Consider the following 130,693-nt stretch of genomic DNA (forward strand, 5'->3'; position numbering starts at 1 on the left):
GATTTCTAGTCCATAAGTTATTGTAATAGTATACTTCCTGCTTCGCTACTGTTCAGACGTCTTTGCTTACTCCTCCGCTCTTTGCCCACCTGCTTTTATATCTTATACCCTAATTTTAACTTGAGCCTATCAGTAAAGTGCTCAAATGACACAGCTTGAAGATCAGCATCGATTCTACAAACTTTCTGGAATATAGCTTTACTAACAAGAGGGGAAATATCGTCTAAACAATCCTCCTGCTACCAGCTGCTCACATTCCTGAGACGGGAAAACATGGCTGTGAAAATGCTTTGGATCGGATTAATTCAGATTCTCACTGCTGTACAAACTGCCACAAACTTCTACAAAAGATTGCAGTTCTTGAAACAAAGTTACTTGCGATCCGACCAGAACTGCAGCTTCATTGTGGCAACAGCTGCCAGAGTTCTTACCGGGTCTAGAAAATTTGATCACATTTCCCCAATTTTATCCTCCTTACACTGGGTGCCTGTTAAGTTTTGTATTGAATTTAAAATATTGCTTCTTACCTACAAAGCTTTAAATAATCTAGCTCCTGTTTATCTAACTCAACCAAAGTCGAGTAAAGGAGGTCAAGCCTTCTCATTTATAGCTCCTAAACTCTGGAATAGCCTTCCTGATAACGTCCGAGGCTCAGACACACTCTCCCAATTCTAACCTAGATTAAAGACCTATCTTTTTAGTAAAGCATACACTCAGTGCACCACTTAGCGGGTTTCCACACAGGTTTCTGCTTCTTGTTTATATACACTTTAAACAACAGCTATGCTAATTATTCTCTTTATTCTCCATTTCCACCTGGGGATACTCTTCCCGAGGCCTTCAGAATATGCAGAGTCACTGATTTGATCCAAGACCAACGACGAGATGATCCCAAGGTTTCCATATCCTGGACCAGGTCGTATCCTGATCAGCTACTGTGGTGGTCATGGAGGAGTGTAGAACATGAGACTGATTCCTGTGATGCTCCAGGGACAAGACAAGTCTTCGCTGAGGCCAGCTTCCAGTCTCCGCCTCTGCACAAGACAATTCTCTCAAGGTTTTTTTCTTCTTCTTTCATCAATTAGTGTTTTTTTCCCTCTCCGCTATCGCCACTGGCTAGCATGGTTTGGGATCTGTAGAGCTGTGCATCATTGGATTTACTCTTCAGTGTTTGGACTCTCAGTAGTTATTTTTAAACCACACTGAAATGAGCTAAACTGAACTGAACTTAAACACTGAAAACTGAACTACACTGTTCCAATTTACTATGACCTTTTATGTAAAGCTGCTTTGAAACAATCTACATTATAAAAGCGCTATACAAATAAAGGTGAATTAAATAGAACGCATGCTTCGCATGTATGAGGTCCTGGGTTCAATCCCCAGCATCTCCAAGTCCCTTTTGAGGTTCTATTCACTAACAAAAAGAAGAGTAAAAGAAAAGAAAACACTGCTTGTGCGTTTGGACATTAGCTGTGTAAGGTCCTAGGTTCAGACCCCAGCGTCTCCAAAGGACTTGAATCATTTCAAAAAGGGTGAAAGTAAGGAGAACACTGCTTGCAGCTTTGGAGGTGTTGTTGTATGAGGTTCTTGGTTCCATCGGCAGGATCTACAGATCTCTTGAAGAATTTCCTAAAAGTTTTAAGTTGTTGAAAGTGCAAAGTATTGACTTTAAAAATACCTTCAAGGTTCTGTCTAAACAATAAAAAAGTAGAATGGCAAAATAAAACATTTTTTTAACGTGTAGGGGATGTAGCTCAGTGGTAGGACGCATGCTTAAATGTATGAGGTCCTGGGTTCAATCCACAGCATCTCCAAGAGCCTATTGAAGTTCTATCCACTGACAATAAACAGGGAAAAGAAATAAAACACTGCTTACAGCTTTGGAGGTTTAGTTGTATGAGGTTTTTTTTTTGTTTCAATCAGCAGGATCTACAGATCTCTTGAAGAATTTTCTGAAAATTTTAAGTTGCTATTCTAAGTTGCTTGCATGTATGAGGTACAGGGTTCAATCACCAGCATGTCCAGGTGTGTTTTGAGGGTCTAACAACAAGAAGAGTAAAAGAAAAGAAAACACTGCTTGTACATTGGGACAATAGCTGTATAATGTCCTAGGTTCAGTCCCCAGCATCTCCCTATGTCTTGAATCATTCACTAATAAATGTATGCCTTTTCAGCACAATCAGAATTGGCATTATTATCATTTTGAAATTCTGTCCCCAAAAGTAAGAATGCGGAATAGAAAGAAAAACACCTGTTTTTATAATGGGGGTGTAGCTCAGTGATAGAGCGTGTGCTTTGCATTTTTGAGGTCCTGGATTCAATCCCCAGCATCTCTAAGAGTATTTTGAGGTTCTAAAACTAATAATAAAAAGAATGAAAGTAAAGAAAACACTGCTTGTGCATTCGGACATTAGCTGTGGAAGGTCCTAGATTCAGTGCCCAGCATCTCCAAAGGACTTGAATCATTCCGAAAAGGGTGAAAGTAAGGAGAACACTGCTTGCACCTTTGGAGGTGTAGTTTCATGAGGTTCTTGGTTCAATTGGCAGGATTTTCAGATCTCTTGATCTGATCTCTTGAAACTTTTTTTAGACATGTAGCTCAGTGGTAGAGCGCATGCTTTGCATGTATGAGGTCTTGGGTTCAAATCCCAGCATCTCCAAGAGCCTTTTGAGGTTCTATCCACTGAAAAGGAAAAGGGAAAAGAAATAAAACACAGCTTGTGCATTGTGAAATGTAGCTGTGTATGGTCCTTGGTTCAGTTGCAGCATCAACAAATATGTTGAATCATTCACTAAAATATGTATGCCTTTTCTGCACAATCAGAATTGGCATCATTATCATTTTGAGGTGCCGTCCACAACAGTAAGATGGTGGAATAGAAAGAAAAATAACTCTTCATCCATTGGGCATGTAGCTCAGTGGTAGAGTGCATGCTCTGCATAAATAAGGTCTTTGGTTCAATCGTCAGCATCTCCAAGTCTATTTTGAGGTCTATTCACTAACAATTAGAAGAGTAAAAGAAAAGAAAACACTGCTTGTGCGTTTGGACATTAGCTGTGTAAGGTCCTAGGTTCAGTCCCCAGCGTCTCCAAAGGACTTGAATCATTTCAAAAAGGGTGAAAGTAAGGAGAACACTGCTTGCAGCTTTAGAGGTGTTGTTGTATGAGGTTCTTAGTTCCATCGGCAGGATCTACAGATCTCTTGAAGAATTTCCTGAAAGTTTGCTTGAAAGTTGCTTGTGCACAATCAGTATTGACTTTAAAAATCCCTTCAAGGTTCTGTCTTAACAATAAAAAAGTAGTATGGCAAAATAAAACTTTTTTTGACATGTAGGGGATGTAGCTCAGTGGTAGAGTGCTTTGCATGTATGGAGATATACACACATGATACACTCCAGACAGAAACACTCTATAGACATGATACACTCCAGACATGATACACTCTATACATTATGATAGACTCTATACATATACACACCCTATACAAATACTCACTCTATACATATACACACATGATACACCCTATACATATACGCACTCTATACATATAAACATATGATACACTCTATACATAACCACACACACACGAAACACTCTATACATATAAACACACGTTACACTATGCATAGGCACACATGATACACTCTCTATATATACATACACACCAGACATATACACACATGAAACACCCTATACACTCCATACATATGCACACGATGCACACCTGTCAGGGTCTGGGATAGAACCCTGGTGAGAGGTGAGTCACATACCCACTGAGCTACTGGAAGTTGATGGGATACGCTCCATAGCTATGCACACTATAGCTATACACATGATACAATCTATGCATATACACACACGATACACTCCAGACATATACACCCTCTATACATATGCACACATGATACACTCCATGCATATACACACACATGATACACCCAATACAGACATATACACACTCTATACATATACACACACGATACACTCTGGGATAGAACCCAGGTCTCTGGCGTGAGAGGTGAGTCATATACCCACTGAGCTACTGGAAGTTGATGAGATACATTCCATAGGCTTATGATACACTCCAGACAGATAAATTCTATACATATGATGCACTCCAAACATATACACAAGATACACTCTATACATATACACTATACATACACGATACACATACATGATACACGCTATGCATATACACACGAGACACTCCTGTCAGGGTCTGGGATAGAACATGGGTCTCTGGCATGAGAGGTGAATCACATACCCACTACAGTTCGAGTTTTTAAAAAAATGTTCTTTAAGCAGAGCCAAGAGGTCAGAGAGTTTGGGTGAAGCAGGGCGACTAACATTGTAAATACAGATTAATTATAATAAGATGTCGCTAACATTTAACACCAGGTGGAAAATAACCCTTTAAAGATTATTCTTATTATCCTTATTAAATACCAGAGATGTATAAAGTACTAGAGACCCAGACTTAAGTAAAAGTACAAGTACTTTATCAGGGACTTGAGACTTTTTAAGCGACTTGAGTAGAAGTTGAAGTGCTCTTTAAGCATTATACTTAAGTGGAAGTACTAAAGTATTCAACGTTTTTTTTGTACTTAAGTATTGCAAGTAGTTTATTTCAAAATTTACTACTCAAGTACTGAAAGTAAAAGTACAAGTATTGTGTAATGTAGTTATTATAGAAAGCGGTCAAAAGACATCATATTGTTTTGTTTTTTTTAAATATCTTTTTTGGGGGCACGTGATTAAGCAGAACGAGAAGAAACATGGCTTACAATACTGTTTTTCTCTCGCGCTTGAATCACAGATCTGACAGATTATAACAGCTTTAACACACACCTTTCAAAGTTGTTTGTCACAAAAACACTCCGTAATCCACTCAAAACGCTATTGAAACCCATTTTCGGAGCGCAAATTATCGGTTGTAAACGCTGTAAACGGAAGTTCTAAACATTCTATCGGAAGACGCTGGTCGCTATGGCGCCCTCCATGCAGCAGCCAAGAAAAAGGTCTTTAATTGTAACGAGTAGGGGTGTGAATTTACACAGGTCTCACGGTTTGGTTTGGTTACGATTATCATGCCATCGATTCAGTTCAATTCGATATCTAAGCATTGGCGTTGCTTTCCATACATAATTAGATTTTTTCTTCACAACACAAGAAGTTTTTTTATTAAAATCTATAAATAAATTAATATTTATATATTATTCCTTTAACTGCATGCTCGACCAAATGGTTGACCATATTTTGACTGACCATATCTTATTGAGAGGATTACCTAACTTAACTAAACTTGAAAGCACTCGTCAAACATTGCTTCTACGTTCAAAAACAAGGAAATCAGTCTTGACATCATGTGAATTGTTTTTGGTAAAAATTCGCAAGGTAAGCATTTATTTTTTTCGCCATATTACCCTCTAAGAGCCCTAACTTTACAAAGTTATGTTACTTGGTGCCATGAAAAATATTTAGTGTGTTTGTATTAATTTTTCAAAAACATGCTCGACCAAATAGTTGATTTGTCACTTTATGGTAAAGGTAGAAAAGCAAAACTATTGATTTCATATCATATATCATATATATAATACTGTACAATTTTGCCCTTTAATACAGCAGTAAGATATATGAACTGTACCCTTAATTTGACCCACTCAAAGAAAACACTCTTTCTGAATGTATCAAACAAAACTCATGCACAGAAGACAGCATGAGCATTTATACTGCAAAAGGGCAAACTACCAAGCAGCCATAGTGACGTTAAAGGTAAAATGTGTGCCCCTTCCCCTGTAGGCAATGGATGGCACCTTGAGGATAATTGAGCTAATGTTTCCCAGGAGGGAACAGAGGAAAGAGCTTAATGGCTTTGATGATAGTGAAAAGAATGGTAGTGATAAGTAAAGATGAGCAGCATCAAATTTTAGGCTGTAGTTGAATCTGCTGTAACATTGTAAATTTTTGACATTATTGACGTATTAGGACAACAGTGCAGCCTTTTGTGTCATTTCAGCCAGCAAAGACTAAATATTTTTTGCATGTGATTATTTAATGCCTGAAAGTTAGATGTATAAAAAATATTGTTTTTAAAGTAGAAAAATATCTATTTTTCTATGTTGTTTGATTCCATGTGTGAAGTTGAAGTGTGGTTTTCTACAAACTTGCTTCATTTTATGGTCTTCCTTTAAATATGAGTAGACTAATGCAATGGTTCCCAAAGTGGGTGTCGGGAACCCCTGGGGGTCATGGGACAACGATGGTTCACTTGGTGTTTGGTCGCTTGGTTTTTTTCCAAAAATAAAATACAGTTTATTACACTATTAGAAATACCATATGTTATCCATAAACAACAGAAGATAAAAAAATAGCAATTAATATTTAAATAAAAAAGCATGCAAATAAAAAGCCATCAGCCTTTCGTTTTTTTCCATTAGATTGCAACCTCTGGGATGTTTAGATTATATTCAAGACACAACAATAGCATCAGATGCAGCAAATTGATTTTATGGCACCAGGTTAAACTTTCTGACACCTTTATGGCACTCACATTAAAAATCAATACAGGCCACGAATCAACTCTTACATACACACATACACACACACACACACACATATATATATATATATATATATATATAAATATATATATATATAAATATATATGTGTGTGTGTGTGTGTGTGTGTGTGTGTGTGTGTGTGTGTGTGTGTGTGTGTGTATGTATATGTATATAAGAGTTGTTTCATATATATATGAAACATATATATATAATAATTGAGCAAATGTTTCCTAGGAGGGAACAGAGGAAAGAGCTTAATGGGTTTGATGATAGTGAAAAGAATGGTAGTGAAAAGAATGGTAGTGATAAGTAAAGATTAGCAGCATCAAAATTTAGGCTGTAGTTGAATCTGCTATATATATACACATACTGTAATTTTCGTTTTTATATTTGGGGTTAAAATAGCAAATAGCAAAGATTTATCTTTCAAATTTAAGAGTTGTTTCATTGATGACGATTTATTTAAGTCTGTTAATCCGTCTAAAAACTTTGGGAAATTTTACACGTAATAAATAAGTGAGTTAAAGTTAAATCAGCAATAAGCGGTAGTCCTCCAGTATCCCATCATACCACCTGCTTAGTGCTGTGACCTCTCTAGTGTCTTCTGTAAAGGAGGCGGCTCCTGTTGCGCGCGCATGTTCTTCTGTGAGTTTGCGCGTTAGCTGGGTGCTGCTGCGTGGATGATGGCTGCATCGAAGCCCGTAGAGCCTCAGTCTGGGAGTGGGCTCCCCCGCTGGCAGCTGGCACTCCTGGTGGGGACTCCGATCGTCCTCGGTGTCGGAGCTGTCTACCTGTGGAATCGAAGTCGCGCCAAGGAAAAGCAGGGGAAAAGGAATGGAGAGAGGAAAACCCCAGAAGGAAGCGCTAGCCCTGTCCAGGGCCAGCACGGTGCGACAAATCCAGAGCTGGAGAACCTGGTAATCGGCCTAATTTTGAAGTCTGTTTGTCTCATTTTAATGCACCGCATATATATGCATTTGGAGCTGTCGTTTTGGTCGTAAATATATTCTTGACACCCCAACATTATTGCACTTTTAGTCAAGGACACGGCTAGCCAGAGTACATTAGCCGGTTAGCTTCCAAACGTGATCCTATAGACCACTTCTGAGATCATAATGTTTGCTTTTTGGCAGGATTGTAATACGAGTTTGATTTAATAACACTTATGCGGAAGAAGTTTTGATTCTACTCCCAAAGGTCACGATTTCGTATATGTAACGTTACGGTGCCGTGTGATCATGCATTGGGGCACATCCACATGTTACCGTTTTCTTGAAAATTATTTGTGTTTTATTTGTTAGTTACTGCAAATTTGGACTTAATAGGTTGACACTGTCTTGTTTAAACTCATTTAAACCTAAAAACGCCCCCGAGCATGCACCAATGCAGGGTTAGCGTTGCGTTTGTGTTCTCATTCAGGAACACAGTAAGGATTGAGCTCTGGTGACTGTCAATTCACGTGGTTCCGGTTAAGGGGCAGAAACATAATTGTTAGTAAATTGTTTCACATAATTCTTATTGGGGAAAAAATATTGCATGATTAGCTTGCATGAGTAGTCCTAAATGTCTAGTATTGTCATGGAAATTCAATGGTAATGAAATATAGGAGCTTGTTTGTTGTTAATAACACTTTATTATGTTAATTTTCTTATTCCTAGGATATCCAAGATGTAGATTATCTTTTTTTCTTTAGTAGAATGTAAAAGATTATTTTTATCTGATGCTGTTGTTCTTGTTAGTTCAAATGTAATGACAAACTGTCCTGGGTATGTTTTGACAGTATGGAGTGTGAGTGCAGATGCAAACTCGTGCACAAACTGAATTATTTAATTATTTATTTACAGTGGGCATGTTTGTTGTATTTTTCATGGTGCTTGGCTTGCTCTTACCCAGGTTGCGGCAGTCTATATAGCATAGGCATGAGGTGGTATAAGATTCTGACGGTATGATAACCTTGAATAAAGATATTGTGGTTTCAAGGTATTATGATTACTGCTCTAAAATATAAGATAAAAAAAAGATTTTAAATATTTTGGAGCAGTAAACATGTCAGGCTAAATAATGAAAATGAATCAACGACTAAGTACCATTAGTACTAAGTAGTATTACTTCCATTAGTTTCAAAAACACAGATTTCTTTTCAATTTAAAACGGCATCTTTGGATATCTTTTCTGCTGGAGATACTGTTGTCCTAAAAAACAACAACAAAAAAAGTAAATACAAAAATCTTACACATTCCTTAGGAACGGTTTTACAGAAAATGTTGGTGTTTTAAAACCTCAACTTTTCCAAACCGCCTTTATACCTTGAAAACGGTTATCGTCCCATGCCTAACACAAACCAATTGTATATGAAGTTGTAAATATCTCTCATCAAGCAGCTCATGTGTGAGCTCGTGTTATTTTGTGGAATGACGATTGTGATATATACTGTCATAAACACTCTGGACTTACTACCAGTTTCCTGAACTGATAGCAATATCATTCTGCTGCATATAATCATTATTCTCTTGTGAGATGCTTTTTAAATGAATATGGCAAGAAATAAAGAAAACAGTGGCAGTTGTTTTGAACTTGGTGCTGCACAGACAATTTTATCAGTGCTTGGTTGGATGCCCTGCTGCTAATATTATTTGGAATTTTCTTTTTAGTTTTAGATGGAAGTCTGAATTAGGGCTGCACAATATATTGTTTGAGCATCGATATTACAGTGTGATGATTCGCAATAGTCACATCGTGAGTATACGTAATCTTGAGTCAGGATTATAATTGATCATTTAAGTGTGTTTTGAGGCCTGTGACTGTGAGGGTTATAAAATAAAATTTATTTTACATTTAGTTATTAAATTACTGTACACCTGAATACACTTTGACTCCTCAGAAAACACTGTTTATTTAATTAGCATTTTTATTTTTTATTGAATTTATCTAAGCTTGTAGATTGTTTATTATGTTTCATGCACTCGTATACAGAATATAAATTTTCCAATATTTTCGACTCATCTAGAAATTGTATTTATATCGCAATATATATTGTAGAATAAAAAAAATCGAAATGTTAGATTTTTCCAATATCGCGCAGCTCTAATCTGAATAATGCTTTGTTTTTCATACTACAGTTTTGACAAGTTATTAAGCTGATAAGATCTTTCAATTGTAGGGTACCAGCTATCAAGTTGGAATGACAGGAAGTGCATGCATCATTTTGTACTATTTGTGATCTAATTAGGCAGCTCACCTTTGTGTTTCTAAGCTCTAAGGATTAGACAGACGTGGAGTAGGGGATTTGTTCAAGGCTAGACAGGGAGGAGTTTGATACAGGGATTTGGATTTTTATGCAATTATTGTTTTTGATCCGTATATTAACTAGTTGATTTTTTTTTTTTTTTTTGAGAATGTAAAATGATTCATTTTCCACATACTACTATAGTATATGTTACAGCTTTTAAACATCAACTTGGAAAACACACTTCTATATGAAGCCTATTGTTGCAGTACCTAATCAGTGACGACTTGTTGGTTGATCATTGACTAAGCTTACGGCACAGTGCTTGGCAAACAAATTAAAGTAAAATTATATGTACCTTTATTTCTGCTTCTTATTACTGCTTCACTTATATTTTGTTTAATTGTTTATGGTTCTTAATTGTCTAATGTACGGTGGCCATGAGTGGTTTGAAAGGTGCCTCAAATAAAATGCATTATTAATATTATTATTATCCTCTCTGTTTGCTGTTGACATTGGGTTGGATGACATTGTAGATAGAAATCTCCTGAAATGTGAAATGCACAAAACCTATAACCCTAAAAATAATCAAGTAGGCAGATTTTCTCATAATAGGGTATATGCCGAGCTAGTGTTTTTTCCCATACTGATAAACTTCCGGTGACCTGTTATTGTGAGTTTTTTGCATTTTATACGTTTCCTTTTACAGCATGGATGTTGTAATGTAATTAAAATACAATCAGTTCAACAGACTTTGGCATTCATTTAGTTGCTCAAGCGTAAAATGAGACAAAAAGCTGTTTGCTCGCACGAACCCATCAGAATCAGCAGGCTAACGCAGAAGCTCCATTTAATATACTGGGGTAAAATAAATGCTCTTATTATAAAGACATGGTGGGGAAAATGTAATTTAATGCAGTGCTTCTTGTACAATCTGAGACCCACTTTATATCGGATATCACTCAGCCAGTGGAGATCGCTGATTTTTCAAAGAAAACAGACCTTAAACGTGCCGATTTTGCATTGGCATACACTTCACCAAAAACAATTAACCCAGGTTACTGGCAAATTAAAAGTCCTATTAGCATGCTTCGGCATATACCCTATGAATGTAATCGTGCACTCTGATTTTTATTTAAAAATAATTTGGTCTCTCTCTTCATGCAGAGTCCCCTTGACAGAGCACAGTCTGCCAAGAATAAAGGCAACAAATACTTCAAGGCTGGCAAATATGATCATGCGATCAAGTGCTATACAGAAGCCATTGGCCTATGTCCCAAAGAAAAAAAAGCAGATCTGTCCACCTTCTACCAGAATAGAGCTGCAGCGTATGAGCAACAGGTTTGTCTAAGTCAAAGATCATTTGAATCCTCTGTAAAGTGCGTTTGATTTATGACGCATTGCTGTTTTTGTGTTTTAGATGAAATGGACAGAAGTGATACAGGATTGCTCTCAGGCAGTTGAGCTGAATCCTCGCTATGTAAAAGCACTTTTCAGGCGTGCCAAGGCACTGGAAAAACTGGATAACAAAAAGGAGTGCTTAGAAGGTTCACTTCAAGTTATACAAATTGTTTTTACTATTTGAATTTTGTTGGAGTTAGTTTTTGAGATAAAAATTTCATTTTGAAGTCATGTGTGATGCTTTTTAGTAATATTTAGAGTTGTGAGTACCCCGTGTTTTTAAATGATTTTCTGTCATATATTTTTTCTTAAATGAAATAGGCTACCATTAGTCATAATTGAATTGAATTTTTTATTTACAAGCATGAATTCTGATGTGTGATGAAATAATTGAAATAAATTAACAATACAACACATAAGGAGAAATTATAGTGGCATTCACATTTAACTGCTTTGTTTATAATAAAAGTAAAACTGAAAATAGTAATGTGTATTAAATGCAGTATTCTCTGAGTTACATGTCTCTATCATTTTGCACCAATTAAAATCTGTGCACACTTTTAACATGTTTTGCTTGCTTGACATTAATTGCCTTATGCAAGTTGCTTTGCAATGTTATGTTGCAGAGAATGATGTTGAAAATGTGACGCTTTACAGGAAAAAACTATAATCAAAAGAACTTTTTTAACAGTCCTTTGTGGATGTAACATGATTTGTTTATTCAAAAATATGTTTTTACTTTTGAAGATGTGACGGCTGTATGTATTCTGGAGGTTTTCCAGAACCAGCAAAGTATGCTTCTGGCAGACAAGGTGTTGAAACAGCTGGGAAAAGAAAAGGCCAAAGAAAAATACAAGGTGGGAACGAGACTGAAAGATTTCAGAATTTTCAGTTTTGTGAACCTTTACTTGTTTCACTATACAGAGGGAAATTTGATTATAAAATGATTCTCAATGAACCGCAATGCATCCTTTCTCCAGGATTTTTAAATGAATACAGTATCAATAACCACTATAAAGTTTATCTCGTTTGTTAAAAATAAATCAAATAGATTCTAATAACAGCTAAATAAATGTGGTACAATAGGAATAGAAATTAAATAAAAGAATCATTGTATATCTGTTTTTACAGCAGAATTTAGCTAATAAATGATACAGAATTTGAAAAATGCCATTTAATAATGATCACTGCATAGTCTTTAGTGAAATAATTACAAATTAACTAATTGTTATAAAGCTGATCATTAAGTACTAGCTATTTATTAACAGATTTCTTTTTTTAAAATCTAAATCACAATCTATTTTCCAAACATTTTGTCTTCATTAAAAAAAAAATACAAAAATTCACATGCATAATGTCTTTGCATTTGACCTGCAGAAGGGAAGCATCTGCTTTTGCAGTTTCAGTCAAAATCTTATATAGACTAATTTAAAAAGAATATGTTTAATAGGGACACAATATTTACAATCAAACAATGCATTTATTTTTATGATATGTCAGTATAATTTTTTAGATAACAGATCGTCATTATGTTCTTCTGCTCTTCCCAGAACCGGGAGCCCCTTATGCCATCTCCTCAGTTCATCAAATCCTACTTCAGCTCCTTTACTGATGACATCATTTCACAGCCCCTACAGAAGGGGGAAAAGAAGGATGAGGATAAAGACAAAGAGGGTGAGGCATCAGAGGTCAAAGGAAGGTGAGCAAAGGGCATTGTTTTTGTCCATACACTGATTGCTTTGTTGGTTTTTGTTGCTTTTAAAATGTAAATGTTTTACTAGTTCATTAGTATAATGCTAGCTACCAAGATCTCTGTAGGGTGCACCAGCTGTTGTAAGTTTTTGCTTAAACTGGAACGTAAAGTCCACACTTGAGGCTTGGTAATTAGTTGGTTTAAAATAAAATTTGTTCTTCAGCTGCACCCTATTTTCTTAAGACAGGATGAGGTAAGTCGTCATAATGCCCAACCAAAAGCCTACAAATTGTTAAACGGTGAGCCTGAAATGCATGTGAACTGAACGTGAAGTTCTCAAAATAAAAACTTTAAACTTGAAATTATTTCAATAGCCTACACATCAAAAAGAAAAGTAACAGGAAGAAAAATTAAGTCATGAAGTAAATCTCATTGTATTTTATGGATACAAACAAACTTGGCAGGACATCAAAACCTAAATGAATGCAGAAAGCTGCGAGCAGAGAAGGATAAAGGAAGTGAGAACTGGTTCTTCATTATCAATCACAAACTTAGAAATGTAATCTAATCTTGCTGTCAGCTTGTATACTACCATAATTCATGAGCTTCAGCTTCCATAAATATTTAGTTGGAGAACTGAGTTATGTTAGTTCCAAAAGTTCCGTTTGGAAGGGCTCATCCCTATGCCCTAATCCCTTCGGAGGGTGCCTCAGAAGCGATTAGAGCATAGAGATGAGCTCTTCCGAATTAAGTACAGTGTGTGACACCAAACAACTTCTCTGCTCAGATTTATGGCCTAAACTGTCCATCAGTTGTATTTTACAAAATAAAAAAGTAGCCAGTTTTGAGCACGTCGGTTTACAATGACAATTCAATATGGCGGCCATTATTTTTTTACTTCAGAGGGAGAATATATTTGGAACACAGCGTAAGTTCATTGGTTCAACAGAAACCTAACTGTGTACATTGTATCCCTTCACTATAGGTTATGTTTTAACTTGCACACTGTTGGTGCAGCTGTGTATACATTTATAAAATGTATACAATGTATAAAACAGTACTTGAAAGATTTACTTGGTTAATTATTTAAATTAGAATTAACTTACTGAAGTATTGAGCTACTCTTTCCTCAGCTCAGGCTATCTAAAGGCAAAGCAGTATATGGAGGAGGAGAACTATGATAAGATCATCAGTGAGTGCACAAAGGAGATTGAGTCTGGAGGCAGATACTCAGCTGAAGCTCTTCTGCTAAGAGCCACGTTCTACCTGCTGATCGGCAACGCTACAGCAGCACAACCTGATCTTGACCGTGTCATCAACATGGATGATGCCAGCGTGAAGGTAACAGGATTACATACTCATTCTGCAATTTTATCAGCCACCAAATTACATATTAAAGCTAATGTACTGTGTGTGCTGTTGTGTGGAATTACAAATACATATTACTTGTCGTAATGATGTTGTCAGCCTACTTTTTTGGAATATGTTTTGTGTAGCTTGTTTATGTCCTTTTTGGTGCTAATGAGTCTTTCTGATGGGTTTCAGTTGCGTGCTAATGCGCTCATTAAACGTGGAAGTATGTACATGCAGCAGCAGCAGCCCCAGCTCTCCACGCAGGACTTCAACATGGCTGCAGAGATCGATCTCCGTAATGCAGATGTCTATCACCACAGAGGACAGGTATGACAACTTAACATGTTGGAACTTTAAAGCAAGCATTTGTGAAATGTTTGTGGCCTAATGTGCTCACTGCAAAGTTGTTTTTCATATTTCTTTTGAGTTAAGTTTGATACCATGATGCTACGTTAGGAGCAGCATTTTGGTTAAAATCCACATTTGTGCTTCATGCTGTTTAATAGTGTATTATTTGATCATGCACTGTAAAAAAAAGAAGATATGTATCAATATGTAATGGCAGCATGTTTTATATATAACTCCTCAAAATGAGCCAAAGTGAACCATATTTAATTTAAACTGTCTTAGTGTTACGAACTGATTTAAGTCCAAATATAATGTAGTGTAAGTTAATGGCAAGTTCATTTGATTCAACTTGCCATCAGCTGCTGTTACTAAAAAGTGCAGTGATCTGTATACTTTGCTGAATTTCAGACATCACGGAGGTCATTTTTATTTATATACCTTTTAGTACAATTGGTTTTATTAAAGCCAGTGGTTAATCTGTAATAAATAAATAAATACAGTTTCAGTGTTACTTTTAGTCTTTTTGGTCTGTAATGTAAATGTCACCTGCTCATGCTAAAGGTATGTGACCAACTTCAGACTGGTTAATCTGTTAAGTGAATGTAATTTTGAAAGAATTTTTTTTTTCACGAAATTGTAATACAAGCAATCTACTTTAGTGCAAAATTGTATCAATCATGCCTATCACCAAGAATTATAGGAAGTATTCAATGTTCAGAGTGTTTTAGAGAGGGCAGCGAGCAGTTCATTTGCAAATGATGCATAAAAACAACATATCTGGCATCCACTTAAATATGCGCACATACAGAATCATGCAATAAATGGTGTGTCTTTTGATTTGAAACGTCAGATGGATTTTGTTGACACCTGAAACATGCTACATTTTGCAAAAGGGGACTAATTTAAATGTTCCACAGTGACTGTGTTTTGATTTGCAGCATTGCTTTGTAACAACAACTTTGTTAAATAGAGACAATTAAATTTTAATATTTCAGTTGAAGATTCTGCTGGATCAGGTAGAGGAGGCTGTGGGAGATTTTGACGAGTGTATAAAACTTCGACCAGACTCTGCACTTGCCCAAGCACAGAAGTGCTTTGCACTTGTAAGTAGAGGGTACTATTTACAAATGAAAGCCTTTGTGCTGGCACTGTTGACTTTCAGAGAACGTATTATTTTTCTTTTTTATCTTCTTGCAGTACCGACAGGCCTACACCGGAAACAACCCATCCCAGGTTCAGAAAGCCATGGATGGTTTTGAGGATGTCATTAGGAGGTTTCCAAAGTGTGCTGAGGGTTATGCTCTGTATGCACAGGTACTGCTTATCTTTAGCCCATTTACAGTAATTCAGAATTATTAGCCTCGTTTATTTTTTTTCCCCCAATTTCTGTTTAACGGAGAGAAGATTTTTTTCAACACATTTCTACACATAAGAGTTTTAATAACTCATTTCTAATAACTGATTTATTTTATCTTTGCCATGATGACAGTAAATAATATTTTACTAGATATTTTTCAAGACACTTCTATACAGCTTAAAGTGACATTTAAAGGCTTAACTAGGTTAACTAGGCAGGTTAGGGCAATTAGGCAAGTTATTGTATAATGATGGTTTGTTCTGTAGACTATCGAAAAAAAAATTGCTTAAAGGGGCTTCTAATTTTGACCTTAAAGTGGTTTATAAAACTGCTTTTATTCTAGCCGAAATAAAACAAATAAGAAGAAAAAATATTATCAGACATGCTGTGAACATTTCCTTGCTCTGTTAAACATCATTTGGGAAATATTTAAAAAAGAAAAAAATGCAAAGAGGGGCTAATAATTCTTACTTCAACTGTATATTTTTTGCAGAACTGCATGTTGTACTATAGTTTTTAGAGTTAGGGTGCTGCCATCTTGGAATATTGCAGTGTCTGATGTCACGGGGTTGGTTCCGTTCCCTCAGCTGAACAGATACAATGGCAGTAACAGACTGAACACGTACACTGCAAAGCCTAATTTTACCCAATGCGTTTAGTTGTGGGTTTGGAGCTGGTGCAAATACAAGCATCAGTTGTGTGTCAAATATATAAAAATATATTTATTCTATTTTTCTTTTTATTGCTGATTGTTTGATGCACTTTGGTCCACTCTCTGTATTACGCTGCCGGTCTGGGTTTCAACAAGTTCCAATTGCCTACATTATGGGGAGAGGTACTTTTACTTTTTACTGCTACAGCCCTCACCTCTTTTCGAGTTCAAATCAAACTAAGATCAGTGCGGCTTTTTACATGGCAATTTTGTATGTCCTTCATACATGTTGAGAGATCGAGTTGATCGACTTGAAAGGGGAATATGTCTTGACATAATCAACAAAGCGTGAAGTTATGTGCTTTAATCGTTGCATTCGTCTGAATGTAAATCCCCTCATCAGGCAGCACAGCACCAGCGTGAGAGTGGACCAAAGCACATGAAGCGAAAGCTATGCACTTCTACAATTTCATGCATTGGGTTAAATTGGGCTTTGCAGTCTCCGTGTTCAGTCCATTAGTTTAAATGTATCTTTTCAGCTGAGGGCATGGAACCAACCCTATGATGTCAAACACAGCGATATTCCAAGATGGTGGCGCTTTTGCACTAAAAGCTATAGTAAAACATGCCCTTTTCTTCAAAATAGTTACATTAATCGAGTTTGTTTAATATATTTTCATTAATGTGGAAACCAATTTACAAAATAAAGTAAACTTGACTGACGGCTTCACTTCCACTTTAAGGTTTATTTCATCAGTCTGATCACAACTGAACACTAAATGCAAGTGTAAGCAGGATCGAAAATATTTTATAAAACAGATAAATATGAATTTTGATTCTGACTGGTTACATCTTGCAATGCCCCTTAGCTGTTATAAATTTACTGTAAACCATGGCTTTTTGGGGCTTATTGCTATAAGATTGTCCATTTTCAAGCACTTCCATAGATTACTTGAAGCACATTTTAACTTGTTGTTTGATCAAATATGATCATTACTGGACCAAAACAAGGTTTTCATGCATGACTGTTGTACCATCCACATTTTCACAAGATGCCTCTAAATGCAAGCAGAAACGGGGTTATTGATGGCATATAACCATCTATGAAAAAATGTGCTTTATCATTTTTTACTTAAAATATTTAACTAAAATGTATTGACTTTTTCCTTTCATTTCTGTTTTTGCTTTAGGCATTAACTGACCAGCAACAGTTTGGTAAGGCAGATGAAATGTATGATAAATGTATTGAGCTAGAGCCTGACAACGCCACAACATATGTTCATAAAGGGTTAGTGCCATCATTTTAATGGATCTAAATATAGAAAAAAAATCATTTTAATTTGTCCAAGTAAAAAAAACTAATCGGCTATATTTTTATTTGTAGTCTGTTGCAGCTTCAGTGGAAACAGGATCTGGAAATGGGTCTTGAACTCATTAGCAAAGCCATTGAAATTGACAATAAATGTGACTTTGCATATGAAACAATGGGAACCATTGAAGTCCAAAGGTTTGTGAAGGAATATGCTACCATTATTCCATCAAATAGTACTTTTCCGTGCTGTTCTTGTTGTTTTAATTTGTCGGTAATTGATTATCAGGAATGGAACATATTTTTGGCCACTGAGAATGATCAGCCGAAAATGGCATTTACAGTTGTAGTTGATTTTATTGCAGAGACTAAAGATACCATAGTGATATTTATTATTAATGTAGTTGTGGAAAATCAGAATTATTTATATATATATATAAATAAATAAATAAATTAAATTAATGTAGAGCAATATATAAATTTTTTTTTTTTCAAAAATTATTTTTAATTGAATAATGTTTCTAAAACATGTTGATGGTTGCTCTAAGCAAGGATAAGATGCTTGCTCTTATCCACTTTTAACTGTAATATTTGGTATGTCAATCTTTTGCAACAATTACAGCAGCAATGTTCTTAAAATTCTCTAATGCCTGGCAGTGATCTGGGCCAAAACTGAACATTCTGGATGCACTTGACTGAAAACTGAAACCAAATGCTTTGTAATATTTGCATATTATTTTATTAGGTTATATAAAGTAATTTGTAAGACTTAATAATACATTTATCTTAAATTATCTTTACGTTTTATTGACCGTGAATTAGTAAAGAGGTGTCATTTCACCCGTTCTGCAAATCCTGTTGCAAGCAGCAGGAACGTACTATATAGAAATGTTATTTCAATGTGTTAGTTGAGCAGAGTTTGTTTTTCCAGTGAGCATGTGTGGTTTATGCACAAGTCTGTGAACAAGCAGAATATCCACAGAGAGAGGAATATTGAGCTGTTTTGAACTTTAATTGTGTCTCGCGTGCGAGCTAGTTGACAGTGCACTCAATTCTCTTGTGCTTTGGTCAGTGCAACAAACTGTCCTTGCACAGCCTTTGAAATAAATGGCTTTCATAGCACAGTGCTTTCCACATCCAATGTGAAAGTCTCTAAACACTCTGGCACAGCATGGAAAAACATAACATATATTTTTGGCTGTTTTTATCTTTCGGCAGAAAACTGAAAATGCTATTTTTGTCCAATAATTTTTGGTGCATCCCTTGTTATCAGTGTGGTTAATTTTTCGTATTTTTATATTGGTATAATTTAAGTTGAGCTGAATTTATTTTATATTATTTAATAAAATAAACAATTATTACAAAGCATTTATTTTTTCAAACAAGTGCATTCATAATTTTCAGTTGATTATGATGTAAAGTTCCAAAATTGTGGAATTAGCTTGAGACAGAACTTCTGCATTTGCCTTTGTAAAAATCAAACAATGATTTTCTTTTTCCCTACTCACAGAGGCAATCTGGACAAGGCTATAGACATGTTCAACAAGGCCATTAACTTGGCCAAATCAGAGATGGAGATGGCCCATCTGTATTCCCTCTGTGATGCTGCTTATGCCCAGACAGAGGTGGCCAAGAAGTATGGGCTCAAGCCTCCCACGCTATAACTCTTGCTTCCTTTCACCACTCTCAACTGCCGGGTCAGAATACAAGTCCCATCACCCAAGTTTTTTTTGTTTTTTACTTCATTATAAAGATCATCGTTACCAATGAAAAGGAAGTCGGAACAGGTTCTGCTACCACACACTTACCAGTTTTGAGGACTGGAAGAAAATGATGGGGGAGCAGAAAAAGGAGATGTGAAAAATAAAAAAGCTTGTAAAAAGACTGGTGGCTGCTCTGTTGGACATAATCATCAGACGCATAGTTTACATTCTCCTTCGTTGAGTATGGTTTAGACTATCTCACAACTTACAGACAGCTCTCACTTGTCCATGTTCAGCTCTTTTTGCCAATTGTGATAAATGTGAAACTTTTTGATTTAATAATCTTCATTTCGTGGCATCTATTAACATCTTCCGTCAGTAATTACTTTTCTTTCTTTTTTTCCACATCAACGCACCAGATTTATTTAGTTAATTTTGCATATACCATCAGCAGGACTGCTTTACAGATTTGAGATTTGATTCTATAATGTGCAAATGTTTTGTCTTGTCACTGTCACATCCTAGCAATCATATTTGCATTCTTTGGAAATGCAAGATTAAAGTTTTAGTTGATGTTTCTGTTGTAAATCGGTTAGTTCTTGGTGTGTCGCTGTTGTTTTGACACTGTTTATAAGATGGGGTTATTTTTGGGTAATTTGGCAATGCAGTCATTCATTTCTGCTTATTTTTATCATTGGGTTTTGTTTTTCTTTTTTATATTCAGTGCAACTGTGGGATTTAAAATATACAATGCAAATTATAAAGTAATGTCAGACATTTTCAACCTACTTTAAACAGCGAAAACTGTACAGTTGTTGTGTAAGGTAATGTAGCTGAAGTAATTTAAAAGCCTCTCAGCCCTGTACAAGGATTTTGCTGTGAAATTGTTCTTGTCTCCAAACTGAAGCACTAAAATGTTATGTTTTGAAAAACAATTGTCTGTAAGAAACGTAATGTTGCAATTTTGTGCAAAAACATAAATGCATCTTGAAACGTTATGAATATAAAACGTTACCAAAATGACATTCCTCCCCTTTATATCTTGCAAACTGCACATATCTGATTTTATTTCTTTAGTTCCTCTCTGAAATAAAAATATCATTGAGGCATATTTCTGAAGAATTGACTCCCTTTTTGGAAAAAAAAATGGAATTAAAATTAACACAACATATATATATTAGTTCTCCCTCCATACTCATTTTTTTATTTAATATTTGTCAATTCCTGACCGATATTTTTGTAGTGGCATGTTCTTAAATACATGCACTACATGTGTGTTCGGATGTGAATAAGATGAAATTCTAAGTGGCTGTTAAAAAAAATGCTTCTGTTTTCATTTAATTAATGAACGGTAGCTTTACTGATTTTAATAAAAGACACTAAAATATTTTTCTTTATCAATGCAACCATTGCTTCTTTCCCATATGCATTCATTCATTCTAAATTAAAATTTTAAGTTTGCTGGATGATGACAAAACGTCATTGCTGTCTGAATTACTTCAGATGTTTTACTATATTGTAGCTCATTTTTTTAAATCGTTGTCGAATGAATGTTACACAGTACAGGGCTCTGCCTTTACCGTGACCAGAACTAATTTACAATAGGATGTGATCAATTGCCTATGCATGTAAACATGGATCATTGAATATTGCCTAATATGTAAATGTTTACACATGCTTGCTTATTTTTTTTTCCAGGCTGATAAGTTAGTAGCAGTGGTACAGACCAGTTTTGAGGGAACAAGTCATTCCAGCCTGATGCATGTTAAAAAATCACAAATGATAAATAAATAAAAAGTATTGAATTTCAAATAAACTGTGCATTGCAAGCTAATTGGCACCATCTAAAGGTTAAAAATGGATTTGTTGTGCTTAATCTGTTGAAAGTACCTGTGCAAAAATGACACCTCCTAAAAATAAATAAAACAAAAGGGGAAAATGTGATGTCAGTGAAGTATTTCTGTGTAATAATAATGTATGATCACATCAAATAAAGAAGCAAGTTGTCTACCAATGTTTATAAAGTTAGCTTGGTTTTGTGTTTTATTCCTAATTATTTTATGTAGTCCTTAGGAAGTTTTTCTAATAATTAAATGCATGGCCAGCACACACTCAGGGCCAGCAGATGAAATCAAATTTTTAAGCTTAACGTTTATGAATTAGATTTTTTTTTTTTATTTACTAATTGTATGTACTAAATGAAACCTCTTTTCCTTGTTAAGGCTGCATTTACATTCACAAAACAATTAAAAGCATAGTCAGGAAATATTATTTAAATAATTAAAATGTTAGTATACAAATTGCCATAATAATAATTGATCAAATATGAATTGAACGTGTAACATTTATGCAGTCTTTCATTGTTTATTTGATTGATATGAATTTTTTTCAAGGTGCTCGTTCACACTGTCCTGTTGAGTATACAAAAGAACAAAAATTTAAAGTCAAATCGAGGAGTTTATGAAATAGAATTGTACATTCTTATACATGTAGAATCTATGTATTTTTGCAGCTGTGTTATGTAATTCAAATTTTATGAATAAGTACATTTACATATTCTAGCTGCACCCCCAAAGTGCTTTACAATCATATCAGAGGTTCTTCTAGATGTAGCTTTGCACAGAAATCTGATTCATTTCAGAAATAAGATAAAACTATAGTTATCTGAACTACATTTGAACTGGTTCAATGAGCTGAACTTCCTGAATAGAACCGGTTTGCAGAAATGAACCTTAGTTTGGAACGCAGGGCCTGATATAACAATACATAAAATCATTAAATATAACCTAAAAAACAGATAAAAAACAAATAAATTGACAATATATGATACACTTTTTTACATTAAAATTTGTTCTCACACAATTTGGGCAACAGATTATAGGCAATTACAAAATATGTACATAATACATATATTCTATACTATATACTATACTATGTATGTATTCTCGTACATAAATATATTCACACCGCAAATGCTTCATGGGGATAAAAAAAAAAAAACTGTAATCAAAAATGTATTCCAAGTCAATTCAATAGCCAGTGAAATTATGACATGAAGAGAGAATTGATTGGACGAGGTGTGTGTCATTTATTTATTTATTTTTTTAATTATTTTTTTAAGCAACAGCTACATGACAATGTAGTAAACAAAATAATGCCAGGATGATAAAATGTAAATAATAACAACAGCACAATAATTAACAAAACAAACACAAAAAACAAGAGTACAAATAATTAAATAAAATTCTTACAATTACGAACAAGCAGGGTCTTTACATTAATCAAAAATTTTGAACCTAGAGCACAGTTGGACAGTTTTAATGGCCTTTCTATTAGTACTATGCTGAATAGTACAAAAGTAAATTTTCAGTACCTTATAAAACAGCATATATCTATGATAAAACACAGTACGAGGTGTGTGTCATGTCAACAAGCGCCTCTCTAAAGTCGCGTTCTGTGTAGCGTAGACCAGCGTAAAGCGCGTGCGTGCAGTCTAGCGACAGGACGTTGGTATTTACGACACATTTTGACGTGGACGTCACCACAGCAATGGCGGATGCTGTAGGGGAAGTGCTTGAAGGCAGCTGGTAAGAAAACCTACTGATCATTTTGTTTGCGGTAACATTAGAAAGATTCACTGTTTTCACGCTGATATTATCGTTTGGAAGTTTAAGTAAGGATAATGTTGTTCTGACTCTTTCGCGACTGCCGCTGTAGCGGCAGGGAGACAGCGATGCTGTGCTAAGCAGCTAGTCTGGCTAGTCGAAGCAGCCAGTGTATTGTTTGGAGACTCCAGCTGTTTCTCAGACCTTCTTACTCGTTTGACATATTCGGTTTTGCTTTAAAAAAGTATTTTATTAATTTCCTTATAAGCGATTCAATGTGTCATTGTGTTTTTATAAAGCTCAACAATGTTGGCTTTGTTAAAAATCATTTGCTAGGTGTTCGCGTATAACACTAACTTTTAGCTGTCAGCAGATTTCCTGTAAGTTACATAACATGTGGTATAAAATGTATTTAATGTTCAGTTTTTATTATATGATAGTGTTATAAAATATTCAATTCACATTTATTTCACAATTATAACGCTTTTCATGGCACATATTATGTCAAAGCTGTTTTACTGAATGAAAACATATTTCCACTTTACAATGAAGACTTAAAGGATTATCAGGGCTTATTTTGTCAAAATAATGTCCACATTTACTGTTCTGTGATAATACAGCCATGCAAGGGCCACATTCAAGCAAGATGAACACGATGAAAATGCAAAGTTTCATACCTAGATTTATTGTTGGCATCATGATGTCCTCATAGCAGCTGACACATTTCCACAAGCCTTGGTTCATCTAAAGTGTTTGGAAGAGGCTGAATACAAATGGGTACTCAGAATGGGTATCCCGAGGTAGCCACAGGAAACAAACCGAGTAAAGTATAGCTTAGCAGTTTTTCATAACATTTCAAACAATTATAAACATTTATTTCCTATTAAACATGGATGCAATAAAAAAAAAATGTTATGAAATATATTCTTACTCTAGCATCGTAATGTTGATTTATTCTGTGATGAAGACTGTGACCAAACATTTTCCGGAAGGACATTCCTAAATGCCAGAGCTTAATGTCAAAACATTCTACCTCCTTCAGTAGACTTTGCTGTCCTAAGCACCATTAAAACTCCTGAGTTTTCTGACTTTGAGAAAAAATCTGTGATGGTAGATGAATTAGAGGGTGACAAAAGACAAGGTAGAACGTTATAAAAGAGGGTTAGTTCTACCAGAATAGAAAAGATGTACACTTCACTATGGCTAACTTTGTGTAATCTCTGTGCAGCTATGTGTAGGACATCAGTCTTAGCTATGGTAGTTATCTGAAATGTCATCCTCTAACTCAGGGGTCACCAATCTCGGTCCAGGAGGGCCAGTGTCCCTGCAGGGTTTAGCTCTAACTTGCCTCAACACACCTGCCTGGTTGTTTCAAGTATACCTAGTAAGACCTTGATTGGCTTGTTCAGGTGTGTTTGATTAGGGTTGGAGCTAAAATCTGCAGGACACTGGCCCTCCAGGAACAAGTCTGGTGACCCCTGCTCTAACTGATTAAACTAAATTTTTTTATATATAATAATGGAGTTAAATATAATTAGCTTTACAGACTTTATGACATTTGAAGTTATGATCACACAAAGGACAGTTTTATTATCAGCTAAAATAAAAATAAATAGATAAAAATAAGTAAAATAAGCTAGAGATGCACCGATATGGATTTTTTGGCCGATGTTGATAACCGATAACTCTTCAGACTTGGAGGCCGATAGCTTATATATATATATATATATATATATATATATATATATATATATATATATATATATATATATATATATATATATATATATATATATATATATATATATATATATATATATATATATGTGTATATGTATATGTATGCCGATAATTACAAACATTACAAGCATACAGCAAACTTCATAAAAGATTGAACTGCTCATATGAAGTAAATAGTCTATACTCTAAGCAAAAAAGCTATAATTTCAAAATTGCAAGGTGATTATATAGATCTATATTCACGATTTCACATAAATCAGCATGCAAAAAATAAATTATTTCCTTTTCTTCATAGCAAATTAACATGGAACTTGACTTGCATAAAAATAATAGGTTAAATTAAAAAAATGGATTTGATTAACAAGCAAGTTAAATATATTTTAAATAAAATGAAAATGAAAGAGCTAAGGACTAAAACCAGCTCAAATGTTCTTGAATAAAACGTGCTACAGTAATGTACAAATATGTAATGTCTGAAAAAGCCCTTTTGTAGAGGTGTTTTGACAGTTCAGAGCCACCGTACAAGCGAAAAGCTAAATACAGCTTGTATTACTTTAGAAAATGTGTCATAAATTCATCCTATTTGGCGTTTTAGATTCTTTTGAACACATGTAGCTGCTGCTTGTTAATCAGACAACGTTTCTGTGTTCGTTCTTGCTAATAATTGCAGGAAAAATGGTCGATGAAAATTTTCTGATAAACCGCTGTGAGTTTCACTCAACTGCATGCGCCGAGTTGCTCTCGGAGTCAGAGTTTGATACAACACCTGAGCATTGAGCACAGATGACTTTGACAAACACAGAGCATAATATAAAGACAGACTGTGTGGCGAGTTGAGAACCCCTATGCTGGATTCAGTGACTGGCACACCTCTCCCCCATGCTGCTGTGAAGGCTGTCAGATCAGATATGTGATCTCTATGCATCTCTGCTATTATGTTTACACATGTTATTTTTTTCCTGAGGTGATTTAAACCAAAATACATAATGACACTCAATCAAACATCTACAATGAGAAGAAATATTTACTGAGTTATTAACGCACAGCAATACCACATGAAGTATAGTGCACAGGACAAGTCTGAACAAGTTCTGCCCACACATGCGCGAGGCAGGCAGTTCTATACAATTACGTAATTTATCAGCTTAAAGATATCGGCCTAATTATGACATCGGATCGATAACGATAATCTTAAAAATAGCATTTATCGGCCGATAACGATATGGCCGCCGATATATCGTGCATCCCTAAAATAATCGTTTTGTGGGGTGATTTTATCATTATTGTTATTTTTACATGAGAATTGCACTTTGTGTATTCCAGCCTTGTGGAGAAAAATTAACGCTGAACAGCATCTAATTTATCTCCCCAGTTTAAAATGCTTGAGGAATTTAGGAGTGTTTTCTTGTGACAGCTCAAATATGCTGACATCTTATTAACGTCAATTATTAACGTTTCTATTTAATGCTTGTTTTTTTATATAACCAAGTACAGTGTTGCCAGATCAAGTAAATGATATCTAAATATTTTCGTAATATTTTTGGTAATTTGCTCTTTCGCAGGACATCAATATGTGTGGGTTTCTTGTTTAATGTTCTTCAGCATAATATTTTTAGCTGAAAATGCTGCTGGTACTTAAATCGTCAAACATGTATCTAAAACAAAACCATTACCTCAGTTCTTAGCTATACATTGAAGTTTTATGTCCAGTATGAGAAATTACTTAAAAAAACAAAAAACAAAACTAACTCGTAGCCTTGACAAATGGTTCTGTGTTTGTATTTAGGTCGAAACTCACAGATGAGCTGAAATTGTTTACAACAAAGAGGTTGACATGCATGTTGTATTGTCAAAATTGTATTACAAATTAAGCTAAAGTTCTTTAATGTGCTTATAAAAAGAAAAAGTCAATCAGTACATTTTTTTGAGTGACACGAGGGTGAGTAAAATAATAGCAACTAATCATTTAATCTCTAACGTTCAGAAACGCATGTTAATTACATTCAATGTCAGTAGTGGGATTAAGCAAATTAAAAAGCAGATGACAAAATGATCAGAACAGCTTCAATTCAATGTCAGTAGTGGGATTAAGCAAATTAAAGAGCAGATGACAAAACTAGTAACACATTTTTTGGGTTATAAAAAAATGTATATTTGTTTGTCAGCATCAGTACCAACTGACTCTTTAGTGCGTGCTTAGTAAGAACTTAGAAATCCAGGATATCCAATTGCAGTTGCTGAATAAACCCAAGGTTTAACTGATTTTACTGATTCATGAACAAATAATATTTTCATGAAGATTCATAAACATGACTAATACACATAGAATCATCCCACAGAAGGATTTATTTTAAACACTTGATTGAAATTACGAAGGGCTGTTTGAAGTTACAAATTTACTTTTGATTACAGAACCTGCTTTACTGACATAATGCCCATGAAAAATGCCTTTGATTAATTGTGCTGCCCAATGTGTAATTACAATTAATCTGGTCTTTACCATTTCCTCTGCTGTAGAATAACATTCACACATATTCCCAGTTAACCTTCTATCTGTCCTAAATAGTATTCAGAAAAAGAATTAGTGTGCCCCAATAGTAGTATTGAAAGGATTATTTCAAAGTTGCCAGGGTGGTCTACTATTTCCAGTACAAATTCAAAGTGCAGAAATGGTTCACTTTTACAGCTAATATTGGCCACAACACATTGCACAATGGATGTAAATTTGATTAAAACTAAAAACCCAGGTAAAACCAAAAAACAAACAAACAAACAAAAAAAAAACTGTGTGCTCCAAAAGGGTTATATCACTATGGGAAGGACATTTGGTAGTGAAAACAATGATGGCTGCCATAATAAAGTGTCATTCCAAAACAAAGTGTTTAAAACTTGGCCTTTTCCATTGTGGGATTTTCAAGGGTACACAGTACACACACACAAATCCTTCTCCGGCCCCCATAATCTTTTATGCAGGAAAGTTGTTTGGTGTCAAACACCATGTTCCATTCAGAATGGCTCATCTCTATGCCAATATTCTCTATGAGCCCTTCTAAATAGAATGCACTGAAATTGTTAACAAGCTACAAACATGGTTGACATGCGAGATGGTTAAGTAGTGAGGCTTGGGTAAAGAGGTTGAATGATTGTTGATATTATTGATTATTTAACCTGAAGATTTTTTTTAAATATATCTTTTATAAAGACACGGATGGTCATCCTGAATGCAAACACCTGAGGAGTTTTCATAAGCGGAATGCCTTTTATTCACAAAAAGTGTGTAGTTTTTGAATCTAGTGTAAGTTGACGATTGGGGAACACCAATCAAAATCATCCAGATCCAACTAAAGAGCCTTTGTGTTGTCTTCCTCTTTTGCTGAATAATGACCTTCCTGTTTTCAAAGACAATGACTAGGATGGTAAATGACTCCATAGGAAAGATAAATGGAGAAAAGCATGCATGATAGTGGTCTCGGATGTTGAAGTCCATTAACAATCACAGATATTCATAAGCTTCATGTTTAATTCTTGTTGCACCTAAAAAAAGAATGTATTAGCTCTACAGCTTTCAGACTCGGTAAGGAATTCACCCAAAATGTATGAATGCGGCAACTTGCATTTTCTCACCCCAGTTTGGAATCTGTAGTATGTAGTGTTGTTAGACAGCTTTCATCTTCCTGGTTAAGAGTGTCTCAGAGTCATTGTGGAAGCCATACTTTCTAAGCACCTTGCTTGGTCGTACAAGTACACCTTTACAGTGTTTACAAATGAGAAAAGTCATGTAATACTGCTATAATACATGCTTGTTAAATAAATAATTGCCTGGTATTTTACCAACAGCTGACGAGGTTCTGACATAGTTGTTTCCTGTAATAGCATGTGTGTGAGCATTTCCTTCAGTTTTTCGCCTCTTCATGGCTTTTTATCACATGGTAAAGTGGCCTCAGAGGATATTTCGGTTTTACCTCAGCTAAAAATGGTATTGTTTTGTGCAAGTCAATTGTGTTGATTTTAATTCCATATCTTTATGCTAATTTGTAGAATGGTATTAGCTTTGAGAAAAACCCTTGGGTAAAATTGGATTCTGAGAAGCAATGGTGAGAGACTGATCATTATTTGACAATATTAAACCCAACAGAAGGCTCTTTTGTTGTTGAGTTTACAATAATATTAGTTGTGAATATTAGTACAAATATCAGTTGTAATTATATAACCATGTTATCTGTTTTGTACATATCATATTTGTTGTGCCATATTTGTAATTTCTGCTCTTCATATTGCTCATAAATGATTCATGATTTTTCACACTAGATGTTTTTGCCTGAGCAATGTTTTTCGAGTGGCTGAGTGGCTGTTCTTCTTTGATAATCAGAATCAGAATCAGTTTTATTGCCAAGTGTGCTTCACACACACAAGGAATTTGTTTTGGCTACAGAAGCTTCCAGTGTACATAAAGTGACGAGTGACAACACAAAATAAATATGAAAAAAAAAAAAAAGATAAACATTAAACAGATGCAGTTAGTCAAGAAACCTGGATGTTGAGTTGTATGTACAGATTGTTATAAATATACAGGTTATAAGGTGCTGTGTACAAGGAGTTTTTCTTGTCTAGTTGTTTCTATTAAAAATGCACAGTAATAAACATTTTATTATCATTTTTAAAATTGTATTCTTAATAGCTTATGTTTTTAGTATCTCTGACCACCTGTATAAATGAGAATCAGTCTATAAGTTATCCAAACGTTTTGCACGTGATTCACTGCTCTAAATGTGTGCAAATAGATTTATTTTTTTGAATTCTGGTTGTGCTTGGTTGCACTATTTTGCTCATGTGCTGATACTTTTTTGTTTGTAGAACAAATGATGATGATCCTGGAAATGTATTTAATTCCCCTCTATAAGATCTATTATAATATTTGCATAGAATACACCTGTGTGTATGCCATACATTTTTGTTTTTTAAAGTTAGCATGTGGTTAACAAACTTGTTTTGTAGTCTTCATTATTAAGACCTTATATGCAGGGATGCATGTAACGTGTGCACAAATGCATGACAGAATTAAATAATGCTCTGGGTCAAAACAAGATCTTATTGCATGTCAACATGCAGGGTGAGCACCTAATACATTTACTGGGTTTTGTCTTTATATTGAAGAAAAATATTAAGAGAATCAAAAATTTGAGCAGGAGGTCCTTTTATTGGGTTAACACCCGTTAGTGTTTTCTTCAGGAATCAGGATCTGGCTGATGCTCTTGGCTCTGCAGTATGTGATCTGAACAGCGACCAGGATGGTGTCATCCAGGTTCAAGACCTTTCCCCACCACAGCGGGCCAAATTATGGATGGTAAGTAAAAATTTATTCCAAGTGTATGTGTCTGATAGGGGTGGAAATCTTACCTCTTTACAATTTTTGAGGTTGTGACTCATGAATGATTCCATTAAAAAGTCTCTTTGTTTATTTAATTTTTTTTCTAATTCTAATTTCTCCAATAAAATTTCCAGTTCAAGATATGTCTAGATTCCATTTTGTTTGTTTGTTTTTTTAATTGACAAACAATTGCTGCATAGATTGGCGGTTTATTTCGCTGTGGTGAGCCCAGATTAATAAAGGGACTAAGCCAAAAAGAAAGTCAATGAATAAACGATAGCCGTACAAAACGGCTTGACTGATCAGTCTGTGTTGCATCATGTGAAAATCTGTGTGCATTATGAAAAGGCTTTGCAAAGACTGACCATGCTTTGTGCTGATTAATAAGTGTTTATGTATATGGCAAAAAAGAGAGATCTTCTCATTGCTTTTTAAAAGGGTTTCCTGCAGTCAGTGGTTCCCAAAGGGCTTTAGAGAGCCTCTCAATTGATCAGATGGCCATTAATGAAACTGTAAACCGACTTGAGTGCTGAGCTTTTAAAAAGTACACCCAATGAAGGGAGAATGAAGCTTATATGATCACTTAGGAAGCTACAGGAGCATTTATAAACTGTTACTTTTTTTTCCTGTGTTCACTTTCTCATACTTTAGTTTTTATTTAAGTCTTTTGTTTCTGGCATTGGTGTTGATGGTGTTTATGCATGTTACAGATTGCCCTGAATGTGTCTGGTAAAGGAGATAGTCTGTCCTCATGGGATGGGGTTTTGGACCTACCAGAACAGACGCTCATTCACAGCCGCAGTCAGCAGCTCATTGGTGAATAACCTTTGCACACCTCACCTCATTTCATTTTCATTGTGTCATTTATGTGTTGCACTACTACACATTAACAGAATTGAGGTTCTATAAATGTGGAGTCAGGCACTCTACATTATTGGCCTACTTATTGAAAACTCAATATGCATCATTTTTTTTAAATATAAATTTACCTCTTGGCAGGTCTAGTTTATGTACCTTTGAAGTTTTAAGATGCCTTTACTTTAGTATTTTAAAATCAGGTAATCAGGTTAAATACTTTCTTAATGTATTTCTGAAGCTTGTTGCCTTTTGAAAATTCACAAGGTTTTACAAATATTTGGAATTGGCATATTATAGATTTTGTTGTAAATTATTGGTCTTATAGCCCCTCGTTATACCTGATGGTAAAATCAATTTCATCAATCAGTTTGGATTTAAAAAGTTTTTTTAGATATGTTCTTAAGAATATTTTATTTTTGTCCAAAAGGGGAATAAGAAATATAAATTCCCTTGATTTATTTATTATTATTATTATTTTTGACATTTATAAAATATTAAGCCATCCTGTAGATTTCAGAGTTCAAAAGCATTCTTGTTTGTCTAATATTAGCTGAAATTAAAACCAAAATGACTGTTGCATTCGCTTTCTTATGGAGTAGTGTGACTAAACTCAACCGCCACAGAATATCATCTACTTCTACAGTACATCAGGGTCTTTTTAGTCAAACTGACATGTTAACAAGTCACAATAAATCTTATTCATTACATTCTTTTGCCTCAAACAGTGTGCTATGAAATAATTCAAAAGGTGAGATTTATTTTTGCATATAGATGAGCTGGGCATACCAGTGGAGGAAGGACGGGACCTGGTATCAGATGTGGAGTCAGTGATCACCTTCTACTGCAAGTCCAGAAATGTTACATTCACTTCAGATCTCAGTTGGCCACACATCCTCAAACCACTCCTGGGGTTACAGTTGTCCCGCAAAGACCTCTACAATGGCTTCTACGCCATCATGAATAAATATATCCCAAGGTAGGGGTGTTCATATATCTGTATGAAAATATTGTGCACTTAAAAGATAAATAAGTTATTAGGTTTTTACTTTTCCCAAAAACACTAGAAATATTTCCGTGTAAATATGTTGTCCAAAATAGTCAAACTTAATATTGTGTGACATTACAAATGTTGTTTTTGAGCTAAATTTTCAAATCAAATGTAGTGATATTTTCTTTGATATACAGTAGCTGAAATAATTAATGTATATTTTGCAGAGACTGCATTGTAAAGGGGCGGCCTTTTCACCTGTTTCGACTCTTGCTTCAGTACCACGAGCCAGAATTCTGCTCCTTCCTGGACACAAAAAAGATCACTCCTGATTCCTATGCCATAAACTGGGTCAGTCTTAATGAAGTCTATATAAAAATATATGATTAATATTACATTTGTTTCAGTACAGAGGTGTGAATTTTGCATTTATGCCTGTGACACATGTACACTGTCTGCAGTGTATGTACAGTCCAGATGGTCAGTGTGGAACCAGGAATTGGCTGGTGTGCTTTCACACTGCACACATTTGTAGTGCCCTTACTGTCACCCATTAATCTGTTTTTATGTAAAAAAAACAAACATTCAAATACGTGCAAACATTGCACTTCCCATGCCTTTTTGTTGGCATTTACGTGTTTGTACAAAACAATCTGGCAGTCATGAGGAATTTTGTGTTTTTCCACCAGTTCTCTGTAGCTCAAATAACTGCTGCAGATGCACCGCAACTGGAACACGCTGCTGGACTGAAACTGCATGTGGTGAAAGCTGTAACTTGTTAACATGGCCAAATTTGCTCACTGGCCTCTGTCGATCATGCCCTCTTAACCATTCCCATATCGTAAGTGGCTTCATCACATTGTGACCTCTCCACCAATAAGCCTATTGTGTGGTGTGCAAAAATGGCTATCGCGTCATCCAAGTAAACGCTGCACACTGTTTATGGATGAGGAGATTCCCCCCAACATCTGTAAAGCGATTTGAGCACCCAGAAAAGCTCTATATAAATGCAAGGAATTATTATTATTATTATTATTATTATTATTATATTATTATTATTATTATTAACATGGCCATGGAAAAAAGGCAGACCACAAACACACTGCAGTTGGAGTATGTGTGAAACAGGCATGTGATGGACAACAACCTGCAAAGTTTAGTTTCCTTTCTGGTAGTTTGTTTTTTTCTAAGAACTTTGTTAGCAGGGCAGTGGCTTGTCAAGAACTCATTTGGACACCACTGGCTTATTATATAGATTTTAACATCTTACAGTCCTTAATTTAAATATTATTTGGATCAAATCTGCACAGTGTAATGGTCATAATCATAAAATAAATCAAATATTCGTTAATTTCAGCGGTGTGCTGAAGAATGTACTTTAGTTTTTGTTTTTTCTTTTGCAGCTGGGCAGTCTTTTTTCAAGCCACTGTTTACCTGAAGTCACACAGGCCTTGTGGGATGTTTATCTCCAGCAGGCCGACCCTTTTCTCATCTTCTTCCTTATGCTCATCATCCTAGTCAACGCCAAGTATGTGTGCAGTTCATATTCAGTTAACTCAAATCTTACATTAACATTTTTTATGCTTGAGCTTCAATACATTTGTTTTTTTTTCTAGAGATAACATCCTTATCCAAGAAGGAGACAACAAAGAGGAGATAATCAGTAAATTCTTCAGCGAATTATTTAATTAAAAAATGCTATATTTTATGAAAGTTTGGGAACCACTTGAAACTGAGAATAATAAAAAAAAAAGACGGTCTTTAAAAAGTGCATGTTATTTATTAGTACTTTCACGAGTAAGGTGTTTTACATCAAGAAATTTGCATGTAGATTACAATACAAAAACGTATGTGAAATTATTAAAATAACCCTGTGCAAAAGTTTGAAAACCCTTGGTTCTTAATACTTTATCGACAGTTTTTCTTTTTTTTTGCTTGTATGAGGGTTGTTCATGAGTCCTTCGTTTGTTCAGAACAGTTAAACTGCCTGCTGTTCTTCAGAAAAATACTCCATATCCTGCACATTCTTTAGTTTTTCAGCACTGCTCAACTAATAAAAAGTTTCACTGATGCTCCAGAATGAAACATGAAGGGAGCCAGGGAGTGAAAACTTTTTGAATTTAAAAGTAAATTGCACTTGATTTATTCTCGTGAAAAAAATACAAGTATCTTCTGTTGCTTTCAAAAGGTAGTATAAATGGATAGAAAAAGGTATTTCAATAAAATGAGAAAGATTTGGATGACCTCTTGTTTAAAAGACGCTTCCTTCTGGAGCATTGAGCATTTAAACCTCTTTTAGTGAAGTTTATTTATAAACTAATTTCAAGAGTATCGCATGTTTATGATTGACCACGGCTGGTCCCTCATTAGCTAACATATGATTCATCTGAGTGGTAAATCATATCACACTGTAAATAATCTTAGTTATATTCATCTTGAAGAACCACCCCTGCTCCTCCTCCCTTTTCCTAGATAAGGTTCCACGGCATTTAGTTGTTAGCACTGTTGCCTCACAGCAAGAATTCACTGGTTCAAATCCTTACTAGGCCAGTCAACATTTCTGTGCAGAGTTTACATGTTCTCCCTGTGCTCGCGTGGGTTTCCCCTCACAGTCCAAAGGCATGCGACATAAGTGAATTGACTAAACCTAATTGGCACTAGATGAGCTCATAGTCAGGCTTCCACCAGACCTGTCAGTCAGCCGTCATCTTTCCATAGCAGTCCCTATAATCTGTTATAGGTCCTAACTAAACCAGGGTTCTCGAGACCTACTTGAGCTCAAACTTCCCTCTTGCTCTTCAAACGGGAGGGAGCCCTAGGCTCAAGGATCTTCTGACCTCAGGGTTCTCTCCCGGCACAGCATGCCAAACATCCTTTATTATCAATCATCAGCTAAGTTTGAACTCTTGAAATAGTTGTGTTTGCGTCTCTTAATTGACAATGTGAACCGATGATTCTCAAAATTACGCAGTCACTTCTGGAAAGGTTCAAATGTTCAAAAGACGCCACACAACTGAAGAGACTGCAGGACACAAATGATTTTTTTCTCTGATGAACAGCAGACAGATTAACTGTTCAGAACAATCAAGAGACTCATGAACCTTCATCACGAAGCAAAAATGTTGCAGATCATCCAGGTAATCTCATACCGTAATAAAAACCAAGTTTACACAGAGATTTTTTTGAATAATTTCAGATATCTTGTTGTCTATATGTTAACATCTTTTATAAAAAATATCTTATTTGGGTCAGTACTAAAAAAACAAAAGCATTCTTCAAAAGCATTTGGTATGATCTCTCTTTTTTTGTTAAAAGTATTCACATTTTGTCAGTTTCTGCAAGGGGTTCTTAAACTTTTACTTAACACTGTACATTAAAATATTTGTTGCACTGTCCAATATGGCCAAAGTGTTCTGCTTTTAAAAGTTTTTTTTCTTCTCCAGAAATGCTGGAGCAGTCACCGTCATTACTAGAGGCAGAGGACATTGAAGACTTGTTTTCTTTAGCACAGTATTACAACAGCAAGACGCCTCTATCTCTTAGAAAGGTAAGCATTATATCAGTGTTCTTTGGACCGGGTAGTGTTCTGCCAACTTCCTCATGATATGAATCACATCAAAATAGATGTGGCATAAGTAAGCAGGTATTACATATGTATATGTGGTGTATTTTTGTGCAGGAGAACCATAATCTGTTTGGCAGTAGTCTGGTAGCCCTGAAGGAAGAAGACATGGACCTGAGTCAGGCGCTCTGTCTGCCTGTGTCAGTCCCTGAGATCCTGCAAGCCAACCAGCTACAACCTGTGAGTCCTCAGTCTATGATTACTGTGAAAGATCACTCCTTCTCATTTTTGTTAGAAATGTTAATGATCAGTCTCTGCACTAAAGCTACTATGATGTTATGGCCTGTTCGCACCAAGCATGAAAACTATAAATATAAAAAAATATATAAAATAAAACAATATAAACTTATAAAAAACTTTTCATTTGGCATTACCTCCTTGTAACCAGCAGACCTGATCCATGAATCTTTTTTTAAATTGTATTAAAGGTGCAGTATGTAAGATTAGCATTTCTTATAACTGTGAAAGTGCATCTCATTTCGGAGGCTGCTGCTGTTTTCCAGAGGTCGCATTTTCTGCCACGCATAAAGATATTGATGCAGCCTTCAAGACTGAAATGAAATAGTATTTTTTCCACCAAGGCAACCCAGGATGCTGAAATATATTAGGGCGAACTAGCAGTTATAGACACTAAAACAAAGATAAACATTCCAACACGGAATGCAGATTTTCATAAAGAGAATAACTGACTTTAGCATTGTTTTTCAGATAAAGATGTAAGTTCACTTAGCATATTTCTTAAATATCTGCTAAAAAATTGTTATTTTTATGCTTTAAAAGAGTCAAAATGTACACAGCACACCTTTAATCCAATCAACCATAGGCTGCGTCTGAAATCGTATAGTTCCATACTATATCCATATGCTAAAAACAGTATGCGAGCCGAGTAGTATGTCCAAATTCATAGAATTTGAAAATCAGTATGCGAGAAGTACCCAGATGACTTGCTACTGGCGAGATTCTGATGTGTGTATCTGATGCAGTATGTTGCCGTGTGACATAATTCATGGGGAGTGAAGTGACGCAGCTGACATAGGTAGGTTACATGATCATGACAAAAAGGCAGATGCAGCAGATGTCCGAGTTCCATTCATACTGTATAGAACATACTTTTCTAACGGCAGTTACATTTACTGTACATTTAAATTTAAATGTAATACCTACTGAGTAGTAGGCGGTTTTGGACGCAGCCATAGTTAAGGCAGTGCAGGAGTGTCAAACGCAGTTCCTGGATGGCCACGGCCCTGCAGAGTTTTGTTCAAACCCTGCTTAAACACACCTTAAGCCTAGTTCACACTGCAAGATTTTAAGCCTGATTTGAGCCCGATTTGGAAGTTAACGAGCTCGCCGACAGATCAGGCTGTGATCGCGAAGAAATCTGCGGGTGCCAAGCGCTCGCCAGTCTTTATGTGTGAACTACTGAACAACGCATCAAAGAGGCTCGCTGAAGCATCGCCGACACCTCGCAGACGGAAATCCAGTATCTAGCATGCTGAATATTCCAGAGAAGTTGGCCTACTCGACATCACGTGCGGTCAGATGTAATGACGAGCTGCAGCTAATGAGAGAGCATATCAGCATGAGCTGAATGGCCGTGTGCTCAGGAGAACAACAGAAACGTCTGTGATTGGCCAGAATGGGCATTGATGCACTTCATTCTGCGTTAACACGGACCCGAGAGTAGGCTATATTAACAGGGGAACTAGAATTTTGTAACTATTAGAATTAACATACTGGTCATTCTGACCGTTCTCATATAAAACGTCATATTGTCACATTATATTTACATTCAAAGCTTCTATTGAGATATTAAAATTAAGCTCTGAATGTCTGTCATCATATTTGATGACATCATTACCCTAAAAATATTATCTTTTTTTGGTAATACAGCCTAAAAATATGTAGTTAAGATACTAGAAGACGCAAAGCTCTTTCATTTTCACTTTCAAACAGGAGCTATTTCCTTACATAGAATCTGCTGTTTTGAAAGCTATATCTGAAGTAAAATTATGTTTTTGCTATCTGAGAGTTATGTTTATGTTAGCAGAAAGTTGCTAGGCAAAAAAATGCACGCATATTTAAAGTCACAGCGAAAAGTAGCAGACATGCATGCAGTCATTTTGACCAATATGGTAATTAAAGGTAGAAATGCTCATTTCTTTACGGTTTTTTAATTTAAAAAATAACAATGTTAGAAAGAAACACACAGATATTCAGGAAACGTCAGGGTGTTATAGATATGTTTTATTTCAAAGAGTTATTAAATTACAAAAAGTAAAAACTCTCTGTGTATCAATCCACTCGAGCCTTTCAGATGAGCGATTGTTCCGCTGATGCATCAGCTGATTGACGATGTTTTTAAATGCTTTCCTGAAAGCTTGAAACGCTGTCAGTGATGTCATCAGCACACAAGCAGTGTTCAGCTTTTTCTGACGACTCCTCCCTCAACATTTCATTGGCTGTGGTTTGGTAGCTGGACTGAACTAGTTGTTGTCAGATCTTGTAGTGAGTCACCCCCATCTTGTGGATCATTTACGTAGTGTCGCGTAGTGTGAACGCCACAGAGATTAAAAGACACAAAATCAAGTCATGTAGTGTGAACAGCACAGCGATCTGCTGATGTTTAAAATCCTGTAGTGTGAACTAGGCATTATACTGTAGGTTTTAAACAAATCTGATTGACCCTATTAGTTCAGGTGTGTTTAATTAGGGTTAGAGCTAAACTGTGCAAAGATGCGGCCCTGCAGGTTCAGCATGTGATGCTTTTACAGTGAAGAAATTGCTATTGAAACATACGTTCTTGTGAATTTTTATGCTGTTTAGGAGGGTGTGAGGTTTTTTGTGGTTGATTGTCGTCCTGCCGAGCAGTACAATGCTGGTCACCTCTCTACTGCCTTTCACCTGGACTCAGACCTGGTAGGAATTTAATTGAGGAGAGATGTTTTAAATAAACACCATTTTATTTGTTTATTTAGCTAATAATAATTGCTCAAATAGAGAGAGATTGTCTTTACCACTGTCTCTTCAATTTTGTTAATATTTTTCAATAAGCAGTTGCCTCAGACATATTAGAATGTCCCATCAGAGCACCAGTAAAAGTGTAATGGTATGTTTTTGGTTCACAGATGCTTCATAACCCCTCAGAGTTTGCCCTGTCAGTCAAGTCTCTTCTGGAGGCACAGAAGCAGTCTTTGGAGTCTGGCTCTGTGGCCAGTGGAGAGCATTTGTGCTTTATGGGCAGTGGACGCGAAGAGGAGGACATGTACATGAACATGGTGCTTGCCCACTTTCTACAGGTCAGAACTGCCTTTGCTGCTACATTCAGTTGTTGTGTATGTTTTTATTAAAAGCATTTTGAAACAGTTCAAAGTGTATCAGGTCATTGACAAATGGCTGTAAAAATGCTTATTTTTTATAAATCAAAATTTGTAATTAAAAAAATCATTAATGTAGATTAAAGTCTGATGTTTGATAAAAATTTAAAGGGGTCACTAGCTTTATCAATTCTTTCACATCTTTGGTTTGTTTTTACATGAACTGTACTGTGAATACATCATATGGTGTTACAGCAAAAATAAACTAATAATTTATGATTTCTCTTCATTGTTAGATAATTATTTTCATATAGTGCAGTGATATATATACACAAATGTGTATATATAAGTATCTTTTCATAAATAGGGGTGTCACACCAAAGAACTACATAACCAAGTGGTTTAAAAACAGGTGCATGTCATGGGCTTCACAGGGGGCTTTAGTCACATGATCTTAATGGGGTCCTAAACTGATAAAATTTTCTGTGGATTTAAAATTGGTATGTAGTGTCACACCAATGGACATGGTGTTTCTGTGACAAAATGTACTAAGTTCACATGTTTTTAGAAATATATGGATGAAAATAATGATGGCAATTTACTAAAATAGCCACTGGTAAAATTAGGCCTGAGGTGATTCATGATTTTACAATTCTATAATTTTTTTTAGCAATTTATTAATGATTGTTTTAATTTATAAGAGTTGTAATTTATTATACTATTCTTACACCACAGGACAGTTTTGAAACTTGATAATAACACTACATTTAAAAAAACATGAAAGACAAAGAAATGTTTATTTGTTGCATTTTAAATTATGACAGTACAAACCTACATTCATTTTTGTCATGTGTGACTGCTAATGCAACATTTCAACATTTATCAATTACTTTTTGACAAATTTGTCTGTCTTTGCTTGCTTTTCTAGAAAAACAAAGAGTTTGTGAGTATTGCTAAAGGTGGATTTATGGGTAAGTTGTGTATTTTTTTTTTCAAAATAATAATAGTAAGCCTGTTATTGTATTGTATTGTACTTTTTTTGTAAAGAAAATAAGGATATTTCAATTATAATAGCAGGAATCAATTAATTGAATAATTTAATGCAATTTGATCATTTCTAAAGAGAGAGATGATCAGTTTTGCGTTGTAAACAGCAGGAGTTTGATTCTGACTTTGTTTGTCTTTAATGCTCAGCATTGCAGCAGCACCTGGCAGATATAAATGTTGAAGGGCCAGATAACGTTTATGTTCACTGGATTGTGAGCACCTCAGGATCCCACAGCAGCCTCAGCTCAGCGGATGTAAGTTTAGCTTGTGTATAACGCACATCAACCGTTTTTGCATTAAATCAGTGTACTCAATACTTAGGTTATGCCATGATTTTGTACGTGGTTTTTGGTTTTAGGGATGCTTATCTAAAGTTATATCCATCTTGTTTTTGATCTAACTTTTTGAATGTGGAAGCCTTAAAGCATTTCAGTTATTTTAACTTTTTAAAAAGTCTGTTATGCTATGTGATATTGGAAAAAATCTAATTTTACAATTTATTGGTTTTAGTTGTAGTTTTATTTTTTCCATTATATAAACAAACAAATGAATGCATATATAAACGGAATGAATCTGAATTCTCACACATTTACAGGAAATATCTTGCTTTTCTGTTAAAAAAAATAGCGTGAAACATCCTTCTTCCTTTTCATTTTCAGGGTGGTGTTTTGTGCCACCTTGTGAATATCTTACATAAATCAAATCATCAGTCTGCTAACTTTTTTGATAACCCACAAATACCTTTTTATTCTTTAATAATTTAACTTGCTAAATTCATCCATATTTTACAGGGAGAACTGAACAGCACAGATGGCAAAGGAGTTAAATCACTTGTCAACAAAATGACATTTGCACTCAAGTCAAAGTCAGTTAATGTGAAAGAGAAGGTGATCAGCTTCATTGAAAACACTTCCACGCCAGTAGAAAGGTGAGCAAATTCAGTGTTCTTTGCAGCCAGACACTTCTTTCTCTGTAAAATTTTTTTATTCAGGGTGTTAACAGGGTGGTAACTTATCCTCTCTCTCTCTCTCTCTCTCTCTCTCTCTCTCTCTCTCTCTCTCTCTCTCTCTCCTCTCTCTCTCTCTCTCTCTCTCTCTCTCTCTCTCTCTCTCTCTCTCTCTCTCTCTCTCTCTCTCTCTCTCTCTCTCTCTCTCTCTCTCTCTCTCTCTCTCTCTCTCTCTCTCTCTCTCTCTCTCTCTCTCTCTCTCTCTCTCTCTCTCTCTCTCTCTCTCTCTCTCTCTCTCTCAGATTCAAAGAGCTTTATTGGCATGACTGTAAAACAAATCACAATGTTGCCAAAGCAATAACAAAACACAGAACATACATATAGATAACAGAAAAATAAGTAATAATAAACAAACACATTTAAATATATATCGTTATATTATAAATATCTGTTGTCACAATAAACAAGTTAATTAAATAGATTAATAAAACTATATAATAATAAATGATAAGGACAGAGAGCTTTAATAAGGGATAAGGGGGTTCAGCCTTTTTCTCTCATATGGTGGCATGAGGACACGTACTGTGCTGCTAGATGGAATCACTTTTCATTTTCTCCCAAAATATAATGGAGTCTCTCTCTCTGTCTGTCTCTCTCACTGTCTCTCTCTCTCTCTCTCTCTGTCTGTCTCTCTCTCTAACAATGAAGGTTAAATGCTGTAAGATAAAAATGTATTTAAAGTGATTGATCTTTTGAAGTCTTCCTGTTTTAATCATCTTCACAACCTATGCCCTGTTATTTCACACTAGAATGTCTTTCAATCTACCCTGGCCAGACAAGGGAATTCTGGAGCGGTAAGACTTCGTTAATGTTTGTCTGTGCCCCACCAGCGCGCATCAAGTTTCTGCAACATGCCCTTTCAAGGTGGCACTTAAAGCTTTAGCTCATTGTAGGGGTTTTAAAACCCAGAGTAAATGACACACTCTAACACCATATGCATCTGCATCACCTGCATCACTGGATGTCCTGTTTGACCTTTTGAATTTGCTGTTTCCTGCTAACATTCTTTTGAGCCTGTCATCAGAGTTGAGTAACATTCTAGAATTTGTGACTGTCATTCACTACCAAACATTCACACGCATGTGTAGTAGAACCACTCGGAATGGTGGAAGCTGTGAATCACCAAAGCCTTCTCATTCCCAAATTTTGACGTTTTGATTTTGAACCTGTCACAGGACCCCTTTGGTGTCATTGTTCATTGTGCAATGTAGGGCAGCACATTGTTGAAACAAAAAAACAGAAAAGACATTGCAATATTTTATTTTTCATATTGCGGTATTTAATATCATTTCACCAGATGAAATGAACAGCTCTATTTGGATAAGTTTAGATTGATTTGGATGGTTTCTGCAAAAATATAATAAACCGCAAGCATCAATTAATACATTAGTGCAAAGATACAAATTAAATTAGCAATTCAATTCACCTTTATTTGTATAGCACTTTTACAATGTAGATTGTGTCAAAGCAGCTTCACATAAAAGGTCATAGTAAATTGGAACAGTGTAGTTCAGTTTGTAGTGTTTAAGCTCAGTTCAGTGTGGTTTAAAAATCACTACTGAGAGTCCAAACACTGAAGAGCAAATCCAACGATGCGCAGCTCTACAGATCCCAAGATCTACAGATCTAATTTGCAAGCTAGTGGCGACAGTGGAGAGGGAAAAAAAACGTCACTAATTGGCGAAAGTGAAGAAAACATCGCAGTAAAAATTAGCAGTGCTTTGTGGTCCGGGAGATAGCAGTATTCCTTTAAAGAAATTGAATAATCAAATGGTAATTACACTGTACAGTCTTTGTAACGACTGTGATCATTTCTTGTGCCTAAATACTTTAATCTGTCTTGAAATGCTCACACAGCCACAGGCCTTAAAACACATGCAAATGATAAACATTTTGGTTACTTTATGGTTAAACTTTGCAATGAAAAAGACGATATCGATACCGCAATGTGCACATCCACAACTGTCAAATCACAGGATCTGCAGAGTAATGGAACAGATTTGCTTAAAATATTGCAATGCAAACAATGTTATAGGTGATTTATCAGAGTACAAAAGAAGACAAATTGTTTGTGTGCACCTCGCTGACACATCTGTGACCAAGACAGCGAGTCTTTGATGGATTCAGTGTCATGTCAGCATACCACCAAGAAAGAAGTACTACATCGTTTTGGTTAAACTTTACAATTAAAAATACATTGCAGATCCTGTGATGTGACTATTGTGGATGTGCGCATTGTGAAGTCAATGCTGAATTGAAATGTTGTACAGCCCTTGTTCATGGTGCTCCATGTCTTTCTATATAGATGAATGCCGATATTCAATAATTCCATACAATGGTTAGGAAAACACTGCATAAAGCACTTCATACAAATTTCATTTGTATTTTCTGTTGTATTTTATTTATCTGTCTTTGTTATTTATATCCTATCTGGATGAACTCTGGTCAACCTAAAATGATGAATTATGCCCAAATAGAGCTATTCAAGTCATCTTGGGAAACCATATTAATATCACAATATATATTGCAGAAAAACAAAAATATTGTAATATCAGAAGGAAAAGATATTATGCAGCCCTACAAAGTTGAGAGTGAGAATGGGTTTTGAACCACAGGACTTTTTGTCACTCTGTGGCAATGTTGGCTACTTTCTTACACTGCATCTGTCACTATGTACTTTTCCTAGTTTTACGCCAGCAGCTTCTGTCTCGCAGGCTGAAGTCTGGTTGAAGTCTGCTGTCTGAGTCCTCTTTGATTCCCTTAGGGAGGCTGCAGTCCTGTCATTGTACTGTTTTGAGCACAGCTGTAGAAGGCTGGGGCAATTGTGACTTAAACCTTTCGCAGTAAAATCGACTGCAAAGTACCCGGTCTTCCACATGTTGCTTCTCATTTCAGTTAAAATGCAAACATCCTAACTTCCCTTTCTTTCAACTAACAGTACTCGCCGTTCTAATCCTAGAGGACTCCTCATCTCATTGCCATGCTCTTTCAAATGCCCATATCCTGAAAAAGAAGACAATGCTGGTGTGAAATCTTTTTTCTTTTTTCTTTCAGGCATGTAAGTAGCAGTGATCGGGTGGGGAAGCCATACAGGGGTGTCAAGCCTGTCTTCAGCATTGGAGATGAGGAAGAATATGATACAGGTAGATACCATGTCCTTCATCAGAGATTCTCAAACTGCAGAGCTGCTATCAACCTGAGATAAGCTGGTTCAAGGATGCTAGCAACCATGTTGTCAAATACTTGTTTTTTTCTGTGTTTGAAATAGTCATAGGCCGGTATAAGATTGTAACAGTATGATAACCTTGGATAAAAATACTACGGTTTCACAGTATTGTGATTACTGCTTCAAAATATATTCTTTTTTAAAGTCTTTGAACACAATGGCTGCATCTGTTTTTGCATACTTCCATACTCTATAGTACTTTAAAATCAGTATGCGAGCCGAGTAGTATGTCCGAATTCATAGAATAAAAAAAAATCAGTATGTAAGAAGTACCCGGATTACCTACTACTTTTGGCGAGATTCTGAATTGCACCCATGATGGACGCTTTGCTATCCCATGATACACCATGAGAGAATTCATGATTAGGAGTGAGTGGGTGTGTCACATGATGATGACAAAATGGCATCCGTAGTACGTCCAAGTTCCGTTCATACTGTATAGAACGTACTTTTTTTTTTTTTTTCATCAGTAGAATAGTACATTCAAATTCAAGTGCAGTAACTACTGAGTAATAGTAGGCGATTTCGGATGCAGCCAATATATTTTATTTAGACAAACATTTGAAATATTTTGGAGCAGAAAAACATGTCAGGCTAAATGAATCATTGATTTCTGTGGTCTTATTAGTTTCAAAAACACTGGTTTCTTTACAACTTAAAACAAACAAAAAAACCTAAAAAAAAATCGAACCTGTACCTTAGGAATGGTATAAGAGAAAGTTTTGGCAGTTTTAATACCTTGACTTTTCCAAATATGGTATACCTTTATAAAGTTCTCGTCCCGTGCCTTGTTTGAAATAACTTTGCTGTGTATACTGTTAGTAAATATCAATGTAAAACCAACATTCAGTAGGCTACAGCAGTTGTTCTCCACCATCCTACACAGTCTATGTTCTGCACTTTGTTTGCCATAAAGTGTTTTTTTTTTTTTGTTTGTTTCAAGACCAAGTGGAATTTGTCGTCAGATGCCATTCTTGATTTTGCTTGTATGGTGGCTCAATTTTCACCTAATTGTACCTCTCAAAACACATGGTACAGATGCGAAAAATTACATTTTAATGATTGATTTAAAGGCTGTGTGTGAATGGGATTGACACAACGTGAGGTTGTTTAGCGTACAAATAATTCATATCAACATATCGATTCTGTGTGCAATGATGAACTACTCTTATATACCATATGGTCTCTAAGTTGTTGTGTTTCCTTCTCTGCTTTTAGATGAGATTGACAGTTCATCCATATCCGATGATGACAGGAAAGAGATTGTTAATATTCAGACTTGGATCAACAAACCAGATGTAAAGCACCATATTCCTTGCAATGAGGTCAAGGAGACCGGCCACATGTTTCCAAGGTGAGGCTGTCAGTCTGAACACAAAATGCACAAATATAATTGACAATACCAGAAAATACTAGATGGCAGAATACTGTCGAATTGTTACCCTATCAAAAACCAAGACTGTCCAGTTGGTTTAATGTGTAGAATATGTTTGGGTGGGTAATTTCATTATTTTGTCTTCCACAGTCATCTGCTGATCACCGCAACACACATGTACTGTTTGAGAGAGATCGCTGCTCGGAAGGGTTTTGCTTACATCCAGTCCAGACAGGCACTAAACTCTGTTGTGAAGATCACCTCCAAGAAGAAACATCCAGAGCTCATCACGTTTAAATTTGGCAACAACAATGCTGCAGGAGTGGAGATTGTGGCTGTGGAGAGGTATGTGAAAGTGTCTGTATAGTTTTATAGTTTTTGCCTGGACCCCTTGTAGCCCCATAGAGGTATACATTTTCTGTTGGAAGGGAATTACCATCCCTCCTGTGAAGAAAAAAAAATACGTACAAATATTTCCCAATTGATGTTTAACAGAGCAAGGAAATTTTCACAATATTTCCCATGTTATTTGTTTCGTTCTGGCTGGAATAAAAATGTTTTTGTTAAATTGAAAAAGAAAATTAAAGTCGTTTTTTTTAGCCCCCTTTAGTTTTTATTTATTTTTCATTTTATTATTATTTTTTATTATTTTTATATTATTATTATTTTTTTATTATTCATTTTTATGATTGCTAACGATTTGCCTGAAATTGTACTTGCCTAGTTATTCTAAGTAACTTTAGGCCTTTAAAATGCATTTTAAAATCACTGGTATCTTGAAAAATAACTAGTAAAATCATCTGCTCGTATCATGGCGAGACAACAGAAATTTGCTATTAAAACTATAATATCTAAAATGTGTTTTCTCTCCAAACATCTCTTAATTTAAAAATAAAAATGTTGAAAAATGATGAACATTTCAGAGGACGGGACATAATGTTGTTTTCAACTCTCCATGGTTTTGTCTTCAGTTGAATTTTTAGTCATTTAATTGGGAAAGTCCTTTTTTAATGTTAGCTTTTTAGTTTAAATGTAGGTTTTATTTCTTAATTTGTTCCTTTTTTAACCATGCGTAGAATGTCGAATTATCTGAAATATGTAGGGTTTGTATGTTAAGACAAGATTTGAAATATCAAGAAAATCGCTTTTAAATTTGTCTAACAATCTGTAGAACTACTACTAAAGTTTTAATCTGTTTTCAGTAGATGTTTTATTTTTTCATGGAACTTTACTCTGATTTTTCTTTTATGCCAAAAATCATTACTTTCATCCATACAATGTACACTGCTCAAAAAAAATCAATAAAAAAATCTAGGGAACCCTAAACTAACACGTCCTAGATCTGAATGAATGAAATGTTCTTATTAAATACTTTGTTCTGTACATAATTAAATGTGCTGACAACAAAAATCACACAAACATCAACGGAAATCAAATTTATTAATGCATGGAGGTCTGGATTTGGAGTCACACTCAAAATTAAAGTGAAAAAAAAAAACACCCTACAGGCTTATCCAACTCTGATGCCTTTTGATGTATTGCTTCCTAAGTGGGCAGATTGATTTCACAGAAGTGTTATTGACTTAGAGTTACATTTGTGTTGTTTAAGTGTTCCCTTTATTTTTTTATGAGCAGTGTATTTTGCCAAATATATATACACATGCTGCATAATTCTATTTATTAAATGATAATGTAGAAAGTCAGTAAGCTTAGCTCATATTCTGATTTGTGAACCTCAGTTGAGTTTTTACAGTGGTCTTCAGCTGTTTAGTTTGCAAGCATTCTTACATTTCGTATCGTTTTTTTTCTCCAGGTATTTAATTCCAAATGCGGGTGATGCCACTAAAGTCATCAAACAGCAAATCATGAAAGTGTTGGATGCTCTGGAGAGCTCTTAGAGACACGAGCGGGGCTTCGGTCTGGTCCTCCAGGAGTCCACCGTGTCTCCAACAGAAACAGCCTGCAGGGGAAGGAGAAAGTGAAGCATTCCTACACTGTTTTTGATCATCATCTCCTCCATGGGCAGCACTGATGTGAAGGTCTGTCAGGACTCTTTGAGCTCATCACCATCATGACTGATAGGAGCTCTCAAACTTTGGCTGTGAGCCTACAATAGAAATGGTTTGGTTCATTTTTGCTTTGTGATTTCATTCTTTGAAACTGACCTAATTAAGCAAGTTGGATTTGTTATGTCTCCTTTTTCTGTCTCAAGCCTTAATGATGAGCTATAGCTTTTTATATGAGTCTCAAACAGGCCCCCTGGATGAGGAAAAAATGGTTTTGGAACCTACTTTAATGTTTGAGGTCACTAATTCTTTTGCCATCATATATCGCTGCATACTCATGTAACATATTTATCAAAGCAGTGTTTGTTTTTACACTAAGCAAATTCATCAGTAAACAGGCGTTAAGGTGAACATATGTACATTTTTTTTTTTTTTTGGGAAAGGATGCAACCCTTCAGGGGACGTTGCTTTGCACAAGAGGCTGCACAAGTGTGATGCATAGACTTCCATGTAACTGTGCTGCTGACTCACTAAAATGCCCAGAAATGATTATAAGCTCTTGGTGGAGCACCTGTCACTTTCAGGTTCCTTCAAGTTGTTGTGTGATTGCAGCTTTAAAAGATTAAAGGGAATGCGTTGATCAGTGACCGTAAAAGGACCGTATCCAAGTTGCAGGCAAGTGTACCAGAGAATGTATTGTGAAAGAAGCTGGAGAGTAAAATGAGGCGGAGCAGCTTCTGTTGGAAGTAAATTGAGTATTCCAAAATAAGTGTCCATCAAAAATAATGCACAGTATTAAATGATCTATACGCAAGAGGTTGCAGGAGTGAAAAGGGAGCGGAATTTGTGGAATCCGGTCGGTCACGCTGTTCAAATTCTCAAATTGCAAATGATGATAATATTTATTTAAAATACCCTGTACATTAAAAAGAGATTCAGAAGACCACCTTTGTTGAAACGACACAATCTCCCATTTAAATGAATCAAATGAAGCCCACCGTGTCTGACTGTTTCAATAAAATCTGTTGATTGATATAAATGTACAAAAAAACAAGACCGACTGATATTTGTTTTATTTTTGTTTATATCAAAATAAGTACATTGCAACGTATTTACAACAATTCCTTATTATATAGTTTGGAAAACAAGTAGGCAAATGAAAGTGAAATAAAAACAAAAACTGTACAATATTGCCGCTTATGAGACTCAAGTGAATTAGAAATTTGTTTAAAAAAAAATACTGAAGCCACATGTACGAACACACGGGCCAACATCGATCACTTGTATACTTTAAGGCCAGTAAACAGCAGTCCATGATAGTCAATGCAATACTTACTGCATAGTAATCTCAGCGTTCACATAAAAGATACAAAGAAGGGTGTAGTACAGTATTACATAGAGGCTACATCTTACACCAATCATAAAATGGATGAATAACACTTTCTGCAAAATATAAACCATGTGCGAATTGAAATACATACAATCAAAACTGACAGTCAAGTGTTTCTAAAAATGACATCGTTCAACCGCAAGGAATGATCGCCACAACAAAGCTTACGTTTAACACTAAAGCTCCTGCTGAGAGAAAAATGCTTTATACAAACAAACAAAGAACAGTAACATATAGAAATATACCTTTGGCCATGTTTAAAACAAAGGAAAAGCCCAGCTGTCGAGTGTGTGTTCTGCAAGTGGAAACATGTCAGCATTTCTTAAGTGCTCTGTCTCGAGAAACAGAAAAAAATGACAACACAATTTAACAAAGCACCATTTCCCCTCAGCCAGAGCTGCTTGCGGTCAAAAAAAAAGTCGGAGGGTCTTGAAATGACATCCAGATAAATCCACCAGAAGCAAAATGAAACTATAAAAGGACTTTAAGTGCATTTGATCTGCGTGTTTAAGTGAACTAGACTATGAAGCTCACAGCTTTTTTTTTTTTTTCTTTTCTTTTTTGAAATCATCTCTTGCAGAAGAAACCTGTGAAACGATCTGGACCAACACCAAGTGTGTTTCTATAAAAACAGAGCGCATGCGTGTGTGTGTGTGTGTACAGTAAATGTGCACTGTCGTTATATTGTGTACAGTCATGTACCCTGTTCATTCTCCTTCCTCCTTGATGCGCTGCTGCTTGTTGCGGCGAGAATCGGGGGCCAGATCGAAGGAGAAATCGGTCCAGTCGTCCCTCGGAGGGAAGGAGATGGTCTGACGGAGGGTGAAGCGCACGGCGTCGATCACGCGCTCGCCTCGGGCTTCAGTGGAGCCCACGCTGACAGTGGACGTCCCGCTAGAGGTGCGCAAGATGTGGGGAGGGGGAGAAAACTCCATGGTCTGCCGGTACTCCATGATGCCTTTCCAGATGATGTGCTGGAATTCTGTGGGGATCTTCAGCCTGGACAAGTCCTGTGGATAAACAGACCACAGAGCTCATGAATACAGCAGCCGCTGCTCTCATGTCTCACACACACATCTGCCTGGGTTAAAGCAAACGCACACTTTAGTACAGGGGTGGGCAAACCCGGTCCTGAAGGGCCGGTGTCCTTCAAAGTTTAGTTCCAACTCTAATCAAACACACCTGCTTATAGATTTCTAGTGATCTTGAAGACACTGATTGGCATGTTCAGGTGTTTTTGATTAGAGTTGGAGCTAAACGATGCAGGACACCGGCCCTCCAGGGCCGAGTTTGCTCACCCCTGCTTTAGTATGTAAAACATTCAACAACAATATAAAACAAAAAAATCTCTCACCATAATTAAATTATTGATAATGATAATATTTTTTCAGCAGTTCAGTTGTTTTAGCAGTTTTCTTATTGAACGATAAGCAGACAGATTCATAAAAAAGTTCCAAGTCAATACAAAAATGTTCTAAAATTAGGCAAAAATCTTTGATCTTCTGTGACGTGGACAAAAAGCTAAATCGCTATCAATGTCTGAACAACAATTTTTTTACATGCTATAAATTTCATCATCCAGTGATATATTAAGAGATATATTTATGTAAAAAAAAAAAAATTTGAGGGTTAGTAAGATTTATTTTTTCAGGTGAACTATCCCTAAATTTTATGGGGGATTAAACAAAAGCATTTCACAGTTAAATTTAGGTATATACCAAATGTAAAAAGTCTTAGAAAATTGATTTATATTGTTACAACAGCTGTCATAACATTATTTATAAACATGTGGCTCTTTTTGGATTCTCTGAAGCGTTAAAAATTTAAAAATGTAAAACAGGAAATATGTTGGGGCTGTTGGTATTGTTTACATTCCTCAAATGGTCTATAATAGGTGATTATAAGCAATTTTGGACCTGAAATTTTAACTGAACTTCATTTAGACAACTTTAAAGGGGATTTTCTCAGATTCGTTTTTTTTTTTAACCCTCAGATTTTAGATTACTTATACTTTTGCATCTCGACCAAATGTTGTCCTATACCTAACAAAGTATACATCAATGGAAGCTTATTTGTTCAGCTCACAAATGAAAATAAAAGAACACTTGTGGTTTTGTGATGCACGTCACAATTGTGCTACCCTGTTATTACATGCATTCATTAAATGCTTTGAATATTATGTGGAAAGTCTAATTCTCAGAATAGTTGTATATGGGGAAAAGTTCGCATGGAGAAAAAAAAATAACACCCATGATAAATGACTAGTCCTATAAATTCAGTCTAGAAATTTCATCATTCGGTGATATTTTTAGAGATATATTAATGTAAAAAAAAAACATTTGAAGGTTGATAAGTTTTCATTTCCAGGTAGACAATCCTTTTAAGATAATAATAATACAAAAAAAAAAGCATTTTACTGTTAAATTGAGGTATATACCAAATGTAAAAAGTCTTAGAAAATTGATTTATATTATGTAATAAAATTAATCGTTATAACAAAGAATTTTTGGCCAAGTGAATCCAGAATTTTCAGTTTCGACCCAGAATTGCAATGTCAGTGCATCCGAAATAAGATTAATCAAGTTTTGTGTGTGAATGTAGCAAAAGTGTTGCACGGTTTACCGGTACTATGATAGTATTGTGATACTATGGCTCCAAAATACTGGTGGTGCCTCAGTACTTTGTAAACGGTAGTATCGTCATTAAAGGCTTATCTACAATACATGATGTTGCATGTGGAAAAGTCACTAAAATGCTCACACGTTTGTGCAACAATAGACCTTTTTATTTGAATGATCTGTGGAGCCCTTTAAGGTTGCAAAACTGTGTAGAATTCATGCGCTTATGCTAACATATTGCACGTTTTCTTTTGAACACCCGTCTGAATCAGTTCCTTTCTGTTCCTGTCAATATGATTTAGTAGCTACAACAACCGCAACAATCTCTTAAAAAGAAAACAACAACAATAGATGAAAAACCCAAAGGACAACAGGAAACATTGAAAGAATTGTGATGACCACTTCATAGAGTCAAATTGTGTTGGAAAAATGCTCTTTTTGTAACAAATTTTGTTCAGTATAATTTGTATCTTTATTTTAACGTATTTTTTGTTGGTCAGTTATTTACAAAATAAACAAATGTGCAAATACTTATTTAATAATAAAGAAATTATGTATTGATTTCAAGTAGGCCCATTATAACACAATATAATATTTCTGACATTTTCTTTATTTCATAGATTTGAGTTATGAATTACAGTATCATAATACTACTTGGTATCATGACACTTCAGCTGGTATAGTATCGTAACGTGAATTAAAGGTATCGCGACAACCCTATGTAGCAACATTTTAAACACTGACTGCTCACAAAGTCACATGTAAATTCATGTGACCAACCTGAACCACATGTCAAATTTGCATGTGAAGATATATTTTGCCATTTGAGATGAAGATATGTGAAGATAAATTTCCATTTGTCCCATTAAAGACAAGATTTAGGGGAAAAAAAATGAAGATTGCATGTTAACTGAACTTGATATGTTGATATAAGTGAGTTCATACTATAGTAATCAGTTCTTGGCAATTTTGAAATCTGAACTGATACAAAAGACAGTAGGAGTAAGGCAAATTCCTCACCTCTAAGTTATAGTTCTCAATCTGGTAGATATTGGTCAGTCCTTGGGCTGTGAAATAGTCCAAACAGGCCGAGCAGCCCAGCCTCAACAGGAAACTGCAAATGAAAGAGATTTCAGATTAAACCAGGATTACAATAACGCTGTTTGACATCAACTTGTGTACCACTCCAGAGAGACTTACTGCGTACCTGGAAATGCTGTTGTCCATCGGGTAGGGAGGAGGAGGTGTGCAGTGGGACGAAGGCACCATTTGTAACTGTGACTGGAGGGGGTTGGTGGGGCTCAGGGAGCTCAGGTCTGTGTTCATGGGAACAGGGCCACCCATCATAGGAGGGGTCACTGAAGGAAGGGGAAAGGGTTGAGACTGTAATAAACCTCAGAAAAGGGGAAATAAAACGGTAACACTTTACAATGTGGTTCAATGCATTATGAACCAACAATGAAAAACACTTTTACAGCATAATAATCTTTGCTCATTCATTTCACTTTAGGACATTTCAAATGCTTCACAATGAGCAAATAGTAATTAACATTGACAAATCCAGTTCAAAGTGTTGCATCATTCAAAATTTGTTTTTGCTTTACATTTTTTACATTTGGTTGAACGGTCAACCAGTAATATTGCAAAATATTATTACAACAGGAAATAACTTCTAATAATATATGTGACCGTGGACCACAAAACCATACGTTGAACATAAAAAGAAAAAACAACAACACTGTAGGGGTCAAATATTAATTATCAGTGCAATATTGAGTAAAGATCATGTTCCATGAAGATATTTAGTGCATTTCCAATTGTAAACACATCAACATTTTTATTTGCTTTTCAAGGTGATTTTCTCAGTATTTGGACTTTTGAATCCTCTGATTGCGCGTCTTCGGCGGTGTGGGCATCGAGGAGAGTTGAAATCAAGTTAACCTTATGGTAATGAGCTATTACGCTGTTTGGCAGCAAGCAATCAGAATGAAGAAGTCCACTGCTTGTGAGTTCAGGGAACACAGACCTGTGAACTTTGGTTTTGACCACAGTTGTTCCCAAGGGTTTGATTATTGCGGTCACCAGATTTAATGTTATTTGCAATGTTTTCTTACAGGAACATACATAAATAAGTTACTGATGTGCATTAATGTTATATATATATATATATCTTTAAAAAAGCGGGAATCTCATGCGACAATGCAATACAGTATTATTGCTGTTTCAGGATATTTCAGACATATGGACACATTGGATAATTAAGTGGCGCAAAGCAACTTGATCTTTCCTTGTTAAATGAATTTGATAAGAAGTGCGCAAAATTTTCACGCTAGTGCAGGAATGTAACTGATATGCTGCAACGGCCCCTTTAAATATGAGATCAATGTAGCGATTTTTGACGCTCTCACCGCTTTCGGTGTGAATGCACAGTAATAGTTGCATCCCGGCTAAATATCCTCACAAACCACACACCAGTAGAAATGGCCTTTATTGAAGGTGATGTAAAAATCGGTTTTGTAAAACTGACACTTTTGATTGGTTTTGTGGCAGCAGGTTCACATATTTTAAAATGTAAATTCTTATTTAATTAGTGTATTCATTTGTTTGTTGTTCCTAATTGTTTATTTATTATTGAAATGTTCTTGTTATGAAAATAGGCTTGGTTGCTGACATGGCAATAAATAAAAACACATTACATTACATTTAAAATGTAAATCTAAAGTTTTTGTGAGTAAAAACTGAAGTTATTATTCAGTTTGAATGTCAAATGATCCTTTATCATTTTAGCTGCTGATTCATTCCAAATGCTTTAATTGCGGGCAGTGATGAACCTTATTGTAAAGTGTTATCAATAAAAAGCATGCACTATTTCCTTGTCCCCAACCCATTCCTCACTGATAACAACTGAATCAACAAACACCCGAGGGCCCTAAATACGGGTGAGGAGATTTCAGAAGAACAAGGAACCTGAGGCACATTTCACACTGGAGATAGAGTATTTGTCATATCCCAGTACATTTTGATAGCACAAGTGTGCGAAGGTGAATTTTCCCACAAAGATCTGGTTCAAAACTGTCTGTCAGAGCGACATTGACAAATGAGAATTCCTCAAGCCCAGACGTAAAATGGATGGAGTGAGGGGTCTCCATCAAAACGTGGACACCAGAAACCTCTTCGTTTAGAAGATCTTTGGACATTGTGGTGCGTTGGTGGAGAGATTGTGCACATCTACTAATTGAATGATTAAGGAGCGAGCTCTTACTGTCAGTGAGTCCTCCAGGCATGCCGGATGGGGTGAGAGTGTTGCGCTGTTGGGGGTTGATGAGTTGACTGACGGAGGGTAGTTTGTTCTTGCCGAGGGTGGGCGAGCTGGAGCCGAATGCAGGCTGGGGTGGCAGAGAGCTCCTGAGGGAAAGATAACCACACGCGTTCTCATACTGCCAACGGAAGCTTGCCTTAAACTGAAACTCTCCAGTTCTAATGCCAAGGGTCTTCGTGTAGGTTTGACAGAAAATTGTGACCCTGGACTAAAAAAACGGGTCAAAATGATGGATTTTTTGTTTTATGCCAAAAGTCATTAGAATATTAAGTAAAGAGTGTGCTCCACAAAGATTTTCTCTGTATTCTGTAAATATATCAAAATACATTTTTGGATTATTATTGTATATTGCTAAGCCCTTCGTTTAGACAACTTTACAGGGGATTTTCTCCCTCTTTTTTTTTTTTGAGGCCTCAGATTTTAGATTTTCTTATAGTTGCATCTAGACCAGGCATGGGCAAACTTGATCCTCGAGGGCCGGTGTCCCTGCAGAGTTTTGCTCCAACACTAGTCAAACACACCTGAACACCCTAATTAGTGTCTTTAAGATCACTAGAAAGCTACAAGCAGGTGTGTTTGATTAGGGTTGGAGCAAAACTATGCAGGGACACCGGCCCTCCAGGATCGAGTTTGCCCATCCCTGATCTAGACCAACTGTCCTATATCTAACAAAGCATACATCAATGGAAAGCTTTCTTATTCAGCTCACAAATCAAAATAAAAAAAGACACTTGTGATTGGTTTTGTGATCCACGTCCCAATTGTGCTACCCTGATATTAGATTCATTCATTAAATGCTTTGAATATTATGTGGAAAGTCTAAACTGAGTTCTGCAATTCCCAGAATACACTGAAAAAAATTATTCAAAGATGATTCCTTGGATTTACTAATTTTTTTTACATTAAGTGGTTGTAAACAATTTATTTGGGCTGAATTTAAACAAACAAATTAAGTTGAACATTATTAAATTGAACTTGTTTGTTTAAATTCAACACAAATAAATAGTTTGCAACAGTTTTGCATGCAACACCTTTTTCAATGTAGTTGTATTTGGGTCAAAGATCACATGGAAAAAAAAATAACAAACTCACATGATAAATAAATAGTTAAATATAGCCCAAGTCTAAATATTAAAAAAATAGCATGGACAAAGAGGAATTATATCGTTGGAATCATTAGTAGATTCACTAAAATATTTACACAAGCTATTTGTGAAATGTTATGACTTAATGGTATTGTTCATTCAGAATGCACATCCTGTCATCGTGATTTCATCAGTCAAACAAAAAGAATTTATTTCGTGTCTTCTTTTGCGCTTACAATAGAAGTCAAAAATGTTGTGGTTACGTTCTTTAAAATATCATTGGTTCCACCAACACAATCTCACGGCAATTCGTAACTTTTTATTAGTGGCTAATTCGTACGAATTCATACGATCTAATTCGTACAATTTAGTACGATTTGCTCATCCTCCAATGACGGTTGGGTTTAGGGGCGGGGTTAGGTGCCACGCCTCCTTTTTAAAATCGTACCATTTCGTACGACTGAACTCGTACGAATTCGTACGAATTAGCCACTAAACTGTCAAAACGTAAAATACTTACGTTTTCTCGTGAGATCAGGCTGGTTCCACAGAACAAAATCTGATTTGGAGCGATATGAGGATAAGGTGAGCATTCTGAGCACACTGTTCCTTTAAATGATTCTTTGTTCACATACTGAATAATACAAATTCTAGGCGTTGCAGTACATTGACTTTTTTTTTCAAAAGCTCTGATTGAAAGGCCCTGACAACTGAAGGAAAAAGAAGAAAGAAGAAGAAAAGAGAATAAAGAGGAAGAGTAAGGTTAAGAACACAAAAGCAGAGATTCATTTATTGAATAGTAGTAACTGACAAAAGTGCATGAGCCATCGAGAATACATTAAACAACCTTTAACTTCATAGGAAACAAAAGAATCTGTCAACAACACTATAGCACTTGTTCACGTTTCTCTTTACATTGCAGAAATTACATCTTTAAGAAAATGCACAAATAAAACAGAAACAAACTGCCCAGCAGTGCACTTTATAAAACATGTCCAGCATCATTAAAATTCATCAATAAAGTCTATCCCCCCACTTTTATACACAACTCATGAGTCCAGCTCCAATAATAAAACAAAGACAGAGGCAACGGAAATGAAAAGAAAGAAGCTATTTAAGATGAACCATCAACAAGATCTTAAAGAAAAACAAAATGAGTCCCATAAAAAAGGTGTGTGCTTGGTTCCTGGTCAGTTTTGACATTCAGGATTGTTTAGAAAGAAGAAACAAAAGACGGAAAAAAGAGATAAATAAGGTGGTCAGCTGAGAAGTCGCTATACTGTTTATGTGCAATGGAGTTCTGTGCAATACCAGCAGATTATCATAGACACTGAGGTGAAAGTCACCTCGGTCACAAGGGCTCTTTAAGAAACCCTGAAAAAAGTTTTACAAAACTTCTGATGCCTGACATTTTGAAACAACAATATTAATGATATCTAAATCTGAGTGTATAAGCAAATTTAACACAAAAACGGGTTATTTTCCAATGAGCGCCACTGTTGAGAAAATACACTTTTGGAGGGACAAAAATCATGCAAAACAAAAATCTGAAATAACTTCACGTGACAGCTCACATTTTCAAATGAGGTGTTCAGGTGGTAAAAGAATATCCTGCATTCAACCTATTTGTGGCATGTAAAAGTCTAGGCATTACCACAGGTGACATTTGGAGAAGCAGAGGGAGCCCCTGGAGGGTTAGAGGATGAGATGAAGGAGAGATGGAGAGAGAGGAGCGAGGGAAGCTCTGAAGGAGGAGGAGGAGGAATGCGATTCCTGCATTCAGGAAGCACTGAAGCACCTCTTCTGCTCACCTATTGGCTCCAGAAGCTCAGAGCGCAAACGGGCCCTTAACAGACTGCAGAAAAGAGCCAAAGACAGACAGTGAGAAAGAGAGAGATGTGAAAAAGCATGCAGACTTCAGGAGAGAGGAGGGAAAGAAATGAAGGTTGACACCAATGGCAAGATTGCATAATATCAAGAGTTCAGATGCAAGTGCCATCCAGAATTTTCTTCTACAATGAGCATTTTTCTCAGCCTCTTATGTTTATGTTCAGTTATTTCATGTTAAAATGGATGAAAATAACCTATTCTTTGCCATAAAAGTGAAATGACTGAATCAAGACAAAGGAGTCTGAGAAAAATGCTAATATTATACGAAAATTTCAGACGGCACTTAGAGGTTTTTGCATCTGAACTCTTCATATTAGCAAGATATCAGACTGTATTCTGAAGTAAAATGTCTCCATCCATCTAATGTTATGGACATTTTGGAATATAGCATGGCTTGCTTGAAATGCGCCATGTTGTAGTGATGATTTTGCTCTCATTGGACTCATTGGATGGAAAAGTGCTGTATTCGCAAATATTCCAGTTTATATTAGCGCACAAGTTTAATTCACATCTTTGAATGGGAACATGGTGATAAGCAGGTAATCAAAACAGGGATGTTCCAAATGTATTTATTTATAAATCTTTCAATCTTCATTTGAATAAAATTGCATGATGTCATTCAAACCTAAGCTAAATACATATGACATAACATCTGATAGTTACTAAATATGGTGCATTTTCCCCTGTATTTTAGCATGTGCACAATCTCTCCACAAGGTGGCAGTAAATTGAAACTGAAAACATTAAACCAAAAATAAAAAAAGAAGGAACAGTGAGAAAAAACTACAAGCAAACCAACAAAATACAACAACCAACCCACTATGACACAAGAAACTTTATTTAAGAAGAATGAGGGGGAAAAAGGAGAAAGCAAATAGATTTATGAATGAAGCAGCAGCAGCAGCAGCATGCAAACAAAGCATGAAAATGATCAAACCACATTTATGCCTGGAAACTAAATTCTTCACACACACACAAAAAAGAAATATTAACAGAGACGTCTTAAATACAATTAACAGACTGTTTTAAGTAGGTTCTCGTATTACAGTCAAATGCACATTTCACAGCCTGTGTTGTTTCATCTTTGTCCTACGAAGGGACAGTTTTAAAGATAATGGATACTTGGTCATTCTTACCTAGTCATTAAGCTCAGACCAAAGCATGAAGTCAAATGATCCCTGAAATCCCAAAGCTCTCTTGTCACCTTTTCTCACACTAAACAGAGCTGTCTGAGTAGTTTATTGCCTCTAGTAGAAATGAGAATTTTCTAATCATGGATTCCCTTGGGAATATCTTTAGGTTTTCAGAATAGCAGTGTTGCTTACACTTCTTAGCATATCTGGATTCCTGTAACTAATGGTTCAGCGTTATATGGGCAGAACGCTGGAATGCTAAAGAGTTATTTGGTCTGTGGTTAAGATTACGGAAGGATGGCATAACTACAATAATTGTGGAAAATATGTATTATTAAAATAAAAATAAAACTTTTTAAGATTTTATTTTAAGATTTAAAACAATCTAAAATATTTTTTATGCACATGAGAACAGTAATGTGCACGCAGACTGCAGATGTGTCTTGACACTTTTTTCTTGCAGTCATTTGTTTGTCCACAAGACATCAACATTGCGTACAGTGTTGCACCAGCATGATTAGAAACAGATGAGATGGAACAAGAACAACAACAAACTACTGAAGACAGCAAATAGATAATCATGTGCACTTAGCGAACGGGCTAAAGCACACCTACAGTATAATTGAAAAATTTAACCCTTTCCCATGCATGATCTAAATACTCCTGCTGACACCCCTCTGTAAGTTTTGTAATGTGACCATTATTTAGTTTATCATGGGACACAGCTGCAACAATTTATCTATATATAGTGTTTTTTTCCCAAAATTTTTTGCAAATATTGACAAACGTCTTCATTGTATTGTGAAATATCTGATATTTCAATTCTCGAATATGTGTGAGAACTAGGAGTGGGAATCTTTAGGGACTTTATGATCTGATCAAATTCTGGGGGTCATGATCTGATTCTGATTTTAAACATATTTTCCTGTTTCTTCTGCTGTCCATTTACATCTTTATATTTTAATCAGAATTTGAGTTTCCATGTTTTTTGTTTAATAATTGAAATCTCTCAATTATTAAGTACTGTCATCTTAAAAATCATTTATTTTCATTAAAGAATTGTTCAGGATGAACATGTTCTGAATGTAAAAAAGGGCCATTACAAAAGGCAATTATGTAAAGCAAACATTTTGCATAAAAAATCATATTTATTTTCCAAAAAAAGAGAGCATCATAATTTTATTTGTTTATCACATTAAGAAAATGTTATGGGGAAAATGTACAGTAAAATTCATAATTATTGCTACATACAAATGTTACAAATTATTATTACACATTTCAATACATTTTTAATTAATTCCCAAGCAGCCTAAATTTTTCTCACCGCATTTTAAAGATAATAGATTCAATCATTCATTCATTTTCTTTTCGGCTTAGTCCCTTTATTATTCTGGGGTTGCCACAGCGGAATGAACCGCCAACCGCCACTGCGCTATCATGACACCCCACATAACAGATTTAGACAGTAAAAATATTCATTAATTCATTCATTCATTTTCTTTTTGGCTTAGTCCCTTTATTATTCTGGGGTCGCCACAGCGGAATGAACCGCCACAGTAAAAATATATTACTACTTATTTTGCAAGATGCTAATATTTGGCCGCGCAGGTCCAAATCTTTGTAACCGTCATTAAGTGATAGTATTGTGATTCATCGTTTTATTTTCCATACATGCATTTGTTGTGTTCTTGCCTGCCTTCAAATCAATTATACTTTGAGAGACAGCATACTGTATTCAACTTTGCAACCTGCTTACATGCATGTTTTTTGCCAGTAGAGGGCACATATTCAGAACAAACAAAGTTGTTGTCTTTATTACCTCCTGCAAATCCTGTTCATGGATGAACTAAAGTATTCAAAGTGAAGTATTATTTTAGTATAAAGCAGAGTAAGGCTGAAAGTCATGGAAGCGAAATGAGACCACTGAAGCAACTGCTGATAAGAGACGAGCACAACATGCCACAAAAGCAGCAGAGCTTTTATTATGGCACAGTCAACCGTTTCCGGTTCTTCCAGTTGCGATCAAGTGAGAAAGAAACAGAACTGTTTCAATACATTTGAAGTTTCTGTTATAATGCTCCTCTTTTAAAAACAACCTTTTAATGCGTCTTTGATGTTTCCATTTTCTATAAAAAATAAACCAGTAATCGAAAGTGTATGACATCGTTAGCATGGTGTCACAGGATATGGTCCTTGCCACTAGTTAAAATTGCTTCATTCTATGGATTATAATATTCTTCAGATAATTTTATGAAAATGTAAGATATTAAAAATCAGCAAAAAAAAAATATATATAGCACTGTTCTAGTAGTTTTTGGATATTTTTACAAAAAAAACCATATGCATTATGCTTTTAAAGCATATTATGCCTGTTATTCTATAAAACCCTTAAGAAGATTCCTTGGGAATCCATGCTGAATCCAGTTGACCTAAAAACTGACATCATGACTAAACAGCTCAATTGGGTGTGAATGGTTGAAGCCATTTTAGGAAAATGTACATGAAGAAAAGCACTCAGGTTGAAAGTTCTGCACCTTTAGCATATACATCACATTACTTGGTTGCTTCATGAGAAAACGCTATTCATTACTGAATTGTGACAAGGCTCAGTTAGAATTTGACTGAAGTTTTCAGGTCTCTCCCTCCCCCTCTGTTCAGCACTAGTACAGCAGATCCTAAAGGCTAAAGTATGCCAGGAGTCTAAATTTGCATTTAACATGAAAACCAATAACAATTTGCCTGGGGTGTTTGAACTTGGTTGGCTCATATGCAGCTCTGAGGTGATCTGCACATCATCAAGTAAATAAAATAAGAATAAATCGTAGCACCATCTCAGCAAGGTTCACCTTCAATAAGAAACCAACCAAAATGCAAAACAATGTTAATATTGTGTGCTGGGTTGATTACAGCTTTTCCTTTAACAACATCATTATCAGCGATGCACAACATAAATCACATGCAGGATGCAATCCAAACTCATACGCAGCAGCCACGTGAATTATTGATTCAGATTATACGTGAATCCACAAAACCAGTCAAAAGTGCATTTTAATTGATTAGATTCATAAATATAAAAGCTTTCCAATGATGTATGTTTTCTTAGGATAGGATAATATTTGGCTGATATACAATTATGTGAACATCTGAAAACGGAGGCTTCAAAAAAGTCTAAATCCTTAGAAAATCACCTTTAAATTTGCCAAAAGGAAGTTCTTAGCAATGCACATAACTAAACAAAATTGAGTTTTGATATCTTTACAGAAGGAAATTTATTAAATATCTTCAACATGATCTTTACTTTCTATTCTAATGATTTTTGGCATGAAAGAAAAATGGATAATGTTGACCTTTAAACGTGCAATATAAGCTTGTCTTTTATTAATACCGTATCAACAGTGTGAGAGAATTAAACTGCCATGTTAAATTCCAGTGCTGACAAAGTCAGGTCAGTCATGGCCAGTCAAATGAGCAATCGCAAGCACAATCACAATCAAATCCACAAGCGTTAAAAGCAAGCAAGTAAGCTTATGTCATGTTAAACGCAAAAATCAGTTTGTGGGTGGACCTTGCTAGCTTGGTTTTTGCTAGTCAAATGATGAAAACATATTCCCCATATTATTTGTTTTAAAATAATCTTCAATTGAAAATCACTCATAATTACTGGGGATTTCTTTTTCTCGCAAATGTAATGTACTCACTGTTTCTGCAGTAGGTTCTGCTGCTGCTGTCTGTATGACTCAATAGTCTGCTGAGGGAGGAACTGCATGAGTTCCAAAGACTCTTTGATTTTCACCAAAATCTCATAGATTTCACGGCCTTTAATCTGAAGCACAGAGAGGGAGAGAGGATGGGGTAAGTCTAGATGTCAGACTCTTACATTATGCTCTTCATTTTCAATGCCTAATCAAAGCATGAAAGTCTGGAAGATAATCTTTGAATATTATGCATTTCCTTTATCAAATATTCCTCACACTTTCGAGAAAAAGCCTACATATATGGGTCAGATGAAAATGGGCTTTTAAGCACAACAACATATGCAATATAGTTTAGTTTTTGTTGTTTTGTTGAAAATTATTTATCGTATTCTTAATTATATATATATATATATATATATATCTAAGCAGAACTAATTTCTGTCAAGCATGGTTTAAATATGCATTTCCATATGAAAATTCCATTTCCCCCCGCCATTTCTTTAAAATATGATAGTTTATTTAACCCCAGTATTTTCAATGGAATTTCTGCGCTAGCCTGTTGCTACTGAAGGCGCTAGTGGTTACAATGGTCTTTCATCTCGTTTTACGCTTGAACAACTAAATGAATACTAAAATATTGTCTGGCATATAAAACAACATTCAACAAGATTTAAGGATCACAGTGCAGCCCCAAAATACTAACAGATTTACATTTTAGATCTTAATTTTTATTTGTTTTTAATAATTAAAACAAAAAAAGAATAAGTCATCCTATTAAATTGTTACATTTCCTGAGCACAGGTCTAAAAACGTATGTTGTTTTATTTCTACATAAATATCTATATTACACTGAATGACAATAGGGTAACACTTTACATTAAGGTTCATTAGTTAATGCATGTACTAACATGAACTAATCATGAACAACACTTGTACAGCATTTATTAATCATAACTGAACATTCACTAATGCATTATTAACATCCAAGTCCATGCTTGTTAACATTAGTTAATGCACCGTGAGTTAACAAGAACTAACAATGAACAACTGTATTTTCATTAACTACCGTTAACTAACATGAACAAATACTGTAGTAAATGTATTATTCATTGTTTGCTCATGTTAGTAAATGACTTAACATTAACTAATGAACCTTATTGTAAAGTGTGACCGACAATAGAATATTGTTTATTGTATAAGTGACCTGAAAAATTCAAAATAGACACCTATTAGCTTAAATATGCTTTCTATATATATATAAAATCTCTTCTGTGATATGATTTTGATGCCGACACCAAACTGAGATGTCTACTTACAGAATAAACACATTGTTTTTATTAATTAAAGATGAACTCTTTTAATAGTTTAATGTAATGTGGCCTTATGTGTTGTTATGCATCACACAGCATTAATAATACCACCATTGCATTAGTTTTACCAACTTGTGGATGAATACATTCAAAAACAATTGAAACAACAGAAGCAAGAACACTTCCTTTCTGAATGGGCCTATTTTTTTGCAAATAACAGAAAATGTTAAGACCTCGAATACTGCAGACAGATAAAAGAAACTCACAGGCAGACAAAACACTTCCTCGTCTGTAGATCTTCGCTTCTTGATGGAGTTTAGCTGGGAGAGGTGAGAAGAGGCTTGACGGAAAGCTGTGGAAGATGGAGACAGGAGAAGTGAAACGGCTGTAGGAAAAGGTCTGCGAGCACAAGACAGAGCTAAAGCACAACACAGGAGGAAGAGCTGCAGTGTGTGTGTTTGTCAAGAGGACATGCAGTGTGTTTAGCGGTGAGAGCACTAAGCAGAAGAAACATGCAGTGCAAGTGTATGTGTGTGTGTGTGTTTTAGATGAAGCCCAGTCACCAGCCCCCAGCACTACTTACGGCGTTTCGTACCCTCACTGCTCTTTGTGCCATCGGTGACGTGCTGTTTGCGGATGCTGTCCTCGTCGGCTTTGCGGTCACGTCCAGGGCACGCACAGATACGAGCCTCAAAACACCGTCGACCCAAAACCTGACCACTGTAGAGACCCATTATGAAATTAAGTCATATCTCAATATTTCTTTTACACAATATATGTCTACTATTTTTTAAATTCAAAATAGTCTTTACTCTCTGGTTTCCAAAGTGACGATGATGAGAATCGGCCGCCTGTTCATTCCGCCAACACAGCTGGAGTTACACATGAAATTGTACAAGATGGTTGTGAACTCTGTGCCCACCTGTTAATAGAGAATAGACGTGTTAAACAAGTCCAAAAATGTTCAATTTTTGTATCAGTATCCTTTCAAAATGCACAGAAACATTGCATACTGAGTCGGATGTGTATTACTTTATCTGTTGTGAGAAATACTAAAATAGAATATTAATAATATTTCACAAAATAATTCAGAGCCAATAGGCTATATGCACACAGACTTTTAATTTTCAGCCAGGCAGCCCAAGGGCTTCCGGTGAACTGTTTTTCCATTACAAAATTGTCACCTTTAAGATCTGATTTCTTTAAAAATCAGTGATCTTCACTGCCTGTTAGATATACGTTATGAAGTGGGTCTCAGATCAGACAAGAAGCACTGCGCTAAATTCCATTTCCCCCTGCCATGTCTTTAAAATATGACAGTTTATTTTACCCCAGTATTTTCAATGGAATTTCTGCACTAGCCTGTTGCTACTGACGGCGCTAGTGGTTACAATGGTCTTTCATCTCGTTTTACGCTTGAACAACTAAATGAATGCTTAAGTCTAATTAACTGAATGTATTGTAATTACATTACAACATCGATGCTGTAAAAACAACCATGTGAAATTCAAAATAGTCACATTAAGCTTTTACCAGAAGTTTATAGTTGGCTTTGAACCTCTAACTGTGCATAGAGCCCATTTAAGTAGGAATGGAAAAAAGGAAAAAGGAAAGAGGAAATATTGCGGCCATCCAAGTATATTTAAGGAAATTAGTGGCATTTTGATGCTTTGTTTACAATGCTGCAGCCATAAAAATTCTATAAATTAATTAATCCAGAACGAAGACTGGCAGTGGCAGCACGTCAAATGTATAGAGGGACATGTGCACGGACAAACTTGAAATCAGCGTAGTGAAATCAGCATATAAACCATCTGCCACATTCTGTCTTCATAATGCGTACATTAGTAGTACATTGTAGTATATTAATACATTCAAAGTGCCCTGTGCTGCTAGTTACACAATGTGAGGTTGTATTGATTTTTTAGCGTGTAAAATTTTGGATTCAGTGTGCAATGAACTTTAGTTCGAAGTTTCTGTCATTCTCAACTCTCACAGTGTGTGTAAGGCTTCTGTGGATCTTCAGAATAAAAATGACATTTTATAATATCTGAGAAATGTATGACTTTCTACTGAAAGTCTGTTCACTTAAAATTGATTAAAAATTGATTAAAAAAATCCAAAAGAAGCTTAAACGTACTTAAACACACACGTTTAATCGCAAGAATAAACTTCATTGTAAATCAAGCAGTTTATAGCTACTACAAGTGAAACAAAATGTTTATGTGTACATAAAGCTGAATTAAATTGACTTACATTAGAAATATAATTTGGTTTGATCTGTATTTACTTTAATCTCTCAGATCAGATCACAAATACATTCATGTGTGTTCCGTATATGTACAAGAGTTTACTTAAAACGTCATGAGGGTGAGTGAATGACGACAAGACTTTCATTTTGAACTGAACTAATGCTTTAACATCTGCTGGGAGTGCTTTCAGGTGTGCAGGGTTTGTAGGAACAGCCAGGTTCACTGCAGTTCTTCTGTAATTGTAGGTGTGTGGATGTGTGTGTTCACCTGAGGGGGCTCATAAGGCACCAGCACACTCTGACGCCCAGTAATGGAATCCTCCACGTATTGAGCGTGACTGTTTCCCTCAACCCTAATAAGGTGACTGGGTGGGGCTATTTGCCCTATTGAACAGAAAATCAGTAAATTATCCCGAACATTAAAATGTTTAGTCATATTTATACAGTACAATTACAAAAGAGTTGCATACCGTCGTTGAACTCTCTGCTCAGCTCGTGGTTCGGGCATCGTTTGACCACCTCAGTAACATGCTCTGCTTTCTTATAGACAGGCATGGCCCGTATGACTGCACCCTGGGGTGGGTTGGTAAGGACCTTGATTTGAATAGGACATGTTTTGGCAATCTGACAGTACAGCTTCTTCAACTCTGTGGAGTACTAAAAAAACAGAGAGAAGAGCTTGGTTAGTACATTGCAAATAATATAAATAATCTTTCTTTCTTTCCCCAATCCAATAAATAAACTTAAAAACTGGAGAAGTGATATAAATATATATATATATATATATATATATATATATATATAAAACACATACATACCTACATATATACATATATAAAGCCTTTCTCTTAAACTCTCGTAAAAAAGCCTTGTGAAAGAAGCTCCATTTTACTGTCTTTAAAGACAAGAGCAGCTGGCTTTAGGCGCTGGACTTCTGGTTCTGTCCTGCAGCTGTCATAGGTAAAGATATACCTGTGTTTAAGGACACTAAAATATGCTTTCCAAACTACATGATTTATCATCAGGACCCATTTCGAAGCTGAAATCATGTTTGCTGAAATTATATTCTGCTGATTTTGAGCTTAGTCTTAATAACCATCATTCATAAAACAACAAATCACAAAATCATTGTTTCTCAAATATACCAATACTAACAGATCTAAATATACAAATTAATTAAATTGCAGAATTCCAGAATTATGGGCCAATAAAGTATACAATTAGGAAATATATAACTTTTTTAAAGCGGATTTTAGTTTCATGAACAAGGTTTCTAGTTTCTAGTGTATACCATGAATTTTACCAGTTAACTGTATAGATGGGTAATTCTTTAACTACGGGCACTTTTATGTGCTTTGATCATTTATCCAAAAATATATTTCATTTTGTTCAAATTCCTCTTTCTTTTTCAAACTAATAATAAAGCTTACTTAAAAAAAAATTCTAGCTTTCTATTATATTTTTTCATATTATTCAACCTCCTTTTAGGTTTGTCCTTGTCGTCGCACACCCAGAGTTTTAAACTTCAACAATGAAAATAACATTTTAAAATATTATTTATCTGGTAACTATTAATGTATTTTAATGAAGCACTAGTGAAATAACTTAAATATTTTATAGTTATTAATGTGAGACTATTATCAATAAAAATTTTTATACAACATATAGTTTCAGTGTCATTTCCACCACAACACTGTAATGTCGCTTTTAAACGTTTGTGTGATAGATTGTTGAGGTGGTTTCTCAACAATCTATTACAAGAATCTGTCACAAAAGTCTAAGAGTTTAATAATTTTCTAATAAATATCTAATGTTTCTCTACATCAACACTGATTCATTGTCATTTCCACAACACCCTGTCATTTCCACCATCACCCTGTCATTTCCATCACCACACACATTTTTAAAACAATATTTCAAAAGTTCTCATCACACATTAAAAATGTATTGTCAACTTATGAGTTCATGCTCTATTTAATATACTAATTCTATTTATTTATTTTCTAATAAGCTCCTAACCAAATTAATATAACATTTATAGTGTGACGGGTATACAATTCAGCATTTGGTCCTAAGAGACTAATTTATTTCATTGATGAATGTAAAATTATTGTATACATTGTGGAAAGATTGGTTAAACTAGACACAATAAATGTTTTAGACAATTTTTGACTGCCATAATTTATTTTATTTTGAAATAAAAGCTGTATATTGAGATGTGGTGGAAAAAAAAAAGTGAAATATGAACAGTTTCTCTTCTTATCTAAGTTTGTCCTCTTACAGATCTTAAAACTAGACAAATTGTTTAAACTTATGAGGCTACGTTACTTTTGAACAAGTTTTTTTTACTCGACTTCACAAGGCTAAAAGTGCCCATAGTTGAAGAATTGCCCATATATTAAATAAATGCAAAGCAAATGTGGTAATATCAACTGTATTTGCCAACATCCTCTTCATCACTGATGACTTGATGTTCAGGGTGTCACTGACCACGAAAAAAAAAAAACACACACAATTGCATCACACAGTGTTCTTGAATCATCCACATGACCACAGGCTAACACTCAGCTCTTACTCATACCTACAGCATCATCAGGTGTTGAAGATACTGTCTAACCACACACAATAGGTCAAAAAAGAAAGATCTGCACGATTAAACAGTCTCACAAAGTGTGACCGCCAACATTGTGCAACAGCAAATCACCACTCAGCCACTGTCAATGTTGCAATAGATAATGGCATGCCATGGATTTTGTATTGTAAATAATAATGGCTGGTTACACATCACTTCTTTTTCAAGGGAAATAGCCCCAATGATACTTTTCTTTGCAGTTTTTAAATGAATTCTTGTTCTGAAAGCAGCGTATCAAAAAAATAACTGTAAAAAACATTCCTGTCAAGTTCATTTCAAAAGGTGAGGAGGAAAGAAATAAAGAAGAAAAAAAAAAGGCTGTGAACATCGCCAGGGGCTGTTCTGAAGAACAATGCCACATTAAATTCCATCTCTATTAACTTTTGATATGAAGTGTTCCAATGAGAGGAGCCCATCCCAACACCTGCTTGTGAGCTTTCATAGTGTTACACAATCTGGACAAGAACAAACACACAAATCCTGGCCATTTCCTGAAGGAATTGATAGAATAAAACTGGATGTGAGAGAGAGAGAGAGAGAGAGAGAGAGAGAGAGAGAGAGAAATATTCTTATTGTAATATTACTATTATTATTATTATTATTATTATTATTATTATTATTATTATTATTATTATTATTATTATTATTATTATTATTAATGTTTAATCCATAAATGTTGATTGTTAAATGTACAGTTTATTCTGATTTATGATTTAAATCTTTTATTATTATTATTATTATTATTATTATTATTATTATTACTAATATTATTATTATTATTAATATTATTATTATTTAACTACTACTATTCACTGTGTTTACTGTTTTTTTTTTTTTTACATATACAGTTGAAGTCAGAATTATAAGCCCCCCTTTGAATTATTTTTCTTTTTTAAATATTTCCCAAATGATGTTTCACAGAGCAAGGAAATTTTCACAGTATGTCTGATAATATTTTTTCTTCAGGAGAAAGTCTTATTTGTTTTATTTTGGCTAGAATAAAAGCAGTTTAAAAAAAAAAAAAAAAAAAACATGTTAAGGTCAAAATTATTAGCCCCTTTAAGCTATTTTTTTTCGATAGTCCACAGAAAAAACCCTCATTATACAATGAATTGCCTAATTACCCTAACCTGCCTAGTTAACCTAATTAACCTAGTTAAGCCTTTAAATGTCACTTTAAGCTGTATAGAAGTGTCTTGAAAATATCTAGTCAAATATTATGTACTGTCATCATGGCAAAGATAAAATAAATCAGTTATTAGAAATGAGTTATTAAAACTATTATGTTTAGAAATGTGCTGAAAAAAATCTCTCTGTTAAACAGAAATTGGGGAAAAAATAAACAGGGGGGCTAATAATTCTGACTTCAACTGTATATGTATGCTCTTTTTAACGTAAAGAGTGAGAGAAAAAAACGAGAAAATGAAAGTAAGGGATACTGAAAGAAAAAAATTCTTAAACTTAAAGTCTGCTTGAACTGAAAGCATGTCCAACTGAAATAACATTGAGTAGGAGGCATCATTCTCTCATAGAAGCCCTCAACTTGACATCAACAGAAGGATCGTGACTCCAAAGAAAAGGTCAAAAAAAAAAATGTCAGTTACCAAAGTAAACAGTAGATTCGGATTTGATTTCATGAATTTTCTATCATGAACTACTTTAAATGTATTTGTTATTCAAGAATAATGAAATTTTTAACATAACATTTCATACATTACAGTTTTAAATAAATATTAATGAATGAAAATTATTTAATTTAATTAACAGTAAATCAATGAATAAAGGAATATTTAAAATGTTTTCATAATTAAACATTTAAAATAAGACAGATCACTAAATGTATTTCATTAATGAACTAAGTGTTCATGTTTTATGTTTCAAGCTAACATTTATTGCTTCAAAACAATAATGAATAAACTGTTATATTTTCATTAATTCATTTTCTTTTTGGCTCAGTCCCTTTATAAATTTGGGGTCGCCACAGTGGAATGAACCGCCAACTTATCCGGCATATGTTTTACGGAGCGGATGCCCTTCCAGCTGCAACCCAACACTGGACAACACCCATGCACTCTTGCATTCACACACATATACTAAGGCCAATTTAGCTTATTCAATTCAGCTATAGCGCATGTCTTTGGACTTGGGGAAACCTCAGCACCCGGAGGAAACCCACGTGAACACAGGGAGAACATGCAAACTCCACACAGAAATGCCAACTCACCCAGCCGGGGTTCAAACCAGCGACCTTTTATGCTGTGAGGCAATCGTGCTACCCACTGCACCACCATGAAGCCCTCTGTTATATTTTGTAATATAATAATTTTTTTACATTAAAAAATAACCCAAAAATGTATATATGTAAATATAATGTACAAAAAAATAAATCATTGTAAGTTTAAATCTAAATCAATAATTATTTTGACCAGCAAATTTATTTGAAATCATGATATAACTTCACTGATTTATTACCCTGTTCAATTGTTTTTTTAAAACTAAAAATGGTTAAAAATATCAATTATTTTCATATAATATATATTATATTGCTTGTTCACTAAATGTTGGTTTGTTCATTTTTACTTAATATTTACATAACGGGCTGCACGGTGGTACAGTGAGTACCACGTTCGCCTCACAGCAAGAAGTTAGCTGGTTCGAACCTCTGCTGGGTCAGTTTCTGTGTAGAGTTTGCATGTTGTCCCCGTGCTCGCGCGGGTTTCCTCCAGGTGCTCTGGTTTCCCCCACAAGTCCAAAGACGTGGTATAGGTGAATTCAGTAGGCTAAATTGCCTGTAGTGTGTGTGTGTGTGTGTGTGTGTGTGTGTGTGAGAGTGTGTGAATGTTTCCAGTGATGGGTTGCAGCTGGAAGGGCATCTGCTCCGTAAAACATACGCTGGATAAGTTGGCGGTTCGTTCTGCTGTGGCAACCCCACAATAAAGGGACTAAGCCGACAAGAAAATGAATGAATGAATGAATAAATGTTTACATAACATGGTTGAAACAAACTTTATTAACTATAACTACTTACTTTACAAAATTAATAGAATCGTTTCCTAATATCAAAAGTGTTTCTGTGCAACCGATTGTTTGACTTTTAAAATAAAAATAGTCCGTCCAGTCTATATTTTTGTCATGTAATCTGTCACCTCTCATGCAATAGCTCATGATGTCTCCATCAGAAAGCATCTCCACTCTCAGAACTGCCTCGACCCATTTTAGCTTGGACTAATTTAGCGCCAGGGTGCTTTCACCGATGGATGATGGAGGTGTTCTATGCGTGAACGAAGCACACGCTTTGAAAGGTGTTCTATATAAAAGAAAGATAAATAACTGTAATTACCCCTCTGCTCCCAACTCGATATGCCTCTGTACGCTCCTGTCATTCAACTAAATGAGGTGAGAGATAGAGAGACAGATTTTCCCCTTACCAAAGCTCTCTGTATAATACATGTATATTATGACAGTATATGTGTGTTTTGTCAGTCTGTCTGTCTGTCTGTCTGTCTGTCTGTCTGTCTGTCTATCTATCTATCTATCTATCTATCTATCTATCTAACTATCTATCTATCTAATTGTTATTGCTTTGTAACATTGTGGTATTTCACACAGTCATTCCAATAAAGCTCTATTGAATTGAATTGAATTGAATTGAATTGAATTGAATTGAATTGAATTGAATTGAATTGAATTGAATTGAACTGAACTGATCTTAGAGAGAGATAGAGGCCCAAAGAATGAATACCCAACGGTCAGTCTCAATTACACACATGCACACACACAAAGCTAGACAGTTACAAATGACAGAAGCTTGACACACACTAACAACAAACGCTGTTCTTACATATTTTGTAACAGTGTCAACTCCAACCTACAAACCTTACCACACAAACAAAGAAGTTGATGTACCAATTCTAGCCCTAAAGCAACACATTTTAAAAATGCAAATATCTGCGGAGGCTGCTGTGTTTGCTCAGGGCCAAATGAGGCGCTTCTGACAGAAAAACAAAAAGACACACATGATGACGGGTGGAGCCACACGAAGAGCTGATGAATCGGAGGTATTGGCTGTTTTGCAGGGAGAGGCACAGCGGTGTTAACATATAATTATGTTCCAGTCATGGGCTGCAATGCCAATTACATACCTTGTGAATGTAACAAAAAAGGTTAAAGTTACTGTTTAAACAAAAATAAGGGGGATGTGACAGTCTGGGATGGGTAAAATTCAATAACATTTACAATCACATTCAATTTGTCATTGGGCTTCATAAACTAATAAAGAATAAAACTTTTAAAACATTTATTGTTTTTGGTTAATGACGCTAATTTAAAATTCACATTACTGTTCACTGTTAGTTCACATTTACACAAATATCATAACATTAATTTTACATAACATCTCATGTTATTTTTAGAATACACATCGTTTGGTGATGCTAAAAGACTGATTAAAGGATCACAGTGCAGTAGTCACAGTGAATAGTGCACATCTACCGTTCTTCAAACAAGTGGAGTTTAGCGTTTTTCAGAAATACATTAATGATTTGAGTTTTCACATCACATTTAGCATGATCACATATTATTTTATACATTTTAATAAATGTATAATTTAATAAGCATGGTGTTTCATTTGAACATAAATGAATTGTAAATATAATTTTACATATTTAGAAATTGTATTATTACAAAAGTTATTTTGCAGATACTTAATAATCGTCTTTTTCAAGTCTTTTTTCATAAAATCCCTTTTGCTAATGTTATTTGATGTGGACACTAAATTTAAAATTGTAATTAATTTTTGAAAGATTAAATAATTTTTGCAAAATTACTCATTCTATTCGGCTTAGTCCCTTTATTAATCCGGGGTCGCCAGAGCGGAATGAACCACCAACTTATCCAGCATATGTTTTACACAGCGGATGCTCTTCCAGCTGCAACCCATCACTGGGAAACACCCATAGACACCTAATCACACACATTCACTATGGCAAATTTAGCTTACCCAATGCACCTAGCACATTGGACTTGTGGGGGAAACCGGAGCACCTGAAGGAAGCCCACGCCAACATGGACAGAACATGCAAACTCCACACAGAAATGTCAACCGACCCAGATGAGGCATGAACCAGTGACCTTTTTGCTGTGAGGCAATTGTGCTACCCACTGTATCACCGTATTGCCCCCTCCAATTTGGCTTTTAGATTTGTGAAATTGTATTAGCTTTAGGTTTTGTTTTCAGCTTTTTAAATTACCTATTTTTTAGGCAAACTATTATACTGGTCAAGATTAACAAATGAGATCACTGCTGCCTAACAGCAAGAAGGTCCTGGCTGGTCCAGTTGGCATTTCTAAGTGGACGTTCTCCCTGTGTTGGCGTGGGTTTCCTCCAGGTGCTCTGGTTCCCGCCAAAGTCCAAAGACATGCGGTATAGGTGAATTGGATGAACTAAATTGGTGTGTGAACATGAGAGTGTATGGGTGTTTCCCAGTACTGGGTTGCAGCTGGAAGGGCATCTGCTGCATAAGACATATGCTGAAATAGTTTAGTTTATTCCGCTGTGGTGGCCCCTGATAAATTTGGGACTAAGCAGAATGAAAATGAATGAATGAATGAATGAATGAATGAATGGAGGTGGTCATCAGCTGTCAACCAACAAACTTAACCTTAATGTGAAGTCTTACCCTGAACTTAACACTAATCATTGACTAAGGAATTTGAGAAATGTGATTAAATAAGCATTCTATTAATGTATGAGCTGTTAAGAATGAACAATATTTGGAATATATACTATCTGGAATTTAAGTATTCAAAAAAATCCAAATACTGCTTAAAATAATTTGTAAAGTTTTGACATGTTTTAAAATAGGAAATTTTATGGAACTTAATTTTTAATTAATATTTTAATGATTTTTGGCATAAAAGAAAGTTAGACAATTTTTGCCCATACAATGTATTTTTAGAAATTCCTGCAAGTATACCTGTTCTACAACCCAACAAAGGTTTTTTGGTCCGAGTGACATTTGTGAAGTGATTGAATGACAGATACCGTATCTAAGAAGATTTTGGTAGGTAGAATTTTAAAATCATCTTTTACTTTTTGCAGACCATGTGTGCAGCTGATTAATTCGCAACCAGCCTGAACAAAATGTGAAAAATCTGCTTTTTATGCATGACTAATGAACGGCATATTTATGGTTGTTCAGCTTCCATTTGTGCCCTGAAGCCTTTTATTAGCATGTTAAATAAAAGAAAATTTTAAAATGTGATTTATTTACTCAATTCTTCATAATAGGCACAAAAATCGACAAAGAGATTGCTACACATACTGAGATTTTAGTGCATACACTAAAACCGCAGTCACACACACAACAAACGCATACACATACAGTTCTGTACGCGTTGTGACAAGTTTGTAGCTGCAGTGTGTGTGTTTGAGCAGAGCAAGGCTGTGGGCTAAGGCTGTATTCGTGTCACAGCATGGTGGGGCGGGTTGGCCTAACGCTCTGGCGCCTCTGGTCTTGTCCCACCTCATACCTGACATGTACCATCACGCCTGTTGCTTCTCCCAAAACCAGCTTCATTTGGAAAGAAATTAAAATAGTTTTTTCCTCCTTCGGGTGTCGTGGGGAAAATTTAAGAAACACCTTGTTGAGTTTCAAAATCAAAACATCAGCAGTCACCACTCAAATCAAATTGTAAACAGGGAAATGCAAATCTGTTCATATGCAAATTACAAAGGGCACTTTTCAATATCAGTGCATATTATGTTTCATGTTAGAAATCTTAGGGGCAAAGTTTAATCTGCACATACTTTGGAAAACAAATGTTTGCAATGGCACAATTTGTTGAACAGGAGAGGTTTAGCCATGGTTTTGATTAGCAAATCAACAGCCATGATGTTGCTAGACTTGCCAGAAAAACTTGTATAGTGCAGACCTTTTGCACACACAGTAAAAAGTAAAAGGTGCATATCGACATTATCCTGCAACTTGTTTTGAAAAAGCATCAACCGTTGGAGGAAGATTATCCTGCAAACAACCCTCATTAGATTCATACTTTCTCTAGTGAGGAAAACAAATGCCCCCATGCTTCCTGGCACTAGTTAATGCCCTGTGATTAAATTATATGCTTTGGAAATGTGATCTTTCCCAGAAAACGTGTGACAAGCTTTGGTGTAATTATGCTGGATTTCCCCTCGTTTTGCTCAATGGATGCCCCGAGTGCTGCCAAATTCTTCCCCTCAGCTACCTTTATGTCTTCTGTGCTCAAAATGAAGGTGTTCATGTTTCTTGTTCATTTACACTGAAGCTGTTGAACAAAAAGTGGGCTCTAAGGTCAAGTCTAATAAGTAGATGCTGGACCTTTTCAGAGAGCACTATTGTATCTCGACTGGTTGACTGAAGATGGAGATTATGATCCTGCAAGTGAGCTAAAGCAGCCACTGTGGCTATACTGCTGCCGACAAACCGATCTCCTCTTTGACTCAGTCCAGTTGCACGCTCTTTATGAGCACAGGTAATCTTTCATTGTTCAAAGTCACAAAACAACAAGAAAGGCAAATCTCCAAACAGAACCTGTCAGAGAAAGATACGCCTTTCTTAGAATTCATAACCTCTCCCTCCTTTTCTTTCTTCTTCCTCTGCTTGCTCTGGCTTTTAGGGCTTTACGTGGCAATGTCAGACGAGTCTCGACAAGCTCGTTGACACAAACAAGTCTCAGCTCCATCTCACGAGGCGTGGGACGGGCCTGCAGATGTTCCGTGGACAAGTCGTATCTTGCCACCTTTCGCTGGAACACTCGTCTCTTTGAGCGCTTCTGTCCTCCCCCAACTTCTATCCTCCTTCTCATCTCCTTGTCCTGCGGCGTTATGAGAGACGCAGCCGACAAGCTTTGCTCATTGAGCAGTGAACAGCCCCTTCGGCACTGCAGGGTTCAGGAGGAAGGCATGGAGTATTTACACGAGTATTACTGACCCATTCTCCTAATCCTCAGCTCACTTCTTGAGACAACAACTCCAGTGGTCGCATTCCTACGGTCATACAGGTGAAAACCAACGGGCAAACAAACCATGTCGTACTGTGGGACGTGTTGCTGATAAGTTGACAGCCAAATGCAGCCAAAATGGTGGCCCTGCACTAAAATACCAAGCAAAATAAACACTGACGAGCCAGAAGTGAACTGAAAATGATAGAAGGGATGGGCTTCCTTTGAAATTTTAAAACGAAAAACAATGTTCTTGTATGGTTTGTCTTATCACTGACATCAACAGAAAAAGAAGGATTGCAAAAGCATTCCCATAAATGAGAAGTGGTAGGATGCAATACCAGGAAATGTTTGCGCGTGTGTGTGTGTCATGCTGGACTAGATTGAATTGCATATGGAAAAGAAGAGTGGTTTACATCAAGTGCAACTGTGACCAATAAAAAGCATTTGGTTTTGCTTAATAGCAAAGCAGACACTCTTCCCAATGTTCTGTGCACTTTGAAAAACTGAAACTGTGATTGAGCAGCGATGACTTAAATGAGACAACCGAGGGTGTGGTGTCTTTCTCACACCCAGAAGTCTTCCAAGTACGGTGAGGTGTCTGACGACTGCTGCTGTATTGGTGAAATCAAGGAGCGAGGATGACAAGAGCTGTTGTGGGAATAGGGTAAATGTCACAATCCCACACTGCACTGCAGCCAATGAGCACAGAGCAACTCGCAAAGCAATCTCTGCTCAACTTGTTTACTTAAAGATGTGAGATGGCATTACCGCAACTGGTTTTTCAAGACCACAATCTGCCAAATTCAAGATTAACAAGACATTGGTTTATAATGGCTGGGACTTTTAGCTCAATTGATGTCTGTGATTAAATGACTTCCACAGATGCACTTGAGTTCAATAGCATAAATGGGTCACATTTAGCAAAAAATTTTGTCATTATTGCTAACATACAGGACTGCGAAAAATAGAGAAAATGGTCAACTTATGAGTGATAAGCCCTTAATTAGTTACTAGTAGCAATCGCTAGGGTGCGCTGTGCAACCGAAGGACAGTTTTTAGATTTTTTTGCTCAATGCACTAATGGGATTGTCCTTTTGCTACTACAACTAGCCTAGCGGGTTTAGTTGGTTTGATTATCAAGCGGTGACACCTATCTATGCAAAACAAAGTCTCAGAGACACAGCTACCGGGATGTTCACTGGTGCGCCCTGATTCCGCTATGCGGATATAGCGGTTCATGTAAAAAAGTCTCGATTTACCAGCAGGGGTCAGCCGTGGCCATTTTTCATAATTTCTTGCTTTTATCTGCTTCAATATTTTATTTTCAAAATCATTTATTTACACTAGTCTAGTGGTGCTGGTTTTGAAAGATTGTACCTAATTATCTATTGGCAACACTCCAGTGCGACCAGAATGGGATGCTTAAATGATAATAAATGCTGGAAATGTAACAGGAGACATACTTTCTTGCATTATGGTAATGTACAAAGATTCAACCCTTTTGGGAATCTGTGTTAGGACAATTATGTAGATGTCTGGGATTTGATACCCTTCTCTCACCCAGCATATGCCTTTTAGGTGACAAAACTGAGGTTCCACATATTACATATGATGAGTTCACCCTTATAACTATTGGCATTACTACAGCAGCACGTATAATACTGAGGGTTTGGAAAGATATTCAATGTCCTACACTTAAATTATGGATGGAATCCATGATTGAGAATATATCATATGAGAAAATATTGGGCAAAACGATTACAAGGAAATCGATATATGGGAGATTTTCACTTCCTCACTTGAAATATGAATGCATCTACCCTTTTATGCTCTGTACTATTATTTTTAGTATTTTTATACTTTTGTTACTGGTTGTCGAAATATTTATTTATTTTCTAAATTGATGAACAAATTTATAAATTGTGAAGAACTTGTATACATTTTACATATTTGTATGGTATTGTGTGTTATACAAGAAAAAACTAATGAAAATTTAATTTCACAATTATCTAATGGCAAATTAAACTCATTTTTGAATAAAACAAACCCAGTTTAATTCAACAGGGACTTTTTTTTCTTCCAGCCAGGTGGATATTATAACTGACAACTTTCATATATATCACAGATGTGCCTAAAGCTGAGATCAGACAGATCAAAATGTTACTGTCCTCCTAGAGGAAGAAGAAGACCCTTGACAGCACAGACCTATTGCTTTAAAGTGACATCACATTGTTCTTGTGTAACACAGAACCACAATACATTGTCAGAACACAACAGAACACTCCAAATGCTATACAGAGGGCTGAAATGAATGGTTATGACGGATTTACAACCAGAGGGCAGGAGGTCCAATTTCCTGGTGCAGAAATATTTAGTTGTCGCCCTAAAGCCAGATACTTAACCCCAATAAGGAAAAACATACTCCGGTTTCTCTGCTTCCAGCCTTAATCCCATAAATATATGACTAATATTTTATATATGGGTCAAAAGCAGGTAAAAATAATCATCTTTAAACATTAATACTCACACTTTGACAAACTGTAACTATATTTAACTACGAAAATATCCAATAATACACAAATTATAAACATTATTGTATTATTAATTTACTTTTTTGACTCCCAGATAAATGTAAATGCTTGAAACTATAAATATATATATATTTTCATAAAGCATATATAAAAGTAAACACCTTTAGAGTGTAGTTGAGAAACTTACAAAACCAAATACAATTGTTTTTAGTATTATTATTATTATTCTATTAACCAACTATACAGTAAAGAAAAATGTAAAAATGCGCATCCCTTCAACACCTCAGACATTCCTTTCAAATTTCAGACTCATCCATGTCCCTAAATGAGAAATTGCACAAGATAACACGAAAGTCGTGTAATACATTTGCTGTATGTCTTACCGTCCAGGTGGCAGATTTGGCTGTGCTGGACTGCTGAAAGGACACGTCAAAGGTGTGCGGGCCAGCGTAGTCTGTGTTGGATGGGATGGCAGGTGATGGAGAGAGGGCTTCAAAGGTGGAGCTGGGCTGGGCATAGGGCGATGGTGCCGTCACATTGTTTTGAGCATGATCGTTGTTGTAAGGGCTGGTGGATGTGGAGCCCCCATTTTGATCCATGCTGTTGAGAAGCCCCAGGCTTGTATACTGAGGCTGGAGGAAAAACAAAAAGCATTTTTATCAGGATAATATCGTTTCGAGTGTTTATGGTATTAGCGATGTCATATGAACAAAGACACAATATTCATCAAACCATTAATGAGTTGTTGCCACAACACAGCTTCTTTTGATGTTAATACATCAGGCTATGATGTAATGGTGGGCTTGGAGAAACAGATGATGTGCATAACAGCCAGCACTTGGCGGACTTAAGTAAGTCTTTCCACAATATGTAAGAAAGAGGTTATACTTATTCTCAAACAGTAAAAAGCCATAGATAAAACAGATAAGAAGAGCGGATGCATTCTAAAAAAAACAACAAAAAAAGGAAGTACATTTTCAGCTATGCTATAATTTGCAAAAGAGTCCAAACTCCAATTTAAATAATTGGAATGCATTAGAATTAGGATGCTTCCACCTAATAGTCAGATTTCAAACTAACCTAAAGCAGCCTAACATCCAACAGGGTCTTAAAGGACACTTAAAGGCCACGCTCAAAATGAGCTACTCCTAAATTCAAGACTTGATACATTTATCCCATCATTTTAATTCTACACTAAATGTATAAAATTGCATTTTTTTACACTTTTTCTCAGTGGCTTTGCTGCATTTCTCACAACACTATTTACATTTGCACAACAGTTAATGCATTTCTCAAAACAATAAGTCATTCATAGTAGCAGTTTCTCATTCCTTCCAACAAACTGCAAATGCTTTTGGACATGCATCAATTGCTTTCATACAACTCTCTGCTGTTTTATAACATTATGATTTGATTATGTCATGTCAGTCAAAATGAATTAAACTTGTGAATGCTGAATAGTCATGCCATATAAAACTAATAGTCCTCATTTCATTACTTGAGTCATTACATACAACAACGATGAACTAGTTGTCAAAATCTGTCAAGCTAATTTTATTTATTTTTTCCTGAAAATGTCTTTTAATTTAAACAATTTCATGAATGATTTACAGACTCATGTGTGTTGTAGGTTCAGTTCCAATATGTACTGAAATATTGTTTACTGTTGTGCACAGCTCTACCCAAAGTACGTTTATGGTTGTAGTAAATAAGGGTGTGTTTATTCTTCTGCACAATGCTGTGAATAAATAAGAATTGCAAAGAGAATATGCAGTAAAAATGTGAAACATACATATTCAGTGTCTTGTTCTCAGATACCTCACTTAAATGCAGTGATCTCTAACTTTACTGTAGTTTTCAAATGGCTGTGCAAATATTATATAGTGCTGTCTTGAACATTTTCAGAACGTGTCACCAAAATCACTTTTTTTTTGGTGTCAGGACTTTTCATCTTGATAACACTGACACTTTCATTGACATGAAGACTTGCTTTTGAGGAATGAGCTATCCATTTTGAGCAAGTGACACGCTTTTGCAGGTTATCAACTAGGTTTTGCAGTTTGTACTCATTGTTTTGAGAAATGCATTAACTGTTGTGCAAATGTAAATAGTGTTGTGAGAAATGCACCAAAGCCACTGAGAAAAAATTTACTATGTAAACAGCCATCATATTCAGAAACAATTAAGTCTTTAGCACACTGTACTCTGTTTAAGTTTGTTTGTGAGGTCTGTAAGAATTATTGAAGACTTTAAATGAGCTGGAAGATGCAACAAAGCGAGGTGGGGTCAGTGAGCTGGATGACTAGCAGATGGCCAATACACAGTTCACATGGCTCCTGTTGCCTTGTTCCAGTGAAGGCGCAGAGAGGAATTAAAATGACTGTCATTTGAGAGAGAGAAGAATGTTCTGGAGGCAAGCCAGCCTTTTCCAGCCCCACTCCTCCAGTCCATTCCTTTCCATTAATACACACCACATTCCTGGATGAGGTGCCATGGTTGTGTTTCTCTTTAAACCGTCATTAATCTCAACCGAGTCCCTTGTTTATTTTAGGCATGGATGGAGACAGCTGTCCAGATTGCACGCTTATCCCCTTTCCCACTCTTTTCCTGCTTCATTCTATTTTACTCGGTCAAGTAATATTCTCCCTGTGCTGCTGGTGGTTTGGCTGAATCACAAATAGGGCAAAGTAGAAGATGGAGTCTTTTCACAAAATTAGTTTACAGTTTTAATTTTGTAAATGCAACTAATTTCAGTTTTTTTTTATGTTTAGTATAATATTGATATACTGATATAAGTTGCAAATAATGATTATTGAAGCATGCTTTACAAGAAATATGTTTATTTCACATATATTTTTTTTGTAACTGTGAAATTTACTAAAAACTGAGTGAAAGTAGTTTTTTAAATCAGTAATTTTTTTTGTGTATATTCATAATGTTTACCTTGCCACTGAATTATTGAAAACACGATAAAGTTGCAGAACGGCTGTTTCTAACACAATGATTGTGAAAGGAGTGAAAAGGAAATTTTGTATCTTTCACTGTTCTGAACAACATAAAGCATCTCAACTTTTCTTCCTATCATTGAAACAATTACTGAATTTTCTTTATATATTTGGGTAAACACAAAAGGTAACATATTTGTGGTATTTTCCTTTGATCACAGGTAGTTTAACTAACTATAAAAATTCTACTCAGAGTTATTTTAGAAACATATACACATATAACAACACACACACACACGCATGCATGCACGCACGCTCGCACGCACGCACGCACGCACGCACGCACGCACGCACGCACGCACGCACACACACACACACACACACACACTGCCTTGAGTTATTAGCCCCCCTGTTTATACCCCCCCATCTTCATGTTTAATGGAGAGACAACCGAGAGACATTTCTAAACATCATAGTTTTAATAACTCATTTCTAATAACTGATTTATTTTATCTTTGCCATGATGACAGTAAATAATATTTGACTAGATATTTTTCAAGACACTTCTATACAGCTTAAAGTGACATTTAATGGCTTAACTAGGTTAATTAGGTTAACCAGGCAGGTTAGGGTAATTAGGCAAGTTATTGCATAACAGGGGTTTGTTCTGTAGACTATAGAGAAAATATATAGCTTGAAGGGGCTAATAATTTTGACCTTATAAAATGAAAAGCTGCTTTTATTGTGGTAAAAATAAAACAAATAAGAATTTCTCCAGAAGAAAAAATATTATCAGACATACTTAAAGTTTCTTTGCTCTGTTAAACATCATTTGGAGAAAAAAAAAATTATATATATATATATATACACAGTTGAAGTCAGAATTATTAGCCCCCTTTGAATTTGTTTTCTTTTTTAATATATATATATATATATAAAAGTTGTCCCACAGGTACTAAACTATGCTCAAATGATAAATTTATACATTTTCTAGATATATTCTATTTTTCACATTTAATTTACTTTTCCTCAATAAACAAAAAGTTGCTTTATGGTGTTAGTTAACCATAATAACAAAAAATAATTATTAACTTTTAGCATTTTTAATTATTTTAAAATAACACAAATTTTCTACTCCCACATCCAAGAGTGGGTCACTTCCACGACCTCAGCATACCTCTCTAACAGTGCCGTAAGGCATAAGAAACGAGAATTGCCATTTGTGATGTACAGACAGGGGTCATTGTGTGTGCGTGTGTGCCACGAGTCTGCTCAGCCGTCTGGAAACAATAAGTCTCAGGCTTTTAAGAGCCTGTCTGAAGAAACAATAGATCTGGTCCATGGGTGTATGAAAAGAAGTGTATTGTAAGAGTAGATGCACATACCCACACAAAGATGACCCAAACACTAGAGCTGTTCCCTCCAGCCTTAACTGCGCTTCTCAAACACACACGTCCTTACAATGGAGCAATTAGGAGATAATGGAATCTTTTAGAGACAGTAAGACAGCCTGTGAGTCTGATCCCACTACCGCTGCGTCTAACACAAGCCATTAGTAGTGCATTAGCATTCATTTCAAATTAGAATGAAAGCTATAGGTTTTCAGAGAGGTTACAAAAAATCATAATAAAACAACAATCTTAACAAGCTAAATTGTAAAAATGCTGAAAATTAACAATACAGTTTAATTCTACACACACACACACACACACACACACACACACACACACACACACACACACACACACACACACACACACACACACAAAAACAGATGGAAATTATGAAGTTAATTTAGCGATGCTCTGCTGAAATAAAACATATTTGCATGACAGACATATGTGTGTGTGTACTGTTTTCAAGGGTTACTTTAATGTGCAGATGTTTACAAAAATTACAACGTTTTCAGAGTAAGCCAACTGATTCATGCAATTGCCTTTAATGATTTATTTTAACACACACAAATACCTACACTAACTTATTTAATAACAAATCCTTACATAAAGTAGAAGGACGGTTAAAGTGATAAAGCGAGGGGAGTAAAGTTTATCATCTCTGCTTATGTTAAATATGAGGAAGTACTAAACCAAAGTTTGTTTACACAAAACATCCAAGTAATAACCATTTAGTCTACTTCTTTGATCAGAGTATGATTTTTCTCCAGCACCTTATCAATTTCTTTATCCTCCACAATGAAACAACTATATAACAACCACTTTAAGCTGCTCTTAAAACTGCCATGCTGTTTATAGCCACCTCGAGAAGTGTGAGCCTTTAGGATGTCAAGATGCTTATGAAGAACCATAAATTAGATGGTCAAGTCAGGACAGCATTTATAATATTGGTGAAAGTTTGAGCAATATGCATCGATTGCAAAATTAAAAATAGGCAAATAGCTGAATGGGGAGAAACTAAACTTTGCTACAATGGATATGTTTGTATTAGGTATATCATCAAACATACAAATACACACAAATATGTGAGTATAATTAATTGCAATATAATATAATAATGCAAACTACAGATCATACCATTTTGATGACCCTCTCCATTGTGCCTAAATACATAAAATATAAATATCTAAAATGTATGATGCTATATAAAATATAAAAGGTCTGTTTCTGATCTCACAGCAATGGTAAAATTCAGTGTTTTGCTGTTTCTTAGAAAACATTTGAGAAAAAAATAATGAAAACCTAACCTTCAATCAAGATAATATTTTCAGTTTTTGTAATATCTTTAATTATATATATATATATATATATATATATATATATATATATATATATATATATATATATATATATATATATATATATATAATATCTCTTGTAATGTCTCTAATTAGTTCCATAGTCAACAAAGAACATCTATTAAATCTATCAGCTGTGAAAATGCCTTCATCGCTAACTGTCTGAGATCCTGATTCCACAAGAAGTATCCTAATGACCAAAACCACTAAATAGCTGCTACTTCATTCAAAGAAGTTTAGAGTTTGAAAGCAGAACGAGGGCTCCTAACTCAAGAGAACTGACAGGAGCTGAGGCGGCCCTGGCCTGGGGGGGTAAAATGGCTGCCATTCCTGGGTGTGTTCCACTGACCTGGGCAGTCTGTAACCCGGGATGGGTGTTGAGAACATCTGTGAGGCCTTGATGAGTGACCACAGGGGTAGAAAGCATTAAGTAGTAAATTGGGGAAGGTGGAGGGGTGTTGGGGTCTTTTTCTCTTCGCACTTCGTACCCAGTGGGCTGGGCAGAGCAGATGATTGTATCTGTATCCACCACAGCTAAAACAATTACAACTCCTAGACTTCTCAGGATCTCTGTGATGCGTGCATTCTTCAAAGCGGCTCCACAATCTGTCACTCAGACGAGCCGGAGGTAAATCCGAAGCCCCTCTGATGAGTGAAACTTGAATGATTCTTAAAGGTTCCCGAAACGCTACAGAACTTCAGCTTTAGATGTGAATCTGGGGTCTGTTTTAGAAAGGAGGTTTAGTGAAATCTCAGAGTATGTTAACCCTGAAATGAGGGAAACTCTGCTTTTGTTAGTTTCAGAATGAAAAATATGTCAAACCTGAAAGTCAGAAATGAGCTTGACTAACCTTAACACTGTCTCAGGTATGACAAATCTCTAATTCTGAAATGAGAAACCCAGACTTTCCCCTATTTCAGGGTCAACATACACTGAGTTTTGACTTAACCTCCTATCTGAAGTGGGCTCTTGATCTATTTAAACCATCCCTTAAAAATATTTGCAGTAAATCGAAAACGCGATCTCATTTCTCCTGAATTCTTTACACCTCCATGTCTCCTCTTACAACACAAAACATGCGTGTCTACGGACCCATAACCCGTACCATGATTAAAGAGAGTGAGAGACAGAGTTTTTAAAAGCATAAATCAAAGCTGTGTGGGCAGTGGATTGGTTTACTAAAGCCAGCTTTAAAAACACTAGGAGGTGGGGGGAGAAGACTGGACTGTGTTTCTACCAATAGGTTTGTCTGTGAGCTAACGGTGTTGTGTTGACAACAGCTTTGTGTATGAGAAAGGCAGCGCTGAAATCACAGTCTGAACTACCACCTGTCAGGAAGGAATGGGGGTGCTTTTAGAGAACAAATACAGATCCGACTGCTATCTTAGTTGGCTTAGGATGCTCAAGTTATGAACTTCAGGTGTATTATACTGAAATAAGTACAAATTAAGTTTTGTTGGTTGAAAGTTCTGTTGAAATAAATTATTTTTAACTAATAGTTAAAAAACTCATATTAGGAAATAACTAGTCCATTAGTTAGTATCCATAAAGTGAATCAGTGTTTGCTTATAACTTCAGTTGAACAAAATAATCCAGGAAATCTGATAACTATCATCCATGACTATTCGAAAACACATTAGTAACCTGACACGAAATTCAAGCTTCGCTGTGAAATCATGATCCCTTTGTCACCTCAGTCAATTATACTGACTTAAACTATTATTATTATTATTATTATTATTATTATTATTATTTTCTCTTTCCTCATGTTGCAATGAAATGACTTTGAGTGACATTTTTAGACCAACTGCACACTTAAAAAATGATGAAAAAAAGTTAGTTTTTTATAAAAATAATAAATACATGCAGAAACAGTAAGTAAATGGAAGTAACCATCCAATAAGTGATATTAAGGTTAAGTAAAAGTAGACTCCATTAGTACTTTCTCAAAGCAAACGGTCCAATCGCAGCCCATTGTTCTATACAAACAAGACTATCAGTCTGACCGTCTCAAACAAATCCATTATTTGCCAAATACCTTGACTCAACCCAAGAGCAGTGCACTGTAGACAAAACAACAGCTAGACAAGCCATTAAAGCAATTCACATTGATTTTTATCTGTGTATACACACTGATTTCTCACACTCATGCATCAATGTTAAATCCATTATCACGCATCATCCTACATGATGTATTAAATGCAAACATTTCACATTCTAAAGCACTGCTGTAAAAACACTACCTGCGAATCTGCACTAGCACTGTAAAAATTACCCAAATCAAAGCTGAAGTACTGAAGCATAAAAAAGGGTCAAACTAAAACAACAAAATCACAAGATTTTAACATTTTTGTTTCATCTCAAGAAGAAAGAATGTACGCAACACATTTCGCAATGCCTTTGCAAGGCCTAGTTCATTTTTATAATACTCCTGCTATCCACCGTACAGGATTCGCTGAAAATCCCAAAATTGACCACTGGAATCAATTGTATGTACCCTAAATGGGTAGTTGTATCGCGCGGGCCTTACCTCGCTGTAGGATGAGGGAGCATTGGTCTCTAGGTACAACATATTGGCGCTGAGGTTGAGCAGTGCAGCTGCTGTTTGCTCCACAGGCTCCAGGATTCTTACCCCTAGTTTTCTTCCTTTTATCCCCTAAAAGTGTGATGTGGGCTTCAGAGGTAAATGGTACGGGCTTAAGGTCTCTATAGAAATTCAATGGGATTTCTATATATACCACAGCGCAAAGAGGGAGGTCCTGAGAAGCTACCTGTCCAACACCCCACCCTGTTTTTAGGTGTTGCCTGTCTTCTGGCTCCGTTTTTAAGATTTAACTCTAAGAAGTTACGAAGTCTGCACCAGACCTGGATGTCTTTCCAATGAAGCTTTTTAATTGCTGTCATTTTCCCTATTATATTAATTTACACAAAAAAAGCCTTAAAAAAAACAGATTTTGATCAAAATTTCCTTTAAACGATTAAAAAAAAAAAAGTAAATCAAAGCTTTTAAAAATGTGATATAATTGTAATCTTTGCAAGAGCAGTTTATATTTTAAATAAAGTCATGAAACAGGCTCCATAATATTAAGTCAAATGAAAATCTCAGAGGCCAAACATTTAAGTAATTTTTGCATTAATAAAACAATTATTATAACTACAATCAAATGAATCATCTTTAAATGAGATATTATGAGTTGAAATAATTAACATGATAATTCGACACTCTTAATGATTTAAATACTTCAAAATGTGAGTAAAAAATAGCACGGACAAAAATAAGAAATGAATAAATGACTTTGCACTGAAAGATGGTGCCTCCAGACACATCATTTTCTCTAGCTTTTTGGAGGGAATCTGCTTTATAGAACTGCGATGACCTTAGAGCACTAAATTCTCTTCAGTTGTAGCATCCATAGCCTGTTTGCATAAGAATGAGTCTCTCCTCACCACCCAAAGAGCCTCTAGCATGGCCCTGCGACAGTCTCATGAGAAACAATAGGACTACGGTTGACAGCTTGTATCTATCAGAGATCACTGGTGTAGATTTGTTTTGAACACACTCATGTTGTTTCAGATAGAGGAGAACCAACCCACTCCATTGTGAATATTTAAATGTCTTCATGTTAGATTCATCAGATGATACAGAACAAAGAAAGGCCACTGCAGGTACTAATGTCATTTCACACTACAAAAAGTGCAAGTTTTTAAACATACTGTCCTGTAAGTAAACATCTCATTTTTGATATTTTTTTGTACTAATTTATTCATAATGATCAGTGATTCCAAAACATGGTTTAATGCCACTTACCAGTTTCTAACTGAACAATGAAAACACACAGAACAACAAGTGGTCCCACAACAGAATGTGATCAAATGTGTTTTCGACTACCTCTGGAAGTGGTTGTAAGTGAAAAAGTTTAAAAAGTTTTTGACCCCATTTTCGCCTGTATTTAAAGAAATAGTTTATCAGTCATCATTTACTTACTCTTGGCTTGTTCCAAAACAGTTAAAAAATAAGATACTTTGAAGAATGTTTCAAACATTTCAAACATGAATGCAAACGTTAGTATTTGTTTTTCCTATTATACAAGTCAATGGTTTCCAACATTCTTAAAAACATCTTCTTTTGTGTTCAACAGAACAAAACAATTCAAACTGGGTTGGAACACTAAATTAAAATGCAGAAAATTAACCATTCCTTCAACACCACGCACTTGTGATGAGATATACGAAAATGTGGTGTAAAAGGGTCCTTAAAAGGGTCCTTTGCCAGTTCTGAGAAATGCAGATGATGTCATTAATGAGTCACGTTTAAAATATATGCTATTAAAAAAACATGTACATTTTTTAACACCTATGTAACACCTTGAGCGAATTTCTTCAAAACAGAAGCTTGCACTCTCCTGGGGGTAGATGCTGTTATTCAGAGCACTTTTTTGTGTAGGGGGATGGGGTGGGTAGGGTTAGCTAAACAAGCTTCTAATTACCTTAGAAAAACATTGGTTGCAATCTACAACAGGGGTTAAAGCCTTCACTCCTGTGGCACTTAAATCACAGCAGGCTGCTGCTATAAATTGAGCTGAGGTGCTTTGATTACACTGACTGCAAATGAACTTCTGTAAAAAGAAAATAATGTAAAAGACAACCTAAATATTTCACACTACTTACAATGTGCTTCTAATACACAGTCGTTTTACAAAAAACTATACATTATTTGTTTCTCATTATGCAATGCTCTCCAATCAACTAAATTATCATTCATTCATTCATTCATTCCTTCATTTTCGGCTCAGTCCCTTTATCAATCTAGTGTTGCCACAGCGGAATGAACCGCCAAGTTATCTAGCATATGTTTTATCAGGCGGATGCCCTTTCAGCTGAAACCCATCACTGGGAAACATCCACTCACACAAACACTCATTCACACATATACACTACGGACCATTTAGCTTAATCAATTCACTGACATGCTTTTGGACTTATGGGGAAAACCGGAGCACACAGAGGAAACCCACAACAACACGGGGAGAACATGCAAACTCTACACAGAAATGCCAACTGACCCAGCCAGGGCCTTGAACCAGCAACCTTTTTGCTGTGAGGCGATTGTGCTACCCATTGTGCCACCATGACGCCCTACTAATTGATCAATGAATTATAATTTAATACTAATATATATTAAAAATTGTAATGGAAAATTTTGTCAAAAAAAAAAAAAAGACTGGAGTTGAGAATTTTGCTTTGTCATCAGAGAATCTTCAGCTTTGTCATCAGAGGAATAAATGTAAATATTAAAATCTATTTCAGGACTGTTTCAAATAGTAATAACAATAATTATCATTTATTATGTTCAGACATGTTGAAAATAAATTGTATGAAAACATTTTAATAACCTACAAATATAAAAAATACTGACCTCGAACTTTGAACAATATTGTCATCTAGAATGTTTGCTCGTTCATTTTTTATTACTCATACAGAAGACGAGCCCAAGACCTTTATTCATTTTTATTAATTTATCCTTTATTTTTCCAGGAAGGTACCAATGAGATAGTCCAGAGAGTCCTGGCCAAAATGACCATATAAACAAGTTTAATTTACAGTGTAATTTTAAGATAATATGACGTACAATACACACGACATAAATGATTTATTACTATAAAACTACCCAAAGATCGTACTGTACATCAAGCCTGTAAAAAACAACAACAGCAACATGGCTCATTCAATATATTTGGTTTCATTTAAACAAAACTGTTTTATTAAACCGTTATATCCATTAAAATAGGAGTTTGGCCACCTAACATCTTTAATAAATGAATAAATAAACAAATAAATAAATAAATAAATAAATAAATAAATAAATAATACATAAAATATTTTATTTAATAAATAAAATTTCAAACAACAAAATTTCAACTACATTTAATATTGTTTATGTTACTCTTGATTTTTCATGTTTATTAAAATTGTGTGCGGTACAGTGGCGCAGTGAGTAGCCCTGTCGTCTCACTGCGAGATGGTCGCTAGTTTCAGCCTTGGCTGGGTCAGTTGGCATTTCAGTGTGGAGTTTGCATGTTGCATGTTCGAGTGGGTTTCCTCTGTGTGCTCTGGTTTCCCTCACAAGTACAAAGACTATATGTGAATTGGGTAGGCTAAATTATAGTAGTGTATGTGTGTGAATGGGAGTTTATGGGTGTTTCCCAGTGATGGGTTGCAGCTGGAAGGGCATCCGCTGTGTAAAACATATGCTGAATAAGTTGGCGGTTCATTCCACTGTGGGAACCCGTGATTAATAAAGGGACTAAGCCGAAAAAGAAAATGAATGAAGATTAAAAATGTATTTAATATTTTTCCCCAACATACAAATTTTTGCACTATATTTTCAGACAAACGTTTGGTTTATTTGGATGTACTCATTAGATCTATATGTACACACACACACATATATTATTGTAAAGCATCCTATAGAAAAATATTAATTTAAAATAGAGATCTGTGATGGGTGTTCTCATTTATGCCAAGCACTCTATATATTTTTAATTATTCAAAGAAGGAATTGCTTCTATAGTGGAGTATTAATCTGAAAATTGTTTCCAAAGTCATAAGAGAAAGCAGATTTGACCATGTTCTCAATGCACTCCAGGCACTTCCAATTGAATCCCAAATAAAATCTAATCTAGTCTATAATGTAAAATTAAAAATAAACAACAGCATATTTAATTTTCTTTGTCGATACAAGGATTAACCTACATTATTGCACAGCAAACAATATCAGGTACCTGAGTGAACATTAGATATAATCCCCCCCCCCCCCCCCCCCCCCCCCCACCCCAGATAAAACAGTTGTTAATATATCAATTATTTAAAATGTCTTTATTGCACTGCCTTGAAATGCTAACTCGGGTGGAGAAGTTATTTATGTGTCCCACCGGGGTCAGAGGTGGCAGCATTAAGGGACAGCCTAAGGTGACAATAGTCAAAGTGCACAAAGGGCTGGACCCCAAAACCTGACCCACCTAACAATCACAAATTATACCACAGGCTGCAATCAGGAGAAGTAAAGCCCTTAAAAAGATTTTGCTTAAGGGAGGCTATCCATGATTAAACAAATCTAGAGATTAAATTTGCAACATCATTCCCAAAAAGCAGATCCCTCTGGTTTTAAATTTCTGACGGTTCACACAGCCTGTAGTTGGTTAATATTAAAAAAATAAATGATATCACCTTTGTCTTTACTCCTTGTATTGTTTTCTTTAAATATATATTTATACAAATTGTTGTTTGATTGTATACTGCTGATTGAATGATTATTGCTACTGTTGCTTCTTTTAATTGTCTTTACCTGCACATTCATATTTATTATTTCATCTGACAGTTGCATGTGTTTCAGTGAAATGAGATGAATGTTGATGTGTTGGTCTCAGTGTACTTTTTAATGGATTGTTTGCAGGAATGTTGTAAGTTGATATGTATTTTGATGTTTGTATGTATTGATTAATGCTATATTTTAGAGTGGCTACGAAAAATAGACTTTTGGCTATTTCTGGCACACGGTACTTTTTTGCATCATTCATATGTCCCTGTCAAATAAACCTGAAATGATGAAATTGCATGAATTTTGGATGTCTGTATTTTAAAACTTTTGCAATTATTTTAGCATTTTTGCCCCTGTAATTTCAGTATTTATTCTGCCCTAGTTGAATAGAAAACATGTGCTGTCAAATTGATTTGAATTAAGACTCTTGCAGCTTGACTCTCATTTTCATTTTGCAGGTTAATGTACTCACACGCTCAAAGTCACATATGCAAAACAATTAGGCTTAAATTAGGCAACCACTGTGAGGCAACAAACAGGCTCTGCTAAAAGGTTGTGAACCTGACTGAAGCTTCCCGGTGGCTCAGACAAAGGATGCTGCACTTAGATCTGTATGGATACTTAAAGGACTGTTTGGGCTTACAACTCCTGGATTAGTGAGGTGTCGTGTGTCAGGTGCTATGGTGTTTTAGAAACACCTGTTCAAGAAACTTGCATCGCCAATTTAACAGAGAGAGATTTAGATATATTTTATTCACTTTCTAAAATAATTTTTACAGTCCTTTATTTTTTATTTATTTTTTATTATTTATGGAAAAGAAACAAGTTCACTCTGCATCGCCCCTTTAACTGAAAGTGAAGAATGTATTTTATTTTTCCTTCTCACTGTCTTTCTGTTCATATTTCATTTGATTCGTTTTATTTATTTTATTTCACTTAACTTCATTAAAGTTTGTGTTGTACTTTAAATATTGCTTCATAAACGTACTTTGTTTTGTGTCTTAGTTTCATTTGATTAATTTTATGAAGAGTCATTTATTTTATCTTTTGCTGCTGTTCTGACAGAAATAAGTTAAATAAGTTCTGCATCCATCTTTAACAGAGAAATTATAATAAAATAGAACAGATTTTTTGGTAACACCTTAAAATAAGGTTGTATTAGTTAATGTAAATTAATGTATTTAACACTGAACAACACATTTATTAAATTATTTGTTCATGTTAACATTAGTTAATGATAATACAGTTGTTCATTGTTAGTTAATGTTAACTCGCGGTGTATTAACTAAAGTTAACAAGCTGAAGAACTGACATTGAACATTAATATTGAGCATTATTAGTTCATGTTAGTAAGTACATTAACAATAACTAATCAAACCTTTTTGTAAAGTGTGGCCCATTTTTTAAAGTTAGAAAATGTAAATGTTTTAAAATAAAAATTATTTGGTAACACTTTATTTTGTCACAATTAAAGCTATTATCTGGCTTATTACCTGTCTATTATTAATATATTAACTGTCTAAGTAGCTATATTGTACAATCTAATTCGACATCCTTAATCCTACCCAAAACCTAAACCCATCTACTACCTTAACTATTAATAAGCAGCTAATTAATTGTTCGTTGAGCTAATAGTCTTAGTTAATGGTTTGTTCATAATGTGAATTGTGACTTAAAATAGTGTTATGATAACGATTTTACGTCAATGTAATAACAATATTTTTTAAGAAAATAAATATAGTTTTATTTTGTTTAATGTCATTTCATTTTGCATCTCCACTTTTACAGAGAATAGAAGAGAATATAATAGATTTGTTATCATTATTTATAGCTATATATTTTATTTATGAAGGTGAGGCGAAAGCAAAAAGGTCGCTGGTTCGAGCCTCGGCTGGGTCAGTTGGCGTTTATGTGTGGAGTTTTTATGTTCTCCCCGTGTCAGCTTGGGTTTCCTCTGGGTGCTCCGGTTTCCCCCACAAGTCCAAAGACATGTGGTACAGGTGAGTTGGGTAAGCTAAATTGTCCGTAGTGAGTGTGTGTGGATGCATCCGGTGCATAAAACATGTGCTGGATAAGTTGGCAATTCATTCCACTGTGGTGACCCTGGATTAATAAAGGGACTAAGCCAAAAAAGAAAATGAATGAATGAATGAATTTTATTCATGGGTAGTGTTTTGAGAGACACTTGTCCAAGAAAATTCCCTTCACATCTATAACAGACAAGCGAGAAAAAAAAAGAGAGTTCATTTTGCTGTATTTGGTTTTACATTTTATTTTGTTCATTTTATTTGTTTATTTTTCATCCACCTTTACCTATAGGTCAGCTTTAAATAACTGACTTCCATAGCAGCTTTTCTTCATAATAAGCTGTTTGTGATGTCAAAGACTAAACACCTGTGTACATCAGAGAGCAAAAGTCAACACCTGTACTCTGAACTTTAGCACTGTTTTACAGCATAATTGGCTCTACTAGTCATCACTACCCTGTTTTGATCCTTTTCTAGTCTGTGTGGGATCGTATTCTGCCATTATTTGTTTCAAATCACTATAACGTCTGACTTAAACAGTATCCTATCACCCACTGACCAGAAATAAATGAGACACAAGAATTTTTGGGGAAAAAACAATTAAAAAAAGTCAACTCCTACACAAGCACATAGACATGCAGAGCCTTGTAATGGAACTAGGCTAAAGGTCACTGTTGTTATTTTCAAAATAAAACAAAGCAGCAAGATATTTTGAGCTACTATTTATATGTTTTCTATTTGTGAAGATCAGGTTTAAAACGGAAGCAAATATGCAACACTTCCGAATGCCTTGATGCACATTTATGGAGAGAAAATTGGGATGGTGGAAAAGGAAAGGAGTGAAAGAAAGGAAACAGAGACACAAGGGAAAGAGAAAGAAAAAAAAAGAGGTAAATGTTTACATGGATTACTCTGTACCTTGCCAGTACTGTTTCATTTTGCTTGAGGCAAACTGGTGGGGTGAAGAGTCAGCAGTGATTTAGCAGTTGTGAATTAAACTGTGGAGGTAAATCGCAAAGGAAAAATTGAAGAGAGTGGCACATAAAATAAAATCAACTATACATACAACGTTATTTTTTTCTGAAAGATTTGGATAATATACGAACAAACCTGAATCAATGTTTTAAATAAAGTTTTAAACTTGGTTTTGTCTATATTTTACACCAAATGTGTACACTAATTATAAATAATTGGGTAATATGTGTTGTGAATATGTAGAGTTGAAGGCAAAACTATTAGGGATCCTGTTTTAAATAGTTCTCAAATGATGATTAACAGCTAACAGACCAAGAAAATGTTCACAATATTTACTATAATATTTTTTCTTAAACGAAAAGGAGGGATGGAATAAAATGTGAAAAAATAGGAAATATGGAACATTTCTTTTAGAAATATGGAATTATTTTTTTTTTCAATATAATTATAAGACCCCTTAATAAATGTATATTTTTGATTGGCTACAGAACAAACCTCTGTCATTCAGTAACTTGCCTTATTAAACTAACTTGCCCAGATAACTTAATAACCTAGTTAAGCCTTTAAACTGAATATTCATATCTTTCAAAATAACCAGTAAAATTTTATGTACAGTCATCATAAAAAAGACAAAAGGAATTAGTAGATATTTGTTATTAAAAGTACTGTTTAAAAATGTTTCTAAAAATCAATACTTGACTTTTGATATTTTTTCAACTAATTAAAGTTTCTCAGGGGTGATAATAATTTTGACTTTAACTGTATATTCACCTACTACTGTAAATGAAGCATGTTGTAGCTTTATAGATCTGATTTATGAAAACAAATTTCAACACAAAAAAAAATCCTTTAAATAAAACTCTGTACACTGCAAGGCACTTTTTAAAAAATCTTTTAGAACTCACAAAATTGTAATAATTTATACAAAACATACAGGGTAAAAAAAATAAGGCAAACAGTAGCTAGAGAATGGATGGATAGCGGTAAGGAAGCACACCTTAATTATGTGTTCCTGCCTAATGCTGAGTCAGGCTCTATCTGAAAAGAACCCTACAAATGACTAATCAAGGGCTCGGGCAACACAGCCTAAACAAACCATTGCCTCACCACCTTCAATGCATTCAAGGGTTACATTATGTTGAATTCTTGCTGCTCAGCAACACCCAAACCAACTTAGTGGTCAGTCAATTTTTCCACCAGTTGGTCAGCATCTATCTGAAATTTAATCAGTTTGCAAAACATCTAACCTGTTGTATAACTCGCTGTGAGGGTGCAGTTAGATTGGTATAGATATTTGTTTGCATGATCAATGCAATATTATAAGTTTAACAAAATAATAATTTTATAGGTTTAACTAAACAAACCTTCAGCATTCAGTAAAGTTTGGGATTTTAGAATCTATTGGATTTTTATTAAATTAAGTTTTGTTCAGAAATGCTAAATTAAAACATTTAAAAGTGACAAAAACACTCATTGATTTATTTTTATATTTAGGACTAATGCGCTATATAAATGCAGTGTAATATGCATAAAAACATGACACTCAAGAAAGTGATGTATATGTACCCAGGCTTAACTAACTTTTATATATTCATAATAGACCCTCAAACTAATGCACAAAAAAGCTAACAGTCTTTTGAACTTAAAAGAACGAATAATGACGCATCTTCAAAATTAGCAAGAGTAATTGAAAAGGCCATTATTATTATTTATTTATTTTTTTTTTTGAAGTATGGGCCTTTTATGAAATTCAGAAGGAAGTAACATATTAACTATTTCAATATGCCAGAACTCCCTGCATGACACTTCACCTACTATGGTTATTTTGAGTTTTGTACATTAGTAATTTGTGTTACATCTAATATTGATAATATTTATTACATTACTTTAGTTTCAAGAGTGTTACCATGATTTTATCATTTTTTGTAGGTATTTTGTAGATGTTTGAATGTCACTAAGCACCTTCTAATAGTATTAGTGAGGCATCAGTTGCGAAATTGTTCTTGGCCGATTGCAATTGCAGATTTTTTAAACAGCTAAGCTTAAATAGTTCTCAAATGATGTTTAACAGACTAAGAAAATGTTCACAATATTTCCTATAACATTTTTTCATCTGGAGGAGTTATTTGTTTTAGTTTGCTTATTTGGTTTATTTACTTAGTTTAGTTTAATGTTTTTAAACAATTTTTAAGGTCAATATTATTATAACAAGTAACAAATTAACTACCAGAAAATAAAAGCTACACTGTAAAACATAAGATCATTCATTTTAATGATAAAACTGTAAAAAAATGCTACAGCAAAAAGTCATCTTGTAAGTTATGGTGAAATATACGTAAATTTCTGTGATATTTAAAATCACTGACAGAAATGTTTCTTTTTCTCTTATGAAATAAATGTTTATTGTATGTTTTTGCATTTGTGTGCGTGACACTGTGTAAACCTCCTATGTGTGAGTATTAAGGGTGTCAAAATTAATTGTTTCTTCAGTGCACCGCGATGCAGACAATTCGGTACCGGTTCGATGATAATCATAACCGTTTATTATGTAGTGACGTCATTTATCTCATTTGCGCTATGTCGCCATAGCTTACTATGGCGAGGGAGGCGAGCGCGAGTATTTACAACACTCCAACTACTTAAAAACACAGAAACTGTGCACGATTTCACTGCGTGTGTGTGTGCTGGACAGTCTTTCACTGACACTTACAACAGAAGCTCCTATTTCACTGTGATTGAGAGAATGAAAGTAAACTCCATTGCTCTCTCTCTCACTGTGGCCCATCTGACCTGCTGGCATGACTGTTCCTCTCGGCTGTTACAGCGATACTTTTGGATAAAGACACGAGTGCATGTCTGCAGAGTTTTCTCCACAGTGTCTATCATGAATCAGCTGTGATTGCTGCTGCAGTTTATCAGTGTCACTCATCTGTGAAGAGCGCAGCGCGCAAGAGCCATTCACAGCCCTTTCTGTTAAGCGTGTGACCAATCAAATGGGTGTAAGAAAGTTTATATTTGTTTATTTGCTATAAATGCTTGTGTTGTTTAAAGGTACAGTTTAAATATCTGACTGTATTAAAGGACAAAATTGTATTACAAATAGTTTATAAATATAAATATATTTATACATTTTAATACAATAATTGCTGCTATGAAGAAAATATAAAACTGTCTATGGAAAGCATCGTCAATGCACCATGATGCACCGAGATATCGAATTGAACGGAATCGATGGTATGATAATCGTAACCAAACTGAACCGTGAGACCAGTGTAGGTTCACAGCTCTAGTGAGTACATATTAACCTCCTCCGCCTGCAGAAATGCTGCTTGTGAAGAGATTTCTCATCACCACCTTTTTTGGTGCTTTTTGAAGTGTAATATAATTTTTTTGCAAATGTTAAAATATTTACAAAATAAGTTACTTATTCAACCCAGGCTCATTCTGAAAACATACCTCTATAGACGTTTCTGGAGACTGCGGAAAATGTCCCGGCGGCACGTTTTTCTGCAGTTTTTGTTTTTGCGAATCCACCAGAGTTCGCTGTGTGCGCTTTTTGAGATCTCAAATTTCCCTCGCAAGTGCCATTCGCGCCTGCTGTTCTCGCGTAAACCCACCAGAGGCCGCTGTTGATTCACTTTTTGACAGACTTTTTGACTGACTGAGTGAACGATCAGCTGACCCAGCCTCCCCCTTCCCTTAAACCCAACCAATTTTATCAATTGACCCGCCCACCCGCTTCCCTAAACCCAACCAACAGGTTTCAAAAGCAATCCAAAAAAATAAAAGCCCTTGTCGGCTTTCTGGAACCGCTCTTCACCGGACTCAAACCCCAGCTTCGTGGTCAACTCCTCCCTGCGTCTCAAGTCCGCCGACGTATGTGGCACGCTAACGGGACAAACCGGTTGCAGCCGGAATGCCGTCCATACGGAGGTGAGCGGTCAGCTGGTAAACGCGAAAAGGAACGGCTTAACACCACCCCGTAGCATTCGTTTAAAAAATGAAATGCACCCATACGTACCTCTGGCTACGTAATTCGCTGTCTCCAGAAACGTCTGCAGTTTTCACAATGAGCCTGTGTTGTACTTATTATAAACTTTCTTAAAATAGAATTGCAATTAAATCTGAAACATCTAGCAGCAGTTCAAGATTTTTTTTTGGTGCCATTTGCAACGTATGGACAAAGACGAGGACAGATTTAAAAAAATATATGTAAAAAAATCATAATAAATAATAAATAATAATTATATATATATATATATATATATATATATATATATATATATATATATATATATATATATATATATATATATATGCCTAGTTAACCTAGTTAAGCCTTTAAATGTCACTTTAAGCTGTATAGAAGTGTCTTGAAAAATATCTAGTCAAATATTATTTACTGTCATCAGTACAAAGATAAAATAAATCAGTTATTAGAAATGAGTTATTAAAACTATTATGTTTAGAAATGTGTTGAAAAAATCTTCTCTCCGTTAAAGAGAAATTGGGGAAAAAAATAAACAGGGGGGCAAATAATTTAGGGGGGGCTAATAATTCTGACTTCAACTGTATGTATTAAAAAGTGCCTTTTACACACATTTAATATTTGAAAAGTATATTTTTTAAACATTTTTTGATTTTGAGCTGTTTCATCATTATCTATAGAAACATTAGCTGACAATACACATTTAGTAGATCAATGGCTCAATCTTTCTATAATATCAGCTGAGCTGTTTGATGTCAGAACACAAGCTTTCCTCTTTCACATTCCTCTATTCTACTAGACTCCACCTCTCTCTCCCTCTCTCTCGCTTCACCATCCCCCATCTCAGCTTCAGTCACAGCGGCAGGTGCTGCGCTTAAATTGTTGCCCTGCAGCTAGAGAGAAAGCACACCTTCACAAGAAAGAGCAATTTCAGATTAAAACATAAAACCCCAGCACAATGCAAACACTGAGGACCCCTGGGGCTACAAACAACACACATCATTTGATAAGTAATTAAGGTGGCAAATTTTTTTCTACATTTTTTTTTCTTCTGCTGAAAGATCACTCATTCAATGATCGCTCGTAAGCTGGTTATAAATAAGACAGATAAAGAGTTCATACAAAAAGGAATATTGTGTCTCAGTGCTTTTTCAATGCAAGTCAATGGTGTTTAGACCCCCACAATCTTCAAAATATCAAAGAACGTAGATAGTAGCAATCAGTTTAAAAATATTATCATTGGACACTGAGAATACACCATTAAAGCAAGAAAAGGCAATGAAATGTGAGTTGATCCACTTTTAACTTGAGCTGCACATAAACGCAGGGGTCAAACATCCAATCAATCAATCAATCAAGAATAAAGAAAAAAGAGTGGAGCTCAAAACATGTAAAGAACTAATGATTTCATGTTTGCATGAAACATGCTGATAAGAGATGAAAATATTTGATCATATTTCTTATTTTAAAAATGAGGCAAGTAAATAACATGCCTTTTCTCTGCATCTTTTCTGCATAATGATCTACAGACATATCTGCATATCTAATATTTAACTGGCCTGAAAACCTGTTTTAGCACCAATTGGAACTTATTACACTGTTAAAAATTAAAAATCCTTAAAATTAATGGTAAAATGGTAAAACATGGTGACGTGGTAGCACAGTGGGTAGCAGGTTCGCCTCACAGCAAGAAGGTCGCTGGTTCGAGCCTCGGCTGGGTCAGTTGGCATTTTCTGTGTGGAGTTTGCATGTTCTCCCCGCGTTCGCATGGGTTTCCTCCGGGTGCTCCGGTTTCCAAAGTCCAAAGACATGTGGTACAGGTGAATATGCTAAAATTTTACCCTAGTGTATGAGTGTGTGTGTTTCCCAGTGATGGTATGCAGCTGGAAGGGCATACAGAGCCGTGTTTCATAAATTTATAGTGTTAGTACACCAATGTTTTGAAATACTAACATCCACACATTGTACCTTTGTTACACAAAATACACACCAGAATAGCCAGAAGTATGTGGGCATGAGAAAGTCATTTAATAAACCAATGCTCATCACAAACAGCAGAGAAACATGCTAATTCAAGATGCACTGATCGATCGGGCAAGAGCCAAAATTAGTTGTTTTTTTTCGCATGATCAGCCTGATTGGTTTTCTGGCTAATTTTAGCTTGTTCATGTTGTTAGTGGCTGGTGGCGCAGACCATAATGTCATGGAGATGTTCACACTCACACTCGTAGCCAAATGATAACGGCTGTCACCGTGGAAGTTTTCACTGTGTGTAAAAGCGGTACTATGTTCCCCATTTGCTGTTATGACCACCCAAGTTGTTTAATCTCGCATCTTTTTACACCACCAACTTGATTCAAGCTGATTCCATACATGATTAAATCAGAATGCGGATGGAGAATGCGGAGGTAAAACATGCTGCTCTGCCCCTCATCCGTGAAGGTAACAGCCTCTCCTCTACGAGCTGTCCAGCAGCAGAGGTGAAAAACATGCTGACCTCCTGGAGCATCAACAGAGATCATTTTCCTGTGCTCGAGTCAACTTCTCTGTTTCAGGTTAGCAATGCTTATATTGACTGACAGCAAGAATTATGATGGATAAATCAGTTAAACCGTTTAAAATGTAATTTAGGACATTTTCATTAGGACTTCATTTGTAAGTCGCTTTGGATAAAAGCGTCTGCTAAATGACTAAATGTAAATGTAAATGACTTTTAAAATCTTTTTAGCAATTTTTTTGCTGAGCCAGTAAAATGTTCTTTACAAAAATGCTTCGCCCAGAAAAAGAACATCAGAAAATGTAGTATCTATAATATAAAACTATAATACAAGTATAATATATATATATATATATATATATATATATATATATATATATATATATATATATATATATATATATATATATATATATTTATATATATATATGTATATATATATATACGTATATGTATATATGTATATATATATATATATATGTATATATATATATATATATATATATATATATATATATATATATATATATATATATATATATATATATATATATATATATATATATATATATAAATAATACAAAATTATATAAAAAGTAAATATATAATAAAAAAGGATACATACAATGTTTTTGTTTCTTTTTTGCATATGCTGTCAAAATAATATCAGCAAAAATCAGTATCGGCAAGTCACACTAACCAAAAAAATCTGCAATTGCAATCAGCCAAGAAAAATGGTACCTCTCAACTGGTGCCTCTCTAATACTATTATAGAGAAGGTGCTCAGTGTCATTTACACAACTACAAAATACCATCATGGTAACACACATGAAACAAAAGTAATGCAATAAACATTTTCAATATTGGATGTAACACAAAATACTAATGTACAAAACTCAAAATAGCCATAGAAATGTCTACTAAACAAGGTAAGGTGTCATGCAGGAATAGTTGGATATATAGAAAACTTACTGCTAGCCTGCTTACAGATTTTTAATATGGCATTTGTTTTACCATTAAAATCATATTCATTTTAACTGTGTATATATTTGGAGGGAAAAAAATTGCAGCAAAAGTGGATATGGTAAAGTTGCAGAAAGAATGGGAAGAATGGAGAGATGTTAACAAAATAAAGTTGTCTATTTTATTAGAATAATTCAACTTGGAACTTAAAAATCTCATTGATCCCACAGAAGTACAGCAGTAACTTAAAGGCGTGATTTTTCTGAGCCATCTGTCAGGACTTATGCTGGACACTGCATATACCTCAGCAGCAATTTATTGTAACAAATATAAATATATGCACAGTTATTTGCTTTGGTACTTAAAATATCCATGATTGAACTGCTGCATCGTTAATAACCTTTAAGGCTTTAAAAATAAATAAATACAAATTTAAGGCATATTTGAATTATTTCAATAGGTCATTTGGTCATTTGTATCAAGGAGCTGTAAAAATGTGAATAAGTAACAGTTGTGTCAAAAATGAAAAATTATACCACACTGAAAAACTCATACTGTATGTGACTCAAGAACACATCTCTCATTTACTGTGCGAGAATTAAAGGAAATATCACAAAGATTGAACTGTAGTCTTTTTCCATGTCACATAATCAAATGTAACATAATCCATGTAACATAACAAAATGCGTTAGAAAAGTAATGCAGCGTTACAGTAACTAATATCTTTTTGGTGTGAGGTAGTTAGAAGGCATAACCGATCAGAAAAAAAAGAATGTGGAATAATATAATAAAACAAGACAGCACAATATATATATATATATATATATATATATATATATATATATATATATATATATACATATATATACATATATACAGTTGAAGTCAGAATTATTAACCCCCCTTTGAATTCTGATGAAGTGATGCTTAACAGAGCAACAAAATTTTCACAGTATGTCTGATAATATTTTTTCTTCTGAAGAAAATCGTATTTGTTTTATTTCGGCTAGAATAAAAGCAGTTTTTAATTTTTTAAAAAAACCTTTTTAAGGTCAAAATTATGAGCCCCTTCAAGTTATATTTTTTTCAATAGTCTTCAAAACAAACCATCGTTATACAATAACTTGCCTTGCCTAATTACCCTAACCTGCCTAGAATTATTAGCCCCCCATTTATTTTTTCCCCTAATTTCTGTTTAATGGAGAGACAATATTTTTAAAACTCATTTAGAAACATAATAGTTTTAATAACTAATTTCTAATAACTGATTTATTTTATCTTTGCCATGATGACAGTAAATAATATTTGACTAGATATTTTTCAAGACACTTCTATACAGCTTAAAGTGACATTTAAAGGCTTAACTAGGTTAATTAGGTTAACTAGGCAGGTTAGGGTAATTAGGCAAGTTATTGTATAATGATGGTTTGTTCCGTAGACTATCGAAAAAAAAAATAGCTTAAAGGGGCTAATAATAACTGTGTATAAAATATTAAAAATATTTAAATGGGAAAAAACTGTAGAATACATATATATTGTTCTACTGTTTTTTCCCATTTAAATATTTTGTATATTTTTATTTTAAAGAAATTACCTTTAAGTTCTGCTTCTGTAGATGTTTTAGTAAAAGTATCTCAAAAGCAATACAAGAGTAATTTAACCCATTTTAATTCTGAGACAGCAATATTGTTACTATGAATACATTTAACAAGTATTCTGTAATGTACAGTTTGTAAGTAACTTCCACAGGACTGCACAAGAAGAAACAAACTAGCTTTCTTCTACACTTAAAACCAACAGATTATTACACTGCATATGATGTGATTAAACACACACACACACACACACACACACACACACACACACACACACACACACACACACACACTGTTCGAATAGTAGAAAACGTAGCAATTACAACAATTGCATTTTTGGGAGAACGATCCCTTTAATGGGATGGGTGACTTTGCCCACTGCACCTTTCATTTTATGTTTGTTCTTTAGAGTTTAATGAGCATCACAGCCCCAGCGATTGGCATGTTGCCATAGTTTCCAGCTTTTCGATCAACGTGAATGCTAGCTGGCAGAGGACAGAGTGTTAGCGTGCCATGTGAAGCACCACGCCCGATCTTTACTGCGAGGAAGATGTGGGGGCGGGTGCTGTTGTATGGGGGGTATTAATCACCAGATCAAGAGAAAAGATAATCCCTCAGGGCCAGAGAGGCAAAGCGTTGCTCAGTCTCTCCCTTTTCTCCCATCTTTACTACCGGACAACTGCATTCCTCTGCTGGGAGGGGAGCCACAAGCACCTAATTCTCCTGCGAGCCCAGAAACATTCAACTAGACCTCAGAGTCAGCTACAGGTCATACTCTTCACGTCAAACTTTCCATTGCTCTTCTGTTGTGTATAAACACAATGCTAGAGCTATACGTGTTGATAGAATCTCCCCGAGGGATACATTGATTTTTGCTTGACTTACATCAACTAACGGTTGTTAAACAGTGTTCAATTACTCTTTTTATGAGATTAACATTCTATTAAAAACAGTTTAAACTGGAAACTAATCATGTCCAGCAAATAGAGAGGGAAAAATGCTAACTTACATCAAAGTAGAAATCGTCCGATGTATAGTATTTTTGTAGTTCCTCATCTTCACAATTCATTTATCCACTTCAGTCCCTTGGAATTTTTAATGCTCATTCAAAAAATTCTTCTTCCTGCATGACACAATGCTCTACCTGAAGCACTTCAGACTGGATGTGCCATCGTAGCAAAGCAACGCTAACATCACCAGGACTTTTATATTTAAAGCTGTTCATCCGGACCTGGACATACCTTTTAACTTGCTACCAAAACTTTAGATTGACCAGGGAAATCCCATAAACACCCCAATAAACACAAACACCCCACATGTGAGCGTTAGTTAACTGTTTCTTCTGGGGCTTACCACTAAATTTCCCACTACTGAAATTATTCACTTGAGCGATCACTTGAAACAAAAGTTTCATGTGGCAAAATAATTGTGCTTCTCTCCATAAGAAATGAATATGCACTTTCAAAAGGTCATTGGCTGATCAATATTTAAATCCAAATTACACTTAAACAAGACAAATAAAAGAACAAAACATCTGGACAAAACAACAGAGAAATTCTAATTTCTTGTGGTATTAAATATCTGCTGCTTCGATCAAAAAAGCAGCTGACCTGAGACCATTCTCTGGAAGCTTTGAAAAATTCCCCAAGTACATTTGTTTTAATAATCACAGGGGGTTTTAGCAGGATTCAATTAAAGCAAAGAATGGAAAAGATTATTGCATTGCTAAAATATTTTTTAATAAAGATTTATGCTACACAGCAATTCTGTTAATAATCAAAGCTTAACTTTTTTAAGCATTTTCAATTTGGCAATTACCTTAATAAATTTGAATTACCTTATTAAATTAAAATGTATATATTTGTGTAATAAGTTCAGAAAATCTGCTTTTTATGAATTAAAGACCCAACTATAAAGCCAACACATATTCATGTGAGAACTTGCACTTTATTTCATCTGACATACTGATATGTGTCAAGAAGATGAGAATCCCACTGTAAGTCTTTTAGACATTGCAATATCCTTCAGTCAACTTATATTAAGAGTGTGTTCACACTTTAGTTTGACTAAAACCAATTCTGGAGTGACTGTTAGTGGGTTTCAATGAATTTATTTGAAGTGTAATTGTTGCCATGTGGACCCTGGAGCCAGCAAACACAATGGAGGAATGGTGATGTACTGTTTTAACTATTCAAGCCCACGAGGAATCTGCGCACAGAAATCTGCAATTTTTTTAGCCCATCATTGAATCTGTTTATTTACTTAAGTAAATGCGTTTAAAAATATATTTGAAGAGTTTAGATGCAAAAACCTCTAATTGCCCTTTGATAATTTCTTCTAAAATTTGCATTTTCCTCAGACTTCTGTGTTTAGGCTCAGTAATTTTACTTTTATAGTGACAAAGTTCTTTTCAGTACCTTTACAGTGAAATAACTAAACATAAACAGGAGGCTGAAAGAAATGCTCATTTTAGGACAAATTTTCAGACGGCATTTAGAGGTTTTTGCATCTGAACTCTTCATTTATTATATTTTTAATTTGAATTTCAGTAATATTATTAACTAATAGTGAATATTTATTTCATTTATTTACAATACAGTTTCTAAAGTAATGTAAACTTGCTTTGTTTACCAAAAAAGTGGATCTCATTGGATTTAATCGTAATCCTTAAATTAAAGTTTAAAAAGTAATTCTTTTTTATTTCATTTTTTTAAGTTTTCAGGTACTATACTCCTAAAGTCATTCAGCATAAATCTACAGATATTTTACAAAATCTTGTGCAGAAATAGCAAAAAAATGTCCACAGATTCTGTCTGGCCCTACTACTAAACCAAAGACTCTTCAAAAGTTCACAAACATTAAAAATACCATCACATATGTATTAAAGAAGACAGTTTAATTGTCTTACCAATAGAACCAAGCGAACTGAACTGTCTCTATGAACATATCCTAACCTTATTCAAGAAGATATATATTTGGGTGAAATTTTGAGGCAGCCATCAGCTATATTTGCCTAAATTCATTTAAGAAGATCAGAACCCGAATTCTACATAGTTTGAAATCTTAAAATTTCAAAAATGTATCCAGACCACTGGCAACTCCTCAGATCTTCATGTCACTGCATTATCACTGAAGAAAATGTGTTATTTAACTGGATTTTGATGCAGTTTCAAACGTGCAGCAGTTTAGTGAAAATAAGTACTTACTGTAAGAGGTTCCTCCGGCCCACGCATTGTGATGCAGTCCATGCTAATCTGTATAGTATTGGATGCTGACCCGACTGAAGAGCCCTCAGAGAAGTTGAGTTCGATAGGCTGCATTGAATGTAATGCAGACCTAAAACAGAGACCGGTGCAATTATATAAACCTTGATTTTTCTACACATACAAAAGTTACAGGAACACTACACTTTTTTGACAACTCCCCTAGAGCTAAGAAATTTGTTTGATCATTTTTCAATCCATATAGACAATCTCAGGGTCTGTGAGGAGCACTTTTATCTTAGCTTAGTTAAGATCATTAAATCAGATTAAACTATCAGCATCTCACTCAAAAATTAACCAAAGATTTTCACCAATTTTCCCATTTAAAGTTTAATTCTTCTGTAGTTTTACTGTGTACTAAGCCTGAAGCAAAATAAAAAGTTACTATTTTTTAGACAATAATATTACACAGTGGCTGACATTTGACTAACGTTTGTTAATATAATCAAATTGACCACCTGCTTGCAGAGGGAGCATGCCTTGCAACTAGGGATGTAACGATTCACCTGACTCGCGATTCGATATGATCCACGATCTCTAATCGTGAGTAAAATGTAAAATGTAAATAATACAAACTAAAGAAGACTCATTAAACAAGCTAAAACTATTACTATGCTGAGATTTTACATTTTTAAAAAGTAATATTAGCATATTTATGTTGTCTGGCATAAGCTGGGGTCTTTGCACATTTACAATGTCCCCTGCTACTGAAAAACTCTTTCACTGGAGACTGAGATGGCTGGTATGGAGAGAGCAGTGTGTTTAGAGGTGGTCAATAGGCCCTCTGATCCAGGGGACTGGCCACTGGCATAAAATGCTGATTATAAAATTATTAATTATAAAGTAGGATAGAGACAGGAGTTGAACATGATTATGAAGGTGAATAATTAATATTACTTGTATTATTAATTAGTATACGTATCAGTGTGATACACTTAAGAAGAGATAATCTTGAACATTTTTAAATCTTCAATAATAAGCTAATAATTAAAATGCGCATAAAATAATTTGAAAAGGAGAAGGTAAAAATAATCCAATATCTGTTTCTGTAACAGAACAACTTTGTCTTTCAGTCTGAAAAACATCTTCACACTTTTGCTATGAAAACACTGATCTCATAGCATTTGTTGGAGCAAGCGGAGCTGCAAATCATCTGGTCTGCGTGGTTTGGCTTATTATTCAGGGTTTTTTTACATATAGACGTCTGTGACAGTAGTTTTTCACTGTGCTGATGATTTATGTGCATCCTATTCGTTGTTCTGTTAGTGTAAGTAAACGTCTTTTCGCTTTTGCACACAGTTTGTGTTTTGTCTGGTGCAATTCACCACTGTCATTTTACTCTGCCGCCCTACCTCTTGCTCGCTGCTGATGTGCAGATAAATCAAGCTTGTGCCTGTAAACACAGCGCCCCCTCTGTTCACAAAATGTTTCGCCATTCATTCAACATTTCTATCGATTTAAATCGCCACATATTTTAATCGATTTTCAACTGACTCACGGTGAATCGTTACATCCCTACTTGCAACCATAAGGACATTTGTGAAAGATGATTCAGAAATGTTTTCAGGGCACTTACTAATAAATGTGTGTGCTGCAGCTATGGTATGGTAGCAAAGTTCAATGATTGTTACGAAGGAATGAGAGAATTGTTCCTAGCCATATCGGCCATATAACAACTTTAAATTTTTTTCATAGCGCTTAATGTAACTATAGAAAAGTCAAGCTTTAAATAGGAAAATTAACTATTAAAAGTTTTTGGTCATTTTAGAGCGAGATGATAATGGTCTAATCTGATTCAATGACTATGCTAAGCTAAGCTAGAGCTACAGCTATTATGTGCTGCTGCCAGACCCGGAGATCAGTTGAATCGATTAATAAAACTGAACTATTGAACTCTAGGGGACATTTAAAATGAGACATTTAATGCTTTGTAAAAAAAATGGTATTTTTAGCAAATATTTTATTACAGGTAAACATTATAACAGAGTATTTTAATTAACGTCAACGTGCACTGCTATTTCTGACTAACTTATTACTATTTTTGACTTATTTATAAAAGCTTCAGCTAATTCAAATGTTGAAACTTTATCCAAACGAGTGGGTGTGACTGCGTATAATGTATCATAGCATTGATGTGAATGAGTGAATTTGTAAGGCATTTCATAACTCACTGGTCCAACATCTCCAGTAACTGGTTGAGGACGTCTTGCCCAAGAATATCTGTACCCTGAGAGCCCTGACCCTGTGACATGGAGGCCAGAAAAGAACCTTCAGCCCATGACAGACATGCTGCTGCTGGTTCTCTCAATCTAAAGAGAGATAAAAAACAAAAGTTAACTTAGAAATTGCGCTCTGATACTCTTCCAGTTTTTTTTGAGTTAAAAATGTATTTTAAAAGTCAATTGTAATTGTACATTGAATAATAAAAAAAATAATAATGCGTTGATGTTCTTCACAGAGCACCAAAGATACACGGAAGCACTCATTGAAGAGCATCAAAACAGATCCAATCACAGTCATATTTGTTGGCCATGTAAACCCAATGACCAATCAATCAGATGGGTTTATTGATTGTGTATACTGCATCGTTCATTTAAATTAAATAAAACTTCAATATAGTCATTCTGTTGCGTGCTTTTGTATTTTAATAACCTTTTTTTGTGTATATTTAAAAAACAAGTCAAACATATTTTCAAACGTACATAAAATGTTAAAATACAAGTAATCTAAATATAAACAGCAGGGCTTAACAATATATTGTTTGAGCATCAATTTTACAATGTGTGATAATTTATTAAAGATTAAAAGATAAATATAATAATAAATATTATATTATATTATTGTACACAATTATGGTCATGTTATTTTACATTTGTTTGGTTAATTTATATATTTGAATACTGTTAAACTCCTCAGAAAACCATAAAGCGCTGTTTATTGAACTTTTCAATTTTATTTTATTTTTGCTCTGTCGCGTTTATATATTTGCTTGTAATTTATTACATTTTATGCAGTTGTACTGCATAAAAAAAGACTGCATAGAAAAAGATCGCCCAGTCGATCTAAATAAATTAAATCATCCCAAATAGAACTATACAAATAATCTGATAAAAGATTATATTTATATTGTAAAATAATCTCAGCAAAACAAAATATCACAATGTCAGATTTTTCTAATATTGTGCAGAGTATATAAAAGGTCTGATGTCTCATTAACATTTGAGCAAATATAGGTTCAAAAAATAAATAAACCACAAACTTAATCTGACCAAAAATTATGCATAATCTGACCCCCAATTTTAATTTTTTTTTTTTTGAGTTTTCAAACTTTAAAATTACTTGGATCAAAATAGATTTTATTATTTAAAGTTCTGTACAAAATAAACTTTGACCCAAATATATATATATATATATATATATATATATATATATATATATATATATATATATATATATATATATATATATATATATATATATATATATATATATATATATATATATATATATATATATATTATATTATATAGCAACTCATTATAATATAACAATTTATTATATTTCTGTTAACACTAATTGTTTCAGATAACTTCTTTCATGATTTGGAAACTAACGGCAATATAAAAAGTAGCATGCACATTTGAAAAAACCACCCTTCCTCGAATAACAGTTGAAATCACCTAAAGCATATCTGCAGCAATAAAGTCTACAGCAAACTCAAGCAACATCAGCAAAAAAAGTGTCCTTTTGTAATCACAGCTAATAACAGCAACAAATAGCTTGAACTCAAATCTCAATTAGTAAACTGAGACAGTCTCTATTATTGCATTACTGGCAGCAAGAATGGATGTAAAAACATAACCAGCTCTTAATGACCTCTTCCCCCTCACAAAGGCCATGCTCTGTGCCTGTCTAATGCAACAGCAACAACCAGTGTTAACATGACATTTAGGAGCAGTAGAGAGAATGCGACTGTCAGTGAAAACACGATGACCCTCTCCATCTGAAATATGACACAGTGCTGGAGCCTAGCGTGTCTCATTGTTCCAGTAGAGCTGCAGCACACGCGGACGACCAAGCAAAGCGGAATTCCCCTCGCTGTCTATATGATAGCAACACCGCTGCTATGCAGCATTGGGAATGTGTGTGGCTTGACTGGGTTTGGCTATGGATGGGGGTTGAAGGCAGTAAATGTATGTACGTTTGCGTGCGTGTGTCTGGGAGTTTGGGGTGTCAACCCATAATCTAACGCTGGCACTCGGGTGTGGGGCCGGAATTCCCCTGCATTCTGCGAGGTGGGGAGATATTAATATACTAAGCTATGTTGGCATGCCTAATAAATGCTGAATGCTTTAAGGTTGAAGGAAGTCATATTACTGTATCCTAGACAGAGATACAAAGCAACACTAGTCTTTGATATCAACGTAATATGACACTTCGATGTCAGCCTTTGTAGATAAAATGCATTTGATATTATTCATGCTGCTTAGCATACCATAGTTTTTTTGGAAACCAAATTGTTGAGACGTATGACAAACTATGAAAATATATATATTTTTTTCTATCTTCATTTTTAATAAGTAATCTTTGTACTCAGGCGACACGGTGGCTCAGTGGTTAGCACTGTCACCTCACAGCAAGAAGTTTGCTGGTTCGAGTGCCGGCTGGGTCAATTGGCATTTTCTGTGTAGGATTTGCATGTTCTCCCCGTGTTTGTGTGGGTATAGGTGAATTGAATAAACTAAATTGGCCATAGTGTATGTGTGTGAATAAGTGTGTATGGATGTTTCCCAGTACTGGGTTGCAGCTGGAAGGGCATCCACTGTGTAAAACATATGCTGGATAAGTTGGTGCTTCATACCGCTGTGGCAACCTCTGATGAATAAAGGAAAATGAATGAATGAATGTTTATACTCCTTTAGATAGCACATTTCAGGGTTATTTTAGCTAACTAATACCATACATGTAACATTGCAGATAACTACGATTAATAATAAGTATATATATATATATATATATATATATATATATATATATATATATACACATATATATATACATATATATATATATATATATATATATATATATATATATATATATATATATATATATATATATATATATATATACATATAATTAGGTATTTTACTAATAAATATCTAATACTAACTTTGGAAACAAATATATCAGTTTCAGCTAGTTGCCCAGGAAATACTCATGTTCTTTAAACTCAATTTGAAGAACATGAGTTCTTTAAACTACAAATCATTATAATATCCTCTCCCAAAAAACTTAAAATAACATACGGTGCTCAGCATAAATGCATTTCTTAACAATATTTTCCATTCAGTGAATATAGCAGCCAGTAACTATATTTTGGTTCATTTAAAGGGGACCTATTATGCAAAAATTACTTTTATAAGTGGTCATGAATAAAACCAGCTTCTAATGGTAAAATTTTTGTTTATTTTTATTCACACTTGGTAATAAGTTTGCAGAAATGCTTTGATTGACATTCTCCCTTGTACATGTCATTAGACGGGGAAAAGGGGATCTCTCCCTCATTAGCATAAGACATTAGTCTTGTTTTGGAATTTGCCACTATGCTGACACACAGGCATTTATAGTTCTGCCCTCTTTTGAAAGCACAATCTCATTTAATTTAAAGTGACAGTCATCAAAATGGCACAATTAGGATCAATACAACGAATCAGTTTCAAAACAGTATTTGTGGATTATAATGAGCTGAAAGTTCACATACACACTCTGGGAACAACAGAGACTTATTTGACATCTTGTAAAAAAGAGGCATAATAGGTTTTATTAAACAGTTATATCAGTTAAAAGAAGATTTATGAACCTAACGTACTTTGGAATAGGAAGATACATTGAAAAGTTATTGCAACAAAATTGTATTATTATTATTGTATTATTATGTCGATTGTATTATTAATTTTTTTCACCAACATTAGTTTGGGTATGGTGTCATGATGGCACAGTGGATAGCACAATCGCCTTACAGCAAGAAGGTTGCTGGGTCAAGCCCCGTCTGGGTCAGTTGGCATTTCTGTATGAAGTTTGCATGTTCTCCCTGTGTTCGCGTGGGTTTCCTCTGGGTGCTCCGGTTCCCCCCACAATTCAAAGACATGCACTATAGGTGAATTGAATAAGGTAAATTAGCCGTAGTGTATGTGTGTAAATGCAAGCGTGTGTGGGTGTTTCCCAGTGTTGGGTTGTGGCTGGAAGGGCATCCGCTACATAAAACATATGCTGGATAAGTTGGCGTTTCATTCAACTGTGGCGACCCCTGGTTGATAAAGGGACTAAGCTGAATAGAAAATGAATGAATGAATGAACGATAATAATAATAATAATAATAAATAATAATAATAATAAATAATAATAATAAATCTGGGGTTTTATCCTTCTCGACACACCTTTTGTTGAGTCAGAAATGCATAAAGGTTTGTAATTGTATAAGGCCCATGTAAATAATAACTATAAAACTACAGAAACGTTTTAAAAAATAAATGCTTGTTGTAAAATTTAAACTATTTATATAAACAATTATTTAAACTATGCATATTTTGTTTAAAGAAAAACTGTCCTCCTTTTTCTTTCCATGGGTTTTCCAAAGCTCTTTACAGGACACACACACACACACACACACACACACACACGGTATATACTTTTTTGGGGGGTTTTGTTTTTGTTCAGCTGAAGAGGTGTGGCACAAAGTGAATGCTAGAGTTGAATTACTGGGACAACGGTGTGCTGCCAGCCCTGTCACTGGGGATAAAAGCTTTTTCAACCCTAATGTTTACTTTAAGCCTCATCGATATTGTCATTTGGCACACTGGAAGACGCACAAATGCCAAACCCAATGCGTCTATTGTCACTGTGCATCCACAGGTCCATATTTTAGCATTCTTAACTCCTATTGTAAGATAAAAATCTAAACCCCAATGCAATTTACACTGTCGACATGAACAGGCCGAGGGGCTTTTAAGGGAGTGAGCAAACACAAATGAACGCTGAGGCATTACTTACTGACAGCTATTCATGTAGTTAATTGTATTAATGAATGGGTATTTCAGAATATTCATTGGATGTGATTTTTATAAAAAAATAGGACAGAGTGCTTTACAGATACACAGAAGTGGGTGTGACATACTGACAATTTACTTTTTTACCATTTATTTCTGCATCACGGTCTCATTGTAGGTAATATTTTTACATCATATGTAGATGCTACAATCAGCCCTGCAGATACTTCAATCCTTTTGCCATCTTTGAACAGTCACCATTATCATCATTCACTATATAGATTTCCAACACTTTGCTGCTTATGTATGTATGTATGTATGTATGTATGTATGTATGTATGTATGTATGCATGCATGTATGCAAGTATGTATGTATGTATTAGGACTACACAATATATCATTTCAGCATTGATATTGCAATGTGTGCGTTCACAATAGTCACAGCGCTGGATCTGCGATGTCAAGTGGATTATTGTTGACCAGGAGCTTGTAGATTAATGGCAATTTCAAGTTTATCAACTGCATTTGTTTGGGTTTTTTCTGTTAAACATACACTGTAAAAAGCAATTTGTTGACTTTACTAAAAACAAAAATTTACTTTAAGCACACGCGCACACACACACACGCACACACAATTATTCAGTCTAATTGGTGAAATATATTTCTTATCGCAATGTATTTTGCTGAAAAACAAAATATTGCAATGAATTATTTTTTTTTACAATATCGTGCAGCCCTAGCATATATGTATGTATTTTTTTTGGGACTGCATGACTATAAATAAATAGATAAAAGAAGTTTAAGTTTTAAATGCTTGAGAAGCCAGTTCTATACGAGCAGATGCATTTAATAAATGAGTTATAATATGAGTCATATAAATACATAAAAATATAGCTTAAAGTGGCTAATAATTTTGTCCTTAAAATGGGTTTTAAATATATATATATATATATATATATATATATATATATATATAAATATATATATATATATATATATATATATGTGTGTGTGTGTGTGTGTGTATATATATATATATATATATATATATATATATATATATATATATATATATATATATATATATATATATATATATATATATATATACACATATATACATTAATTTATTAAAATGAACTTCAGTCAGTTTAACTTTAACTGTAATATCATTGGACTTTTAAAAAACAAAAAAGTTAAGCAGTAATGCAGCTTCAATTAATTTTCCATGTTCACCCATACTTTAAAAAGACTCATAAACATCTCAATAAGCCGTGACGGGCTATAAACAAGCGGAAGCAACTTAAGCAAAGTGTTTATGTCATAGGGGTATGTCATCTATATCACATATCATGAAGGTCTGTGCTTCATTTATAGTGCTCAGCGTGCTAAATGGCTCTACAATTGTCAGTGCGCTTACATTTAGCTTTTGCCATTACACTCAACAAAACCACAAAACAAGATACCTCTACTCTGATGTCCGAGAATGTAGTGGCTAATAACCTGCACAAGGTTCCGGCAGCTCTCTGTATAGGGATAACATGTCTCTCTCTCATTGATATGTTATTGCATTTAATATTGTCAACATTACAGGTTGGTGAGAGCATGAGCACTATATAGGTCTTCAGCAGGTGCTGAGTGGCCGCTGTCTCAGGTCACACATTGCGACAGGACATGCTTCAGATCCCTGGTTGACAGCACTGGTGTCATGACATCATTATTATCATCATCCTCATAAAACCTGCGGCAGGGGAATTATCCAATTAAAGTCCAGAGAGGATGCAAACTCAGCCAAAGGTCAAAAAATGAAGGACAAATGGATGCTGGGTTACATCTAGAAATACAATATGGCTGACAGGGATTTTTAACCCCGAATGACATCATGGTGCCACAAAAGGTGCAGCACCCATGTGTGAAAATATCCAGCTTTGATTTACACCCACAGAAATGACAGGTGAAGTTTATGGGGCAGATTTCAGATCCATCATCAGCTAAAGCGGTAATGGCCATTTCATTAATTCAAAATCTGCTTTATGTTCCCTTATTTACTGGATCAAACACAATAGCGTCCTATAAAGCAAATATTGCAACCTGAGAATGAGTAATTTGGACGTCATTCAGCAGACGCGTACAGGTTGAGTTACTGTCATTCTTTGTCAAATTACGAAAGACTAAACATGCTCAGATTTCCTCAGAATTTTGCCTCAACACTCAGCATTACCTTAAGTCAGCCATCATATCCTACATTTGGCCAAGTAAGAATGCTCTTTCCGTTACTAATCACAAAAAAAGGCTTAATGTGAAATTAACTAAAGGTTTTCCATTGGGGTTTAAAGGTACACATAATTATACAGTTTTTTATGGTATTTTAGTTCTTTATGAATGCTTAAAGGAATACTTCACCTGAAAATGAAAATCACGTCATCATTTAATCACTCTTTACTTGTTCACATTTGAGTTCCTTTCTTCCGTTGAACACAAAATAAGCTATTTAGAAAAATGCTGGTTGCTGGGACCCACTGACTTCATTATAGTGTTTTATTTTTCCTATTATGGAAGTCGATGGGGGCGGTTCATTCCGTGTTGGTGACCCCAGATTAATAAAGGGACGAAGCCGAAAAGAAAATAAATGTATGAATTGAAGTCGATGGGTCTCATCAACCAGTATTCATCAACAAAATCTTTTTTTGTGTTTGACACAAGAAAAACTCATAGGAGTAATGAAGGAGATTAAATGATGAGGTACTTTTCATATTTAGATGAACTAACTCTTTAATGAGCAAATACAGTTTTTGTGAACTTGAATTGAAACACAAGGTAACAAATTTAGATTTTAACAACAAACTAATTTTTCTAAAATTCCAAGATTGATCCTGTCTATGCTGTTTCAGTTGATAAAATGTCACTAGAAATTGTAGCACACATCCTGTCCATTATTCACAAGAATCTTTGTGCTTTGTTATTTTTGATAAGAAATCTCATCTTTCAAATTCTCATTTCATGTGGTGCGACGGATTATAGACGAATAGTCTCTCTAGTTTAAATGGTAGTGGAGCACAATAACGCAATCATCTCTACTGTTTTACATCAAGTTATAGCATAACATAAACATCTCACATCTCAAGTAATCGCTCAATCTGCTTCCACTTCAAAAAAAAGGCAATAAAGTCTGAAAACAATGTAACATAACATTAAGTTTTCTCATTTATTTATTACCTTCATGTATTGTCCCACAAATTTCTTGTTCAATTGAAAAGTGATGAGCACACGCACACACACACGCACGCACGCACGCACGCACGCACGCACGCACGCACGCACGCACGCACGCACGCACGCACGCACGCACGCGCACGCACACACACACACACACACACACACACACACACACACACACATACTTTACTTGCAAATGGTAAATTAATCTGTCATAAAAATAAGTTAAGAAAGTTATTGTGGAATTAGAAAAAAGATTTTAGACTTGATGTAACAACAGCAATTTTTAATGTTTGCACAATTTTTAATAAGTTTTGATTATTACATCTAAAGATAATTACAACTCAATTTCACAGTTTGGGCTTTGTGATTAATTGTAGCCATTATAATAATGAGCAAGTGATATCACTTATACTCTTTATACCATGAGCTCATATAGTTTTTTACCTTTAAAAAACATTATCATTTAATTATTATTTTTTAATAACCACTTTTAATTACAAAAAAATAAAATTGTAGCATCATACCACAAGTTACAAAGCTTAACTTTCAATTCCTTTAAAAACAGCATATACTCCATGGAAACAACAGTGAACTATATTTTTTTCTCTGTGGAAATGTCTAGGGTGGGCTTCATCTCTAGCGGTAGCGTGTGTGGAAGCTGTGGGTGGGTGTCTGGTTACTGGGGGAGTTATGCATTCTGCCTGAGGGAGAGGCTGTACTGCGTCCACTTAAACATAGACCAGGCTCCTCGCAGACAGGACGGGGTCAAAAGTCGCAGCTTAACAGGGCCGCCCATTGTCTCCTGACAGGTTGGGCACATCCAGCGATGAAAATGCAATCAAAACAAACAGAGCCCTGCAATCTGGGGAGACAAGTGAGAGGGGCTTCTCCGCTATCTTCATTAATCAGAGGCCAGGTAACGTTCAAAGAGGTCTGCCGACCCTTCCCTCATCCCTCAAACCCAGGGCTGCAGGATGGACATGGTGGCTCAGACAAAAGAATAGTGGCCCCCATGATCTCTTCTCCATTAAGACACATAGGCCCAAACCCTGTTGAATGTGGGCTTAGGAAAATAATGGAAACCAAAGCCAAAATCATATTGGTTTACTCTAGTTTGCGCTTACAATTTATTAATTTGCAAGAGTATGATTTTAAAAAATGCCTGTGATATCTGTTTGAAATATTAAATTGATTGCATTATAATAACATAGGAATACACAGCTTTGTTAAAAAAGAAAACAGAATTCAATAAAGCAGGATTATTATAAGAATATGTTTTTTGTTCAGAAACTGAAGAACGAACCATTTGATTTAACTGTCTGGCAACTATATCACTCATTTAGATTAATTATAAAACTATTCATGACTTTATTTAATCCAAAAAAATCTAAATTTAATAGTAGATTTAGTTTTTTGTAAAATGTTGATTAACATGTTTAATGATTTAGTTAGAAGACGATTAGGATATTTGATTTCGATGGAATTGAATGTTATTTTTTTTATTTTGAGAACCTGTTTATGTAATCTTTACACATCTGTTTCTTCTATTTTGTGGTGTAGATTAGACTGACTGATAGCGGCTGGAAAAAAGAACCATGTCTGCAGGTATACCCACATGTGTTTATGAGCTATAAGACCTGCCAATGTAATAGTGAGGGAGAATATTTTCAAATTCACACATGGAAGTGGCAGAATACATGATGGCAACTATTAAATAAGGTTTCAAATCAAATATCCACACATTTTCTCTATCAGTGGTTTTATTGGTTTAAAACTGATCAGCTGTTAGGTAAACAAATGAACACAAACACACAAGCATCCACCCAACAAAATGTTGAACTGTGTTCTCATAAAGGTATTTATAGTGTAATAATACTCTCATTTTAAATGTTACACATTTAAACAACATATTAAAAACACCCCATCCCAAAAAATACCCCATTATTTTCATAATATTCATGTTCTAATAGTTGTTATAATAAAAATGTGCAATAAATTATATTTTGTTGTTATAAAAAGTGCAATAATTTCAAAATGAAAATCCAAAAAACTTGAAAACTTTCCATATAGTGTGACAAAAATGTCATGTAAATAATTACTTTTTTTCTTTTTTCTAGCAGTCATGTGCCCATATGAAATGTGACAACTAAACCCAGACTCATCATGAATACTTAACTTATTTTACCAATAACATGGCATTTCATCACATTTTTTTTTCTTTCACTTTTACGAACTTGAAAACTAATTATTTAAATGTGAATCTTTATTGGATAAAATATAAATGATATTTAATAAATGCTATTTAGAATCATTGATTTGGAGCAACTTTACACCTGTTAGTGTCAACTAACATCTAAATAATGTGATCCTCAACACTTACTGTCTAACCATTGAGCTTATATTAAAGATTACTTGCATGTAACTAAAACTGTAATTAATTTCTGCCCATGTATATGTTACATGACACTGTGGACAGACCCCTTAACCTTACCACATTTGACCAAGGCTGTCCCTAACATTTACTGTTTTTTTTACTGTCCCTAATATTTAATGTGTTTTGCAGTTTCTTTATTTATTTAATTGTTAAAAAAATCCACATAAATTGAGACAATGTGATTGAAAGATTTATATTCAGAGCAGCTAAGGAAAGCTGCTATTTTAAAACGCATAGAGTATGAAACTAATATTTCAATTGCCTTTTTAAAGAGGTGCCAATACTACATTGAAATGGAATACTGCATTAGAACATCATTAACGATACAGGCATGAGAATTATATCCTTAGCTATTAATATAGCTTCATTTACAGTTGATCCACAAAAACAAATGTCTGGCAGCCAGTGTGTGAAGAAACGAACAAGCAAGGCTGAGAAGTTCACTATAAACTGCACAAAATGCTTTCTTTGTTGCCATAAGAACACCACACCTATAAATATCATAGCCAGGCAACAGCTGGAGAACCAGACACAACCGTTTGCACATCCAGCTTGTCTCATTCAAGACAGAAACCCTTAAATGAGCGGAATAGTTACAATAATACTTTGGACCACAGAAACAGACACATGCTGCTTTGCATTACCGTATATCCTCCTACAAACTGAGTAGCTAAATAAAACCACAAGCACAGTGTGTGCACTCCCAAGTACATGACCAAGATAAACCTGGCAACCTTACAAAAGGCTTTTCAGAACGGGCCAACAAACCGGCACAAACAGTAGCTCCTGTCTTACCGTTGAAAGTTTCGCTCTGGACAGAACTGTACTGCTGCATAAGGAGAGGTCATTCTGTCAGACTTGGGGTCTTAACTGAGGTCGTCAAGGTTATCGACAAATGGCCCAAGCACATGTATTACAGCAGATCTGGAGTAACAAACAAATAAAAATATATAGAAAACATAAACAAAACAGAAATTGCGAGGCAGATTAAAGTGCTAAGAAGGTCAAGTGCACAGGACTGAATCAAGTGTGGAGGATGTTTTAATTTTGGTTTAATCTTTCTACAGCCCACAAGCGAAGGGGCGGCGCCAATGCCAACATGCTGACCAATCCCTGACAACAACTGGAGATGGTATCATATCCCTTCAGTTGCTAGGATATAGATATTAAGCAACAACCCCCACCCGTTCCATTCCTAGTCCATGTCCCCAGTGATGTCTGTCTAAGCACTAACCTGAAAAGCACATTCCCGCCGTCTATTCGCTGGTCGCAGTTTCTATCCAGAATCCCCGGAGCTTTCAGCCATGAGTGATGATTGCATCACAGTAGCTGTTAAGTTATATTTTGACCTGACCAGGTGAAAAAGATGTCACATCAAATAGTCCTCAATGACCACGCTGGTTTCCTGAGATGTCAGTAGGGCTGAAATGCTGTGTTAGAAGTTTATCGCCATTCGTTGGCTGGCATGCCTTTTACATGATCTTAATAGGCAGATTTCTGCTGTTATCGAAAGGAATGAATAAAAGCTACAATTGAACCTCAATGTCATAGTTTTTATAAATGTGGTCTGGCAGTTCTAAAATGGGAATTAAGCTAGATCTGATACTGTATGTCCTTCAGTGTTCTCTAAACAAAACACAAAATGGTTCCAGAAACGTCAACCCATCCATAGACAAATCAGTAAAAAATATTGAAATAATTTACTTAATTGATGTCTGCGGATTGGTATAGTCCAGAGGCTGTAAACTTAGAGGTGTTTTTGTGGTTTTTAGGAGTTGAATTGCAGATGAATCAGAGGTCTAAAATAAAGGGGAGGTCACAGAGGGGAGAAGGATAATAAATAGATGCTGGGTATCCAGGGAACACGATCTGGTGTGCCGGACTTTTGTACCTTTAAAGAGACCCTTGATCAACTGTCTTCCTTCTATCCTATTCTACCATATAATGTGCTATTAAGGGAAGCCATGTAACAGAGTCTGGGTCTACTTATTTTTTTATATTCAAATGTCGCAAATTTATATGGCTCTGTTTCCACATTGGTCTTACATGGTTTCAAAATCAAATCTTCTGACCACTTGTTTTCAGATTTCATCAAGAGCCTACAGTATATCACTTTAGTGGAAGCACTTAGTCTGACATAGGAGTACTACTGAATGAGCAATGTGGCTTACAAGTGAGCAGTAGTGCAAACAAATAAAAAGGATGTGAATGGTAGTAGCTACAATTCTGTTTAATCCACGAAGTTACAATGCAATGAAGTAGATTAATGTAACAACTCCTTGAATTGATGGTTTTTCATGGAAAGGAACTATCCATTTAAAACCTAATTTTGCTGGACTTTCACAATAAACATCCCAAGATGATCACAAGTTAGGTAATTATACAGAAAGTAAGTAAAGAGTTCAGATGTAAAAACCTCTATCTGAAATTTCCATCGAAAGTGAACATTTTCATCCTTTGTTTATGTTGTCCAATTTTACTTTAAAGACCAGGAAAATGACTTATCCTTTGCCATAAAGGTGAAAATTACTGAACCTACCCACAGGAGCCTAATAAAAATGTTGAATTTAAAAGAAAATTTCAGATGGCATTTGAGAGGTTTTTACATCTGAAAGTGGTCTATGTGGCTGACTGAACACATTTAAACATCGAATTGAAGTGAATGTTTTCAACCACCTCTGAAAGTAGATGTCAAAATTATGTAGATCCAATTTAAAGGAATAGTTCCCACAAAAATTTTCATTTACTCAACCGGTTCCAAACTTTTATGAGTTTCTTTATTCTGTTAAACACTGAGGAAGATATCCTAAAGCCAGCTGAAAACATGTAACCATTGACTTCCACAGCACTGTAAATAAACCACTATGAAAGTCAATGGATACAACTTCCTTTAAAATATCTTCTTTTTGTGTTGTGTTGTCTTTTGTGAAACTTAAATAACTTTAGAAAAAGTAAAGGTTGGATAAATTATGAGAATTTTAATTTTTGGCTGAACTATCCCTTTAACGAATTAGACAAACACATCTTAACATCTGATGGATCTGGGGTCTACAGTATAAGTGGGTGAGGGACAGGACTTTAAATTGAACTATTAGGGATTGAAATGTGGAATGTGAAATGTGAAAACTAGAAACCAGACCAGACTACAAATCTGCACTGTCCAATAGCCAATAAAATCAAAATGACGTTAGCAGAAAAGTTGTTTTGGTAGGCCAGTCTTTGTTTTTTTCTGATTAAAAGTTACAAAGACTGGAAAACTGCCATTACCTAGCAGTAAAATCCTAATCTCATGCCTTTGATACATCTTCCCTTACACATGCCGAAGCAACAAGTTATTTTAGACCAACCCCCTTACACACACACCCAACACACAGTCAAACATACACTGCACACACCCAGGCAGATAGCTTTACAAACATCTGCAAATTGTGTGTCCTCATTTTGCCATTCCTGAACAGAATCCAATATGGCTCTGCTGTAGTCGGCTCTAGTTTAAGGAGGTTGACAGTTTCCCACAAACCCATAGCCAATTCCTTACTGGTTTCAACCGAAATCAGACAAACCAGTGTCGTGACTAGTCCGAGTCATTCTGTAATAAATCCTTCATGAAGAGTTTTTTTTACATTTATTTTTAATCAAATTCACTGGATGAACTCGTTGAATTGGTTAAAACAGTTACTGAATATGCTTTTTCAAAAGTAGTTTTGCTTACATAAGATTTGTGAAACCTAAATCAGTGCAATGCATACAACAAATACACCTACTTAAGGTCCAACAGTTTGTGTAGATCAAAAAGGAGACATGAATGTCAGTGTTTACCTGGATGATGAAATCATGTCAAAATTAGTTTAAGGTAATGATCAAATATTTGTTTTGGTTCATTCTGCAAGGGTCAGCAGGCTATAACTGCATTCTAAATATGTTCTAAAGAGAGTTGCAAAATCACATCACTCTTTTAAAGCAGCAAATGTGACAAACTTGTTGAACAGAAGAGCAGGTGTACTGTAATGCGCAATACAATAGCATCAACTAAATATAAACTGTCAATTAAGGCATACATTTGTCTTATTTTTAACTATTTATTTTTATACAAGTTCTGTGTGTAAATAGTTATGATGTTATAAAAAAATATATTTACATATTAAGTGGCTTTTTTCAGATTACAAAAACCAAAAACCATAGTATTATATTGTTTCTGACCATCCAGGCCATGGTACACTGGACCAGCTCTTTATCCTCACCAGGGGGCTCGAGGGTTCATGGGAGTATGCCCAACCAGTCCACATGTGTTTTGTGGACTTGGAGAAGTCATTCAACCATGTCTCTCGTGGCATTCTGTGGAGGGTGCTCTGGGAGTATGGAGTCAGAGGCACTCTGTTAAGGGCTGTCTCATCCCTGTATGAACAGAGTAGGAGTTTGGTTTGCAATGCCAGCAATAAGTCAGGCTTGTTCCCAGTGCATGTTGGACTCTGGCAGGGCTGCCCTTTGTCAACAATTCTGTTCAGAATTTTTATGGACAGAAATTCAATGCGCAGCCTTGGGCTGGAGGGGGTCCGGTTCGGAGACCACAGGATTTCATTTCAGTTATTCGCAGACGATGTTGTTCTGTTGGCTTCATCGAACATGGACCTTCAGCCGGCACTGGGGTGGTTTGCTGCCGAGTGTGACATGGCTGGGATGAGAATCAGCACCTCCAAGTCCGAGGCCATAGTACTGCACAGGAAAAAAATGGTCTGCCATCTCCACGTTGGAGGAAAGTCCTTACCCTAGGTGGAGTTTAAGTAGCTTGGGGTTTTGTTCATGAGTAAGGGAAGAATGGAACGTCCTGACAGATTGACACGCGGATTGGTGCAGCAGCAGCAGTAATGCGGTCGATGTAACAGTAAGTTGTGGTAAAGAAGGAGCTCAGCCGAAAGGCAAAGCTCTTGATATTACCGGTCAATCTACGTTACTCTCACCTATGGTCATGAGCTTTGGGTCATGACTGAAAGGACAAGATCTCGGATACAAGCGGCCGAAATGAGTTTCCTTCGCAGAGCGCACCCTTATGAATAGGGTGAGGAGCTCTGTCACCCAGGAGGAGCTCGAAGTAGAGCCGCTGCTCCTCCACATCAAGAGAAGTCAGCTGAGGAGGCTCGAACATCTGTTTTGGATGCTTCCTGGACGCCTACCATGGAGGTGTTCCAGGCATGTCCCACCAGGAAGAGGCCTCGGGGAAGACCCAGGACATGCTGGAGGGAAAGTGTCTGGGGAGAGGGAAGTCTGGGGTTCTCTCCTAAGACTGCTGCCCCTGTGACCCGGCCCCAGAAAAGCAGTTGAAAATGAATGAATGAATGATGTTTATGACTATTAAAAGCAGGTAGCAACTGAAGTGCAAGTTATTCCAGTTGAATATCGGCCTGAGGAAAAAACATGTTTTTCTCCCTAGATGTTTTTAGTGAATTCGTAGCATATGCCTGAGGGAAGAAGTTTGAACAATGATGTTACTTTCCTGTGGTAGTGGATATTGAGACGTGTGTATAATTTGGAGACACAACTATATAAATCTATTAAACATGCACATGAAAGCTATATGGCTGTGACCTGTGGAGATCATCACTAATGACAAAGTAAAAATCTGACACTTACAGTATAGGTTTATTACAATGCTTCAGAAACTGCTGATCTCTTAGGATTTCATTAACAACTATCTATAGTTAAATGGCTTGAATATGCAACCATTTTGGTCACATATGCACCCGGAATTTAATCTATGTGACCTCATAATATATTTGGCAGCATTTGTGCGAGTGCATTTAATGGTTGTAGTGTTTTTTCTAAAAACGTTCACCGATGTGCTGAAACAATGAAAGGTCTTTCATGTAGATCTTATATTGGATCAAATTAGCTGTCAATCACTCAATGCTTTTCACTTTCAGATAACAGGGAGCTTTGGCCACGGGAAATGCAAAAAAGTCTGAGGAAGGGGCAATGAAAAATGCACAGGATTATCATTAAGCTGTATGGCACCAGTAACATCGATCATGTGGTGAATGTTAATCTGCCAGCAGTGGTTATGAAGAGACTGCTTGAAAGACATAGCATTCACTGTGCAAATGGCCACTAAAGGTAAAATCTAACAGTGCATAAACAATCACCAATGAAGCTTGTGTTTACTAAGTTTAAACTGATACTGCAACTCATGAAAAAGAACTGTATGGCTATTGTGCAGGAGAATCCTGTCCTGCTCATATATTGGCCTGCTTTTTTTTTCACATACACAGAAACATTTTAATCCGCACAAAATGTGTCTGTGCATTTAAAATGTGCTGTTTTCTCTACACGTTCAGCCCTGGGTTTGTGGTGGTGACAGTCGTCATACTTCAGGAAAGCATTGTATTGTGTTGTATTGTATTGTAAGTATTTGGGGAATTTAGGGATTTAGCTTGAGATACTATAATTAACTGGTATTTATTTGAATTGTCTATGGTAAAGTAAGATTAGTGTTGAGAATTTTCCTGTCATCAGTGTGAGACTCAAATTTCTGCTATGAATTTTGGATGGTTGGCAGGGTGAGTTTTGCATATACAACACATACAACTTAAAACCATAGATCATCTTGCTTTGCATCAAGTTTTCAGGCTGGTGGTGGTGTAAATTATGGCTATACGATACTGGAAAAATATGCAATATTGGTGTTGAGCATTGCAATATTGATATAACGCTTCCCTTAAAACATACTATATCATCAGCCATGCTAATTTCATTTAAATAATTCCCTTATGTAAAATATTAAAATAAACAGGTGAAATATATCTTTCTAATGTAATAAATTTTAATTTAGACAAAAAACTGTCAAGGTGCAAACATTTAATCTTTAAAACTGCGAATGTGTGAAAACATTATGTTATGATACTTTCCTCTCTTGTATTGAATCTCACTTTTTCTATTTATTTTCATCTCTGGGTTCACATCTGGGCTGCTCCAACCAATAGCAGAACAGCAAATACTGGGGAGTTGGGGATCAAGATAGTAAGAGCCCATGTGATTGGTCAAAATGAGACAACCACTGCATAAAATAAATGTAATTCATCATACATCTCTGCAACACTTTCATTGCATATACAATGGTGTGAACATGCAAACTCAAACAGAAATGCCAACTGGTCCATCTGGGACTCTTCAGATACCTTCTTGCTGTGAGGTGACAGTGCTAACAACCGAGCCACTGTGATGCTCCTTAGTTAAAGATAACACAAGTAAACACTTCATGCAGTTTTAAAATGAAGGTTTTTATTATGAAGAGAAAACAAAATACAAAACTACATAGCCATGTGTAAAAAAGTGTTGTGGAAAAAAAAAAGTTTCAAATTATCCCAAATGCAGCAACAACTCATCAAAAAAGACCCCACAACAACATCCAAAGAACTGCAGACCTCACTTGTCACAGTTGAGTGTTCATGACTCCACCATAAGAAAGAGACTGGGTAAAAATGGTTCAACCACTGCTGACCAAAAAGAACATAAAGGTTTGTTTCAGTTTTGCCAGAAAAACACTTTTGGGAAAATACTCTGTGGACTGACAAGGCAAAACCTGAATTTTTTCAAGGTGTGTGTCCCATTATGTGTAAAGTAAAAGTAACTGTATTTCAGGAAAAGAATCTACGGTAAAATGTGGTAATGGTAGTCTGATAGTCTGGGTCTGTTTTGCTGGTTCTGGAAGAATTGATGTTATAAATGGAATCATGAATTCTGCTGCGTAACGAAATATCCTGAAGGAGAATGTCCAGCCATCTGTTAGTGACCTCAAGCTGAAGTGAACTTGGGTTCTGCAGCAGGACAATGACACACCAGCAAATGCACTTCTGAATGGCTGAAGAAAAACAAAAAGACTTTGGAGTGGCCTAGTCAAAATCCTGACCTGAATCCAATTAGGATGTTGTGGCAAGTCTTTAAAAGGGTTTATGGTCGAAAAGGCTACATGTTTCAATGTGGCTAAATTACAACAAATCTGCAAAGATGAATGGGCCAAAATTTGTCCACAGTGATGTAACAGACACATTCCAAGTTATTGAAAAATCTTGATTGCGGTTGTTGCTGCTAAGGGGGGCACAACCAGTTATTAGGTTTAAGGGCAAACACTTTTTCACACAGGACTATGTAGTTTTGTATTTTGTCTTCTCTTAATAATAATAATAATAATAATAATAACAATAATAAAAAACTTTTATTTAAAAACTGCACAATGTGTTTTACTTGTGTTATCTTTGACTAATATTTAAATTTGTTTGTTGATGTAAAATAATTAAAATGTGACAGACATTCAAAAAGAAATCAGTAAGGGGTGAACATTTTTTCACACCACTGTACTATTATCACAAATGACAATTTTGTGATACGTTGTGCATCATTAGTGTAAAGATGAGGGAACATTAATTTCACTTCCCAAAGTCATGTCTTGAAAGCTCTTTTTGAACATGCCATTGAGTTCATTATGGCCTCCGATCTCACTCCAAAAGATCACCCTCGCAGGCAGCCAACACATCTGTTGCAATTGCATAATGTTGTCATGCAAATCCGCACAAAAAAAATGTCTAACAAGATGTATCTGATAAAGTGTTAGCAAGAGTAAAAACTATTTGCTTACCATCTGTTAACCACAGTCATATTAAAGAACATTTGGGAACATAGTCATTTAATTTGGACATTTGGGTGTTGGGAACTAATTTAGAACATCCATTAAAAATCACCTTGAGACCAGCTGGTGAACTAACTATTGTACAGCTCCCGCAACAAATGTTTACAGACACCACTTGATTTGTAATTATATTTAATTAAACATTATGAACTTCACACAATTGAAAAACTGAATTGTAGCACATCTTCTCTAATCTTTACAAGTGAGGACGAACTAACATTACAAATATAATCTCTAGGTGAGTACAAGTGATATTGCAGAGGACACTTGAAACCCTTACATCACTGTAGTGTTAATTACCCTTAATACGCAGACTCTGCATGTTAGTCACTCCAACCCTATTACTTCATATGAAATACACATCCTCATTTAGGGCCCTAGTGAATACGTCAGTCTCTACAGTGGGCTGTAGCTAATCCCACATCTCTAATGCGCTGATTATCTCTTTGCAGTTTAGATCACATTTGGTCTGCAGTGCTAAACCCATGTTAATCTCTACTTGGGTTAGAAGTAGTTGTTTTTACAGCAATGACTGAAACACATGCAAGTTTAAGTACATCATCCTCCCTAATTCGTCTTTATGCTTTTATCTTCCTTTATGAATGATGGTACGTCAGATCACAATGCCTATTACTGTCCAGTCCTTGTATACGCACTAAGCAGTTGTCAGGGGCAGCTGGTGAGGACGGACTTTACCATGAGGTCAAGCATACACTGCGTAGGCCGCACATATGCCAGCCACTCTGAAGCACTGTGTAGGGGTCAATCATATGCGTATGTATCCGTATTACCCGCTGTGACTAATGGTGAGGGTATCCATATGAGTCAGAGGGATCGGTGTTCAGTGCAGTGTTCGAGAGGTGATAATTCATGGAGCATAGAGGCTTGTGAACAACTCCAAAACTGCCTGGCAACTCTGTTTACATCAGCCTTTCACACTAAACACGAAGAGGGATCATTCCTTTAAAGTAATAAAAAAGGTAAAACAGTCCACTTGCTACAGAGATAGCCAATATAATTTGTGTCTTAAGCTAGTTTAACATAAGTAATATAGCAATATAGTATATATAATTTCTTTCATTCATTCCTATTCCTTCTGTTTAGTCTCTGTTTCAGAGGTCACCACAGTGGAATGAACCACCAACTATTACAGCATATGTTTTATGCAGCGGATGTCCTTCCAGCCACAACCTAGTAATGGAAAACACCCATACACTGTTACATTCACACTCATCCACTACGGCTAATATAGTTTATTCAATTCACTTATAGTGCATGTTTTTGGACTGAGGGGGTAATAATATATATAATTTTATATAGTAGATTAAGGGTGCTTCCACACGTAGACGTTTGTTTCGGTGCTTTCACATCTGTGGTTCGTTTCATTTG

The 130,693-nt window shown here is 35.2% G+C and overlaps 3 protein-coding genes and 1 non-coding gene across 18 annotated transcripts; 3 read left to right on the plus strand and 1 right to left on the minus strand.

Annotated features, from left to right (window-relative positions):
- The first annotated feature begins 2,591 nt into the window (after positions 1-2,591).
- trnaa-ugc (transfer RNA alanine (anticodon UGC)) lies at positions 2,592-2,663 on the plus strand. The gene has a single exon. It is a non-coding gene; the product is annotated as a tRNA-Ala (tRNA).
- A 4,535-nt stretch (positions 2,664-7,198) lies between these two features.
- On the plus strand, positions 7,199-21,637 carry tomm70a (translocase of outer mitochondrial membrane 70 homolog A (S. cerevisiae)). The gene is made up of 12 exons (XM_056459902.1): positions 7,199-7,484; positions 10,961-11,134; positions 11,214-11,340; positions 11,942-12,051; positions 12,745-12,893; positions 14,021-14,228; positions 14,433-14,567; positions 15,584-15,691; positions 15,786-15,902; positions 17,788-17,885; positions 17,982-18,104; positions 19,417-21,637. Exons 1-12 carry the CDS (start codon positions 7,248-7,250, stop codon positions 19,568-19,570), a joined length of 1,740 nt encoding a protein of 579 aa, XP_056315877.1. The 5' UTR covers positions 7,199-7,247; the 3' UTR covers positions 19,571-21,637.
- Positions 21,638-23,126: 1,489 nt separating this feature from the next.
- tbc1d23 (TBC1 domain family, member 23) lies at positions 23,127-48,818 on the plus strand. 2 transcript variants are annotated; one of them, XM_056459903.1, is made up of 19 exons: positions 23,127-23,196; positions 30,184-30,298; positions 31,033-31,138; positions 31,952-32,156; positions 32,396-32,519; positions 33,572-33,696; positions 33,785-33,831; positions 35,612-35,715; positions 35,848-35,970; positions 38,614-38,706; positions 38,916-39,086; positions 40,033-40,075; positions 40,299-40,405; positions 40,943-41,079; positions 41,907-41,951; positions 44,212-44,300; positions 45,602-45,737; positions 45,909-46,103; positions 47,572-48,818. In XM_056459903.1, exons 1-19 carry the CDS (start codon positions 23,159-23,161, stop codon positions 47,654-47,656), a joined length of 2,088 nt encoding a protein of 695 aa, XP_056315878.1. In that variant the 5' UTR covers positions 23,127-23,158; the 3' UTR covers positions 47,657-48,818. The 2 variants fall into 2 exon arrangements, with proteins under 2 accessions (XP_056315878.1, XP_056315880.1); XM_056459905.1 differs by lacking the exon at positions 41,907-41,951.
- Positions 48,819-48,820: 2 nt separating this feature from the next.
- On the minus strand, positions 48,821-121,619 carry tp63 (tumor protein p63). 14 transcript variants are annotated; one of them, XM_056459906.1, is made up of 14 exons: positions 121,423-121,603; positions 110,097-110,234; positions 107,869-107,998; positions 79,985-80,233; positions 66,926-67,112; positions 66,724-66,839; positions 65,017-65,126; positions 64,788-64,924; positions 64,471-64,556; positions 62,898-63,022; positions 55,035-55,177; positions 52,980-53,166; positions 52,793-52,886; positions 48,821-50,164 (listed from the first exon to the last, which is right to left on the minus strand). In XM_056459906.1, exons 1-14 carry the CDS (start codon positions 121,473-121,475, stop codon positions 49,862-49,864), a joined length of 2,058 nt encoding a protein of 685 aa, XP_056315881.1. In that variant the 5' UTR covers positions 121,476-121,603; the 3' UTR covers positions 48,821-49,861. The 14 variants fall into 14 exon arrangements, with proteins under 14 accessions (XP_056315881.1, XP_056315883.1, XP_056315884.1 ...); XM_056459908.1 differs by having other exon boundaries at positions 52,980-53,130; positions 121,423-121,602; XM_056459909.1 differs by having other exon boundaries at positions 52,980-53,130; positions 64,800-64,924; positions 121,423-121,599.
- Positions 121,620-130,693: the final 9,074 nt, after the last annotated feature.

This window comes from Danio aesculapii, chromosome 6, assembly GCF_903798145.1.
Source record: "Danio aesculapii chromosome 6, fDanAes4.1, whole genome shotgun sequence".
Lineage (NCBI taxonomy): Eukaryota > Metazoa > Chordata > Actinopteri > Cypriniformes > Danionidae > Danio > Danio aesculapii.

Excerpts from the sequence above, each read along its gene's own strand:
- tbc1d23 (XM_056459903.1), top strand. The coding sequence starts at position 23,159 with ATGGCGGATGCTGTAGGGGAAGTGCTTGAAGGCAGCTG. Across the intron at positions 32,157-32,395 it reads ATGAATAAATATATCCCAAG|AGACTGCATTGTAAAGGGGC; the intron begins GTAGGGGTGTTC and ends TATATTTTGCAG. Across the intron at positions 41,080-41,906 it reads ACTTCCACGCCAGTAGAAAG|AATGTCTTTCAATCTACCCT; the intron begins GTGAGCAAATTC and ends ATTTCACACTAG.
- tomm70a (XM_056459902.1), top strand. The coding sequence starts at position 7,248 with ATGATGGCTGCATCGAAGCCCGTAGAGCCTCAGTCTGGGAGTGGGCTC. Across the intron at positions 12,894-14,020 it reads GCATCAGAGGTCAAAGGAAG|CTCAGGCTATCTAAAGGCAA; the intron begins GTGAGCAAAGGG and ends CTCTTTCCTCAG. Across the intron at positions 14,568-15,583 it reads TCTATCACCACAGAGGACAG|TTGAAGATTCTGCTGGATCA; the intron begins GTATGACAACTT and ends TTAATATTTCAG.
- tp63 (XM_056459906.1), bottom strand. The coding sequence starts at position 121,475 with ATGACCTCTCCTTATGCAGCAGTACAGTTCTGTCCAGAGCGAAACTTT. Across the intron at positions 64,925-65,016 it reads GTCACTTTGGAAACCAGAGA|TGGTCAGGTTTTGGGTCGAC; the intron begins GTAAAGACTATT and ends GGGTCTCTACAG. Across the intron at positions 63,023-64,470 it reads AGGAAGTGTTTTGTCTGCCT|ATTAAAGGCCGTGAAATCTA; the intron begins GTGAGTTTCTTT and ends TCTGTGCTTCAG.